The sequence below is a fragment of the Mus musculus genome, chromosome 3 (genome assembly GCF_000001635.26).
Source record: "Mus musculus strain C57BL/6J chromosome 3, GRCm38.p6 C57BL/6J".
NCBI lineage: Eukaryota > Metazoa > Chordata > Mammalia > Rodentia > Muridae > Mus > Mus musculus.
The window spans coordinates 101,363,790-101,506,050 of NC_000069.6; the positions used below are offsets into that span (position 1 = coordinate 101,363,790).

General features: G+C 48.8%; 1 protein-coding gene and 1 long non-coding RNA gene across 6 annotated transcripts in view, besides 1 other annotated feature; one reads left to right on the plus strand and one right to left on the minus strand.

The window, feature by feature from the left end:
* Positions 1-12,882: 12,882 nt before the first annotated feature.
* Positions 12,883-99,271, plus strand: Igsf3 (immunoglobulin superfamily, member 3). 5 transcript variants are annotated; one of them, XM_006502342.4, is made up of 12 exons: positions 12,883-13,413; positions 14,017-14,703; positions 61,662-62,039; positions 63,241-63,651; positions 67,415-67,804; positions 69,126-69,185; positions 71,542-71,943; positions 75,586-75,990; positions 87,095-87,505; positions 91,316-91,723; positions 93,834-94,319; positions 95,998-99,270. In XM_006502342.4, the coding sequence occupies exons 2-12, from the start codon at positions 14,661-14,663 to the stop codon at positions 96,246-96,248; spliced, it is 3,645 nt and encodes a 1,214-aa protein (XP_006502405.1). In that variant the 5' UTR covers positions 12,883-13,413; positions 14,017-14,660; the 3' UTR covers positions 96,249-99,270. The 5 variants fall into 5 exon arrangements, with proteins under 5 accessions (XP_006502405.1, XP_011238589.1, XP_006502406.1 ...); XM_011240287.3 differs by having other exon boundaries at positions 69,129-69,185; XM_006502343.4 differs by having other exon boundaries at positions 13,266-13,862.
* Positions 31,012-35,510: an enhancer, noted in NCBI's record as "VISTA enhancer mm1505". NCBI's record gives its function as "enhancer in: somite[10/12] | limb[12/12] | branchial arch[10/12] | facial mesenchyme[9/12]" and the evidence as "EXISTENCE:transgenic organism evidence [ECO:0001131][PMID:17130149]".
* A 38,866-nt stretch (positions 99,272-138,137) lies between the features above and the next one.
* Gm40109 overlaps positions 138,138-142,261 on the minus strand; it is a 5,920-nt gene continuing 1,796 nt past the window's right edge. The window contains exon 2 of the long non-coding RNA XR_867517.1: positions 138,138-138,870. This is a non-coding gene — a long non-coding RNA (predicted gene, 40109). The remainder of the gene's footprint in view (positions 138,871-142,261) is intronic.

A 142,261-nucleotide genomic window follows, 5' to 3' on the forward strand; every position in this document is an offset into this window, starting at 1 on the left:
CGGGGAAGACGAGCCACGTCTCTGACCCTGCTCCGGATAAAGCAGATGTTCTGGTCTCCACTCTCACATGATTACCTCATCTCAGGCTAAGCTCATTCTCCCAGGGGCTGGAGAGACTGTTCTATGATTAACAGCATTGGCTGGCCCTCCAGAGGCTGGAGTTCTGTCTCCAGCATCCACACTGAATGATTCTCAACCTCTTCAGTCATACACACAGGCATGTTCAAATACATCGAACTAAAATAAAGCTTTTTTTTTTTTTTTTAAGTGAGGAAAGGGAGAAGAAATGGTTCATCAGTTAAGAACATTTGTTGGTTTTTAGTTTTGCAGGACACAGGTTTGGTTCCCAGTACCCACATGTAAGAAGAAAGAAGAAAGAAGAGAGGAAGAAGAAAGAGGAAGAAAGAAGAAGAAAGAAGAAGAAAGAAGAAAGAAGAAAGAAGAAGAAGAAGAAAGAAAGAAGAAGAAAGAAGAAAGAAGAAAGAAGAGAGAAGAAAGAAGAAAGAAGAAAGAAGAAGAAGAAAGAAAAAGTTCTAGCTGGGCAGCAGTGACTCACACCACTGGCGAGACAGAAGCAGGCAGATCTCAGTTCTAGGACAGCAAGGGCTGTTACACAGAGAAACTCTGTCTCCAAACACCAAAAAACAAAAATCAAAACAAACAAACAAACAAACAAACAAACAAAAATTCTGAGGCCACAAAACCAATGTTAAAAACCCAGAAAATGATTCTTTAATGATTGACCCTCTGACCCAGCTGAAAGGGTTAGGATTTGCCTCAGAATCAAGCTCTCTCTGACCTGCCCTTCCCCAGTTTTACTACATGCAGGGAGGGACTTTCTCAGGAACTCCTTTGTATGACTGGAAAGCTTTTTCCAGAAGGAGAAAAAAACAAAATGGTAATTAATTGTCTTCTGTCTGCTCTGGAGGAATCTCACTGAATAACCAGGAAAGCCTAAGACTCCCTAGAAAGAGAAGGAAGTCTCTCAGCCCAAGGACCAGTTGCCTAGACCTGCATCTGACTCCGGAGACTGCATCTGCATAATAAGATGACCTTTCTTGTATCCCAGCGTTCAAGCTCAGAAGTTACTTAAGCCTTCACCATCTGGCCCTTGGGGAGACTCAGAGCTTATATGCACTGTGATTTCTTTCTACCTCCTGTTCCTGTTAATGAATTTATATTCCTTTTCTTTCTATTAATCTGTCTATTGTTTATGCATTTCAATGAACCTTTGAGGGGCAGGAGAAACTTTTTTTTTTTACCCTTCCACCAGTGAAATAGAATATCTTAGTTGTTTTAATTTTTTTTTTCCTCTCTGTTTCTGTGATAAAATATCCTGACAGGAGCGGCTTAAGGAAGAAAAGGTCTGTTCTGGGTCCCAGTTCAAGGCATTCCGGTGGAGAAGGCTAAGCCGGAGGAGCTTAAGGCAGCTGGTCACAGCCACAGCGTATCCACAGTCAAGTCACTGAGGGCAACCAATGGCTGCTTGTGTTCGGCTCCCTCTTCCCATTTCACACAGTTCAGGATCCCCTTCCACAGTTATGATGGGTTTTGCACACCAATTAACATAATCAGGATAATCCCAGTCAGGCCTGGTGGAGGGGGCAAATGCCTTTACTTCCAGCACTTGGGAGGGAAACAGAGCCATCTGGGTCTTTGTGAGTTAGTTCAAGGCCAACTTGGTCTATATTTCAAATTCCTGGCTAGCCAGGCTTACACGGTGAGAGAGGGGTAGGAAGGGAGGGGAGAAGGAAGGTCCCTCAGAGGCATGGCTAGAGGCTTGTCTTCTAGCTGTCAATTTGACAGTTAACAGAGAAAGTGTGGTCTGAGTTAACTGTTGAGCATAATGTCACCTGTCTTCATCTGTCCCCTCATATCCTCGCAGAAGGATGGCCAGCTCTGTGGCCCTCTGATTGGTAGCAGTGTATTTGTGTGGTAGGATATCTGACTGCCTCGCTCTGATTCTGTTACTATAAGTCAGCAGCTATGAAAGAAAAGGAAGAAGAAAAAAGGGAGGGGGTGGGCACAACATACATTCATACAGAACTCAGAAGAGGAAAAGATGGAGAAGCTGTTTGAAGGGATGATGTCTTAGGGTCATACGGGTCCTAGTGTACAGTTGAGAAAAAAAAAAGCCACTTGGCAAACAGGGAAGGAACCCTGGTCCCTGCTCTCGTCCTCGTCCTCTGCTTACGGGGCTGCACACATGTCCTGGCATTGTGTTCTTCCTCATTTTCTCCTGGTGACAATGGCCAGCCTCCCAGACAGAGCAAGCGTTCATCAAGCAGCAGCTGTTGAACCTTTGGCACAAATCTCCCCTTGTCCACTCCTCGCCCCAGTGACTCCACTCTCTGTCCTCCATGGCAGGCCTCGGGCAAGATGGGGCTTCATTCAAAATAGCAGGCCTCATTTGTGGTGGAAACCACAAGTGTTTGTGAACCCCTCCACCACGAAGCTAAAATGGCTCTGAGGTAGGTGAGGATGAAAGGAAGGCCGGCTCGCCTGACTGGTGGTCAGGGGAGGCTAGGGGAGTTACTGAGGAATTTCACAAGGCAGCCATGGCTGTAGTAAAGGGTATTTTGGCCCTGCTGTTGATCACACACACACACACACACACACACACACACACACACACACACACACACCAAGTGTGTGTGGGGAGAGAGAGAGAGAGAGAGAGAGAGAGAGAGAGAGACTCACTCACATGTGAAGGAAAAAAATGCATTTGAACAGCTCAGGACCAAGACAGATGGCTGTAGTTGATAGAGTCTGGAGAAAAATAGCATTTCCTGCATTTGGGTTATCATATGAGCGATCGCTAAAAAAATGGCTTTGTTTTGTGCTGGATTCTCTGGGCAATTAATTGTGGAAGATCTGCTGTGAGGTCCCTGCTGAGTTTGAAATACTTGAGACATATTTCACAGATCCGTGGTTACTTCAAGCCTCCCTCCCTCCCTCCCTCCCTCCCACCCTCCCTCCCTCCTTCCCTCCCTCTCTCCTTTGCTCTTCCTCCTCTTCTCTTCTTTTCCGTCCCTCCTGATCCTCTCTGCATTGGCCCCTTCCAATTCTCCTCTGCTTTGCCCTTTCTTTTCCCAGCAATCTTCTTCCTTTTCTGTGGCTCCCCAGCCCCCATCCATAAATAGCAAATCACAAGTAAGTAAAGAGAAGGGGATGCTGAGGGGATCGCTGGGTATTGTGAAAATTACAAGTGACTTTGGGGAAAGCTTGTTGGCATCCACATGGTATCATTTGCACTGTGAACTTAAGGTCCATGTATGGGCTCCTAAGCACCAGGCAGCACTGGAGCCTGGCGGAGGGGGAGGGGGAGGGGGAGGGGAGGGGAGGGGGAGGGGGAGGGTTCCGCTGCCCCTGCTGCCAGTTATTTCCCAAGCCCTCCTGAGACTAGGCTGGGTATGAGATTTGAAGATCCCCAGCACATGGTCCTTCCCAGCTTTGATAGATGAACTAAAGAGAGCGATCAGTAATTAAAGTTCTTTGTACAAGTCAAAACAAAAAGTCTGATCACGAGTGTCTGTGTGAATCACCTCCCACAGCTGCTAAGAAGGAGGGAGTCAGATACTGTGGTCAAGTCATCCAACTTGAAAACTTACAAGATTTCCTTACCCCAGCTATCTAAGCATCATAGAGCCCGGGGGCTAGCGGCCCACTCTATGGTGAAAGTAAGTTCAAGGGCACTCGTTCATGGGATCAGTTAATCATCCCGAATCCATTCTGTAATGCTTCCGTTGAGTGCCTGCATGCTTACACAGCTACCGTGGGCAGTCTCCGACCTCGAGAAACTTATCAGGAAAAACCACATGTTAAACAAAGAGCCTAAGTCAATGGCAAGGCACGGCCCTGGACATCTCTGCCGAGCACAGAGCTGGTGAAGACATGAACTCACTCCGGAAGAAGGGGAGGAGAGGTGGTTTTTTGTTTTTGGTTTTTTTTCCCACCCATAAAAAGGGTGAGAGTTTGCCAAGCTAGTGCCAGCAGCCTCAGAAGGCAACACTCACCTCACAGAATACCTGGCGCGTGCACAGGCATGGCTCAGAAACCACAGCTGACTGGCAACTCCAGTTCATGACAGGCAGAACCAAGAGCATAGGGAAGTTGGGGAGCAACCAAGGAGTCTGGGGAGATGCTCAGAGCCCACTGGAGGAAGCCTGAGTCTTTCCTAAGCATGTGGCAGCCTCAGAGGGTCCTGTCTAAAGGGTGCTTTACAAACGTGTACACCCTGTTGGGGATGGTTCTTTTGGTTTGGTTTGGTTTGAGTCAGGGTCTCAACTGCGTAGCCTAGGCTAACCTAAACTGGCACAGTACTTACTCCAGGCTTGTCCTGAGATAGAATGGAAGACAGTGAGCACTCAAACATAAATCAAGCCTTGCCACATCACGGCTCTGAAGTATCTGATGGTCCTCCCCCCACCCCCACATGCCTCCATCCCCACACAGGACAAAACCCAGAATCCCCCAAGACCCACATGACTTGCCTTTGCCTTCCTCCCATACCTCCCTCCAGCCCCCATCATTCCCACCACTCTAACTTTCTCTAATTGGCCTCTTACCATGAAAGCGCCCCCATCCATCCTAGTAGAGGTTTGTGTTTCTGCAAACATTGTTTGAACTTCTCTTTTTAAAAAAACACGGTCTCACTATATAGCCCCAGATGACCTGGAGCTTGCTGTAGACCAGGCTGACCTTGAACTCAGAGATTCCCTTGCCTCTGCCTCCTGGATGCCACCACATCCAGCTTCGAGATCACCTCTCTTTGCTGACTTGTCATCTCTCTCCCCAGCTAGACTTTACTGATTCATTTGACTAGCATTTGTTGAGCACAGGCTGTGCACTAGCCTTGATTTTCAATGTTGAGCATACCCTGGAGAACCAGGCAAGACAGAACTAGGTACCCCGAGCTTCCATCCTCCTGGGAAGACATAATAAACAGAGAAGCACACAGAAACAGAGTCCCACAGGGATAGAAATCAAGACAGCCATTTTTGTTTCATTTTGTTTTCATTAAGATTTCTATGTTTCTGTATGTGTGTACCTCTGTGCGTCTGTATGCTGCATGCTGTGGGTATCAGTGGAAGCCAGAAGAAGGCATTGGATCCCAGAAGCACAGGTAGCTGTGAATTGCCTGATGTAGGGTTTGGCCCAAACCAAATGTGGGTCCTCTGAAGAGCAGCGGTGCTCATAACTGCTGAGTGATCTCTCCAGCCCCTAGGACTGCCTTCTTAAACACCCCAGGACATAGAGCACTGTTCTCAGGAAACTGAATATTTAGTCTTTCTCCTTTTCAAAAGATGACTGTCTTGCATCTGTGTTATTTACCAGTATTATTGAATTCCTGATGTTTCAACTCCATTGTTGGTTCGCTGCTTCTTTTCCCCTTCTTCAATAGGCAACAACATTTAGGCATGTGAAGGGTTAAGCACACTTGCATGTCATTCTGGAAATATAATCGGCATCTATCATATTACTGTTATGGGAAAATATGCTCCGAGTTCCAAATAATTAACTTGCAAGTGAACTTTGAAACTGTCAGCCAGGCTCATGTATATTTGGGGGAGGTTTTGCCAAAGTCTTTGCACTCTTTTACGGGGAGAGGCAGCATGCCAGCCAAATCAGCCCAGACAGCCCTGGCGATCATGGGGTAACAGATGTCTCAGAAAAATCACCCCATCCAAAGGTTCTGCTAGGCTTTGCACTCAAGGTTGGGATTCTTAGAAATCCCAGACCTGTGCTGATACACCCCCCTGTGTACAAGGAGAGGCATTGTGATCCAAGGTTTTTTCCTTACCAGAGAGACCAAGACAAAATTCTTCAGAGTTCTTCACCTGGACCACGGCATGGCTGAAAGTGGCAGCCAGCATGGGCACTCAGCCCAGCAGCCCTGCGACGCGGAGCAGAGAAAGCTTGGGGATCAGCCAATCTAATGCCGGGAAGTCACTCTTGACATGACAAGCAGCGTGGCGTCTAGCCTACCCGCAGCCTCTAGGGCCTCTCCAGTATTTTAGCAAAGGGAGGAATCTCACAAAGGGAAGAGCTGGGTGTACTAAGGAGGTGATCTAAGGCTGTTAGGTTACAAACAAAACAAAAGAGGATATGCTGAGATTGTGATTCGGGAACGGGGACTGTCTTAGTCAGGGTTTCTATTCCTGCACAAACATCATGACCAAGAAGCAAGTTGGGGAGGAAAGGGTTTATTCAGCTTACATTTCCATACTGCTGTTGATCACCAAAGGATGCAGGACTGGAACTCAAGCAGGTCAGAAAGCAGGAGCTGATGCAGAACCATGGAAAGATGTTCTTTACTGGCTTGCTTCCTCCGGCTTGCTCAGCCTGCTCTCTTATAGAACCCAAGACTACCAGCCCAGAGATGGTCCCACCCACAAGGGGCCTTTCCCCCTTGATCACTAGTTGAGAAAATGCCTTACAGCTGGATCTTGTGGAGGCATTTCCCCAACTGAAGCTCCTTTCTCTGTGATAACTCCAGCCTGTGTCAAATTGACACACAAAACCAGCCAGTACAGGGACCGATCAAATGCTCAATGTTTGAGGCTGGGAGCAAGGATGTTCTCTAGACTATACTTGGGACTAACACTGGCTTTTTTGATTTTTTGGCTCCAGGTGATGCTATGTAACCGAGAGGGCTCCTTAAGTCAAACCAGAGAGGATGTGATTGGCAATCTGTTTTCAGTCTTTCCATTGCTGTAAAATACCTCCTAAGACTACGTGATAAACCAGGCTACGTGATAAACCAGTGGCACACACCTGTAGTGACAATTTTGAAATATCGGTTGCTTTTTTAAAAAAAAAAAACCACAGAAACACTATAAGAATGTGTTTTCCTTTTAATCCCAGGTGTAGGATGTGGGGCTGCTTCAGACTGTCCACAGCAACTCCGATGCTTCATGCTCTAGCAGGGGCGTGAATTTGCCAGCTGCAGACAGTTTTTGCAATTGTGTGACATTTGGAAACCTAGGGACTTTTCAGAGGGTATATAAATGTTAGGGCCCCGAGAGCAGGTAGTGGGTTGGTGGTTGGTTGCTGCTGTTAGAGGTTTAAGAAGTCATGTGTGAAGAAGAAAAGGAGGAGGAGGAGGAGGAGGAGGAGGAGGAGGAGGAGGAGGAGGAAGAGAAGGAGAAGAAAGAATATAAATATCCTGATGTTGAAGATCAAACTTGCCCCAAATCAGCAGGAAGTAGTCTAACGATAACACTGCCTTTTTTCCTTTTTCTCTCCTATCTAGTGTTTGGGGATTGAAAGGGTGGAGAAGGGAGGAAGAAAGAAGAACCCACAAAGTAGCAAAAGACAGCCACATGCACCCTTAATCCCAGCACTCAGGAGGCAGAGCCAGGTGGATTTTTGTGAGTTTGAAGACAGCTTGGTTTATATAGTGAGGCATATACCCCCCACCACTATCAGGGGATAAAAAAGGACTGGATGATTGAAATTTTTTCATTTAGCTTGTGGTTTTGGGGATCTAAGACAGTGGCATTGACATGGGCTTCTGGTGAGGGTCCTGTGACATATGTACGTGTTGACAAAGTAGAGTGGGAGTGGGAACGGGAATGTGCCACAAAGCTTTTGTGGGAGACAGAGCTAGAGGGCAAGCAGCGAGCTTTACGCAGCCTGCTTTCGTTCCTGTGATATGACCCCCTCATAGAAGTGGAGACCCATGATCTAATTACCTCTTCATGGTCCCACAACCTCTCAACAGTATGCCACTGGCAGCCAATTTTCAAGGAATCACATTCAATCCATAGCCAGCACATCCCAATGTTTTGGCCTTTAAAAGTCTTCTGAAGCCAAGTTTCAATCAGCTCTTGAGAAACAGAATCTTCTAGATTGGCCAGGGGACCTGTACTTGTTTTGGTTTTATGAGACAGGGTTTCTCTATGTAGCCCTGGCGCTGACTCTGTAGACCAGGCTGGCTTTGAACTTAGAGATCAGCCTGCCTCTGCCTCTGAATGCTGGGATTAAAGGTGTTCGCCACCACCACCCATTGAACCTATACTTTTAACTGTGTCTGCAGTAGCTCATGCATAGTCAGTTTAAGACTCTCTAGCTAGTATAAGCAACCTCATTTTGCAGAAGTTGGGGTCCAGAGGGTTCTTAGAGCATCACTTAAGTATCAACGTCTGGATGGGAAGCTGGAATTTCTGCCTCTGGGCCCATTGCACATTGGAGGCTGGTCAGTACACGGAAGTATAGAGAATAGTTCGTGAGGCATAGGTTCTTTCCACTCATCAGACCACTAACACTTGCAACCTCACTTGAGGGTGGCTTCTACTGTAGCCCACATTTATAAAGAGGAACCTCGGGCCACAAAGGATAAATAGCTGAGAATGGAGGCTCACACTCGAAATCCTTGCACTTGGGGCATAAGAACTGCTTCAAGTTCGAGGTTAACGTGGACCACGTAGTGAGTTCCAGGAAGTCTGGGATACAGAGTAAGAACCTATCTCAAAACAAAACAAAACAAAACAGCTTGACAAAGAGTTAGGTGTTAATAAACGTGGACCTGGGCACCTGCGTTATCTTTTAGAAGCACTGTTCTCTATCAGGAATGAAAGAAGCAAGCTCAGTTTTGTGGAGAATGGAGAATGTTCTCTCAAAAAAACCAGACTTGCCCTCTGGGATAATCCAGCCATCAGAGCTCCCGGAGGCAAACCTACTCACTTCTGTAACGCTAGGTGGCGCACCCCAGGTTCTGAGCACCCACCTGTGGGCGAAGCCTTTGGGGACTACCCACTCTCTACCCTGGTCTCAAGATATTACAGTCTCCGTGTGTTGGAAGACAGATGGCAGCCAGTGTAAGCTATTCCTAGTCTCATCTCCGGGGATCCTTGTCTGTGTAGGAGGGTAATCACTGAGGAAGGCTGACTTTCGGGAGAACTGTTCGGCACACACGTCGAGCTTCGCTTAGGCTGAGCTGTGTGAGGTAGGAGGCTCTCTGCTCTTTTCACAGGACACTTACTAGCCCATTGAAGAGCAGTCCGCACTAACAGTGGAGGGGTGGGAGGTAGGGGTGGGGGTGGGGCTTAGTCTGTGTCTGCTTATCTTTAAACAAAATGCTTGGCCCCCAACTTTCTTTCATGTGACAGGATGACTTCAGAAGACAACCCTGTATGTTTTTCCTTAAAACTCGAACTTTTTGCTGTTTTAATTTATAATTGATCCTTTTTGATTGTAACGGTCTGTGGATCTGGAAGACGCAAACTTACAGAATCTCTTGGTCATACCTTACCCAATAATAAATTTTGTTCCCCACAGCATTTGATTTAAACACTGGGTCTGTGGGGCAGGCAAGCTTGCAACCTCAGCTACTCAGGAGCCTCAGGCGATTCTAGATCAGAGTGGGTAACCTAGTACCCCTGACTCAAAATCAAAAGGGGTCTGTGGGTATATATCAGTGGTAGAGTACTTGCCTAGTGTGTGGGTGGTGCTATTCAGTCCCCAGGATTGCCAAAGCAACAATGAAGAACACGCTAATTTTCAACTTTGGCTGTTGATACGGTTTAGTGGGCAAGGGGGTTTGCTGCCAGTCCCCATGACCTGAGTGTGACATCCAGAACACACACGGTAGAGGAGAAAAATGGCTCCTATACGTTGTTCTTCGATCTCCACACATGCACACAAAATAATAAACGTTTAAAAGAATTAGAAATCAGGAAGGATTCTAGGAAAGTCTAGAGTTCCTGACTCTCTTGAAGTAGGAAATTCAGGGACCGGGATCCTTCACGTCCAGTGGTTGTCCTTGGTTGAGACTCTTAGGCTCTGTCTTCAGTGTGCCCCATCCCAACTATCCTCGTTACTGTTTTTTTTCATCTGGCTCCATCTGTGTTGAGCTCTCTGATGGAGATGAAGGGGTCTTCCAAGGCTCCAAAGTACCAGCCTTGTTCCAGACCAATTCAGGAGAGGACTGGAAGTTGAATTGTAAAGCGTTGTGAAGCAAGCCACTAATGTGCAGATGGGGGTGGGGCGGTGGATGGATTGGGTGGAGGCTGGGCTGGGGGTGGTGGGGGGATGGGGTGGTTGGTGGTGGCGGCACAGGGTGGATTTCCTGACTGGTCTTCTGGCCCTTCCTTTCTGTTGATGTCTTTGCTTCCCTAAAGACCCTGCCCAGCTCAGTCTTGAACCTGCGGCTGAGCCCCTGGAGGGGCCACCGGGTTCCGACTCACACTAACTTCATCTCATGGCTTCTGAGTCTGGGAGACAAAGGAATTCTTTTAATTGTGCCTTTCTCTCCCTGTCTAGCAGTTAGCACCATTCTCTGCATAGCCCTAGATATGGGACGTAGAAAGAACCCAGGGCTGGGAATCTGCTATGGTGGTGCAGGCCAAAGGCTGAAAGAGAAAGCCACCGGCTGCATCTGGGAAGATGGAGAAGGGAAAACCTGGGAACAGACAAGGGATTATGGAGTGAAAAGGGTCAAGATTGGAGGCCCAGGGAGATGACCCAGGAAACTGAGTTTTGAGAAGGGGTACAGCAGCTTGATAGGGCCAGAGAGCTCTAAAGCTGGCTGATATGGAAGGTTCCTTGATCTCTCTCTCTCTCTCCCTCCTTCCCTCCTTCTCTCTCTCTCTCTCTCTCTCTCTCTCTCTCTCCCCTCCCTCCCCCATCTCTCTCCTCTCCATGTTCAGTTCTTTAGAGAGTGCAATTGAGAGGCTCCCAGACTCCAGCCATCCGTTACAGCTTTCACATGTACTACCCTTAGCCAAGCTCTGACGCTCACCTAACTCACCTGCATCATGTCAGAGGCCTCTGCCTGTCATCTCCCTTCCTCTTCTGTTCCCATGGCTAACCTTTCTCAGTAGCCCATGACCTGAAGTGCTTCCCAGACCGCAAGGTCTTAGGGTCTGTGTTCTCTCTGGGCTTCTCAGATCCCACTCCTCCCAATTCTTCTTCATGCTATGTTAGAAATACTTTTAATTTCAGAACAGGTTAGCTGGCCTAGCACATGCTGTCTCCTCCAGCTGGGACTCTTCCTTCAGACCTTGCCATTTTCTCCTCCTCCCTGACTCTAAAACAGGTTTCTGTTCTAATACCTCTCTGAGAAATCCTCCTTCACCATCCCACCTAGAATAGAACTCCTCTCCCCACCTCACCCACTAGACACACACACACACACACACACACACACACACACTATTCCGTCACCTTACTTTCTTTAGAACACATGTCATTGTGTTATATATTTACTTGTTTCATTGTCTGTGTTTCTCACAAGAAGGTACTAAGAGAACAGAGACATTGCTTCACACATCGATGTTTAGGAAATAAACACAGAGATCCAGTAGGGAAGAGCTGAGAGACACCAGGACCACTGTTGTCTTGGGGTAAAGAGGGAATATGTAACATACAAGAGATTTTTAAAAATACAATACTTTAAATATGTGATAAATATTCAATTTGATATGATAGGCAATATTTATAGTTCAATTACATATGCAGATCAAATTCCAAAAGTTGTTTGGGGATACAGGATAATTACGGGGCAGACTGCCTTCAAGAAATTTACAGCCATGGGGGAGGGGAAAGGACAGATAAAGACTTCACAGTTATCTGGGCCTCCACTGTGGCAAGATCTTCATTGTCTTGTACAATAGAGGTATTGAATTGGGGGGGGGGGGATGAGTGAGTTATCAGTATATTCATTTTGTGTATGGATATGTGTCCATCTAAATGCCCAAGTGTGGAAAACCCAGAGGACAACAACCTCAGGCATGGTCCCTCAAGTATCAGACACATTTTTCTTCTGTTTTGTTTTTAACATGGATTCTGAGAACCAAACTCAGGCCCTCACGATTCCATGGCAGGCGCTTTAGCAAACAAGCCATCTTCCCAGCCCATCAACGCATTCTTTCAGTACAGTGGTCTGCTGTCACTCCGTCCAATAGGATGAAAACACTTTGTAAGCCCCTCTCTGAGCTCTGAAATCCACTGGTGGCGTCTTTGGACATGGCTGTCAGTCAGATAAAGGGCTTGGACCCCTCAAACTCCAACCTTCATCCTTCCGTCTCTGAATCCTGATCTCAGACACTGAGCCTCTCTCACACCCACCTAGACATTCCATGGAGCCCACCCCCTGATTGCCAGGGCCTCTCTGTTCCCATAGCTGCCTGTGTGGTTACTTCTATTTCCTGGATTTTTCAGCCATGATCCACCACAACATCTTTAATATTCCGGGAAAACTCTCCCACCCACCCTCCAATCCTAGGTCAAGTGCTTTTTCTAAAATGGAGCTCTGATTGCTACAGGTCCTTACTCAAACCATTCAGGGGCTTTCTCCTGGGCGTAAGCTTAAAGCCCAGCCCTCCCCCCCCCTTCCGATTTTTTGTTATAACTCTTCCTGTCAGTCTTTCCTCCAGTCTAGTTAGGGTCCCACAGGGCTTTTTCTCATAGGTACTGAATCTTTCTTCTCTGGGCATATAAAGTTATGTTTCCAGGGCCTATCATTGTCCTCTGTACCCCTCCTCCCTTGTTCCGTGGTTTTATACTCCGTTTTCTCTAGGACAAGGCTTCCTGGGCCTTACCCAGCCCAGCACTTCACCCCAGGAACACAGTGTTGGAATGGGTTCATTCCACACCATTTATGTATGGCCTACTGTTAGTGTTCCCAAGTAGATCACAAGTCTGCAAGGGCAGTACGATCCAACCTGCTCCTGTAACGAGTCGTTTTTAGCTCCTTGTGTTTGATAATATTGAGTAAGTATGGTGCCACTTGCATGGATAGCACTGTTAAGAAACTAATGACAGTTCATTTGTAACTGAGTGCTTTTGACATATGAGGCATTCCGCTAAGTGCTTTACAAGAATGACGTGGACACCTCACACAACCCTATTAAGCAGAGCTTATTTACTCTTTGTGACAGATGAGCAGACTGAGGCACAGAGAGGTTAAGCAACACAGAAGCTAAGGCTATGAACCTAGGCTGTCTCTGGGGTCCAGATTATGCTAGAGTGAAGCACAATGTGGAGGTTTGTTATAGAAATAGACTCAAGTCTCCAGCGAAGCGTTTTGCTATTGTTTACCGGGCGAAAGACGCGTCCCCGGGAGCCTGGGCTTTGGGAGGGGCCCTTGGGGCGCGAACCCCAGGTTAACTTTCCATCAGCTCATCCCAGGTGGTCCGCAGCTGCGTGCGGGTGCAGCCAGAGAGCGCCGGGGCGGTGGGCGGGGCGTTCCGGGGGCGTGTCCCCGTGAGGCCACCGCCTTCGCCCTTGCTCGCCTCGCGGGGAGCTGCGGGCCAGGCCGGAGCTGGAGGGCGGGGCCTGGGGCGGGGCGGGAGCAGGACGGCCTGAGCCGCTGCGGGAGGCGAGGAGGAAGCCGTGCGTCTTGGGAGGCGTGCGGGACACAGGACCGGCGAGCGTTCGGTTGCTGGGAGCTGCGGGGCCCCGGGCGAGGTGAGCGCGGGCGGGCGGGCGCGGATCCGGGTTGGGGGCGCGGGGACTGTGGCGTGGCGATCGGCGTCCCGCCCCGGGCCCAAGCCCCTTTCTCCGTCGGAGCCGGATCGCGCCGGGCGGGCTCAGCTTGCCGCAAGCGGAGCCCCGAGCCCCTTTTCGGACCCTTTTCTTTGCCAGTGTCTCAGACTCAACCGCCGGGGAGGTAAAACAATAGCGGGCCACCTGGGACGCGGCGCGCCCCGGCTCCCACGGTCGGCGCCCCGAGTCGCGGCCCCGCGCCAGCCCCGTGGCGACCCGCGCTGCCGAGGGTGGGGCTGCCTGCCGCGCCCCGCTCCGTAAACCGTGACGGGAAAAGCCCGCGAGTGAGAGAGGCATTTGGTGAAAGTGTTTTGAGAACAATCATAATTGCCCTGCTCTGGGCGGGGAAACTGAGGCGTGGGGAACGGAAGGTAAGATTTGTACAAGGTCAGGATGCACACATGGGCTGCCCTCGCCCAGGGAAGGGACCCAGGTGGCTCGGCTGGCCAGTCGGGTGCTTTGGCCTCTCTCGGTTTTGCGGCGGTTGTGTTGGCCTTAGATAAATGTCTGTTGTGTTTGTTTTAGGAATCTGCGGGCTTTTGTGGGACCACTCTCGAGCTATCAAATGCCAGCTTACTTCGTGTGCCCTGGGAGGTTCTGGGGCAGGTGACGGTACCGTGACCTCTCACTATGGATGGAGATGGACTTTTTGATGAAGAAATCCGAAGTGTCTTTACCAATCCGGGTGTTTTGGCTGTCTTGGGTTTTGACAAAACCTGCCTGGTTCCCTTTGGGGGATCCGAATGAGCGATCTCAGACACCTTCACTGCGAAGCCAAGGACATTTCTGTATAATCAGCGCATGAAAGGATTTTCTCAGACTCTTTCCTCCCGTTTTCCTCGAGGATTAATCCACCAGAATCCATAGTTCCGGTGGAGTCTGCAAGGCATATACAATGTGGCAGAAACCTTGAGCGCCTTCGGAATTGCTCTGGCCCCTGCCTTAGGCATAGAGGACTCTATTGCACACGCCACGCCACTCCCCTCCCCTGCCCCCAACTCCCTCCTTCTGACTACTCTGTCTTTGACTGGCTCTCATTTTCCCTGTGAAGTTCTGTTTCCAAACTGTTCCCTGGAGCTATAAGTGGATTGGCAGTAATGAGAGATTAGGCGGTGGGAAAAGCACGGTGCCCTGTGCAGTGTCCTTTTCCTGCTGCCGCTGCCGCCGACATGAAGTGCTTTTTCCCAGTGTTGAGCTGTCTGGCTGTGCTGGGTAAGTGACTGCTTATCAGTTCTATAGCTGTGAAAGTTTAACCCGATCTCATTGCTAATTCCTTGTGGTTCTCTCCCATCAACACAGCATTTTGGGAGGCAGAGGGGGTTAGCCAGAGTGTGACAGAGTGGATTAAAGTACCAAGAGGGTCTGTTTGTTTCCGACCCATCAAGAACGGTGGCATACTGGTTGTCTTTAAGCTGTCCAGGGCCTTTGGGTTAAAGCCCCTCACTTGCAAGGCTGTGGCTTAGGGTTGCTGTGTGGATTGAGGGCTTCCAGTGTCTTTACTTTTGTGTGTGTCTGCATAGGTTCCAGGGAAGTTACAACATATTGGGAACTGTGCTTTCATGAATAATGGTGCTTTTTTTTTGTTGTTGTTTTTGGAGGGGAAAGGTGGGAGTGGGTGGGATGGGGGCTGAAGGGCTGCTTTGTTTTCCCTAAGAAGTCTGTAGGCTAAGTGTGTATTGAAGACACTGGTTCTGTGTCTCCTCACCAAGGAAGTCCAGCTCATAGTCCTTGTGGGAGGTGAAGCTGAAGGCAGGGTGCTGCCTGGCCAGGGGTTGTGTTAGGATCGGTTTTCATGCCCTCAGAGAAAGAAGGCTGAAGTCCCCAAGTAGGAGGGAGAAACCGTGGTCTCAGAAGTGAGCCCCCAGTCCTCTCTGCAGGCCGCCATCCCCTGGTCTCTTCCTGGTATGATGTTGAGCAATCTCCACTATGTATTTTCCAATGCTCTGGTTTCTCCTAAACTCCATAGCTGGCACCTGGTGCCTTCTCACCTCAGACCTCAAGAATGGACACACACCCCCCCTTCTCTGCATTCAGAGAAGTTCCTGCAGCTGGTCGCTCGCGTCTCCATTCTAGGTTTCTTGCACTTACAGGATTTATCCGTGGAGGTTGTCTCTGAATTATCTGCACCCTTATAAAAGTTAACAGGCATCCGGAATGAGGATGGACTTTAGTCTTGAATTCCCATCTCAGCTTCATCTTGATTCACATGTGAGTCCCAGTAAGACATCCCAAGTCTGCATTTAAGGGATGTAAACTATCCTAAAAAAGAAAAAAAAGAAAAAAAAAATCTTGATTGCTTCGCAACATGTTTGAAACTCCAACCAGTGCGCTCATTCGGAGGTGCTCACACTTAGGCACAGGTTGGTATCTTTAAGGCATCTTAAAAAAATCTTTGGCAACCACCTCAGAGCAGTGAATCCAAATTCCCTGGGTTGTGAGTTCATTAGTGGCAGCCCTTCCCTGCCCAGCACATATGCACAGGCACACGTGTGTGGCTGGCTGTGCAGTTAGTCGGTTTGTCCTGTTGTTAGGTGGCAGAATCTCCATGTCTCCTGTGTGCTCAGGTGAAGGAAGTTAGGAGCCAGGCTTCTCTTGGCCAGCCTCTTTATGAGACTATATTTATATGTGTTGTACAGTATTTGTCACAGTGTCTCAGCTTGAATCAGCAGTTGGTGATTCATGGAGATTGAAAAGGACACAAACTGGGAAAGCCCCACCCCCGCACCGCACTTCCCAGGCTTGGCTGTGTGATTGAGGGTGGGGCTCCGGGCAGAAGGAGCCACCAATGGGAAGACAGGGAACTATGACATTTGTGCCTTTTGTTTCTTTTCTTTCTTTCTTTTTTTCCCTTTTTGGCTGTTGAGGAAATGTGAGGCTGCCTGCTGGTCTCCCTGCTCTCCCCTCTCCAGGTCCCTCTGTGGAGGGGAGCTGGAACCCTGGCATACAGTGAATGCAGTCATTTTCCCTCTACCCCATCCCACCCACCCTAGAGAGGCCCTGGAGGAAGCTAAGTCTCCAGGTGACTGGAAAGGGTTCCTGGGGTAGAAGGCCAGATCTGTGTGACAGTGGAGAGATTTGGAACCCTGGACAGACACACTAATGCCTACCCCATTCTGAGCCCCTCTGAGGGACTCTCAAGCTCCCGGCCTATCATCTGAGAGCTGAGACTGCATGGTTTGGGAGGCCTGCCTTGTACTAGTAGTCTTAACCTGGAAGAAGCACAGCACGTTTAGGGAGAGAACAAAAACACACTCCTGTCTGGTAGCCGCCTGGCATGGTCTGATTCATGTAGTTAGCATTCCTGCTGTGTGATGTGAATTAATGCGTAGTGTGAGTTTGAAACAGTAATAAAGAATCCAAGGTTTTGAACCCATGTGGATCACATACCTGGAATAAAACTTTAAAAGTTGAGTCGGTCTAAGTGCTGTGGAAAGAAGGCAGGTAGAGGAAATGACCTTCCAGAGACTGCAAATCCGAGGTAGAAAATCTTGTGACCCTGGGAGGAGGGCCACTGGGTGAATCTGTGAGATGTATGTGACCGGCAGGCTTGTGCATTTCTGCTCCCTTCCTCTGCCAGTGTCTGGAGTTTGGTTCAATAAAACAGGCTTTTATTGCCTGTTTAGGACATTGATGATTCAAGTCTTTGTCCCTATTCTCCTGACTGCTGAGTCTCCTGTCCTTTGGAGTCCCAGGTGGCTCCTCCAAGCTTATCCATTGGCTGCTACAACCTCCTCATTTCCATTCCAAAGGCATCTTAGACCTGGGCTGGTGAACAGCAGAGTCTTCACTGGCTGGAATGGATGGAGCCAGAGGGGCAGGAGAGAGAGAGAGAGAGAAAGAGAGAGAGAGAGACAGAGACAGAGACAGAGATCATCTGAGTATGAGCTGGGGTGAATGGCACGTGTCTGTGCCTGGGTGAAGCCATGTGTGTAAATGTGACATGGAAAGATGGCAGCAGCATGAGAGAAGAAGGTAGGAGCTGTGTCCCTTTGAATAGGAAGAAACCACTCCGGAAAGATGCATGTAGGCTGTAAACGCAGAAAGCATGGTTCGATTTTGTGTACCATTGAAGACACGTACTCCCAGACCAGTGCAGATGTTGCAAACAAGACAATCTGCAGAGGAGAGCCTCCGATGGTTAGTAGGAGTTTGTGTTCTTCTCAGTGAACCCACACACTTGTTTATAGAGTTCGGGAAGCCTTGCGTTTGAACAGGATGGGATCAAGTTATCACTTCCAGTGATTAGGCAGAGAGCAGAGGGTGCTTCCACAAGAGATGGGAGGAAACTTTGATGTCTTGATAGGCATGGACTCAGAGGCAGGATCAAGGTGATCAAAGGCAGAGGAGAAGGAGGAAGCAGATGACAGAGGAGGGGGTTTACATCATTGGGAGTAGGTAGCTGGGATGGGCAGTGTGATTAATGGATGAACCAGCACTACTGGGCCTAACACTGTTGAAAACATGGGACGCTTTGCTTCTTAAGACTATCTGATGAAGGTGCTGGAGAAAGGAATTCTTGCCAGGACTGGCTCGGTTGCCTCTTGTGCTAGTCTGCTTTCCATCACTATAGCAAAACATCTGACAGAACTAACTCAGAACAGGCTCATTCGGGCTCTCGGTTGTTGCTTTTGGGCAGAGCGTCATGATGGTGGAACAGTTTTGGGGGAGGGGCAGGCAAAAACAGGCAACTCCTAGCTGAGGAATGAAAAGGAGGGGAAGGAGCTGGGCTGTACTCTACTTCTAAGGGCCTGTTCTCAGTGACCCCAAGACCTCCCACTAGGCCCTGTCTCTGAAAGGTGCCATCTTCTCCCAATATGACCACCCCGTGCTCCAAACCTTTGGATGTATAAGGGTCATTTAAGATCCAAACAATAGCATCTTTAGACTGTAAAAATGGTTGAGTCACCTCTCTATACCCAGGGCTGTGTTCTGCCCCCTTTGCTATAGTGTCCACTGCAGCAGAGCTGCAGTTATTACTATAGCAGTGGTAATATCTGCTCTCTGAACTCCAGCCCTTATTATGAACCAAGCCCATCATTCAGTCTCCAGAGCAACCCTAGGCAATAGGCACCTTACATTTCCATCCTTTTATAGATGATGATCCTGAAGTCCAAGAAGATTAACTTCCCTAAGATGGATTGCTGGCCAGGCTAATGTATTGCACAGTATTTGGGCCCCAGGCTCCTTCTGGCTTGTTTCCTGTGCATGGCATTTATTCCTAGTATTACCTCAGGGTCCAAAATGGCCATTCTGGCTCCAGCCATCGGGAGGGAAGAAAGGATTAATGAAGGATTCATGATGAAATTTGTATATTAAGGATAACTTCCTGGAAGGTATGTGCATTTCTGCTTATATTCTCATTGGCTTGAACTTGAACATAATGGCTATACTTAACTGCAAGGACGGCTGGGAAGCATGTTCATTCTAAGTGCTAGGGCTATGCTTATAACATGGGGTTGTATTGCTTTAAAGGGAGTGCAGGTTTTGCCTGACAAATATCGGCCTCTACTATAGTCATGAGCTTGTAAGTGGCAGAGTAGAGTATTGAAGCCAGGACTGTCATCAAATCCTGCATTCTTTTCTTAAACAAGCAGTACCTTCTGTGAATGAGGCCCAGGCTCTGGCCAATAAGGAGCCTTATTGGGAAGACAAGAGCTAGACGAACCAACAGTTGTTGCCGAGGAAGCAACATAAGCTAGCATATAATTACAAGGAGCATTTGTGACGTTTGAAGTGAGTCCTGTGTTTATAGGGTGTTCTGAGCCAACACTTCCAGTACAGTGGCTTTCTGTAGAAAGTGCTTAAGGATGGTGTCTGTACACCAGCCCCAGAACTGTCTTGTGCCTGCCACCAAGTAAGTAGGGGTACAGTTAATTGTGGTCAGTGGGTTCGCAAGGTAAATATGCACGCTTTTGTTTGGTTAGCTTTGCAATGCTAGGGATAGATTCCAGGGCCTGGGACACCCAAGGTGCTTTGAGTACCACAGAGCTATGTTCCCAGCCCTCGCAAAGTAAATACCGTTTTCCCATTAGCTGACATGCTCACACTGAGGAAATTCAAAGTTGAGGGAGAGAGGAAGTAATTTTGCTCTAGAAAGAGATGGAAGTTGGCAGGGTCTGGATTTGAACCCATGTGTTTTGGACTGCGGCTCTCAAGCCTACAATCTACCAAACATGGCTGCTGGCTCTTTTCTGTTCTATAAGAATCCTTTGGGCAGTCCCACCCGACCCCAAGGAAATCAGTTATATTTTAAAGAGAGCTATCGAAATATTTAAAAAGAACTGTGATATAGTAGCATGCCTGCTATTAAACTAACAACCCCTAACAGCGGGTCTAATATGCATCAGTGTTGGTATGGTGACAGTGTTTGGTATTTTGGGGGTGTATCTACTTCACTGAGTTTGAAAGTATGTGATTTGTACTTGGAGAAACCACTGATTCTAGAAACATTAGAAAACTGGGGCAATCAAAGGGATTGTTAAAGTTCACTTAGAGGCTAGTGTGAATAAAGATACGATTTGCCCCACTTCAGGTTTACATACACTCTGAATTCTCCCTGCAGGCTGGCAGGGCACAAAAGCAAGCCCAGCAGAGCTATGTAGTGCTGGTTGAGGGAGACGCCTGGATAATCTAATTCCTAAATGTTGGCTTTGCAGTTTCAGGAAATTTAGATCACCTGCATATGAATGCCTCCTTGATTTTCAAAGCCTCTCTAATGCAGGGCCTTTTCCCCGTGTTTAGAGTGGGCACGGTGTGGAGGGTGGACAGGAGAGAGCAGTTAACAATACCGAATGATGGGGGTGACAGTTTAGGGGCTGATGACCCAGAGACCTGAGGTTGAAGTGGAAGCTTCCAGTCTGGGTTGGATGAAGCTAGGAGGAGGATGGTTGTAGCTTGGAATGAATTTGGGATTTGGACGCAGAATCCAGAGCCCAGCCTGCTCTCACTGAGGGGGAGGAGGGAGCCAGGTGAGAACCAGGCTCCTCCCAGGCATCCCTCCTGGGCATCACTCCCAGGCCCACCGGTTTAGCTTCCTTTGGGAGTTCAGCATTTGCCACAAGCAGACACCTGTTTCTTTGTGGCTTCACAGTGAGACACAGCAATTCCTCATAAAACGTTGATTTTTCAATTTAAGGAAATTTAGGACACCTGCGTGTGAATGCCCCCCTGATTTTCAGAGAAATGAAAGTTACATAAAAATCAAGCGTGTAGTTGTTGAAAATCACATGTTGCCAAATTCCCTCACCAAGAACCCTTTATTAAGTGACTAATTGTGAATCACAGAGGCAGGTACTTAACAGAGATCTTAGCAGAGGACCCCCTTTACCCCAAAGTGGAGCTTGTTTTCCTTAACTCTGCCTTCAGAAGGGCAAAACTCACAAGCTAGAGATGTATTATACAGTTTAGTCTCCAAGCAATTGTCCACCTAGTCTCTCGTACAATTTGCATCCGTAATTATAGTAGCAGGAGAGAATGATGAGCCTGGGACCCTGCAAGATCCTAAATCAAAGATTGAATTATATTAACTCTACCTGGCTTGAAGGTGGTCAGGTACATTCTAAAAAAGCTTTCTAATAGGTTTTATAATAATGAGAGTTCAGGCGAAGTTTCTGGCCAGCCCTTTAATTAAGCTCACCGGATAGTGTCTTCTCCAGCATCCAGGCGAGGCTTCGCTGAGCATGCCCAGTCCTCTAGGACGTGATAATCCAAGGCACTGGTTCTCAACCTTCCTAACGCTGTGACCGTTTATTAAACAGTCCCTCGTGTCATGCTGACCCCGTATCCATAAACTTATTTTCATTGCCAGTTCATAGCTGTAACTTTGCTGTTATTATGACTTGTAATGTAAATATCTGATGTACAGGATATCTGACATGTGACCCAGACAGGTCTCCACTCACAGGTTGAGAACCACTGTTCGAAGGCCACCAGAGAAATGGTAAATTGATTGGCAAATAGACTGGCCAATCCTGACATCACACACTCTTAGAGGGTGGGTGTCTTGTGTTGGGGGTGGGGAAGCAAGGCTGGTGTGGTTGCAGGAGCAGCAAAGAGACTTTTTTCAGGAGAGGAAGATGCTAGAGAAAGCTGGTCTTTGTTCTGTCTGGAAAAGTTTTCTGAAACAGCTTACATGGTAGACATTTCAGGGGAGGGACATTTCTGGCAGGATGGTGGGAACTTGCAAGAGGGCAGGGAAGACTGTCAGAGAGCCAGGTCCTGGTGGTGCCAGTTAGTAAGAACTGGAGCAGACGGTCGGTATGGAAGGAAACTGGGTTTTGGGGTCAAAGATAGGTGGAAGAGACCAGAAAGTTGTCAGTGGGAATCCTAGTGGATCACTGAGAGAAGTGGTCAGGGAGTTATTTCCAAGGTGGTCGCCAGAGGTAGAGGAGTCCAGAGGTAGAAGGGAAGGTACCTGCCTGCCCCTGAGCCCGAGTTCTATGTTCATCACCGGATAATCAGAGTAAAAGCAGCCACAGAACTGGGAATTCAAAGAAGGTAGTGTCTTGTCTTGCCCCACTTGCCTGCAGGTGCTCATATAAATGAGCACTCTTTACTGAAATGGGAAAAAAAAAATCCCAAAGTGATCCTGGCTCTGTGTTCTTTCAGTGGGGAATCTCTGATGCTGTGTCCAGGGCTGGCTTAGGTTGGTCTTATTTTGCATACAGATCAGTGTTTGCCTATAGCATCATTATCTGAGACTTCAGAGTGCTGTGCACTGCCACTGCCTGTGTGTGGTGACCTCTGTTCTCTGCAGGACCTGAGTCTAGAACAGGCTTCCAAACTCCGTATTTCTCAAGGGTCCTGTTTTCTGTCATTCCTTCATTCCTGAGAGCTGCCCATTCTGAAATCTTTTTTCGCAGAGATAATGTCTATTCAGTAATAATTAGTGTACCTTTCTTATGTGATAATCAGTAGGGTAGCTCACTTTCTTTTTCTTTTCTTTTCTTTTCTTTTTTTTTTTTTTTTCTTTTTCTGTAGACCAGGCTGGCCTCGAACTCAGAAATCTGCCTGCCTCTGCCTCCCAAGTGCTGGAATTAAAGGTGTGCGCCATCATTGCCTGGTGGTAGCTCACTTTCATATGATCCTGCTGTTAGGCCTTTGCTGTGGGCAGCAAGAATGGCTAAAGTCTACATGCACCTGTATATGGGAGTGTTGGCACCTTGGCCCTGGTCTTAGAGTGGCGGCACTCTCAAGTATTTTGAAATCACCTTAAAGGTGGCCAATCTGGCCTCTAGGACCTGGGGTAAGTCAATAGTGTGAATCCCTTATGTGTGTTACTGACCTCAGTTGACTTAGCCAGGAAGCACTTTCCATGGAGAGAGGGAGAGGAGCTGAGTTATCACCTGGTGCTTCAGTTCAGGCTGCTCGTGCCCTGCCCAGCCCAGCCCAGCCCCGAGGACTCTCCTACTGTTTGCTAAAAGACTTCTAGAGAATGTACACATTGTGTAATCAAATCAGCGAGTCGACTCCGTAAATACGCATGACTGTTCTATCCGTCCAAAGGGGAGGCAAGGAGAGAAAGGGAAAGAGACTTTGAGAGAGTGAAATGTCAGTCTCTTAGCTAGGACCCACCCACAGGAAATGTAGAGGGTTTTTTTGTTATTGTTTTGTTTTTTTTAAACCAGAGCACTTGGTTTCAATTACACCATAATTTAAAACAGTTAATAAAATGCTGTAGGCTAGAGTATTGTATAAAAGTAAGAAGATGAGATACTGGTTTTAATTTAGATGATAGCGTATATTTACTTTATTATTTTTTAATTTTGAGGCCTTTGTTTTTTGGCAGAGGTAATAAGAACCTAACTCTGTTGTAAGATATATAGGAAGTAGGGGCTGGGGGCTGGCCCAGGGGTATAGCACCTGCTTTCCTTGGGGGTGGCTGAGCGCCATCCCTAACGCCGAAAGAGAAAAAGGAGAAATAGAAATTAAAAATGTGCACATTGCAGTCTTTGTCCCACACCCCTTATTGGTTTTGATATATCTTCCTTATGATAGTATATAGTCTCTCAAACACTTCTGTGTGTATACTCAAGTGCACATTTTTCTGACATAAATGGAACCGTACAGAACGTTCTGTTCCACAACATGATTTTAAAGGGGTGATTTACCTCAGTTCTTTTTTTTTCAGGCTTAATTTTATAGTCATATCAGAAATGATTTGCTTATTTTATAGCTAGCTGAAGCTGTAATTTGTAAAGTCATTGGGGAATCATGAACTCATTCAGTAGCTATACAACGGAATAATTTCGTCTCCCCGTCATCAGGCAACCAAGAGTCAGAATAAAAACACTGGCCTTAAATGTTAGTGTAGTTAATGAGAATAATCGACTTGATTATCCTGAATTTTTTCTCTGAAAAACACATAAATTTGACAAATTAAGTACTTTCGTGTTTTACTGACCAGTTTGTCATAATGTTGAAATAATGTTAGATTAAAGCGAAATGCGTTGAGAATTTGTTAAGGAGACAGCAGTAAACACTGAGGTTTGTGTCTGACTCAGTCAAATGTTGTTTGTTTGTGAGCTGGAAAAAAACCCTGAGTTTTCCATTTCCACATGACTCCCCCACCTCGCAGTGAAGGCAACTGGCCTCCAAGCTAGGGGTTGTGGGTGACCCACCCCCCACCCCCCCTCCCCACCCCCGCACTAAAGGCTCACCTTCCCGCCGCTGCCTGCAGTGTGGCTGTGGCTATGGCCGGTGGAGGCGGCGGTGGCTGCTGCTGCTGCTGCTGCTGCTGCTGCTGCTGCTGCTGCTGCTACATTCTCTTCTCTGCCTCAGAGCCTGGGTTACTTCTCAGGCTCACTGGTATGACTTTGCAGAGCCTGGCTCACCTTTCCACTGCCTTAAAAATAGCTGCTGTTTTGGAGCACTGGATGGTTGTCGGATTCACATATCCTAGTGGAAACTTTTAAACATCAGAGTCTGACCTTCTGTCACCCTTCCCGAGACCACCGGAGGAGCCCCTTTCTGTTTGAATCTACTTTAAGACTCCCTGAACCCTTTTATCCACTCACCCCGCAGACGTTTGAGTGTCTGCTCCAAGTGTTCATTGCCCCCTTTATCTCCAGTGCTACAGAAATAAAGTTAGCACCATGAAGAACATTTTCAGTGGTCACCTGATAAGTATTTTTAATCGTTAATAAATAGGGGGATTAATTTAAAACACTGATGCAAACAGTCTCTCTTTTCACCTCCCCACCTCCCTTCCTTCCCCTCCCCCTCCATCTCCATCCCTAATGTAAGCCTGCTCTTTGGCTGTCACGTTGACATCCTTACTTCCTGTTTGCTTGGTGTTTTTTGCCCTTCAGCTTTTTAATGGTCATGCATTACCAATACCCAGGGCAGCCATGACAGAGGACCTTTAGGGAAAGGATTTAGAATATTGCTGAATGTTGGGAGATGGAAATAATAGATATACAGGGGAAATTCTTCCTGTTGAAAATTTGCAAGTGTCTTGAGCCCTGGGTATGTAAACTCTTCCTGTTGCCTGCAGGGGATGCCGTTTGGATATAGGGACTGACTGTTGTTACTCACTCCTGGGGATGCTGTCCAGATATGGGTATTGTTATCTTGGCTGGGATGCTGTCTGGTGTGGGGACTGACTCTTTTTTTATTAATCATTTTATTTGCTTACATTTCAAATGTCATTCCCCTTCCCAGTCTCCTCTCCATGAACCGCCCACCCCCTCCTCCTCCCATTTGCCTCTAAGAGGGTGCTACCCTACCCACCACCCACCTCACTCCTCTAGCATCCCCCTTCTCTGGGGTATCAAGCCTCCATAGGATCAAGCTGCTCCCCTCCCACTGATGCCACATGAGGCAGTCCTCTGCTACATATGTATCTGGAGCCATGGACCAGACCATGTATACTCTCTGGTTGGTGGTTTAGTCCCTGGGAACTCTGAGGGGTCCTGCTGATTGATACTGTTGCTCTTCCTATGGGGTTGCAATCCCCTTCAGCTCCTTCAGCCCTTCCCCTAACTTTTCCATGGGGGAGGGGAGACTGACTTTTTATTGACTGTCAGGAGTGCCATCTTTCTTGTGGGAACGGGAGTTTCCCCCTTGCCTCAGAATTCCTAGGAAACCAGGATTAAAGAGAAGTAGAAAAGAGGCATGCATTAAATGGGAGACCGTGCCCACACCCGGCTTTCTCCATGTCTTAGAGTTTTGGTGGTAGGGTTGGTTCCTCGTCTGCATCTTCCATCTCTCCCAGTCTGCCATGGGACTTGTGTCAGAGTGGCCACACCACTGCTGGGCTCCACCCTTGCTGGGCATACTTACAGCCTTGGTGGCAACTCTGAGAAGGCTTGCCTCTGCCCTTTTCCTATGTTCCCGTTGGACTCCAGGGTAGCCAGGGGCTTCTCTCTTCTCCAGGAATCTCTTAAGTCTGAAAGTTCAAGCTGTTTAAACTGTGCCTGGTGGACATGGCTGTGGCCCAACATAGGCAGCTGCTGCCCCTGAGACCCTGTGTGCCAGGTCTGCTTTCTTGCTGTGAGCAGGGCTTGCCCGAAGCCTTTCTGGTTTTCCTCATTGGCTTTCTTTGGCAGTGGGAGTTCTGCAGGACAGAGGCACATACACTTGTTATGTTGTTGATGGCTGGGGGTTGAGATATTACGCATCTGTCCCAGACTTACCACCAAACTAGACAGCCTCTTTTGGACTCTGCTTAGAGATGATTTGCTGGACCGTTTTGTATTGTCTTCTAGTGTTTAAGAACGAAAACATGTACGCTGGACAGTCTTGAGGGCTGTCTTGTGGTATTTTGTTATGAAGAAAAAGCAAGGTCCCATTCTGAGGACCCAGCCTGGCTTGTCCTCTGTGCCTCTCTGGGAATAAACTAGAACAGTGGCCTTATGGGAAGGAGAAGGTAAACCCAGAACTAATGTGTCCCTAGACTTGAATTTACTTCCGAAGAATCCTGGCAGATCTCCTGTGCAGTCCTCTTAATTATAGGGGTAAATTATCCTAGAGCTGAAGGAAAGGCTGGTGGGGGTCTTGAGGGAGAAGAGGGAAGGGATGGAAGGAGACCTGGAAAATTCCCCTAACTTAAAACCTCACACCAGATAAACTGCCTTTCCACTCTTCGCCCCACCGTGGAGGAGTTTTGGGCAGAACAGGGCCTCATTTGGGAATAAATCCAGATTCCATCTCTGATACCTCTGTTTCAGGAGAAAGGAAAGGAATACAGGAGCCTGGGATTGTTGCTGAAAGTACGGTTCCTATACATGCCTCCCTGCCCCTGTTATTCAGCTCCCATCCTGGAGCTGGTCCTGTGCCCATCAGGAATCCGACTCTGGTTTTCTTGTGCATATTTTCCCTTCTGCCAGTGCGTAGGCATTGGCTTTAATCAAGGAGGCTTTTACTCCGTGATCTGTGGCAGGGATGACTGAAGTCACGGAGAGGATTTTAAGTAACTAATCTCTTAAGACATTCAGAACGTAATCTCCCCAGCCCGTGAGCATCCTGCCTGCATCTGGGAGATTTGTAAGGGCTCTGCAGAGGAGGATGGATAGGGCTTGGCATTCTTTGGAAAGGCCGGGTGTCTTTCTGTCTGGCGTCAGGTTTTTGAGTGTCACTGGCACAGGGACAAGGCCTGATGTTCATTTGCCATGTCAAGAGAGTTCAGGATGCCCCATGAATGTGACCAGTGTGCTTCTAAACCCCCCATACTGGTATCCAAAACAGTAAGAAGCCAAACTGGAGTGAAGCTCACTCATGGTTCTGCAGTGTGTGTCTGGAGCGGGCTTCCAGAGAAGATGCAGCTAAGTACACGAGAGGCCCGCTGCCCACAAATGAGATTGGGTTGATCAAACATCAGAGGGCAGGATCTGACATTTCCATGTGCTTTGCTTTTATGGTTTGGATGTCACTTCACACAGATGCTGTGTGCCGGACCAAATTGGATCACGGTGGCTCTTTAAGTTGTCGGGTATTGATTTTCTGTTTCCACCCACTTTGAATGTGAGCTCACGTTCCCACTACCGCAGGTATTCTTTGAAAGAATTTGGTGGCCAGGACCCTGCCCGAGTGCAGCCAGCCCCAGTCATTTCTCTTGGTAGAATGATTGAATCCCCAACAATTGAGACTAATGAGGAAGATTAGTTCAAATTAGTGAAATGCCTGAATTACCAAATATTTTTCAAGAAATTCACCGTTATTACTTGTAAGTAAATATTGTAACTCAGACTAGGCTAATGGAGTGCCAAATAAAGATCCTTGGGGGACCCGCTATAGGGGAGAAGGAGGAATGATTTGCAATTAGCAGACCCATTGTTGATGCAAATGGAGTTTCTGTGATACTAGATTGTGCCTGAGAACTGTTTGTTCTCCTAAGTATTTTAAATAGTCCCCGTGAAACTCCCGGGTGTGGGTAGTTTATATGCTGTGGTAAGATCTGTATTGTGAAGACGTAACTCAGCCATGTCGGCAGCATCAGAGATTTCATGTTAGTGATGCCTCCAGTCCTTGCCTCCTAAAGATTCCAGTCCCTTCCAAATGCTTCCATGCACCCATATATGTCTGTCCTGATATAATACATTTGGTGCATGTGTAAAGTGTTCTGTGTGCTTGGCATTGTGCATGCATATGGAGGGGACTCAGCCGTCAATGCCAGGCTCTGCAGCCCTAGCAGGCAGTCCACAGGATGCCATTTATAGATGATTGGTGCACTTGCCATTGATGACACACTGAGGCTCCAGTAACCCAGTATACTGTCGGTGACTTTCGTAATTAATGGTTTAACACTAGACTGTACATCCTTATTCTTACAGAGACTGTATCTGTTACTTCTTGTAGTATTTCAAGGTTCTGGATCTTGCCTGGCACAGGGGTGATATTAAGATGAACCATGTGATGTTACCAGTTTCAAAGGTCAGGAAAGAAGCCAAGTATCAGCCAGGCCATGGGGTTCAACCTAGTACTTGCTCAGTTAATATGTATTGAAGGCTGACTGCATGATCCAGGCGTGTCCAACCTTTAGATATTGCAACGTGACCTTGTCATTTACAAAAGCGATGCCAGAAAATGGCGCAGTCAAGTTTAATAATGCTTTGAATGAGTTTGTGATGTTGTGCTGGGCCATACTCATGCAGGCTGTGGGCTGTGGGTTGCACAGGCCTGCTGGTTTACAGCTTATTTCCTGCAACTCTCTTTAGCCAGGGAACTGTCAGCTACAGTATTTAGAAAGGATCCTCTACACCTCAAGTAGCTAGCATATGTAGTCTGTTGATGCAGCTTGGAGAAATGCGGGCAAGAAGAGATGCTGGAGAGCCTTGCTTCTTCCTATGTGTTTCCCATGAAGTTTTTAGGTCCCTTTATAGCCCCAAGTGGGGATATGTGTATTTGAGGTCTGGGGTGCTGTCAGTAGCCAGAGAATCTGGGAGAGCATGCAGGAAGTTTGCGCTGGAAGGCTGGGTAGTGGTTAGCTGGCCTGGGCAGAGCAAAGAGAAGGAGCTTCATCCAGGACAGCACTCCTGCGCTTGTGCGTGTTCCGGCAGATTGGTGTGGCCACAGAGCTGTGATTTGAATCTTGGCTGTTCCTCAAAGGCCCAGGTGATACAAAGATTGGGTCTCTAGCCTTTGATAATACTGGGAAGCCATGGGACCTTGTAGGGGGCGTGGCTTAATGGGAGAAAGTTAGGTCTTTCGGAGCCATGCTCTTCTTCCTGCGGTTATTTCGTAGCCCCATGAGGCTGGCCCCTTGGTTCTACCTTTGCTCCCTGTGCCTTGCCACGAGCCTGGAGGAAGCAGAAGGACCAAGCAGCTATGACATCTGAAATCTGGAGCTCAAAGGAGCCTTTCTTTCTTCACATTGATTGTCTCAACCATCTGTCACAGTTAGGAGAGCCACAGGTTTCCACAAGATGCTCAGGTGTTTGACGGACATTCACGTTCCTCCTTGTGAGCCTCCTTTGAGCCTGGAGCTTCTGTGTGGTGAGTTATGGGCTGGTTTGGGGCCCACTGGTCCATCAGAGGCAAGAGTTGAACTGAGGGAAAAAGCCCAGCTGGGCCTGTTGGAAGCCCAGCTTCTGGCCAGGGTCCCAGTTCCTATCTGTGGAACTGGGAGTTGGGCCCAGGCTAGAGTTGGATCAGAGCTACCCCAACCTTCTCTTATGAAAACGTCTCTGCATCTGTTAGGATTTCATGGCTGTCTTTGTGGTTTCTGTACACAAATGTCCAATTGTACCACCATGCTATGGTGCTCAGCATTTTCTGACACACACGGGGTAATTTTGAGTTCTGCTCAAGCCCACAGTTATTTGCTGAGCGTCCTCCCATGCCAGCACAGGATGGGGCTGCAGCATGAGGGGAAACGCAGATGTATGACCTGGCCTCTACTGGTCCAGGGACAACTGATTGTTCATGTAACAGCTCTTCTTTTTGCTTCTCTTCCTGCTGGTGGGGCCTAATTTGGTTTGGATGCTGCCTCTGCCTGCATACCACTCCAAGAAAGACGATCCTCCTTCAAGCTCTGGAGTAAGTGCTGACCCATCTAAGCAAGCCACAGCAGTGTGTCCCTCAGATTCGGGCCAATGAAGCTGGCCAACGAGACTTGAGAAGTCTGCTGAGGGATTCTGGGAAAAACGTTTTCTCACAAGAATCATAGGAAAGGGAAAAGCTCCTCCCACTAGATGCTTGGAGATGAGGCAGCTGTTTTGTCACCAGGAGGGAGGCAAGCTTGTCAAGATGGGCAGAGAACAAACTGCGAGGGATTCTGGTGCTTGACTGAGGTCTGTGAGACCGAGCGGTCCAGCCTCCATACTTTCTGTTCTCCGTGTTTATCAGACGAGTTGATATTTTTGACTGCTCATAGTTAGAGGCAACCTATATCAGACACTCCCTGAGTGAGCGTGAAATGGGATTTCTTTTCATAAAACAGTGCCATTCAGATTGTCATCAAAAAGCATATTGTTTGGAGCAAGTGCTCAGCCCTGCAGTAAGCCGGAAAGAGAAGCGGAAAATGCGCTGACGGGGAACACAGGAGCGAGGAGATTGCATCTGGAGTGGATTCTGAAGAAGGGTTAGGATTTGTGTGGAAGAGGAGGGAAGGGGGCATCTGAGGAGGGGGCTAGCATGAGCAGACCTGTTGAGACAGGCATGGATGTGGAAGGGGCACGGACTAGCGGCATTAGGTCTTGATTTCATCATCAGGATTCTACAGTACCTCAGATCGAGCATGTAGACTTAGACGTTTGATTTCTACATGAAGCATTCTGGGCCCTAGGGCAGGGGAGAGGGGAGTGAGCAGGGACCCTGGGGTGGGAATAGGATTAAGGAGCTGTGAACTAGACTGACTGGAAGGGGAGGGGGTCAAAGCTAAGTGGCCAGTGGAAGCATTCATTTGTAGGGGTGAGTTCTGAGTTGGGCGGTGTAGGGAAAGAGGGTGGTGGTGAAGGTACCCCAGGAAGACTGTAAAGGAATAGAGCAGCCATTGAACAGCGGCTTGGCTGCTGAGGGCCAGTGAGATCTGCACGCTGACTCTGGGGGCGTGCGTGTAATGACTTGGAAAATGGCATGCAATGGAAATTTGGAAGCGGTGGATTTTAGGGAGATGGTATTTGGTTTTTGCCACTGGGGCTTTGAGATCCAAGTAAAGAGACCTTGAATTCAGTGAAACAATGAACTATACTCTGAATGAGAGGCCAGGAGCTACTGTGACGTGACAAACCATGGATCTGTAGACATGCTGACCCGTAGAGGACATGCTTGGCAGCGGTTGGTACAGGGTCTGAGTGGCACGTGGTCTTCAGGCTGTGGTTGTTTTCCTTTGCTGCCTGGATTTCCTCAGGGCTCTGCAGCAAAGGAGTGGAGCTTACAGGCCAACTTTATTTTATCCTTGGGAGTCTCAATGTCTTGAACAGCAGGTTTTCAGCCTGGCTTCAGGTCCCTTCAGCTATCCAGGGAGGGAATCCTTGGTCATGAGTGACACGGCTGCTGTCTCCATGGGTCAGTAGAAAGTCAAGTGCCTTGCAGGGGGGCACTATGTGGTGACTGGTATCTGTTGGTGACCATGATAGGCTTGCCAGGCAGGGAAATGTGGAGCTTTAGGAAGAAGCACTAGTCCCAACGAGGCTGAATTTTCACTCACATCTTGTATTTCCCTGCTTTGCAAACATCCAAAAGGCACCCTTTGTTAAAGGGTCTGGAGCCCAGAGCTACGTGCTGTCTGTCAGCTTGCACTCCACACCTAGTTAAGGTGTAACCTGTCTGCTGTCTGGCTCTCATTACTTTCCTAAAAGCACAGGGCCCCGTGAGTGCTGGGGTGGGGGAGGGGGGCACTTGGCATCTGGTTTTCATCAGGCAGCAAGCAAGTGCCCCAGTGCATGTGGGGGAATCTGGCTCTTTAAACAAAGCCAAGGCAGAGGGAGCGAGCCCCTCTCCTTCTCCTTCTTGGCTCTGGGAGCTCCCGTTGTTGACTCCAGAAGCACCCAAAGGCCAGGGAGACAGATGCATTGCACACTGGAGTTGAAAAATGGAAAGATGGGCCCAACACTGTCTGTCTTCCTAATGGAGCACTGTTCCTCCTGCTCTCCCGGAACCCAGAGCATCACAAGTGTTTGTCAAGGCCATCTTGCTCCCTGGCAGCAACTCGTATGTTATGCTCTGAGCTCTCTTGACAGCCCATGTCTAGGTTTAATCCCTGGAATAGGGCAATATGATCAGCCCACCTAGTCTTTAAGTTGTCTGTCTGTCTTTCTAGTCATCCACCCATCCAGCATTCAGCAAACATTTAGAGACAGCAGCATGACTTAGGGCAAATCACTGAGCCCCTTTTCCTAGCCAGTAAATGAGGAGATGTGAGCATTGATGAGTTAGCTGGCTTCCTCGGGGAAAGCACTTGGTCCTGCCCTAGTTGGTGGTAGGCACCATGAGTGTTGGCCAGGCCAGGGTTGCCACCCTCCTCAGCTGATGAGCCACAGGTTGTCTTCAGCATGCTATGGCTATTTGGAGCTTGGACTTATGCCCTAGCACATAGTCTCAAGCCATAAAGATGTGACCTTTGATCATATTGCTACCTCCCTTGGCATTTCATTCTTGTTTCAGACTTTGATAAGGCCATTGTGACCGCACTCCAGAAGTCAGGGCCCATATTTGGTGGCCACTGAGTGCTTGCCAGTCTGGAATGTGACAGGTGAGTGTAGGCAGCGTCCAGGTGGCACTGAAGCATCCTTGTCAGGGCCTCATTGCCTGAGTCTCTGTTGCCCTTCAGTGTGCACTTGCCATTTGAACATTTCTACTTCTACCCTTCTTTGTCTTTCCAGCCTCCTGGCAGTCATGTCCTTTGGCATGGTGGCAGGGATTTCTTTTGTTTGCCATTCTCCCTGTACCCTGAACAGGGCTGATCCCTCATGTCCTCGGCTGTGTGTGAGGCTGGAACCAGCATTGCCCTCCTGAGTGTAGGGCAGTGGTAGAGCACTTAGTAGAGGTGATCTGGGGAAAGTCCGCGATTGATCACTGGGAGGTGGGTGGGGTCGCTCTGCCCTGAGTTAGAGGTGCAGTATAGGCAGGAAATGGGCAGGAAGGCAAGCCCACCCGCAGGCTGTCCTGGCTGGTGGCGGTGGCCTCAGGCATGTTCTCTCAGCGGTCTTTCACATCTCTGCTGAGCTCCATCTTCTGATGACAATTCACTCACTTCTGCCTCTGGCCATCTGTGACACCTGGAATGTGCTTCAACACTGGTTCCAGCTCTCTTTCAGTTAATTGAGGAAATTTGTCTCCCCGTCGGTGAGCCAAGCGCTGCTGTGGTCTTGATGGTTAAGTCGTGTTGTGCTAAGAGGCGTGAGCTCTGCTGCTTGCCGTGTGTGACCTCGTGTGTCCTCAGGTTTTCAAGTTTCTTGAAGTGTCTGGAGCTGTTCTGTGTGGGGCTCATCTCCCACGAAGCCTGAATAAAAAGGCATTCCACTCAAGGCTAGACCAAGGAGTACTCTGTTTGCATTGATGCCTGTGGGAGATGACAGAACTGCTGAAGCCTGTGTGTCCCATGCTGCAGCTGCAGGGGTCAAACGGAACAAGGGGGGGACAAGCTGCAAGTCACAGCGAGTTATGAAGGGAACTTTGTGCTGCACTTGGGGCAGGGCAGGGAGGGCATATGCACAACCCCTCGTTAAGGGTCCAGGAAATGAAATGCTGAAGCCAGCGGTTGACCCTGAGTAGAGGGGTCGGGCTGTTGCCACCAAACTGCTGCTTTGTGCTGTCCCTGTCCCTCACACCCCACCAAGCAGCACTTCTGTGTGTCTTCTGACTTCCATGAGTTCTTGGTTTCCCCACATCTGTGGCTTCCCTGAGTCCAGGGATTTCCCAAGTCCATGGCTTCTGGGCCACATGTTTTCCAACCAGAAGCAGCGGGACATTTGTGTTGCTTCCAGTTTGTGGCTATTAAGAGGGAAGCTGTTGTGACACTTGGGTATTTGAGTGGACTTAGGTTTTTGTTTCTCTTGGGTAAATGCCTGGGGGTGTGATTGCTGCCATCCAGTAACTTTATGCTTAATTTGATAGGGAATATCCAGGCTGTTTTCCAAAGTGGCCATACCAACCCGCACGTTCACCAGTCCTATAAGGAAAGAACCTGAAATCTGACTTAGAACCCAGAGCCTTGCCTGTTAACATTACAGTGTCCCTGGCTGATGAGTGTCCCTGTGCTGTGAGCCTCCCTTTTACCATAGGGTATCAGGGAGAGTGTTAAGTCCCAGGGAGCCAGTCAATGGTGGAGATGTTTCCTTAAGGAAACCCTTAACCAGTACAGGGCTGCTTTCCCCAAAGGCCGCCCCCTCCCGCTGGTTGCTTTCATCTCTGTTATGGCCTTGGCTGTCACTAAGATTCACTGGTGGAGTTGCTCAGATGGGTACCCACTTGTACTCTGTGGACACTGGAACAATCTGTGCTGTGTGGCTCACTTCCCATGTTTTTGTGGGCACCTAAGATGCTGGCTCCTGGCCAGAGATGAAGTTACAGACATCTGAGCGAAGAAGCTATGAGATGTGAGGACACTGCCTTAGCACCTCTGTAGCTGTGTGCGTGTGTGCATGCGTGTGCGCGTGCGTGTGCCCGTGCTGATTGCTGGTGTGCAGGCTGTGAAGGGCTGTCCCTGCTTTATGGCCCATTTCAGGCCTGGCTTTCCCTGTCCAGGGCTCCTCTTGACTGGCAACCAGACTGTAGTTTCCTGCATTGCTTTCCTGCTAGGTCCCTTGTGTTTTGAAAGAGCCAAAACCAGACAGGGGCGCTATCAGGTTACAGCTCCGCTTGGTGTGGAGTCTGAAAAGGAGAGGGAATGTAGGAACATGTGGTTGGATTTACTTTCTTTTTTTTTTTTTCCTTTTCTTATTTGAGGCAGCACTTCCTGAGGGGGGCCACTGATAATTAGGCTCTCTCTGATTCCCGAGGCCCCAGTGAAGTAAAGCACAAATGTTGTTTTCTAAAGGACTGTTGTTGCGGCCAGGCCAGTGTGCCTGCTGTGGAGCTCCTCCTGCAGCCTGTGCGTCTGGAAGCTGCCTCACCAAGCTAATGCATGTTTGAGAAAGACAGAGGCAGGCAAGTGAGTGTGCCTGCCTGCTGGGATGAAGATCTGAGATTGAAAGTTCTTCCTGGCCCCTATTCCTGCCAGTACCAGCAACTGTGGGTTGACCTGGCCTTTCCAGACTTTGCCTTCCTTACCATGGATAGAAGTCCCATTTAGTCTCACAAGGGGAGAGAGAGGATGTGTCACAGCAGAAGCATTTTAACCTATGTGACAGTGTGACATCTAGAGGTGGCCCTGTCTCTGAGCATGTGCTTATTAACTGGAGGCAAAGGCAGCACTCAGAAAGCCACCTACTGTCTCTTCCTGCGACCCATTGGTCCCTGTGCCTGTCCATCCAAGAGGACCGTGTGCCCAGGATTGATTTTGGCAGGCTGGCTTCCTTCTTGCCTTTGAGCATAGGAAGGTGTGGAAATGCCAGTGGCCTGGAAGTATTTGGGAGAAATAGATGTGATGTCACATGGAGGAGAGGTTTCTAGATGGGTCTTGAGAGCAGGGACAGGAAACCTAGGTTCCTGGGTCCTCTCGGGAGTTAGGAGGGGCAAGGGGACCTTGCAGAGGTTGGGCTCACAGTTCCTTTTCTGTAAGATGAGAGAACAGGATCAAATGATCTCATTGCACCAGGGAGTAAAGCTACAGAGAGGTGCTGCCTCCTCTAGCAGCCTCTTGGGTGGGAAGTCCCTGTGATTAGTAGATAATTGCTTCAGGGGCAGAAGTGGGGGTGGGAGGACTGCCCACTTTGGGACAGAGAGGGTCCAGGTAGGGAGATGCTGTCAGACCACACTGGACAGAGGCACCCAAGAAAGATGTTGCTCAGCAGTTTTGCCCATAGGGTCTTGGTGAACGGCCCTGACGATGGCCCTGCTGACATCTGTTCCCAGGGCGCCCAGGCTCTAGCACAGGGAAGTGATGGACACCACTGCCGCAGAAGCCCTTCTGCAGAGCATCCCTGAGCCATGCCCACTGCATGCCAGGGCCCTGGCTTCTGGACACCAGCTGATGGTTTCCGTGTTCCCTGTTCCAGTCCATGGGCTTAGATTCCGTTAGGGCTTTTTCCTTGTGTACCTTCTTGCCTCGTTGAGCCAGTATGCTACTTACTGATGCAAGAACTTTTGTTTCCTTCCAGGGCAAATGTCTTGAATCCCACTCTGGTTGTTTTTTAGATAGGATCTCACTTTGTGGCCCAGGATGGCCTGGAATTCAGTCTTCCTGCCTCAGCCTCTCTTCCCAGTCCTGGGGCACTAATGTGACTCACCTTGCTCTGCTGTTCTGTTTGATGTCTCCCAGCTCCTGCTGGGAGTCCTGACCAACTCCAGCTCCTGGACCCCTTTCATTAGGCTTCAGAATTCTGGTGTTCTTGACCATCATTGCAGTTCCATTTGGAAGATGATCGCTAGACCTCTTATCCTTGCCAAGTGACCCCAGGCTTACCCTCCTCCCCAGAACACAACCAACTCAAATGTCCCTCCCCCCAGATGAAGAATTTTGTATCTATAAATGTGTGTGTGCATCCTCATGTTTTTCCAGACTTGTGTGCAGATGTGGAGGTTAGAGGACAGGTTTCGATAGTGGGTTCTTCCTGGCCCCCCGGTTCTGCTGCTTTGCCGTATGTTTGTGTGTCGCTGGCCTGCGAGCTTCCAGGTGCTTGTCCCGTCTCTGCCTGAGTGCTGGGATTGCAGCTGCTCCCCAGCACACTGTGGGCTCTGGGGATTGTGCTTGGGTTGCTAGGCTCGTGTGGCAAGCAATTTCACATGTGGAGACATTTCTCTGGCCTCTGTTTCAAATAATAATTCAGACAGGTGGGTTTTTAAAATGCAGAATATAAAAACAAATTAAATGGTCTGTATTTCAAATAAAACATTTTAGTGCTAAGAATTTGAGTCCTTCCTTCCTTCCTTCCTTCCTTCCTTCCTTCCTTCCTTCAGGATTTTACTATGTAGACTATGCTTGCTTGAACTTAGAGAGATCTGCCTGTGTCTGTCTCTGACAGTGTATGTCACAGTCCCTGGCTTTAGTGATTTTTTTTTAAAGAAAAGATTTATTTAGTTTTCAAATTCATTTTACTTTTAACTCTGTGTGTGTGTGTGTGTGTGTGTGTATGTGTATGTATGCTTGTGCATAAGAGTGCAGGTGTCCATAGAGGACAGAGGTGTCAGAGTTGGTAGAGATGTAGTTGTGGGTTTCTAATGTGGATGCTAGAAAGTGAACTTAAGAACAGCACATGCTCTTAACCACTGAGCCATCTCTCCAGCTTCAGGGGTTTTATAACACCTCAAAACCTTTTGCTAAGTGTCGCCAGGTTATACAGGGACACTAGGAATGTGAGTTTGCTAGCGTTGGTAACTTCAGAGTGAAAACAACACAACTCACCAACCTCTCCTGGCCTCCCTTTCCCGCCCTTTAGCCTCACCTGCAGACACCACCTCTACTTGTAGACATGTCTGCCTCCCGCTGCCTTCTCTGGACAGCCTGGGCAGGTATATCACAGTTCTCCTTCCTTTACTACTGTGGAAAATGTCAAATGGGTACCAAAAGATAATGAAACTCCATGTGCCTGCTTCTCACAGTTGTCACCTCGTGGCTCAACTTGCTTTACATACGCGCCCCCACCCCCAATGATGTCCAAGAAAATACAAGGTCTGCTAGTGTATTCCCATGTACTGTTCAAAACTCTCGTCTGTTAAGCTGAATGTATTAGGAATTTATTTTTCCACTTAAAAATTCATTTTCAGAGTAACAAGAAGGTAACCTTTCAATCCCACTAGATCAGTGGAAATGTCAAACAATAGTTTGAGTTGCGGAAGACACAAGTTCAGAACACTGGAATGCTGTCTGGGGACTATAAATCAGGGCAGCAGAGTTGCAGAGATCTGAACGGTGCCTGGTGGGGGTGAGAGGTCCCTCGGGGACAGTTAGAAGACTCAAGATTGCACTGGAAAGTCTCGGGCCAGATGAAAGTTCATCGGCTGGAAAATGAGTTCACTGGGCAGCACCCACTGTTAGTATAGCAGGCTCTGACACACAGCAATTGAAACAAATGCTTTGACCTGTGTCAACAGGATTACTGTAGAAAATGCTTCCTCAAGTCAAAAAAGAATGATGCAGAGCGGTACCTGCAGAGTGATGCCATTTTTTGATGGTTTTAAGACATGCAAAGCTCTGCCTTGTTTACGACTGTGCAGTGAAAGTGTAAGTGTGCAAGACTGATAACTATGGCTGCTCTGGGGCAGGCGGGACTGACAGGGTTGGAAAAGTGGCAAAACAGCAACCTGAGCCGAACCTACAGTGTTTTTCCCTCCTGGAGACAAAGCTTAGAGCAGAGGTTCCCAACCTGTGGGTCGTAACCCCTTTGGGGGTCGAATGACTCTTTCACAGGGGTCAGCTAAGACCGCCTGCATATCAGGTATATGAAGTGTTAATGAAATAATTTTATGGTTGGGGTCACCAGAACATGGAGTGTATTAAGGGTCGCAGCATGAGGAAGATTGAGAACCACTGGCCTAGAGCAAAGAGAGCAAAATGTTAGGATTTGGCACACCATGGATGGCATGGGTATTTCATGTTTATACTTTGTGAATGTTTAAAATCTTCCCTATTGAAAAAGTAAGCCAAGCATAGTGGTGCTTGTCTGTAGTCCCGGCTACTCAGAGGGTGGAGGAAGAAGTTTCAGGCCAGTTTGGGCAACGTAGCAAAACCCTGACTCGAAAATAAAGGCTGGTGAGGTGGCCCACTGGGTAAGGCTGATCACCTAGAGTCTGATTCCCAGGACCCAGCTGATTGAAGGAGTGAGCTGACTCCTGTGAGTGTCCCCCGACACCATGTTCTGTGACATGTGCTACGTGCACCTACGTACACGCACCCACCCACATACGTGCATAATAAAGAATTTAAAATAAATGGCTTGAGATGGCTGCTGGATGGGTAGGGTGCATGCGCCTATAGTAGTCTCAGCTATTGAGGGAGGCTGAGGTAGGACCGTTGTAAATTTAAGACCAACCTGATCAAAATAAGCAATGTAGGGGACCCTTATCTCCAAAAAGGGGGATGGGGAAGGGTCACTGTGTCTTCTGGGGCTACTCTCTAGACTGAGGTCAGATAGCGCAGCATCTTTTGGTTTTCTGATCCCGAGGAAGCGAGTTTCTTTATCACCCAAGGATAACTCGTGGCTTTGAGTTCCTAGAGGCCCGTGACTCCAGGTATTTCCTAGCCGTCTGTATCAAGGGGTGGAGAAAGCAGAGTTACACCTCCCGGTGATCTGGGGAAGCCTTGTTGCCGGGTTTTCACCTTTCCTCCTGGAGAAGGTAGGAACAGGGGAGGCAGAAGGCTGAGCCAGGAGTGCTCCAGGCTTCTGCGAGACGGATCTGAAAAGCGGCTTCCGTCTGTCACCTACAGTTGGCTCACACCTGTCTCCACACCTGTGGTTTGCACACAAGTAGGGAGGATGGGTGTGGAAGAAATGGGACTGCACTGAGCCTTGCTGAGGATCAGTAGGCTCCAGACGGGTGAGAAGGAAGGGTTGAATAGATGTTACCCGGTAGAGGATCTGATCTGTCTCTAGCTGCTCACCAACAGGACTTCCCTGGCTGTCCGCACACTCTGCTGCTTCCCGTGTTCACCCACTTCCAGCGTACCCCACATCCCATCTTAGCGGTTGAACTGTTATCCTCAGCTCCACAAGGGCTCTGACCGATCATGTAGAAGGGAATGGTGCTCCTGGTACCTGCTCCTGGGCTGCGAGACCTGTCTGCTCACTTACCCCAGACTCTGGCCAAGGTGTCTCCTGGGTGAGCTTCCCTCCCACCGTACACTGGCACCAGCTCTGCTTTTGTCCTAAATCCCACGCTTGTCTCCTTTCCTGGGACTTCCCTGGGAAGCCACGTGGGTGGAATGGCTCAGGCTGCACATGCTCCGTGGGACCCTGGGCAGATATGCCGGCCCGGCTGGATGTGTGGTATCTCCATGTGTGGCTGAAGTGGAGTTGAATGCAGTCACATGTAAAGCCCTCAGTGGAGGGCCTGGCCTGTCAGAGCCGGTTGCTGTCTTCCCGGTTGTTCCTTCTTCTGTCCCCGCTTCCTTCTGTAGTTTGTCTCTTCCTTCCTCTTCCTCCTTGTTTTTTGGGTTGCCCACAAATGACAATATATGGAAAAACCAGAGCTATGATTTATAGATGGTGGGCTTGGGGGTGATGGCTTTCCGCTCACCAGGTCACAGAATAGTGTTTGGAGGGATCAGTGGAAGTCGGGCAGCAGAGGTGGAGTGGGGCCAGAAAACCAAGTTCATCCCAGCCACCTAGAGGCTCAGGTGGCAGGATTATCTGCAGCTATATCATGAGTTTCTGGCCAGCCTGAGCTACACGAGATACTAATTAAGCCTCGAGTCTCTAGATAAGAACTTTGTACTTGATGTTTATCCCCCCCACATTGGACCTGCCTGGTGGTGATTGGTGGGCTGGATTGATGGAGCCAGTGCAGATATCTCCAAAATTCAGAAAGACCTTGAATACAGCAGAGAAAGAGGGTTTCAGAATTCTGCCTTGGTGTGTCGAGGGAGTCTACTCTTAACTGCATTTTCCTAGTAAGTTTGAAAGTGTCTAGAAAGTGTCTGTGTCTGTTGGCCTTCATGGTCTTAGGAATTAAATCCAGAGTCTCACCATGCTAGTTGAGCACTCTACACCAGGCCATATGCCCAGCCCTTATCTGTATGGTTCTAAAGCAAGAAGGGCAGCTGCTGTTCAGATTGGTAGACAGTTTGGGTCTACTGGACTCAGAATCCAGATACATACTGTGTGCGGTGGAGACTGATGGGATAGTGGGGGGGTGGGGTGTTACTTGGCAGGCATCGCCTGTGCAATGAAGTCCCCAAACAACGCCGTCTTGTGTCCCTGGGTCTGCTGGCTCCATCCTGGTCAGACCTGGAGAGAAACAGTACGCAGTTCTGACAACACACAGAGGGCCATCGACAGGCTGGAGCCTGTTTGTAAGAGGTGGGAAGCAGGGCTGGCCCGTAAGAGCAGACTGTGCCCATGATGTCCTGGAGTGTTGGTACCGGTGCCAGCAGCCTGTTGGTGGACGCACTCAGCTGCTACCCACTGAATAGCTTGTCCCGGATCCAAGACCTCAGAGCCCTGTTGGGGCTGGCTCAAAAGAGGACTTTCTTTTCTTTCCCTCTCTTCTGCTATTCCCCTCCCCCATCCTCTCTCCTCCCTCTTTCTTTCCTCTTTTCCCCCTCTCCCACCTTCTACTCCCTCCCTTCCTCTCCTCTTCCCTCCTACCCGTTCTTCCCCTCTTCTTTCCCTTTCTTTTCCCTCCTCCTTTCTTTCCCTGGCTGGAACCTGGCCTGGGTCTTGCATATGCTAACCAAGCTCTTTACCACTGAGCAATGTCCCCTGTCCCAAAGGAAGAGCCCCTCGTCTGGGCTGTTGTCAGTAGAGACCTTCCTTTCATGGAGAGATGCCTATATAGACAGGACAGTCAAGCTTGCGGCTGTGGGTTGGTTGGGGGGTGGGGGGATGGGGTGGAGGTGGGGAGGGTGGGGGTGGGGTTACTTTACAACTGTGCACCCTAGAAACCCATCCTTCTTCGCACTTAGGCTTTTTGGTCAGGGGACATAAAGGAGATTGAGGGAACTCTTTGGTCAGTGAGGGCAGCTGGCAAACTTACAAGCGTAATCCTACCCCCAAACAATGCTTTTTATAAAATTTCTAGATAAAATGCCCTAATTTGAAAGAGTATTAGCTAGGATTTGAGCTAGCGTGTGAATTGCGTGGTTCCATCTGCTCTGTACCATGGCCCAGTAGATCTGCAGCGCCATTTGTCACACTTTGTTTTAAAGCCTGGAAGATAAATAGTCCTGGATGCTGTCCAGACCCTCCCATGGAATCCTGCATTTGGATCATGGAAGGGGTGGGCGGTGAGAAATCAGGGCTGATCAGGGAAGGGTGCTGTGTTGCCAGCAACACGTACGTGCTGTCCCCTCGTGGGCTTGCTGGTGATTGCCGTGGTGCCTGGTGCCAAGGGGCAGGGCAGACCCCATCCTCTCTAAAGCAGGATGACTACTCGTTCGTTTGTTCATTCATTCATTCATTCAACCAACTGATTTTTTTTTTTTTTTGAGGTCTTATTATATGGGACATTACACCCTAGGGACCGGGGATCTAGTGCCAGTATTTCTAGCCTTTAGATCCAACATGCCACTATATATCACCCTTATTTTATTAGTGACTTAAGCGCCTTTCTTCACACATAGCACTTGAGCTCAGAAGTCTCTAGCCTTTGCTCTTGATTGTTTGAAGCCTTAATGGGAAAGAAGCGATCATGACATGTGGATAGCAGGGTAGACTTGCGACACAGAGAAAGGTAGAGCTAGCTGGGGGAGGGCTCCTTCCCAGGGACTGGGCTCTGGGGACTGGACAGGGTGTGGTTTGATAGGTTGCCTGCAGGGAGGACCTGAGACAAGGAGTGCTGTTGTTTGTACTGCTGGTGTACTGGGCTTGGGGCTGCAGAAGAAAGGCTGGTGATTCATCCCAAAAGCATTTCTATTGGGCACTGACCTCCTGGGGCACAGAGGGGACATGGGATGAGGTAAGATAAGGCTCTGTGTGTTGGTGGCCTTCTTCAACACAGTGAGTAGGTGTGGGGAGAAATTTCAGTGTAGTGTGGACTCACAGCCCTGGAGGACTTCCTAGGGGAGGAAGTGCAGGCCGTTTCCTAGCAGAGTAAACAGAAGGGCTTTAAATTGTTAACTACCCAAAGCATGGAGAACAGGCCTTGTCCCAGGTGAAGGACTTCAAGTGCTTTGAGTTCCCCATCCTGTTGTGGATGCAGGCCAAAGACTCCATGGGCAGGTATTCATTTAATTCTTGCAATGATGGGTCTATGGTTCAATGCGTCCAAAGGATGGGCATTATAGTGTTTGAAGAGGAGCATTCTTGATGTGTGAGCCGTTGCCTTAAGTCGTTTCTGGAACACTGTGGGTGGGAAATAAAAAAGTCTTTTTTTCTCTGTGTGTGTGGGGAGTTGGAAAGGGTGATGTTCTGGAAAGTGGCTGAGACAGCCCCAGGTGCAGGCGCCCGGGAGGTGGCCAGGCTGTGACAGAGGGAGAAGGATGGCCAGGGCTGGCTACCAGGTGTTAGGAATGAGTAGAGGTAGGGCCCATTCTTAAGTGAGGTCAGGGAGGGGAGAACTTAACTGACTCCCGGGGGGCTAGAAAGAGAGCAAGGGGAAGCCACAAGGAAGGACTGTCTGGGGTGCAGGCAGAGCAAGCTGAGGTAGAGAATTTATCTAGTGTCTAGAACTGTGTCTCTAGGTCTTGAGTCCAGTAAGACAGAATGAGTGATGGAGCATCCCCTGCTTAGAGGCAGAAGGAAGACCTTCTTAGTTACCTTTTGTTTTGTTTTGTTTTGTTTTCAACACAGGGTTTCTCTGCGTAGCCCTGGCTGTCCTGGAACTCACTCTGTAGACCAGGCTGACCTCAGAAATCCACCTGCCTCTGCCTCCCAAGTGCTGGGATTAAGGCGTGCGCCACCACTGCCTTAAGCCTTAGTGGCTTTCATGAGCTGGTTCTGGCTCAGGTTGCAGACAGATCTGGGGACCCTGGGAACAGGAGTCCGGGGCTGGCTCAGGCTTCTTCAGAGTATGGTGGACTTAGAGCCAGAATATGCATGGCAGCTCCGGGCTCCAGATGAGCATCCTAGAAATTGCCTGCAGAAATCGTATAGCTGTATATCTAGACTTGAAGTCCCAGCGTGTGACTTCTGCTAGGATCCTAGCTCGTCAGACTGCACGGGGCCCACCTCTCTGGCTGGCCAGGAATCAGTGTCTGTCACCAGTCAGCTGTGTGAGGAAGCGGGCTCGTTGAGAAGCATACCCTTGGCTTAGGTGGGGAAATGGCGTGACCAGGGGAGCTGCCTCATTGCATGGTAGAAGTAGAGGAACCTGCAAGGCATTGGCCAAGGCTTGGTGGTGCCAGGAGACAGGAAAGCAGCAGACGACCTGGGGCTGAGTGGGGGATGGAGGAAGTCAGGAGGCATCCTGGGCACGAGCCAGGGTAGACGTGGGTGTTTGATGTGGGCAAGTGAGGCGGGCTGGGTCAGCCAGTGCTCTTGTTTTCTAGGGTTTTCTCTGCTTGCTCTAGCTACCCCCTCAACCTCTAGTTTCTTTCTTCCCTTTTCTTTTCTTTTCTTTTCTTTTCTTTTCTTTTCTTTTCTTTTCTTTCTTTTTTGTTTTTTTTTTTTGTTACCCAAAGTTTTTCTTTTTTAAGCAGTATTTTATTAGAAAAGGTTTAAAATTATTTTTGCCCATTTTTACCCTCTCCCTGGTTTACTTTAGCTGGAATTTTTATTCATGTATTTTTGAGTAGGCAATGCATGCACGCTCGTGTTCTTACCTAAAAGGAGTGTAAGAAAGCTGGGTGGGGGAGACACAAGCCTTTTACCCCATCACGTGGGAGGCAGAGGCAGGTGGATCTCTCTGAGATTAAGGCCAGCCAGGTTCACAGTGTGTTCCAAGGAGCAGCATAGTGGGACCCTGCCTCAAAAAAACAAAAACAAAACAAAACCAAAAACCAAAAACCAAAAACAAAACCAAAATGTAATCAGGTCTGGATTAAGTCCGAACGCTCCCCACATCTGGGTTCTGTGTATGCCCTCCACCAGTGTTAACTCTTTCGTCAACTGCCCACAGCTGAGCTGAGCCCATCTTGAGCCTTTGGCTTCAGCCCCCCTAGCATGGAAGCCTTGCCAGGGCCATAGGCATCCCCTCCAGACCAGGCTACCCATCTTCAGAGAAGGCAGAGGCTGCAGGCTCAGGGATATCTCAGCTCTGGATTCTGCCCAGCCGTTCCCAAACCTGCAGTTCTAAGTGTTGCGGCTTCTAACTCCAGTCAGAGCCTTCCACGCTGTTCTTCATCTGGCTCTCTGTGGTTTCTCAGAGTTGTTTTGATCCCGAGACCATGAGTCTGCACGTCCCCCTCCCATCACGTAAGGGAGAGTCTTTTTTCTGGCAGAGAGGAGTGTGTAAGTTAGGAAACACAGGTGCTTTGAATTGCACAGTTCTTGGAATTAACAGTCTTGGAGCTCAGATGAGATTTTTAAGGATTATCTATGTTCCTTTTTTTTTTTTTTTTTTAAAAAAAAAATAGGTATACAGAGAATTCATCCCTAGAAAGTAACGTATAATGTCACATCTCCACCCCTGCAACACACAATGTCCTCACACTCAAAGGAACCCCGGTGGAATAGTATGTGGTAGATTGTGACATTCTGTGAGGCTCCTCCCCCAACCAATATCCTGGAAGAGGAGGGAAACGCTCGATTCAGCTATGAGAGGAATGCTTGCGCCTTGGGCATCCACAGTAGCTGGATTGTGGGACTGTGTGCCCTGCCTAGGCCCGGGGCTGACTTCTTAGCTGGCCTTCAAAGGACAGATCGCCATTGAACTCTGGGCAATACCCAAAAGTAGCTCGAGGAAGCCGAGAGCTGTGTTTCTGCAGTGCGCACCATCGATCCATAGCATTTGAAGCTATTTTTCTCTGCAAGCGTCCACAAAATTCATTACTTTACAATGAGCCTGGCAGGGACTGCGGCAGCAGGGAAACTCTACACGGGTCCCAGGCGCTCTCTCTCTCTCTCTCCTGGAATTTCGCCTTGGCAGGTAAATCAAATACCCAGTAAACACACTTGTGAACTTCTCCAAAGCCGCTTCTGTCCGTGGCCTTGGCTGTCCCTCGCGGGTGGCCTTTCATTTTCCTGGGCTTGGCCTGCTTCCCCCATGCACTGGGGTTGAGCCCTGTGGCTGTACAGGTATGGCCAGCTAATCCTGCCAGACAAGGTCAGAAACAATTAATGGGCATAATCTCTCTTTTTTTTTTTTTTTTTTTTTTTACCTGCTAGAGCCAGACTTTCTTTGGTGTCTCTCCTAAGTCTGGAGAAAGGACTGAGAGGAGAATTGAACTTACCCTTCGGATGCACATACCCATTCACTGCTCTGTGCTGCCCCCCACCCCGCCCCCGGGCTGCTCGTTATGAACGCTGAAGCCTTAGGTGGCGGTTATGTTGGAGATGCTGCTTAAATGCTATCTCTCGCGCACTGCCCGATAGCAGTCTGCCTTGTTGCCGCCTCGGGGTGCTGGCCCCCTCCTCAGATCCCTATCTTACCTTGCTGTACACAAAAGAGCTCCTCTCTGGGGGTTCTGAGTTTTGGTTCTCAAAAAAAAAAAAAAGAAAAAAAGAAAAAAAAAGCATTTCAGACGTGCAGCCCCGTCAGAGTGTCAGTCTTTACAGCTGTCAGTCATTCGTGGGATTGTTTTCTCTCCCTCGCCCCGTTTGGCATGGTGTGTATATGCTGCTGGAGATGGAATCCAGTCCTCTCCCCTAGAGTAAGCGCATGGCCTGCCACTGAGGCCACCCCCTCCCTCCTGCCAGGGTTATTTTCCAATATGAATGCCTCCTCTCTGTGAGCACTTTCTTGGTTGAATGTGTAAATTTGGAGTGCACTGCTTTCCAGGAACAGGCCCTGCCTTGGTGACTGACTCTTCCTCTGTCTTGACCTTTGTGGCCAGCCAAGCTCTGTGGGAGCTTCAGGGTATGCAGCTGGTAGGGACCGTGAGGGGATGGATGGCAGGTATTTTAAAGTGGCCTTGAATTGGCTGTCTTCTGGCATCCTCCTGCAGTCGATGGGCAGGTTATTGTGGCCTGTGAAGGCACCTGCTGTCAGAGTGCTTGCCCTCCTGTCAGCTCTGTGACTTGTCTCTTCTCCTTCTGCCTTGCTGAGTGCTGACTGCAGATGATGGTTTTTAGAGCTGCAAGGCCCGGTGGATCTCTTCCCTGCAGCAGTCACTCAAAACCTGGGAGGAGTTCCTGAAGGCTCTCAAGACATCCCTATGACTCCTGCCTCCTGACCACACTTCTGTCACATCTCCCCTGCAAACTGCCCCCTCCCCCTCCCCCCATTCCAGCCCTGACTGCTCTGAGACCCCAGCAACTCTAGACTTGATCATTCCTTTGAAGTGCCCCCCAACCCCCACCCCCTGAGTTCCTCCTCAGTGGTCCTCTCCTGTGCACAGGCTGCAGCTCACCAGCCAGCGTCCTGGGCCCCTAGATCTGGCTGCTATGCCCTGCTGCTTCATGGTTTTCCTCTAAGCCTGTGTATACCTGCCACTCAACAATACAAGCCATTGTTCTCTGTACCTCCAGGTCCACAGTGTGGTTTCTTTATCTCTAGGCTACCTTGAGATCCCGTGTCCCTGTGTGGAAATAGCAACCCTTCTGTGAGGCCTTTTTGACTCTTCCCATTCCTACTTACCCCACCCCCTCTGCGGGCTGCTTTTGACTCTGCACCCTTTTTGGGAAGGACTCCTCATTTAGTCTAAGATGTGTTCTTCAAAGCACCATTTATATACCTTTTCTCCTTCCTAGACTGAGGAGATGGTCTTGTAGTTGGACCACATAGCATCTTGTTCAGCAGGGAAGAGGCACTAAGTATTTGTGGGAGTTGGGGAGGGCTCACACAGCAATCTGGATTCAGCCGTGGCCCATAGGCAAGTGACAAGTTTATAAAGGTAAAGGGGGAACCCCGTGTTTGGATGAGGTGTTTTCTTTTAATTGGGCCTGTTAATTAGGGCTGCCAAAGGGGTCTTTAATTGCTGGACTTTAATTCTTTAATAGCTGGACCTTGATCGGCAGCCTCAGGAAAAGGAAGTGACTAAATAGGGCAGTAGGCCTTGGCAGCTAGCTTTAGGAATGTTGTTATCTAATGGATTTTAGCCTGACAGAGTATCTTAAAGTGTCATTGCTGTGGAGAAACACCATGACCAAGGCAACTCTTATAAGGGACAATATTTAATTAGGGCTGGCTTACAGGTTCAGAGGTTTAGTCCATTATCATCAAGGTGGGAGCATAGCAGCATCCAGGCAAGCATGGTGCAGGAGGTAAACACAAGACTGGCTTCTAGGCAGCTGGGACTAGGGTTTCAAAGCCCATGCCCACAGTGATACACTTCCTCCAGCAAGGCCACGCCTGCTCCAACAAGGCCACACCTCCAAATAGTGCCACTCCCTGGGCCAAGCATATCCAAACCACCACACAGAGGATTGGGGAGAGCCATGTTTGGCATGCTGGGCTGGCTAGAGTCCCTTCAGTCTGTAAAGTGGGAGCCACACTTTCCACACAGTACTTGTTGAGTTTCCGTGAGGAGGCACGGAAGTGCTAGAGTAATTTGGATGGTGCCTGGAATGATAGGTCCTCAGGTCCTGCTTTTCCTGGGGAAAACCTTAGCTGGGTGAGGCAGGGTATTCCTCTAGGAAGTGGGTGAAATCTTGAAAGGATGTGTTTGGACCTGAGCACAGCCATGGGAAGGACCCCCCCCTCCCCGCTTCCAGCCCCCAATCCCCTAGACCCATGGCAAAGCCTCCTGGTCCCAGGACAGCTACTGACCTTCTGACCTTGTTTACAGATAATCTCCCTGCAGTTTCTTCCTCTGGGATGTTTACAGCCTGAGACTTGCCCTTGCAGACACCCCCTACCGAGATTAGCTAATCCTGCCTCCTACTCACTGTAGAAATCTGTGCACTCAATTCAGAGTTAAACCTGTGAGTTTGAGTCGCTGTTGGTATGTCTCCCCACAGAGCGCCATGCGCAGCCTATCTCAGCTTTGTTGTATCTGAATTTGTCTTTTATTTGTTCCCTCATTTCCCTAGTCAGGCTTTCAGGATGTAGCCGCAGGGCTCACTCCTTTCTGGGCAACACTGAGGAGGCCGGCTAGGCTACTGAGGCAGGCTGATTTCTGTGAGCTGGAGGCCAGTCTGGTTTATATCCTATCTAAAAAAAAAACAAAAACAAAAACAAGCCCCACTCCCAGCAAAACAAACAGAAAAACTACCACCACCAAGAACAAACAGAACCCTGGCAAGGGTGGCTTGCACCAGCCTTTTGTGTCTTCTAGAGAAGGCTTAAGCTACTCTGAAATAGGAGGGTGCACGTTGGGGAGCCGAATCTACATCATGGTGGGTGGAGGTTTTGAACCCTCACTGCTGGGTCATCTGCGTGCTGCAGATGTTCACAGCTCAAATCCTGCGATGTTGCAGGGGTTTAGAAAGAGCTCTGTGGTGTGTGTCCCATCCTTGGCCTGTCAGAGGAAGCCCGCTCATAAACGCTTCAGCTTCTGCCTTCTCAGGATTGCGGGGCGGGGGGGGGGGGCATATTCTTTGGTTTTTTTTGTTTGTTTGTTTTGTTTTTGGTTTTTGGTTTTTGAGTTTGTTTTACTTTTTTTTCGAGACAGGGTTTCTCTGTGTAGCCCTGGCTAACCTGGAACTCACTCTGTAGACCAGGCTGGCCTCGAACTCAGAAATTTGCCTGCCTCTGCCTCCCAAGTGCTGGAATTAAAGGTGTGCCCGGCAAGGGGGTGGGGCGCATCTTCTATTCAGGTGTTCTCTCTCTGTCCTGGAAGGGTGATCTGAATCTGGGCTCTGGCATCTGCTAATGCTGCCTGGAGGCATCCGACTGGGAGATGTCAACAACAGGGATGTGTTAGAAAGCTCAGAGGGGATCAACATGGAATTGAAAGTTTAATAACTCAGAAAATAAGGAGTTTTCAGGAAAGAGACTGGGCTTAAAATTTTTAAGTAAATGAGGTCACATCTGTCTCCTTCCATGCAGCAGCTAGAATTTGCAGCCGAGGGCCGCTGACGCCCACTCACGTGCCCAGCTTGCCCGGCTTACCGGGATGGCCTTGTTGGGTCCTGACATTCATTTCTTCCTACCTCTGGTCACAATTCCTGTCACATTTACACAAACCTCAGAGTGATCTGCATCAAAATACTGCCTTCTGACTTCTTTTGTGGGCTCTGCAAAGCAGGTGATTTGAGAAATTGGCCTGATCATAAGGCAACCAACCCGGCATGGCATGGTGTGGAATTAGAACACACAGTGCAGGGAAGGAGTGCAGCCCCCCCCCCCCCCCCCCGCACTTGGAAGGTGGGGGAGTAGTTTTCTTCGGAAAGTTACTTCCAGCTTACTTTTATAACTTCTTTTCCCTTTCCCTGGCAACTGCTTTAAAGCAGTTTTAGATGTTTATGTTTTTCTCTATGACTTTTTTGGGGGATTGGTGGGGGGACTGAGCTCATTCATTTTCTTGAGAACTCCTTATTTTCTGAGTTAGTAAACTTTCAATTCCATGTTGATCCCCTCTGAGCCTTCCAACACATCTCTGCAAAGCACTCCACTGCAGAGCTAACTCCCCAGGTATCTTTTCTGTGATTTTTCAATGGCCAGATAATACTTCCGCTAGTGAGGAGATGCTGTGATTTACTCAATACGTTTTTGGTTTGCTTTTTTGTTGTTGTTGTTATTCTAAGGAGTTGAGACAAGGTCTCACTTATACAGCCCAGGCTGGCCTCAAGTTCTTGATCCTTCTGCCTCAGTCTGCCAAGTGCTGGCCACCACCAAGCCTGTCTGATCTCTTGTTTCTCCTCCTCCCCCTCCTCCTCCTCCCCCTCCTCCTCCTCCTCCCCTCCCCCTCCTCCTCCTCCCCCTCCTCCTCCTCCTCCTCCTCCCCCTCCCCTCCCCTCCCCCCCCCTCTCTTTTTAGTGAGTTCCTCCCAAGGTACAGTCTGCCACACCCACCCATCCTCGCCCCATGCCCTCCTATCTGGATTGCTGCAGAATTTCTCTCTGCCCCAGGGTTACTTTGTGTGTCTGTGATTCAGACTAATGTTTGTTCCTCAGAAGAACAAGCCAGGTGGGCCCCAGAGGTCACTCTCTGTGGAGTCAGACTCAGCGTGCTCTCCTTGACTTGTACAACCCCAGGGCTTCCCACAAGTGAGGGCAGTGTGCATCAGTCCGGACCACCAAAAGTGAACACCAGGGATGGAGGGAAAGAGGAATGATGAATGTTGCCACAAGCGACAGGTGCATGGGGGTCGGGGTGGGGAATCCCCCAGGGGCCCGGTGCTCACAGCTATTCATTTTTAGTTGAGTGCAGAGACTGCTCTCAGGAAAATGCTGGATGTGTTTCAGGGACCTGACCCATGCTTAAGTCACTGCCCCAGGCAGTTAAGTCTGGATGACAGACTCCAGGTGCCCATCTGACCACACATAGCTCAACCTGGGTAGAACGAATCCATGCCATAAATGGATCCAAACCCATGATATTGAGGAGTGTTTTGAAAGAAAAGGCTGGGGGGACCCCAAAACTGAGCCATTGAGATGGCTCAGGGGGTTGAGGCACTTGCTGCACGAGCTTGGGGACCTGGTACCCACAGTGGAGGAGAGAACAGATTCACAAAGTTGCCGCATGACTTCCACACATGGGCCATAGTGCACCTGCCCACACACATCACACACATGTTCACACATGCACCGAGAGCGGCAATGGTGGCTAATGACAATGACATAAGCCGAGCCCTTGGAGCTCAGACTCTGGCTGGGTAAAGGCTACCAGTCCTGCAGGGAACCTAGCAGCATGGTGTGAAGAATGAAACTTGGGTCAGCACCACGCTAGCAGACGTTCGTCAAAACTTCCAGAGTCTCACCTCACAGTCTATTCTTTTGACACATTTAAGTGCAGTAAAACGTTGCAAGGAGGTTTCCACATGACAATTAGCACAACTCATGTTTAGGTATAGCGACATAGAAACTCCCCAGCAAAGTCAAGTAGCAAAGTACCTGTGTGACTCACCTATACTGTAAGAATGTGTTCTATTGATTGGTAAACCTTGCTCAGGGTAAGGGCCTGAGGAGGAAGGATTTGTAATGAACATAAGGATGGAGTCTATTGACGGAGGAAGCAGAGTACACGAGGCCTCTCTCCTAAGAGGGTTCTCACTGAAAGACAAAACTCAGGGCCAAGACAGTGCTCGGGGAGATTCAGGAAGGCTGGCTCCATAGAACAGCAGAAAGATCACCAGGTTGTCAGATGACAGACATCCACTCCAGCCTTCTGGGTGGCTGGATGGCAGGAATTTTCTTCCTTTGAAGCAAATAGCCATGAGTGTTTAACAAGTCTGGTTCCCCCAAGTGCTTTCCCTAAGCTGTGCCTCCTACATCAGGGGGACAAGGTGACAGACCCTTGGATGGGCAGGGGTGCAGTTCTCCTTCCTCACCCAGCTGACAAGTGACATTGATCCTTTTGGCTGCTCTGAAAACCTGCCGTGCATCCGTTCACATGCACGGCCTGCTGTCTGCCCTCCGTGCTCCTCTCTCACCTCAGACACTCGGGAGTCATCAGTATGGGCTCATCCCTGCTCACCCCACCTGACTACTGGGACACCCCCAGAGCCTGGCATGGCGTGAGAAGAGCACTGGAGGTTTGTACGAGGGTGGGGTGGGAGGGATGAGAGTTAGAGGGGCTTCCTGGAGTAGGAAAGACTCTGTCCGATTCTCCGACCATTCCTACTGAAAGCCTTTTACTCCTCGAGGGCTGTATACCTAGTTTTCTAACTCCACTACCTATGTACTGGGGGACAGAGTGAAGACAACGTGTTGATGGATACAGCAGACTGAGTTTCTCAGAGCAGTGGTAACTCCTTCATAGCCAGGCCTTGTTTTGCAGGCCTTGGGAGAAGCCCTTCTTGTTCTGCTGCCTCTCCCCTACCTCGGGAAGCACCCCAGCTTGTGTTCAGCCTGGGCCAAGCCTGGCAGCCTCCTTTAGAGGCCACGTTGAGCATCATGCTCCAAGGGCATGCAGGTGACAGCCTGCATCTTTTGGGAGGACAACGGGAAGGACTAAAAGCCACAATGCCAGAAGATGAAGTGGAGTTAGGTTTTCGGAGCCTCCTCGTGTGGGTGGGGTGTTAGGGTTTGTGAAGATGCAGAGACATGCAGCTACTTTGCCAGGGATGGAGAATCTGGGGAGACTGATGGGGGGTTGGTGTCCAGGGCCCTAAATAGTGGCAGCAGGCGTTATGGATGCATTATAATGGGGAGCCTGACCTGCACTGGTTTTCTGCAGTAGTCCTTTACAGGAACTCTCACTAAGCCTGTGGTCCACTTATGCCCAGATTGTGGTGCCAGGAGGCTGCCCTTTGCAGCAAGCAGCCTAAACCCTGCCTGTTTCTGTCATTTCTGAGACCAGACAGAGAAAGAGTGGGTAAGGTAATTATAAGTTGAGCATTTACAGGCAAGGAATCTGATCCTGTCCTTTAATTTCCTCCCGTCTAGAAAATAGAAAGCATTCAGATACTTACATCCAGACACAAACGCTGTGATTGACAGCTGCTTTGACTCCGAGTGGGGCGGAGAGAAGTATCTGCCGTGTGGCCATGGGCATTAGGTTTTAAGACAGGCTGCCAGTTGCCCACTGCTGCCCATCCTTCTAGAAGCTTCTTTTATGCCATCTTTAGCATGGGTATAATGGGGAAGAAGGAGAGGGATGAGGGGGAAGTAGGACTCTGTTCCCCTACCTCTTCAGGAGCCAAGAGGACAGGCAGAGTGGTCTTTGGGCTATATGATGCTGAGCCCATCACGGGAGGAAAAAGCGAGGACCTCCGGAAGCAAGCTTGAGCAGCCAAGTCCTTTTACTGGAACACATGCTAAATGGTCACTGAGACAAAAGTGAAGGAATCGTATCAGTTCAGATGAGGAAAAGACAAGGAACATAAAAAGGAGCTTGTCAGTACTAAGAAAAAAATACATGCATACATATATATGATCCAGATATCCATCAAGTGGAGATGACCCTATGATGGTATGGTATATAGCTATGTAAAGAAATATACATCAATATAAAGTATATTTATTTAAATGCTTTAAGATTTATTTTATTCATGTGTATTTGTGCACCACATGAATGTCTAGTGCCTTTGGCAGTCGGAAGACGGTGCTGGATCCCCTTGACCTGTAGTCATGGCCGATTGTGAGCTACCACATGGATGATAGCAATTCATCTGGGGTCCTCTGCAAGAACAACGTGTGCTCTTAACTGCTGAGCCATCTCTTCAGACTCTAAAGGATAAAAGCTGTGTAAAAGTTTTGAACAAGACTGTATGTTTTTTGCTGGTTATGTGCACACAACCCTTTATCAAAAGTCCGAGAGAGTTGCCCCTGAGGTTCATTTGTGACAGTCTGAGGAGATGAAGAGGGACGTTAGTATAATAATCAGAAGAGTTCGTGGGACCCTGATTAAAAACAAAAACTCCAAGCGGAGCTGGTGTTCAGCACTGAGTAAGGAGCTCGGCGTCTCCAGTGGTTCCAGGCTGTGGTTTAGCAGCTTCAGCACTGGGAGCAGAGACCCAGCCAGCCCATAAACAGGAGCTGAGCATCCGTGTGGAGTGGCCGTGTGCTGGGTCACTCGGCAGTGCAGGTGTCAGGGACATAAAGTCATCTGGGGCAAAGTGAATCATTGATGGTTACACCTTCTTAGAGGTGGCATTAATAATTTAACATTTATTAATCATCTCTAGGCCATTTCTATTTTGGGTACCTACTGGAGGAGATTCGCTTTTTTTTTTTTAAAGACTGAAAAGATGAATGGATGATACCCTTGCCCTTGAGTCTCTCAGTAGGTGGGCCTTCTGTTGGTTCTTTCTACCCTTAATTTGGTATCCTTGCTTCTAAAGCCTTGCCCTCTGCTCTCTCTTCCAGCTGCCCCTAGAGCAATGATTTAGAAATATGAATCCAATCCATCTCCCTGTTTACCTCAGCGCCTCCCTCAACTCCCTGGTCCTGGAGGAAGATTATTAATATGTCCCTCAGTGCCCTCTCCTAACTGAAATGGAAGTGCCCTGAAGTTACAGGATAGATCTAGGCTGGCTTCCTGCTCAGCCTGGAACAGCAGTGATGCTGTCCTGTGTCAAGTTCCACCCCACATCCTTTGAGACATAGTCCAGATACACCCTTATCCCCCAGCTTCTATGAAGCTTTTTGGACCAGGCTGGAGGGGTTTCACCTGGCACCCCACTGCCAATCATATAGTATAGTATAGTAGTCGCTGTCATTTCTATTGGGAATACCAACTTAGGTGAAAGTTACTTATCCTTCCCTCACATTTGTGCCTTAGTGCCCGTCACATGATTGGCTCTGAAACCACAGTGAGGGAGAGGGGAACTTCTGCCCTGGTTAGCTTTGCTGCGTAACGAAGCACTCCAAGACTCAGCAGCTTACAGCAGAGATGGTGGATTGGAAAGTTTGGGTTAAGCACAGTAGGTGTGGCTGAGGCCTTAGCTAGGGAGGAGTCTAGGCTGGGAGATACACTGCATAATTGGATCATAATCACCACCCCTAATCCCAGTACCCTCTTTTGTCTCACCACCTCTGCTCATGTTTTCTTCTGAAGGGACAGTTGTGAGACGCATACAGGTCCATGTGCCTGTGGCATTACACAGTGATCCTCGGCTATCTCTGCACGGCCTCCCCACCCCCACCCCGTATCATATCTAGAGCCTGGTTAGTGCAGGTGCCTCTAGCCCCTCTTGGCTCACCCTCCAGTCAGTCCTTGCCTCAGGCTCTGCCTCTGCACTGTACCAGCACCACAGCACCAGCTCACAGTTGAGACTCCCCGTTGCAGTCACCAATGTGTTGGCTTTAACACCTTTTGTGCCCTTTGCTATCCGGAGACTGTATGTCTTGAAGCTGGCCTGGTTTAGGTTCCCCTGGACACTTCGGGCTCTCTGAGTGCCCCACCATTTCCTTTAGAGCAAGCTAGGCTACAAGGCAGATGGACAATTTATCACTTATCTCGGAGATTCACCAAGCCACGGCGCCGGGGAAAGCCATTAGTCATGTTCGGTGTCATGGAGAAAGTTACTTAACCTTGAAGACCATTTCCTCCTCTGGTAAGTGTGGCTGTAATGAAATCAACCTCATTCAGTCGAGGAGGAGTCCAGGTGAGGTGACTCGAGGAGAGCTGTGAGGACAGGCCCTTCACCGGCCTCATTCATCTTCATCTTCAAGTGCCATGTACTTGGTGCTAATCTAAAAACTGAGGGGAAACGAGAAAATGGAGAACAGGAAACGTCGCTGATCTTGTAACAGGAGAGAGGCAGCCCTGCCCTCACCACTCGGCCGCTCAGTACAGTGTTGTGAGTGCCTCGTTACTTTCCAGGGACAGGGCTCCAACACATTCTCACTGTGTACATATGCTCCGTGTATCTTTTGCATCTTTAACCCGAAGTGAAACGTTATGTTCCCTTTAATACTTCTAAACTTAGAGCTTTCACGAGACCCATTTTTAGATCAATATCTCATATTGGTAGGAGATGAAATTTTAAAATACTCATTTGTTGGTTTTCAAGTATTATTTGTTCTCCAGGGTTCCCCAGGAGACTGGTACATGGTGCATCATCCCCATGTTCTATTTCTATACATGTATGTATGTATGTATGTATGTGCAGGTATGTGTGTGCATGTGTGTGTATGCACACACCTGGAGGTCAGAAGTTAACCTCCGGTGTTGTTCCACAAGCACCACCAACTGTTTTGTTTTTTATTTTAAATTCTATTTTATGCCTATGGGTGTCTGTGCACCATGTGGGTGCCTGGTGTCTGCGGATGTCAGAAGAGGTTTTCGGATTCCTTGGAACTAGAATTAACAGATGGTTGTGAGCCGTCATGTGGATGCTGGGAATTGAACTCAAATCCTCTAGAGAGCAGCCAGGGCTCTTATTACTGAGCTAGCTCTCTGACCCCATCAGCTGTGGTTTTTTTGAGATAGTCTCTTACTGGCTCATAGCTCACCAAGTAAGCTAGACTGCCTGGCCAGCAAGGCCCAGCGATCTGCCCATCTCTATCCCCAGAGCTGGGGTTTAAAGTGGGCATTCCCTTGGCAGGGCAGTGGTGGCACACGCCTTTAATCCCAGCACTGGGGAGGCAGAGGCAGGTGGATTTCTGAGTTTAAGGCCAGCCTGGTCTACAGAGTGAGTTCCAGGACAGCCAAGGCTATACAGAGAAACCCTGTCTCAAAAAACAAACAACCAATCAAACAAACAAACAAAATAATAATAAAGTGGGCATTCCCACAGCCAGCCTTTTGTTTGTTTTTGTTTTTCAAGACAGGGTTTCTCTGTGTAGCCCTGGCTGTCCTGGAACTCACTCTGTAGACCAGGCTGGCCTTGAACTCAGATTTTTTTCTGTTTTGTTTTTAATGTGTGTTCTGAGGATTAAAATTGAGTCCTCACACTTAGTGGCAAGCACTCTGCTGGCTGAGTCATTACCTGAACCCTGTTCCCATATTCTAGGTAGTTTGGTCCGTCAGTGTGCCTGAGTCACACGTGGAAAAGGATTTAAGAGTGGGGCTGGCGCTTCGGTCCTCCAGTTGTACTGCAAACATTTCGCTGATACAGCTGTCACATGAGAGCCATGTTCCCATGGCCTACTTGTTTGAATCGTGCTCAGTCATACATCTTGAACATAAAAAAAAAAAAAAAAAGGATTCTGTAGGAAGAGGTGTATGTCTCTGAATCCTAAGGCATGTTTCAAGAAATGAATGTGAGGTGTGTTGGCTGCTCCCTGGTCATGAACTGCTGAATCATGTCACCCTGAGCCAGGCTCACTAGGACTTTAACATAGCGAAGCTAATTAGGTGACTGATAGCAGCTGAGATAGATAACTTCACTTGCCCAGAGACCATGGCTCTCTGGGGCCTTGAATAATTCTTTTGAGGGTCTTTTGAAATAGACAGGCTTTCCTCCTAGAATATATAACTATGCATATGATGCAATTATACATTTAATATTAGCCTTGGAAGGAGGATATGTATGTATGTATGTATGTATAGCCTCAGGATGAGTTAGCTCTTAACTAATAACAACAAATGTTGACATTTCAGAGCAGTGGTGGGGTATGGGTGGGGTGCCTCTGTGACTCGTGAATTTAGTAGTAGTTCAGGCTTGGAGGCCCTCAGGAAGCAACAGCCCAGATCTTCTCAAGGCCAGCTGGCATGGGAAAGATTGACTAGGGTTGGAAGATCCACTCTTGGTGGCTCTGTCCACTGCTAACAGGTTAGTGTCGGCTGGTGGCACCAAGCCTCAGGTGGTCCCCATCTGGCTGCTTTGATGTCCTCACACAGACTATGTGGTCTGGGAAAGCAGGCAGATTCACCCTCAGAAGCTAAGTGCATGGTTTCTCCATTTCCTGTTTCCCAAAAGTCAGCTGAACTCAGCATGTCAGGCAAAGTATGGAGCCCTTAGTGCAGGGCCTTGGTGCTTGCCTTGGGCACCACCCTCCTGGCACATTGTGTTTATGAACCTGGAAGGCATCCTTATCTACCACTGAGGGGTTCTTTTTCTCCTCTTCTTAGTTTTTGTTTAAGCTGGTCTCACTGTATAGCCCTGACTTGCCCGGAACCAGCTGTGTAGGCCAGGCTGGGCCTCAAACTCGGAGGGTCTCCTATTTCTGCCTCTGCCTCTGCTTCTGGGAGTGCTGGGATTAAAGGTGTGTAACACCATGCTTGGCCATCACTGAAGGTTTCTGAGTACGGTTTTGTTACATGGGCATGCATTATTGAATCAGTGGCTATTGGTGACCAGACGTAGTGTCCAGCCCCTTTGCTGTTCCTGTAGGTCTGCGTTGGAGCTGAAATTCCCAACCTGCAATTCATGGCCAACTTTGGCAACGCTAAAGAGCTACCTTGAGTCATCTCATTAGCACAAATTCTGATGTCGAGGTTCACAGGATGCAGAAGCGTCTTGTCATTCATAGTGCGAGGGAGTTAGGAGCTCAGGTCTTAGGGCATGGACTAAGTGTCTATGTAAGTGAAGCACATGCATATGTATATTGCATATATATGCATACATGGATTGCATGCAAATGCCTTTTATACTATACTAGTAGCTATAAAAGAAGTTTTATTCAGCAGTCAGGCATCATTTGTATTTTGGAGTAAAGCTTTGGTTCACACGCCTTGCAGAGGAGTGCAGTATAAAAAGGGAAATAAAATTACTTGTCCTGTGGCCCAGGGTTTACCTTCTAGTCCTTTCTACAGATGAGACTGGGTCTTTTCTCACTGCAGAAGTGGCATTCTGTACCCAAAGGGTACAGAATGTCTGAAGTTATAATTGTTATTTTTTAAAGAAACAGTCCTCACGGGGAGGAGCCTACTGTTGTAGACTAAGGGAGGTGGTCCAGCAACTGCTGTGGGCAAAGTTGGGGACCTGGTCTGTTTGAAGGCAGCAGAAATTAGCATCGCAGAGACTTCCTGGGACATTGAAGAGTTTGATGTGAAAGGAGAATTGGTCTGTTGAAAATAAATTCACTTTATTTCTGTATCAAGCTGCACTCCCTGTTGCATATGGTGGTGCATGCCTGGAGTCTCAGCATTTGAGAGCCTGAGCCAGAAGGATTGCCAAAGGTTCAAAACCAACACTTGTGTATAACAAGACCCTGTCTGGAAAAGAAAACAAACGAAGACACACTTTCTAAGAACAGCCCTGTTTTTCAGGGACGAAGAGCTGTTTGTAAGGTGGGAGGGAAATGACAGAGATAGTTAACCAACCAACAGGTAGGGCTGGCTGTAGCTAAGAACGGATAGTTTGTTTATTTATCAGGATTGGTTGTCATCTGCTTTTGCTCTGCATGAGTTGCTCTGACCCAGCTGCCCTGGCTCATCTAGGCCACTCAACACTGTTTTTCCTTGGTGTGTGTGTGTGTGTAGTATAGGATCCATGCTTGTTTAAGGTCGGTGAGCTGAATGCACTGTGGTTAAGCTCATTATCAGATTGCATCAGACGGGGTCCAGCTGTTTTCTTTGGACAAAAGGAGAATGGCACTTTGTGAAATCCTCAAAACTGGGAGCTTAAAACTGTTGAGAGCTTTCAGTTAGATGTGTCCATTCATTTGGGAACCTGAGTGGTCGACATTGTAAGGCTTACCTCTCTTTCTGTCTCTGTTTCTGTTTCTCTCTGTCTGTCTGTCTCTCCCCCCTCTCCCTCTCCCTTTCCCTCTCCCTCCCCCTCCTGTGTATGTATATGCACATGCAAGTGTGCACGTGTGTATATACACTTGAGGCCAGGATTTTGCCTTGAATGTCTTCCTTGATTGCTTTCAGCTTTAACGCCTTTGAGACAGGACCTCTTACTGAGCCTGGAGCTCACTGATTGATTTTGCTAAACTAGCTGCACCTGTGTGCACATTCCCAGGAAGGGGAGAGATGTGGTCAGCCAAGATGTGGCACTCCCGGGAGGCTACTGCCATGCCCCTGAACAGATACTGACCAGGATCTGTCAGCTGCCTTAGCCTGTTTGAGACATGGTATCTTTTTATTGTGTACTAATTGTGTCTTAGTCCCCAAGTCAGGGCCTTTATAGACATCTTATTTAATCTTTTCCCTCTTGCACTTGGGGAAACTGAGGCTCATAGTCCCTGTCAGTTATTCCAAGGTTTCAGTTGGTAAAGTTGTCCTCTCTGAAGTCCTTCCTGTAAGATGAGGCCAAGGTCTGGAGACAGATCTGTATGAAGAAGAAAGACAAGCCTCAGGTGCTCTTTCTGCCATGCGTGGCTGTCCCGGTATCTGCCACACCCAACAAGCAGAGAAATGTCTCGCCCATGTTTGAGTGGCTTAGGGGTAGTCAGTGCTGTGCTGATTCCCAAATCTGTTTTCTATTGCTGTAACAAAGTACCTAAAGTGGAGTGTTTTATTTTAAAAGGAGGGATTTTGTTTTTTAGCCCACAGGTAAAGGCCAAAGACTGTTGGTTGGCCCTTGTGTTCTGCTTCTGGTGAGGGCCTCCTTGACTGTGTCACTACAAGGCAGATGGTATCCTGGCAGGAAAAGGTGCCGTCTTATGGTGAGGCAGGAAGCCAGGGATGGAGGATTTGAATATGTAGGTGTATGTGTGTATGAACCCTTGTGAGGCACACTTAGACCTTGCCCAAAGAAGCGTTGCAAATGACATGGGATGAGAAACTTGGATCTCCGTATTTAATTTTTGCCCTTGCAAGAGGATGCAGCGTGAGGAACGTGGGGAGGGTAAGCAGGAGGAGTCGTGACCTTGGAAAGCTGTGTCACACCAGAAGGCAGGGGCTTGGTGGGCCAGTCAGAGCCAGGAGCCCAAGGGCACCGACCTTGTTTCAGATCTTCCTGCACACTGTCCCTCTCTGCTTTGTCAGCTGGTGGGACTCTGCGCGCCTTCCCACTCCTGGTCACTCCTTGGAAACTGACAGCCGTGGTAGGATCTGTTTGCCTCTCTTTCTACAGGGAAAAAGGAGGTGCTCCTTAGGATAGGATGGAAATAAAATGGAGTGCCCCTCCCAAGTCGTGCCCCAGTAAAAAGACTCAATGGCTTTCTTGGGCCAACCCCACTAATCATGGGAGAAATGTTTAATTTCAGCCAGATTACAAGGCGGCTGCTTTTATTTGTTTTTTTCCTGGATTTGTGCCAAGGACTCAACTTTTCCTGTTCATTTTATTAAAAAGTTTATAAACAGCGTTAATAAATAGATATAAAGCTGCCGTATAAATGACAGCGAGCCCAAATGAAATTCACAAGGGTCAGTGTTGAATAAGTAACAGAGCCATGTCCTTGCGCGATCAAATTCCCATATATGCAAATTAGACGCAGAGCTTTACCACGCTGTTTTAATTAATATTTATAAATCACAAAGTGCCTTGGAAAGGGCCAGTAACCTACTTATACTGCCATCATGTCACACAAATAACAAATCCTCTGGGGACTGCTGTCTGTTTTGCATTCAGTCAGAAAAGTAAGCACGTTGCTGTGTCTGTCTCCCCTTAGGTGTGGTGTCAGCGCAGCGACAGGTCACCGTCCAGGAAGGGCCCTTGTACCGCACAGAGAGCTCCCACATCACCATCTGGTGCAACGTGAGTGGCTACCAGGGTCCCTCTGAGCAGAACTTCCAGTGGTCCATTTACCTGCCCTCTGCTCCTGAGCGTGAAGTACAGATCGTTAGCACGGTGGACTCTTCCTTCCCGTACGCCATCTACACCCAGCGAGTCCGCGGTGGGAAGATCTACGTGGAGAGGATCCAGGGCAACTCAGCCTTACTTCACATCACAGACCTGCAAGCCCGGGATGCCGGCGAGTATGAATGTCACACCCCCAACACCGATGAGCGCTACTTTGGGAGTTACAGTGCCAAGATGAACCTAGTGGGTAAGTGACTCTGCCTCCACATGGCCAGTGTCAGGCCCCAGTCCCTCCCTCATGTGCTTTTGTTGCCTATCGATATGATTCCCCAGACACCTTAGAAAACCGCATGAGGGAGCATGAGTGACCATGAATCCTAAGTACACTTGTGAACCCTGGATGGCTAAGGCTGACACATGGAAAGTTCTTGTGCAAGCATCAATCACCACAGTGGTTAAGCAGACCTTTGCTGGTGAAAGGCAAAATGAATTTATCAAGGCCAGATCCAGGTGTGGTGGCTTCATGCCTATAATCCCAGCATCCAGAAGGCTGAGGCAGGGGACTACCCTGTGACAAGGACATTTGTGGGTGATAATTTGAAGATGTGACTTGGAAGGGAAAGTGGGTGAGACCAGCAGGAAGAGCGGCAACACCCCAGATTTAAGCAAGGGCAAAACTCCCAGCGTGAGGCGACAGTAGACACACAGGGACAGGAGGATCATTACAGGAGTGCAGTAATGTGTGTGAGGGGAATCTCAGGGGAGTGGCTGCTCAGATAACACACAGAGAGTTCCAGATGCTCAGAGGGGAGAGACAACAAGCAGGGGGTGGGACCATTTTGAGGTGTCACAGGTGATTTTAGTGAACCACCCAGGCGGTTTGTCAGACAGCGGTAATGGTTCTTTTTGGGAACAGAGACAGACAATAGCTTGTGACTGAAGCTGCCCATGTACAGTGTGTTCTTTAATTTCCTTGTCGGTAGATAGGAGTTTAATGAGTGAAAGCTTTTTCAGCAGGCCTGTTCTGTTTTTTGGGTAGACAGGCACTGGAATATTTCTTCTTACAGCATCCACCACCATGCAAAGACTTACTTTAATGTGACGTAATCAGCAAACAAGCGTCCCTGTTTTGGGATGTAATTCCCTGGACTCCACTCCTCAGGAGCCATTCCTGGGTCAGAAGTGAGGTTGAGCTATCTCAAAGTGATACCCAACAAGGAATCTTACTAGATGTCAGCAGTTGTTCTTACACAGTATTCTCGGAGAGCTCTTCTCATACATTTTCTAAGAAAATCCACCTTTGCTCTGAGCGTCATTAAGATCCCAAGCAAGTGTCAGTGCCAAAAAATACTGCCCCTGTTGTGGCGTTAACAGTGGTTTCTGTGTGGAGTGAGTCTCAGATTCTATAGCACTGTGACCTCCCTCCATGGGAACATTCTATTTTACAGTGATCCCAGATTCTCTGCAGACCACGGCTGTCCCCCAGACACTGCACAAAGTGGAACAGGATCCCCTGGAGCTCAGCTGCGAAGTGGCCACCGAGACCGTCCAGCACACCCACCTCTCGGTATCCTGGCTGCGGCAGAAGGGTGGCGAGAACCCTGTGGAGGTCATTTCCCTGAGCCGAGACTTCATCCTGCACTCCAGCAGCGAATATGCCCAGAGGCAGAGCCTGGGCGAGGTGCGGCTGGACAAGCTGGGGAGAAGCACCTTTCGTCTCACCATCTTCCACCTGCAGCCTTCCGACCAGGGCGAGTTCTACTGCGAGGCTGCGGAGTGGATCCAGGATCCAGATGGCTCTTGGTACGCCATGACCAGGAAGCGCTCCGAGGGTGCCGTGGTCAACGTCCAGCCCACTGGTCAGTGTCCCTCAGCTTCTTGTCCTTCACCTGGTGGGGAGTCAGATGCTAGGAGGTTGTGGGGACGCCTTGTTTGATGACCATAGCAATATGGTAGGGTTTTGAGTGAGGTTAGAGATAGTTGTAGCCTAGGCTGAGGGAAACAGGTACATAGTCCCAGCTTCCAGCGAGCTGCATACAGCTGCCCATACTGGCCTCTGCTCATTGTCATGTTTGCTCTACTAGATGGTGTCGTAAATATTTTATCTTGAATAAAACTTTTTTTAATGAGAGTTTTTTTCAAAAAAACAAAAAAAAAAGGGACTGCAGAGATAGTTTAGTGGTCAAAAACATTTGTTGCTCTTGCAGAGGACCCAGGTTCAAGTCCTAGCTCCTACATGGTGGTCCACACAATTATTCCTAACTTCATTACCAGGGTCTCCTTTGCTCTCTTTTGATCTCCGAGCACACATGTGATACACACATGCAGGCAAAACACACATAAAAAGAGTACATCGTTGTTTAAAAAAATATAAAAGTGAGTGATTTTACAGAAAATCTTTGTCTTATGACTCTGGGTTCTTATTCCTGTTAGCCATGGATGCCACTCCGTGTGATGATGTTGCAGTTACAGAGGGCATTTGAGATGATGAGCCTTTTCTGTTGGATGCCTGAGACAGCGAGCTAAGGAGATGTTAGTGTACCGTTATTTTTATAGTAATATTTCTGCCATTTTAAACAAGACTTCTGAAATGCTTTAACGTACATTGTCATGTCTGTAAGGCAAGTCACAATGGCATCCACACATTGTGGGTGAGCATGCTGGATGCAGAGTACCCTGTGGTGTGACCCCAGAGTGTGTGCCATGTGGCCAGTGTGGAGTATTAGGTCCTGCTGTGGACACTCTGTCAAGGGAAGACCTGGGTAGGTTTCCCAAGGGGGAAAGAATAGTATGTTTAGAGCTGAGGTAATGGTGGTGGTTGTAGAAATTTTTTTTTTTTTTTTTGAGACAGGGTTTCTCTGTGTAGCCCTGGCTGTCCTGGAGCTCACTTTGTAGACCAGGCTGGCCTCGAACTCAGAAATCCGCCTGCCTCTGGTTGTAGAAATTTTTAATCCCAGTCCGGGGTTTTTACCCCACGTTGATTATTTAGTTTGGTGGCCTGGCACACTATATCCCCACAGCTTCTTTGGATGTCTCCTGTGACTCTGTGTTCGTCCCTAGTTCTTGTGCCTACAGGGTTCCAGTTTTGAGCTGACGGCAGCTGTTGATGACATTGGCTGAGCTTGGGCAGGTTCTCCGGCTAAGCTGTGGGTCTGACTTGGTTGGAGGGCAATCATAATACAGTTACTGAGGTGGCTGTGGAGGGCTTTTTCTCTTCTCTGATGAGGAGAATGACGCCTTCATGTTATAAGCGGTAGTACTCCTGTCAGAACCTGCCTGTCTCTTGTCCTCCTTGTCCTGGTGGTCAGTTGCCTTGGTCTGTGCATGGTACTCTGACATTTGAGACAATGCTTCAGAGTCACCAAATAGTAAACTTTGGGACACACCCCTGAAGTCCCTGTTCGGAGACTCCTGGCGAGGCTGGGAAGCTGTGCCTTAAGTATTCCCTGGTCTTTCTTCACCTGTCTACATTTTATCTTGACACAGCTCTGAAGGGGGCAGGGCTTATAGGATCCTCTGGACACCTAATGGATGTGAGAGCAAAAGAAGATTGTATCCTGGTGAGAGGGCACACTTGATCCACACTTAGGACTCAGAGCTCTTACTGTCTTCTGAATCTTCTAATATTAAGAAATTTACCCAAGAGGCTTTAGTTCCTGTTTATCGGTTTCCTTACTGGTTGGTTTTAAGATCAGTGTCAAAAAAGTCTGGGCCTAATTTCCAGTCTTAATGCTTTTAAATTAGGTTGCATCAGCTAATCTTCTTTATTTTAATCTTACCAATTTGGAATTAGGACATTTGAATTTGCCCTGTAAATGTATCCAGACTGAGCTAAGAAAGGAAAACTCTAATGGAAGTGAAAAAATGTTGATAGCTCCACTGTGTGTTCCAGTTCAAACTGAGGAGTTGCAACTCCGCCTTGGAGTCTGTTTCTTCATGTTTATTTTAATAGACATTAGTCTTTACAGCACTGAAGGTGTCGTGCGAGGCATTCAGGGATGCCAAGATGCACGACATCGGTCTGTGTACTTAAGGTGCTAAGTGCTGTGTGAATACTGAAGGCTGTTTTTGCTCTATGTTTTCTCTGGATAAGATGGCTATTACAACAGATCTAGGAATTCTAGTTCCTCAGTAGGCTTGAGCTGTGTCAAGGTTGAGCAGACAGCCACAGGAAGTAGGGAAGGGCGGCAGACATGCTGTCGGGCATAAGAAAGTCACGTGACTGGATGGTGGGTTCTTGGTTGAGCAGTAGAGAAAGTAGGGCCCCTGAAGCTGGGAGCTGGGAGGTCGAACATGGGATGGACTCTGTGGACCAGGAGTCGCCAAGCCATTCTTCTTGGCGCTTTAGGAGGTCCGTGGGGGTGTGCCTGAGAGGTACACGTGGGTGAGTGCACTTGCTCACTCGTGTGTGTGTGTGTGTGTGTGTGTGTGTGTGTGTGTGTGTACCAGTGGGAAGAGGGCGAGAACCTGTGAGCTCCTCTTGCTTCAACCAGATAGTTGCCTTATTGAGCAATGAAAGTTTTACATGAAGTAAAGGAGGCCCCTCTCTTTATACCTCCTGAAGAACTTTCAATATAAACACTGGAGGGAATCCCTTTAGTCAGGGATTAGCCACCTGATTGGGTAATTTAGGAGGAAGAGCTCAGAGATGTGGAGGAGGGGGACATGTGGAAGTTGGTGAGACAGGTTGGGTGAGCAGTCAAGAGAAAGGGTTGTAAAGAACTCATTTGGCCAGGCTGTGGTGGTGGTCTGGGAGGTGAGACTGGGTGCCAGAGGCAGAAGGAGAGAGAGTGATGGAGGAGGCCAGCTGTTTGGAAGTCATCGGTGGTTCCCTGACCCCTGGCTGAGAGGGCTTTGATCTGTCAGGAAGTTTGGGTGATACAGGGAGGAGCTAGTTCACTGGCAAGAAAAAAAAAACATCTGGCTCAAGAGACCAGCTTGTGTGGGATGGAGGAGATAAAGAAAAGGCATGAGGAGATAAAGGATAGACGCTGAGCTGTATTGGAACGGAGAAGTGCGTGCTTGGCTCACATGATCATTTTCCACAGGAAAAGATTACTCTTACGTGCTTGAAATGTGTGATGGATGGGTTGTGGATGGCCGAGGCATGGATCCAAAGGTGTTAGTGATAGCCTGGGATTGCCACAGAGGAAGGGCTGTTGTGGTTGAGATTGGTGAATGTCAAGAAAGTTCACACACCACTGTGATGTGATTTTTTTTTTTCCTCTCCATATTCTCTGCAAGGAACATAGCTAGAACTGGAAGGAGTTAGGAGCTGGAGCCTCCCACAGCAAGGAGAGATAAGGCCACTTCCTCCTAGTCTTAATTCCTCTTCCTGTTCCTCACTTCCACTGTGAGTGCCTCCTGACAGAGCCCTGTTGGTCTAACAGTGCGAGTGCTAAGCAAAAATAGACAGCCTGGATTTGGCTGGTATTATGGTATTTAATGGGTTGGCTTGGACTCAGATATCCTTGGCTAAAGTTGGATTTTCTCTCAAGATGAATACGGAGTCATCACTGTAGTTAGTGTAAGGAAGGTCAGGGGAATAGGATTTCCTGAAGCAGTTTGGTAGGTTGCAGCTCTTATTTGCCCAGAATGCATCCAGTTTGTTTGTGTTCCCAGACAAAGAGTTCACCGTGCGTCTGGAAACAGATAAGAGGCTGCACACGGTGGGTGAGCCGGTGGAGTTCAGATGTATCCTAGAGGCTCAGAACATTCCCGACCGGTACTTTGCCGTCTCCTGGGCCTTCAACAGCTCACTCATTGCCACCATGGGGCCTAATGCCGTGCCAGTCCTCAACAGCGATTTTGCCCACCGCGAAGCCAAGGGACAGCTTAAGGTGGCCAAAGAGAGTGATGGTGTCTTTGTGCTGAAGATATACCACCTCCGCCAGGAAGACAGTGGCAAATACAACTGCCGGGTGACTGAGCGAGAGAAGACTGTCACTGGCGAGTTCATAGACAAGGAGAGCAAGCGGCCCAAGAACATCCCCATCGTCGTGCTGCCCCTCAGTAAGTAGAAGTGCGCCACTTACTCGTTTCTGGTGTGGTGACTAGTGACATCGTGGAAAAGTGGGAAAGACAGTAGGTATAGGCAGAAGGGGCAGAATTTGGGGGGTGAAGCTGACCAGAGAGGAGGCCTCTCCACCCCCTCCATCCCCAGGTCTGCAGAGCAGCAGGGGCATGTCCTGGGCTGCAGAGGGTACCCATACTTGAGCTCAAGCAGCTCAAGCTGCTGTCAGACACCAGCCTTGCCAGCTCAGTTAGGAGTAAGACCAGGAAGTCATTTGCACCTTTGGGAGAATTAAATCCCAGAAGTGGGCAGAGGCCTGCCTTGAAATCTTACTTAAGGAGAGCTCATCTCTTATGGGAGGACTTGAACATCATCAACTGCATTATTAAGAAGGCTTTGCCATCTGGGTTCTTCCAGGTATCAATGCAGGCCTTTCCCTAATTGTCTCTTCTGTACTGAAATTGCATTGTTAAAAGTCAGTGGGTGCACACAGCGTTAGGTTCATCCTAACACACACATGCATCAGTCAGTGGATGGGCTCTCTGTCTTCCTGGGATGTGCTAGGAGAGCTTGGACCTCTCAAGGCTGTTCCAGGGACTCAGCCTCCAGGGGCAATGCAGTGTCTGGATGGGTGGTACCCTTTTCTGAGACTCCAGAGATGAACAGTGTGTATGCATGCCGTGTTTAAATATCCATAGTGTTAGGATTAACTTATTAATCTTCTTCTCTCACAGTTCTATTTTTAGCAGAAAGTTAATCAAAACTTACAATGCTCTGATTTTAAACAAGATGGTCCAGTGTAAGAACTAACCTTTAACCTTTTCTCAGCTCCCAGGGCTGTTCCTCCTCTCAGCCTTGTCATTGGTTTCTTTACATTTTTATTTACACATTTATGTATTTGAAATGTTTCTCTGTTGTGTGAAGTCTAAAATAGAGGACGCTTGTTTTCTGTCATGCTTATTATATTTTGAACGAACACACACACACACACACACACACACACACACACACACTTGAGTAACCTTCAACTCTTTCTTGTGCTTTCCTCGCAATGCATGATGCTTTGCATAGAGTAGGTGCTTGCTAAGTATCTGTATAGTTGAAACTACTGGATTGAATGCCCACACTCTTTATACTATTTTCCTGTGCCTGCTGTAATCACAGACTCTGTACCTTGAGACTAATTCCTCATTGTTTAAGAAGGATGGCATGAGGGGCAGCCACACTGTTTGCTTCCTGTATCTTTTGTACTAAAAGATTTCCCCCAGCCCTTCCGAGAACTTGTTTGATGATCTGTGGCCTGCTATATTGCTTTTCCAGCAGATAACTGGGTAGTTAAAGTCCCCCAGCAGCACCAGATCCTGCCCCAAGGCCACTTGGGTAAGTCTACTGAAGAACAACAATCAATGGTAATGGTGATAACGCCCTGGATTTTAATGGCACCTTTCCTCCTAAGAACCCAAAGTGCTTCTGCATATATGATCTCTCTGCTCCCAGTCCTGCAGTCCTGTACAAGCCAGCGTTACATCCATCTTATGAATGGAGATGTCGGAGCACACGCGAGGAAGTGTCTGATCCGGTTTTCCACTTTGCGGTTGAGCTTGGCACTTGCATTAGGGAACATTCGCTCTAACCCCGAACCCGCTGCTCTGTGCTTAGCCTGGGCCCCGCCAGCAGCCTCCTGATTGGAAATTTCATTTGTGAACACACACTCAGGTTCTCATTAGTTCTGTCCTAGTCTTCATTCAGTCTGGAGGAGATGACCTTGTCGGCTACCTTTTTACAAGCCTGGGAACCTTGTGTAAAGAGTTACAGTGGGCTACACAGCACTGTGTTTGTCCATGCTCCCGCTGCCAGAGGGTTTCCCTTCTCCCTAGGTTTTCCAGGCTTTCTCCACATAGCCATCTAGAATGTCCATAAGAGTCTGCTGTTGTGACAGGAGGGCACATGACCGGTGTCCTGCAGGCCACTCCTCTGTGTAAGACAGACATGGCTGATGTCCTGCAGGCCACTCCTCTGTGTAAGACAGACAGAAAGGTTTGCTTCCTTGGTGCTAAAATTGCCTTCTGAATCTCTCAGCTTGAGGTAAAATCAGCGAGGAAGGATACTGAGTATGATGGCGAACACAGGCTGGACTCAGCGGTAGAGTGTCTCTCTGCAGAGCATTCCGGAAGCCTTCGGTTCAGCCCTCAGTACTGCTCCGCCTTCCTGCCTCATCCCCTCGGTGTCACAACCCTAAGGAGGCACTAGCAGGATCTCAACTTTGCACATGATAAATTGAAGGCTCCTCTAGTAAGAATACCAAAATCCCGCAGTCGGGAGGCAGTACAGCCAAGCTGCAAACCATTTCTGCCATGAGCAGTGGCTCTACAAGAGCCTTGTCCTGGGCAGGCTGTCCTGAAGATTGCTGTCCCCACCTTGTCCAGACACCGTTCCTGTGAAACAAGCACAGGATTGCTCTTTATGACGAAGGCTAGGTGCTGAAGTCTTGTGCTCATCTTTGCTGTTTCTGCCTGTGGGGGAAAATTAAGGGGGAGAAGAATAAAGTAGATCTGAACGCTGCAGTAATCGGGTGCGCTTCTCGATCTGGGGCTTGACTTAATCAATTGTGAATGTTGCCTAGAAAATTGGATCCAAATTGATTATGACATTATGTATTGTGTTAATTCTTATGAGCTTGTTGAACTCAATATAGGTAATTATACAGAATAACATATGCATAATTAAGAAAGTGTTAGCCATGCTGTTTGTGAGAGCAGAAATATCCTTAAGTATGGTAAATCAGTCATGACTGTGGGTACCACATTTTAAACACATACTGTGTCCTGCACAATCTGTATGCATTGTCTCGTTTGCTGTTTAATCTTTTGTGGGTTTAAAAATAGCATCCTACAGAAGAAAAAGCTGAGGCTTGTAGAGTTTAGATCATCCCCTCAACTGAGAACAGCTATCCAAAGGCATGGCAAAGGCTAGACTGAGCTAGGGATGGAGTGGAGTTCTTAGCCCCACCTTTGTTTGGCAGACTGTCAGGGTAGAGAGCAGAGGTGCCCCAGGCTGAGTGGGTCTCAGAAGAGAGCAGTGGACGGTGAGCCACTGGCCATGGCTTACTCTTCTCTGTTAACGAAAGCATGAAACTTTGCTCTCCACACACTCTGTGAGACTAGACCATCTGTGCCCCATTTTACACACACACACACACACACACACACACACACACACACACCCCGTCTTCTGAATACTTTCTGACTTTTTTTCTACTTCCTAGTAATTCTCTGAAGGATTCACATGGCACGCTGAGGATGCGTATAGCTTTGGTTTGACTCTTGTAGCTTCAAGTGGTAGAAGATTGAGAGGCAGTACGGTTTGGGAGTTCCTCACGCTGAAACTCCAAGCCAAAAGCCCTGAGCTGCCGATGAGCAGGTCACCCATAAATAATTTTTTGTCATAAACACCATGTCATTGTATCATATTCTGTTTCTGATTTACTTTTAGGCCTTAGTACCTCATTATCCCAACCCACTACCCAAAGCAAAGGGCATTCTAGGCTACCAGATCTAGGGAGCAGTGCCCAGTTCCAACCAGCCAGCCCTTACAACAGCAAGTTGTGGTTCAAAACAAATCAGAGTTTTTGAGCCCTTTGAGCTTCACTGTCAGAATCATGGGATTCGGTTTGCACCCTTCTTCCTGCATCCTGGAGACGGTAAACCCCCAGTGTGGCCCTCTCTCTTCTCCCCAGAAAGCAGCATCTCCGTGGAGGTGGCCAGCAATGCCAGTGTCGTCCTTGAGGGAGAGGACCTGCACTTCTCCTGCACTGTCCGCACAGTGGGCAGGCTGCAGGCCCGCTTCTCGGTCATCTGGCAGCTCGTGGATAGGCAGAACCGCCGCAGCAATGTCATGTGGCTAGACCGGGACGGCACCTTGCAGCCGGGCTCAGCGTACTGGGAGCGCAGCAGCTATGGAGGCATCCAGATGGAGCAGGTGCAGCCCAACTCCTTCAGCCTGGGCATCTTCAACAGCAGGAAGGAAGATGAGGGCCAGTATGAGTGCCACGTGACGGAGTGGGTTCGGGCCGTAGATGGAGAGTGGCAGATTGTGGGAGAGCGCCGCGCCAGTACCCTGGTCTCTATCACAGCCCTTGGTGAGTGAGCAGTAGGACTGTGGCAGACATTTCCCTGTCAGACTCCTTCCCAGGAGCCGTCAGTGGCTAAAGCGCTTACTGTGCAAGCTTGAGGATCTGGCCGGGAGGTTCACAGGACCCAAGTAAAATGTTGAGTAGGCTTGGCGTCATGCCTGTAATTCCAGCCTCAGAGGCAGACATGGGCTCTTTAGAGCAAGCTAGCTATCAGGACCAGCCACACCAGTGAGCTCTGAGTTTGATTGAGAGACCCTGCCGCAGCAAGTAAGGTGGAAGAATGAAAAGATGGGCCTATGCATACACATACATGCACATGCAAACATGTACCTACAAACATGCATATACACATATGTGCATTTTATACACACACACACAGAGCAAAAAGACAAATTCTGATTAGACATGATAGTATCTTCCAGAGGGTTTCACTGAAGGGACATATGGTAATATGCGCAGGGTTGAGGGAACTAATAGCAGACGGTGAAGCACAGGGGACTAGTGACATTGGGGAGCTGTTGCCACCAACCAGCAGGAGCATGGCTGGGACAGCACTGGCCTGGAAGAGGGGAGTGACTGGGTACAGGAACAAGTCTCTCCAGTTCACAGGGTGTCTTGCCCAGCTGCTCACAGCTCAGCCCTGCAAAAGTGTGGCTGAACAGGATGGAGATCCCATTGCCAATGATACAGCATTTGGCCCACGCCTACCTGACTCTTAGCACTCAGCTCGGTTGTTCCGTTTAGGCCTGTGTTTTTATCTCCTCCCCTGTAAAGCCCCCACTTAAGAAAAACATTTCCTCATTTGCCAGGGAGTGAAGATACCTTGAGGTTTGCTAAAACCAAGTAATGTTAGATTTGCTGCTCACAGGCTATCCAAAGAGGTTTCTGCTCCTGTTATCTGCCAGATGCAATCAGCCCATTACATTCTAAAAGACCAGCCTGCTACTTTGCTGGGAAGATAACTTATTATGTCAAGCCTTCTATTTGTCAGGAAGCTTTGTCAGTCTCCATTCGCCCAGACTCTGTCACCACCTTCCCTCAGATAGGGCTGGCGGTGCTGTCGCCTGCCTAATAAAGATGGCAGCCCAGGGTAGATCTGCCCAAGACCTCGTCAGTGTTCTCCCTTCCAAGATTGGGTTGCTTTTGCTTAATTCCCAAATGTCTGTTTTCAAATGCATGGTGGTAAAAACATTATCCACGTGCTGTTTAAACCCCCCACCCCATGCCAGAGCTTCCCTCCAGCTGCTTCACAAAGGGGTAAGTCGCACACCACTGTTAAAGAAATCCTTGAGCTTTTCAGGGTAACAAGGTGTTGCCCCCAAGCAAGGCATGCAGTAAAAACAAAGAAGAACAAGCATGCAAACGGTAAGAAAACAGCTCCGGACCCCTGGTGTTCCGTTATGGCACCCATTTGGTTAGACTGGCTTGCTGTTGAGGACTTGGGACGGACATGGTGTCATGTAAATCCAGATGCAGCCTCTGTATCCTCCCCCACATCATTGCGATTATATCTGCTTCCTGAAAGCTTAGTACCAAAGAAGGGCTTGCCTTGTGTAGTCATTAGGCAGCTCAGATTCCTGTTCCTAGAAACTCCCTCCAGTGTTGAACATAGTCCCTGTGCCTGTGCTTGGCGCTGCTGTGGACCCAGGCAGGGGAACTTGGGAGATGGCTCTGAGATACGCTGCATATGGTTTTTCCCCATCCTGGGAGGTTAGGGGTACCCAGGGAAGGGTGATTCGGGGTTGTTTCCCTGGAAGTAATTTTACGGTTTCAGATTATCTGTCCTTGGCGTATTCTTAAATTCCATGCGTGTCTGGCAGCTTCCACAGCCAGGACGTGCTGAGTAGCACTCCTCTGGGACCCTGAGGTTAGCTCTGCTCACCTGACCCCCTCTCCATTGCCTCTGGAACTAGGAGCAAGGTTGTCTCACTAGTCCTAATCTATTGTCTACAGTAAGCAATGAACACTCACGAGTTTCTGGATTGCTTCTATTAGGCATGGATCCCCTCAGCGGTGACAGCTATGTGGATGAACTAATAGGCCACAGACTGTGACTGTGGAGGGACACCTTGGCCATGTGCAGTCTGGTCTGTGTCCACTTATGTAAAGTCAGGGATACCCAGTGCAGGGCCTGTCCCTGGTGTCCCTGATCTGTACGAAACTTTTGGCACATGTACCACACACTACTGACCATCACGGCCACACAGGGCTACTCTCTCTTCATTTTTTTGAATTGAAGATCCAGAGAGTTCAGCAAAATGTGCCAACTTATTCTCTAATAATTCCCCTGGGAAATACAGAAGATTAATGTTTTGTCCTCTTTGTTTCTTAAACTGTATTTTCTAGACTACATATAATGCACCACACACTCATTTAACCTTCACAAGAACTCTTTACAGAAAGGAAAACATAGGCAGAGTGGACTTAGAGCATTTGTTTAATACAGTGATTCTCAACCTGTGACTCACGACTCCCACAGAGGTCACATAATCTGATATCTTGTGTGTCAGATAGTTATATTGTGTTTCATAACAGTAGCAAAATTACAGTTACAAAGTAGCAACAAAATAATTTTAGGGTTTGGAACACCACAACATGAGGAATTGTATTAAGGAGTTGCTGCATTAGGAAGGTGAAGGACCACTGGTTTAGTGTCATAGAACTAGTAGGTGTCTCGAGACGAAGGTGACGGCTGGGAGTTGATGCCTTTAACCAGACTGATGGTTCCCCTGGGCAAAGCAGCCCCAGGCGGGGCCTAGAGTGAGGTGCACAGGGATAGGTCTGTAGCCTGACTCTACCATTTGCTATACTTAACATCAGGCAATTTTTTTGCCTTCTCTGTACACTGCAAAAGGGATAACAAGCCTGCCTGTTTGACCTACAAGTGTTGACTTAGTAAGAGGGGATGAAAGCAGAGCCTCCAACACTAGGTTTGGCATGTAGCATTCGCACATCCCAGCCACTATTACTTTTATGATCATAGCCAGTGTGCTCATCCACACTGAAGGGGCTGTGAATCAGAGGTCAGAACGCTCGCTCCCCAGTCAGTAAGAACTATTCTCACTGAGACTTCAGGGCTCTGAGTTTAAGGGTAATGCCTCACCCCAGGTATCCATCCACTAAAGACTAGGCTTTCCTGTTGTATGTCCCTTAAAACCTATCTAAACCCGGATTTTGTTGGGGAATTTGAGGAGGGGCTGGCAGCGTCCCCATCTGCCTGTTTCAGGATGCCATGCGCTAGAAGACCAGGGACAGGCATCTGGGTGTTGGGTGCGTGCAGTGAAGGAACTTGGCTTTTTGGAACCTTTTTTTCCCTCTTGTTTTTGCACAGAATTCTGGGATTGCTAGGAGAGAGGTTCTGGTGTCTTACCCTGGAGCAGGATGTACTGTGAACCCACACAGGATCTCAGGTCTCATGGGAAGGAGCGGACCTGGGTTATTCAGAGCCTGGACCCGTGAAGTCTTAGGAACTGTTGTGTTGGGCCTCAACACAAACCCAAAGTAATAGCTTCTTTGTGACAAGAAGGCTTAAGAACTCCCCAGCCTCTGCTCTGACTGCTGGCTTTGCCAGTGGGCCCATATTTGATAGCACACTGTCCCAGAAACGCCAGATGCTGTCCCTGGTTCATGTCTCTGCTCTCCCTACAGAAACGGGCTTTGCAGTCACAGCTATCTCCCGGACACCAGGGGTCACCTACAGCGACTCCTTTGACTTGCAGTGCATCATCAAACCCCACTACCCGGCCAGAGTCCCCGTGTCTGTGACATGGAGGTTCCAGCCAGTGGGCACAGTGGAGTTCCATGACCTGGTGACCTTCACACGAGATGGAGGGGTTCAGTGGGGGGACAAGTCATCCACTTTCCGAACTCGGACTGCCATTGAGAAGGCTGAGTCCAGCAACAATGTCCGCCTGAGCATCAGCCGGGCCAGTGACACAGAGGCAGGCAAGTACCAGTGCGTGGCAGAGCTGTGGCGAAGGAATTACAACAATACATGGACAAGGCTGGCGGAGAGGACGTCCAACCTGCTGGAGATTCGGGTGCTGCAGCCAGGTGGGTGCTCAGCTCAGGCTCCAGGGCCTCTCAGGGCCCATGTGTGTCTGCACAGCATAGTAAGGCACATGGGTGTGTGCTTACACTCTCCAGTAGGCCTGTGAGGATGCATGCCTATGTATTGGGAGACATAGGGTGTGTTCTTAAATGACACAGAGAGACTTGAGGATGTCTACTTATGTGATCTCATTAGACTCAGGGACGTGCGCTCGTAGGACACAAGGAGGCATACAAGGATGCATGCTTATGTGTTATGAGACGTGTATTTATATGACACGAGATACAGTGCATATTCCTACCTGACACAGTATAATATGAGAGCATGTTCTTCCATGATACATGAGACATGTCTGCTTATGTGGCATGGTAAGACATGAAGGGTATATGCTTGCATGACTGGAGGCCTCTGGTGAGGGCATTCATAAACGCTCTAGCTAATGACCCTATGAACAGGACATTGTCCCACCCAACCACAACACCATTGTCACACTCAGGAATTTAGCATTGGTATAGTCTCATTACCCACAATCCCCCATTCGATCAGCAATGTGCACCCCACCCAACCACTCAAGGGCGCCAACAACAACTCCAAGGAGACTTCAATTAGAGATCACACAGCACTTTGAGTTGTTCTGTCTCTTGTTTAGATAAAGGAACTCAGAGGAGAAAGGACAAACAGTTGCATTTGTTGTGTCTTTGGCCTCCATGGGCAAGATCAGCTATTTGATTAGAATTCACATTCCCTGGAAGAATTAAAGGGTAGCCTTAGGTCACGAGGCTGGTCTTTGGAGGATACATGGGGCCAGTCTTTGCCTGCCTCAGATCCTATCATGTGGGCTGAGTTTGAATCTCTATTTCTTGTGGAAGCTGAGTGGCCCAGAAGGTGCTGATTTGGGGACCAGTCTGCAGTGGAGGTTCCTTCAGACACCTTCATCAGCCAGCGTGTTGATTAAGCCTTACAGAGAGTTTTTGTTTTCTTTTGTTTTGTTTTTGTTTCTCCTGTCTTTCTGACCCACCCACTTTGCATTGCAGACACTTTGAGCACCCGTCCTCCTATCCTAGCAGCAGTGATTAGTGCCCAGCCTGGTTGCTTCCGAGGGCCCCTGACAGGGAAGTTCTCACCAGTGTCTGAGGTCATCCTTCCCCTCGCCTGACCCTGTCACAGAAGCCTTTTCTGTACCCCATTGGGAACAAATGGGATTTAGAAATGTTGAGACTCTTATCTGGCCAATTAGAGCGGAATTGGGCCAACAGGATGCTAGAGAAGAGGCCGTTCTTAAGTGGGTGTTCAGGTTAATGGGGGGTTAAGCGGAGACCCCATTTTATGTCAGCACTTGGGGAAGATGCAGCTCCCCGCCGGCTGCCTTATGGAGTCGATCCTTGGGATGGTAGCTGCATTTCTGTTGTCTGTCACTCAAGGTCAGGGTTCTGGCAGAAGTACCTGTCACATGGCTTTACAGCTTGGGAAGGTAGCAGAGACCATGCATGACCCCTAGACCTTGCTTGTCATTGCCCTGCTGAATAAGTTCCTACTGTTTGCTTGTTTCTGTTACCACTCCGAATCGAAGGCTGGAGCCCTGAAGCACACGTGCACAGCTAGTTCATTAAGGTGCTCCTTGTTTGGATCCTGACTCAAATTCATGATGGCAATTTCAGGCACCGTGAGCCCTGACAAAGGCTAGTTAAATGGTAGAGCCCAGATTCCTTTGATTTTTACTTCTGCCCTTTCCATCATCTTATTGGCTTTCATACTGCAGAGTTAGGACTGTCTTCCTGTGTCATGCTCAGGGAATGGAGGGGTCTAGGGAGGGGCAGGTCCCACTTTGCAAACTTGGACTGCCATTGAGAAGGCTGAATCCAGCAACGGCATCTGCCTGAGCATCCCCCTGACTTTGAGACTATGTGCGGTTTTACTGGGTGGTGAGTATGAGTGGAGGTTAGCACTGGGAACTTTGAGCATCTGCTGCTGCCTTCCGGAGGCTGCTGGGCCTGCTTGCAAATGATCATCACACCAGAGCTTGTTGGCTGTTGACTTTCTCTCACTGAAGGTGGGAGGGGTCAGGAAGGATCATGGAACCCTGCCCTGAGAATCCCCATCCCGCCACCGCCCGCAACTAGTTGTATTGCAGTTGGGCATTAATTACAAGTAGCCCATGAACAGCGTAGAGTATATACGTGGCCAAAAGACTTAGGAGAGTGGACTCCATTTACACAGCTGTGGTAAAGCCACCATCCCTGCTAGGTGCAGATCTTCCCATGTGGCTACTCCAAGGTCATGTTCTCGCTATTGACCCCTTGCCTATTGCTCTGTCAGTAAGCCGAATAAAACCATTGGCTCTTCCAGGCAAACTGTGGTAGAATTGGATTCTGGTTTGTTTGGGGGACCTTAAGGGAGTGAGATGTTGTATTGTCTTTCCTATGGTGAGAGGCCTGGCAGTAGCCATCACGAGGCCTGCTCTTATGGGTGGCCAGTAACACATGTCCTGGCCCTTGGAAAATGGGAAGAGCAAAGGAAAGCCGTTTGACTCCCAGCACGGCTGAGGCACAAGGGAGAGTGCGCTCCCTAAGTGTTACTCTGTCTTGTGCTAATTATTTATGCACTCAAAACCGAATATGTTCCAAAGAGCTTTCTCTAAAATGCACGGCTAGTGCAGGTGCTTTCGTCTGGGGGAAGGGAGACTGAGTGCTGGAGACAGTGTTGGGTTCTTGGAGTGTGTTATCTCCCTAACTCTTTGCAGTAACACCCCAAGTAGAAGAAGGAATGTAGCTATCACCTGATAGTAAACAGTCAAACATCGCCCCCCAACTCCACCACCATTAGCGGTGAGTGGGAGATTGGAATCCAAACCCAGGCATGCTTTAATGAAAAGTGCTGGTAGTGGGGAGACTTTGCCCTTCTTTTTGAAACCGTGTAATCTCATCTTATTCTTCTGCATTCGACCCAGGACATCTCTTATGGAACATGTTTTCCCTGGTGTGCCGGAGCCTCAGCTGTGGTAGAATTTAACGTAACAGTAGCAATGTGTGGCTGTCTGCAGTGTAAATGCCTTACTTCTGATAACTTAACTTGATTTTTCCTTAATCCATGCAGGGTCAATGGGTGTGTGGTGCCTGACGCAGCTTACAGATGGGGACTCTGCCACCCAGGGTGAATAAGTTGCCCAATGATTCATGATGAGTGGCAGAGCCAGGATTCAAGTCCAAACAGGCGGTCTGGCTCCAGAGCTAAAATTTTAATTTTATTATATACTCTGTAGACAGTGAGCCAAAGTTTTACTGACTTACGCTTTCTTCTCTCCCTAGTAGCCTATGGTACAGTGTGTATATGCATGCGTGTTAGAGTGTGTGTGTGTGTGTGTGTGTGTGTGTGTGTGTGTGTGTGTGTGTGTGGAGAGAGGGAGAGGGAGGGAGAGAGAGATGGAATGAAGGGCTTGGTGTATGCAAGCAAGCATTCTCCTCCTGGGGTGCCAGGCACCAGGCATTTTCCTTGAGTGGACACTCTGGTTTGTGGTCTGGGTTCCCTGAGTCTTGGTTTTGTAGCATTAAGGCCACAAAGCATTTGGAGCTTCGTTGAGGCATAAGTTGTTAAAGATGAAACCAAATATCTACCTCTTTTGGGTTCCTTTATTTCTTCTAACTTCTGCCACAAGGTGGCTCTAGGACCAGGGAAAAGCAGGGCAAGCCTCCTCAGTCCCACCCTCCCTGTGGAGCCTGCCTCTCCAAGCCTGGTTTAGCATCTTCCCCTAATGAATATCTTAGTGAATGTTCTTATCTGAGGAGAATCACCAGGGAGCCCAGGCTCCGGTGACTAGCTCAGAGCCCAGGCACCAGTGACTAGCTCAGACCATTTACCATCGGCTTCCACTGCTGCAAAGAAGGCCTTTGTCCCTGTTCCATTCCATTCTGTGCGGCCTGTACCCAGACTGCTTTCTGCCAGAGCCACTGGTGGGGACTGCAGCGTGGCTGTTCTCTCCATTAAGCTCTCTGGTTAGCTGGCGTGGGCGCCTTGCCATCAGAAGTGACTTGCCGCGGATTTATCATTGGCTACTTCCAATCCATAAGCATGCCATGGATCCTAGGATCCCCAAGGCGATCGATCCATAGTTAGCCTCCCTTTCTTCCCTTGATTTAGTCTGGTCCTACCCCATACTATGACCCCATGGAGCACTGAGGCAAGACTTGGTCAGTTTGAGGTGTTCCATTCTCGTTCAGTTTTTTCTTTTAGTTGTGAAGCATCATCTTGCTTCCTTCTGAGTTTCTTCAGTTCCAAAAAACACCCTCCAATTTCACATGGCTAAATACAGAAGCAGTAAGGGAAATGTCAGCACTCACTTTGCAAATGTTTACGACTATCCCTCGGTCTAGCTATTAAATATTGTGCATTAAAATTGACAAAGCAATAAACAAGCCTCCAGGCAGGCAGCGTCCGGTGGTAGAAGGCTGCTTGTCAGTGGGTGTATTCTGCTGGGATCAGACTGATGGGCAGTCGGAATGAATATTTAATGCCCTCTGCATGTTGCCAAATCTGTTTGCTTCATGTTCTCTGCTGACCTGGCAGATTGGGCTAGCCGAGAGTCTTGGGTATGTGAGCATGGGCTGTCCTGACCAGAGAAGTGGCCCTGCATTCTCCCTGGGCAGCCTGGGTTCTCCTTCCAACCCACGCAACTTCTGCCTGCCTGGTGTCTATGCAGGGCTGGGCAAGCCTGAGTGAACAAGCCCTTAGAGAAGGTCTCAGCCCTCCATTCGTGCTTCAGCCTTGTTGCCATGGTGGCAGCAGGTGTCTGCCCGATGTCAGTTACTGGCGGCAGTCAGTCAGGGTCACTGCTCTGTCAGCATAAAGGTTGGGCAGGGTAGGGTGTGCCTGGGCTTCTCTCAGTTTGCTCTTTTACTTCCCAACCCTTGCCGATTTCCCTCTGCCACCTGCCCCTGCCCCTGCCACCTGCCCCTGCGGGCATGTTTAAGCACCTGCTGGCATGGTAGGTGTGGGTGTGTCACTGCAGGCGTGGGTGTGGCACACAGGACTTCACCGTGGACTGTGGATGGGAAAAGGGTTAGACCTTCCAGAATGGAGGTTGAACCAACACCGGGAATGGATGTGTGTGAGCCAGGAGGGCCCCGGTTCATTTTTGTTAAAGGTGAGGGTGAGCCACATGGCCTGGTGGGAGTCCAAGTCTACCAGATCACTGGCTCTGTGACTGAGAAAGAATCATTCTGAAATTGGGAGTAATATTTACTTGATAGGAGTAGTGAGGAGCATATAGTTAATATGTGTGAAGCGCTTATGGTAGAAGATAAGACAGAGCACCCTAACCTGGGGAATTGGGCTTTGGTCATGTGAGGCTAATATACCTTTTTAAAAAGTATTTCTTTCTATTTTTAGCTATGCATGTATGTCTGTGTGTGTGCACATAGGAATGCAGGTACTTGGAGAGTCTAGAGGATGGCATCAGACTGGAACTGGGGTGGTTGTGAGCTGCCTGACCCTTGCTGAGAACTGAACACCTCTGCACGAGCAATTCACACTCTCAGGTGCTGAGCTGCCTCTCCAGTCTTGTGCACTCAGTTTTAAATGGCAGATTAAATTTCAGTGTGTATTTACTATCCTGAAATTAAATAAAACCGAATGCAACATTTCTAGTCACATAATCTTTAAACACCATCAGCTCTCCCACCCCCCTGGGGCACTTTTTGGTTTTTTATTTTCATTTGGTTTTGTTGGCCTCAAACCCACAGTCCCCCTGCCTCAGACTCCCAAGCTCTAGAATTATAGGCGTGTGCCACCACACCTGGCTAGGATAGTGACAAGGGACTCAGTCATGGCCGGCTGGAAGGGCTGTGACTGCTGCCCTCAACTGCAGAGTGACAGCCATTCCGAAGAGTGGCTGAAGAAGATAAAGACAAGGTCTCTAATGGTTGGCCCTATATATTAAAAACAGGAAGAAGAAGAAAAGAAAAATGGGTGCTGTGTTTACTAGAAAAGCGAAGTAGACTCCAGGCTCAAAGGCACAATTCTCATGAAGGTTATTTGAAAGTCACAGAGGACACAGGACAAAGCTTTATTGGAAAGGATTTGAGACACTACCTACCTCCTACTCCCTAAACCAATGTAAAAATCAAAAGACCTTGTGCCTCCGGGTTCCTGTGATGATGTAGGATTGTATTTGAGGGGGACAGGGATGGGGGCATTGTCTGCCCTGTGGAGGGAGAACAGATGTCCCAGGGACAGGCTCTCAGCTTGGAAGTGACCACCCTCTTGCTTGCCCTTTAGAAAGATCTCCTTGGCTAGACAGAGGCTGGAAGACTTGTCTTCAGGCTGCGGTCTGGGGAAGAGCTTATTAGGGACTGGGTAGGTAGGTCCTGGCCATGTAGAGGGAGAAGAACAGGAACATGGGCACTTCAAGTGCAGTGACTTCATGAGTGATGGGTACATTTTTCTGCTTGCTTCCCAGAGTGTACATGCATGTATATGTGTGCATTTTGAGTGAGGGGTGTCCCCAGAGCTCCCCATTGTCCCCTAATCTTCTGGTTGACCTGATTCCTTGAACTTGAAAGATCTTATCTGCCCCAGCCACTGGCTTCCTCCATCCCTGACATTCCCGTTAGATGTTTGAAAAAGAGTCTCCCTTCCTTCTCTTCATTCTTTCCTGATCTCTCCTTGACTCTCTTCTGCTCTTCCCTTGCTCTCTTGCATTGAATCCACCACACACAAGAGCCTGCAGGCTCTCAAACCCACAGGTCACTGGGAGTCATCTCTTACCCCCATTTCTCACCCAGTATAATTCTAACTTGCCAGGTAGCTGTGCCATCCACCAAATATTCCCTAAGAGCCACAGTGGGCAGAGTCAAGAACTGGTCCCGCCCCCAGTCTTGGCCACTTCCCTTTCTGACATCATCCACCACACCTGAGAATCTGGCCTTGTTGCCTGCTCTGGGTGATCTCTTCCTTTTGTTCTTCATCTGTTGGACCCCAGCTCATTCATTTTTCAGAGCCCAGCTCAGGGATCACAGCTTTTTGCAAGGTTCTCTCTCTTTTATCACAGTCGGAATTAATGACCCCTCTTTTAAAAGATTAATTGGGTTTTTAATTCAATCACCTATTAGTTAATGTGATTAGCAATGATTGGTTCATAGTTCTTTTGCCCAGGCATTTGCAAAACGAGGAGTCCTTTTAAAAGTGGCCTTTGATGTAAGGCAGTTATGGCTGAGTTTAAGGAGATTCATTTACTGAAAGAGTAAGTGCCTTCTGCATGAGCAGTGCACACATGAACCCATCCAGAGGGTGGGTAGGTGGGCTAGGGAAGCAGCTGCTGCTCTCTGCCGCTGAGCCCCTCATTCCACTGTCTTTCCTCCATGTAGCCCACTTCTGCCTCATAGCAGAGCAGCCTTTACCAGACTGACTGACTGTCTTAGCTTTGATCCAAAGCCTGGGCAGAGAACTAACTGTCCAGCTGCAGCAAGAAAGGGCATCCCCTCAAATGATGGGAGCTTCTGAGAAGGCAGATGCTGCAGTGTCCATGGACTGTACGGGCCAGCATTGCCGTCTAGCCTGCCTGGCCCTCCTCCTGCCTCCTGCTGTACGAGGGAGGGATTCACCAAGCCTACCTTTGTGTATCTTTGCTTACTTTCTCCTCTGCATTCATTGACTCTCCAAGTTTGTGTGCTGAGCAGCCACACCCAGGGCTTCCCTGGCGGAAGGCAAGTCTGGATCTCCATTGACCTTGTTCTATTGAGATTGTGATGCAGTAGGTCTGAGAGTCTGTCTCTAAGAAATTCACCCAGTGGGTCTCATGCTGCTGATCCATACTGCTTAGGATTTTTTTTTATTAATACTTTATGTATATGGGTGTTTTGCTTGCATGTATGTCTGTATACTTTGTGTGTCTGGTGTCAGAAGAGGGTATTTATTGGATACCCTGGACCTGGAGTTACAGACAGTTGTGAGCCTCCATGTGGCTGCTGGCAATTGAACTTAGACCTTCTGGAAGAACAGCCAGTGCTCTTAACCACTGAGCTGTTTCTGCTGACCTAGAATATATTTTATTCTATTTGATTTATTTATTCTGTGTATGTATGCATGTATGGAGGAAGTCGGTATGTGACATAGCACACACGTGGAGGTTAGAGGACAACTGTTGGGAGTCAGCTTTCTCCTTCCTTGGGTCCCTGTGATTTGAACTCAGGTCTCCAGGCATGGCAGCAAACACCTTATCCTCTGAGCCATCTTGATGGCTCTGTCTACAATACTTTTAAAAAGTTGGGGGGGGGGCGGCTGTGATTGGATATAAAGTAAATAAAACAATTATAAAAACTTTAGTTGTGTCAGGTATGAACACTCGGGAGGCAGAGGCAGACACGTCTCTGTGAGTTCAAGGCCAGCCTGGTCTACAAAGCAAGTCTAGGACATCCAGGGATTGTTACACAGAGAAACCCTGTCTTGAAAAACAAAAAGAAAAAAGAAAAGAAAAAGGAAGAAATTGAGTTGCCACTATGTTTGTCAATGTCTCACCTACTGTGAGTTTTGAACTCGGAACCACAAATACAAACCAAAAGGGATTGAGGAGAGCTAAAACTAACTGTTGTTCAGGGTCCACTCGGCCTCCCACTAAACTCCTCTGGAGCTAATGCATTTGGTCTGCAGGGCACTCTGGGTGCATTAGATCCACACTTTGCCGTTCTGGTTTGCAGATGAAAACACTGGTCTTTCGGAAAGTCCAGGTTCTCCTAAGGGGGAGGGAGCCGAAGCTCGCAGATGTACCTTGCCCAGGGCAATGCTGAGACAGGCTTGTGAGTGCTTCCTAATGAGCTGTGGGGCCTCCTGCCTCCCCCTGGCTTCCGGGTGTGTCTTCCCTTACCACACTCCCCCCCCCCCCCAAAGGAGAGGACATGCAGAGCTTATAGTAAGAGCTGACCCCCTGCCTACATGTCAGATTTCAAAAGTATCTCTCTCTCAGGCTTCCCAATACTTCATAATATTTTGACATGGGATGGCTAAAAAAGAGATAGAAGAAGAAGAAACTGGAAATGCTTTGAAATATTTCTCCTCCTTGGCTTGTGGCTCTTTAACCATGTGACTGAGTAGAAGTTGAGTCATAGCATCCCAGTTTAACATATGCAGTTACTATAGCAATTGAGGTTTCCTTAGTAACAGTTGCAAAAAATAATCTGGCCCCAATTAATAATACATTTTAAAGCTCTTTCTACTCTACACAGAACAACCCAGTTCATCTGGCCGAGCACCAGATGATTCAGGAGGTGCCGTCTGGACTGACTGAGATCCCGTTTGCAGGTGGAGCATTGGGTTGGAACAGGATGAAAAGGGAACAGGTAGCTTCAGGCTCACAGGAGTCCACTCAGGAAAGCTGACCAGCAGGCCAGGGCCAGTCCAGCCTCTAGGATTCCCAGTGTGCCCTGACAGTCCTTGTGGTTAAAGAAGAGGGAAAGTGGAGAGACTGGCTGGTACCAACAGATGGAAATGGAGCATGGGCCGTGGCTGATCTGATGTGATGTGTTCTCTGTGGCTGGAGGTCTTGTGTGTGAATTCTGAAGTCCTCCATGAGGGGAAAGTCTGCCTCAGCAACACGAGACAGGTCCTCAGAGGTGCTTTTGTAGTAGTGGTGTTGACTGTGGGACCCTGTTATGCCTTCTCGCTAAAGCTTTAAAACCATCCTGAACGTTCGTCTGTGTGCTACTGGGCACACCGAGGAGCAGTCTGTGGCTGTCAAATGCTCTTCTTCCTTACACATGGGTCTCAGCCCTGCAAGCCTTTAACAAAGCAGGCCAGCTAACTGGCCAGAATCTCAGGACACAACCGGGGGGCCCAGTCACACACCTGGATAGTTTCTGCACATTCCAGAGGCAGACTCCATCCAGTCTTAAGGAAGCAAGGGCTCTCAGCAGGGCCTGGAGGTGGGCTCCACCAATTGGCAGAAGCCCTCGCTATGGGACCTGTACCATACCCTGGGTTTTCCTCAGCTGGCAAGGTGGCTCAGAATTAAGATATGAAGAGAGGGGGCGGGGGTGGACTGCTGTTCTCAATACCAGCTCATTAAGAGAATTGCCTTCTCCTTTCTTCTCTGGTTAGTAGGGAACACAGGGAAGTATAATGATATATAGAGGAAGATTCTCCAGTAATCTCCAACAACATGCATTTTACTTGGGTTTGGCTTCTTGGCAACTCAAAGATGAGCATCTGCTCTGTTACAAGACCGGCAGCCTATGGAATTTGCTCTCTATTATTATTATCTGGAGTTGGCCATCCCTGTTGCTTCTGGACTGTGATAGTAAGGGGAGGGAGCTGGTGCTGGCTCTGCTCTGTCCATCACTGCCCTCATTGCTTCAGGACCTGGACTGGCCTCCTGTACCTGCCTGCTCCCACATCTCCATATCGGAGCAAACACCGAGGGGGACCTTTGCTGCTTTCCAAAGCCTGGGCACTGGGCTAGGCTCTGCAGAATAGGAGTGAGAAAGTCCACTGGCAGTGAGCACTCTGAGGCTGCAGCTGTCCCACTCTCAGGGTGTCCCCCTGAGCAGGGGATGATGGGAAATATCAGCTGCCTGCATGGAAAAGCTTCATCTCTGTTCCTGGGAGCTCGGGGTCTAAGGGAGAGGAGAGACAGGGAGGAGCCAGGTGTCAGAGAGCACCAAGGGAGGAATGGGAGACGGACAGAGATTGAGTGGAGAGCAGGGTCTGGCAGAGAAGACAGAACAATGGGGACTGTGGCCAGGGTTCAGGGTAAAGTGTGTAGGTCGGGGGAGCAGAGGAGCAGAGGGCAAGTCCTAGGAGATGAGCCAAGACAGTTGAGCAAGGGCCAGGCTCTGAGGGGCTTCTTGCTGTCCAAATGAATTCTTATTTAGATTGCACAGACAGTGGGGAGCCGTTGAGCATTTTAAACAAGGTCAAGCTCTGGGCAGATTGGTGTCTTGACTGGGTGCGGGCAGTGGCACAGGGAGAGTGGACAGGGCATGGGATGTGACAGCAGGCCAGTTGGTGTGGTTATCTAACACTGGGGGAGAGGTTTTGGGGCATGCTCATTCACGCTCTGTTCCCTGCTGGACAGCTCGAGTCTTCAGCCTAGACCTCTTATGTCACTCCTTCCCTTCACAGTGACAAAGCTCCAGGTGAGCAAGTCGAAGAGAACGCTCACCCTGGTGGAAAACCGGGCAATTCAGCTGAACTGCTCAGTCAAGTCCCAGACCAGCCCGAACTCGCACTTCGCCGTGCTGTGGTATGTTCACAAACCCTCGGACGCGGACGGCAAGCTCATCCTCAAAACCACGCACAGCTCGGCCTTCGAGTACGGGACCTACGCCGAGGAGGAGGGCCTGCGAGGCCGGCTGCAGTTCGAGAGGCATGTGTCGGGGGGCCTGTTCAGCCTCACTGTGCAGCGAGCCGAGGTCAGCGACAGCGGTAGCTACTACTGCCACGTGGAGGAGTGGCTGCTGAGTCCCAACTATGCCTGGTACAAGCTGGCCGAGGAGGTTTCAGGGCGCACAGAGGTCACTGTGAAGCAGCCAGGTAAGAATGGAAGGTGTGGCCGTCATGGGTTTCTTACAAACTCTAGGGCTTGGAGAGCTCTGTACACACACACACACACACACACACACACACACACACACACACACACACACTGCACCCCACACAAGAATGGAAGGTGTGGCCGTCATGGGTTTCTTACAAACTCTAGGGCTTGGAGAGCTCTGTACACACACACACACACACACACACACACACACACACACACACACTGCACCCCACATGCATGCACGCACTGAGGCGCACACACAGACTGCCACAGAGATAACGTGAGTATGGTTGCAGGTGCGTCAACTGTAAACTCTGGTGCCCTGAAGGCCTGTTACTGGACCTGCTTTGGTCCTGATACTCACGAGGCTCAGCACCATTGTCCCCTCTCTCATGGGAACATCTTCAGTGAGCTTCCGAGGGCAGCTGAGGCCTCCAAAGTGCAGGTGACATCCAGGACCGAGAGCTGATTGATCTGCAAACCTCAGTCCTGCGGTTGGCAGCCCTGGCTTGCTTCCTCCCGGAGCTCCAGCCCCCAGAACAATACATGACAAACCTGCTTATTTCATCCCTAGTATAGAAAGGCTGTGCCCCTCACACCTTCTGCTCTTAAATTAACATGGCTTCTGAATTCTTGTAGGGTGGCCTTCACTGCACTGTCCACCCTCTTCCTTCATGTGTCCTGTGTGTATTGTACACATCTGTGCTTCCTTAAGGGGCAGGAACACATTTGCTTCTGTGGTCCCTCGTGCCTGTGATGAGCCCCTTGTGCCATTTCTCCTGTCCTCCTTGCATCACCAAGACTTCACTCAGCACCACTTCCAGGAAGCCTGTTCTGATTTCTTCTCTATCCTTGTAGGGAGAGTCCCCTTATAAACGCAGTATGGTAATTATCTGCATGTCTTCTGCAATACTTATAAGCATGGTATGGTCAGAGAGTGTTTTTATGTCAGCAGCTGCTGGCATGGCATCCTTAGTAAGTACTGGGTGCTGAATGAACGTGTGTGTGTTTGTTTTTTTAAAAAAAACAAAAAAACAAAAAAAACCACAGGGCCTTATTTCAGCGTGGAACATGCAGAGATACTTATGTTCCTCCATCGTCCTCAGAGAGGCATTCCCAGGTCCTTCTGACTTAAATAACACCTGTCACTGGTTATTCTTCCCATTGCCTTTGCAAAATATAGCCCACCTTCATCCTGTCCATTTACTTATTCATATGTAAATAATTATGAAGCACTTCTTCATGTTTATTCTTAAAACCCACTTATCAGCTACCATGTGTTATTTGTCTATTCAAACACACACTCACAATCATACACACACTCACAATCACACACACATACACAGTCACACACACGTATATTCGTTGCCTGTCTCTTACACTAGATGAAGCTTCCTCAGTGAGTACAGGGATTTTGTTTCTTCACCAGACTCCCAGCAAAGTCATAGGACCGGGGACAGAAATCCAGATGTAGCCAGACCCATGCTGGGTGAGAGGACACTATTTCCTTCTATTCACTCCGTGTTCTAGGATCCTCTCTGCCACACAGCAACATTTTCTGATAACCATGCCTCCTGTGTAGAGCAGGAGGCACTCCTCTGAGGGGCTTCTTGTGGCTGTCACCATGACTGGGGCACTGACTGCCTACCAGGGCCACATTACAAACCTCAGGCTGCTCTCAACTCACCACATGATCCAGGCAGGCCTTGACCTTAAGATGCCCCTGCCTCAGCCCCCAAGAAGCTGGGGTTGCAGTCTGTGCTGCCTCGGGCCTTCTGAGAGCTGAGGTCTGTGGTCTGGCCCACCATGCTCTCTGCCTCGCTCTACCTCTGCCTTCCACCCCAGTTTGTCTCCATTAGGAAAACGCTGTTCTTGGTGCTCTGATCTCACCTCCAAGGTCTCTTCTCTGCTCTCTTCCTTTCCTCCTTTGGTTTTTCTTGGAGGGGGTTCCCCCTCTGAGGCTGCTGTGGTCCTAAGTGAGCCAGTACTGAAGGCCATGAGGATCCCTGTCTCGACCGTGGCCGCATCTCTCCTGTAGTGAATTTCAGCACAGAAAACTCGCAGGACGCAGAAAACTCGCAGGACGCTCACTGGACAGCTTGGGCTTTTTTCAGTTGATTTTATGGTTTGCATCTTTCTCTTTCTCTTTTTCTGTTTCTTGTTCCCCTTTCCCCTTTTCCTGGTGAGAAAGCACATATTACTGAGCCATTGCAAGCAATGGGAGGGGTCCACAATGACACACACACACACACACACACACATACACATACACACACCCCCGAGACAGTGCCAGAGCTAACAGCCTACATGTGTATTTTGGCCAAACTTGGAAAATAGGTTTCCTTCTTCGTTTTGCTTCCAGCCTTTTATTTGCAAGTGATCTTCCATGCAGTATGAAACATGCAGACAGCACTGGAGTGTGGCAAGAGTGAGCTTGCCCCACAAGTCTCTCGGGGATGTTGTACTCTTGTGTGTGTTTACAGTATCATGGCTGTTATCATCTACTGGTCTAGAGAGGTTCATTGGGGCCTCTGCGGTGTTGCAGGCATGCTGCAGCAAGAGCTATGGTTCGTGACACTTCTGCCACAGAGGGAAACCTTGTGCACAGGTGTTTAACTCTACCAGCCCCATCAGTGCTGTCCTGTCTTCACTGATGTCACATTGTTCCCCCTCCACCTCAAAAAGGAAGCAATTCGGAGGCATAGTGCTGATGCATACTAAACTGTGTTTTTCTTGGCAGCTCCTCTGTGGTTCTGGTCTGCACAGTCCAGTTATCATATGGTGAGACTTAGAAGTTTCTCCTAGCCCAGTTCTGGTGGTGAGGGCCTGTAGTCCTTGGTCATCAGAGAGCTGAGGAAGGGGAATCACAATTTCAAGGCCTGCCAGGCTACAGAAGAAGCTCAAGGCTAGGCTGGGCAGTACAGTGAAACCTTGTCTCAAAACACAGTTTGAAAAGGGTTGGCGATTATACTGCTTCCTGTTCTATTGCTGTGAACAGACACCGTAACCCAGACAACTTATAAAAGAAAGTGTTTGATTAGGGGCTTCCTTATAGGTTCAGAGGGCGAATCCATGACCATCAAGGTGGGGAGCATGGCAGCAGGCAGGCAGAGAGCTGGGGCAGTAGCTGAGAGCTTGCATCTGATCCACAGACCCCAGGAAGTGGGGAGGGAGGGACAGATAGACAGACACAGAGACAGACAGACACAGAGACAAAGACAGACAGAGAATGGTGTAGGCTTTTGAAACCCTAAAGCCCACCCCCCAGTGACACACCTCCTCCAGCAAGGCCACACCTCCTAATCCTTCTCAAATAGTTCTACCAACTGGGAACCAAGCATTGAAATAGATAGATGACCCTATGAGGGCCTTTCTCATTCAAAGCACCGCAGTGATACTTCAGTAGTACAGTACATGTCTGGCATTTGCAAGACCCTGGTTCATCCTCAGCTTTATCCCTGCTGGGAGAGAAGCTGGCACTCTGCCCTTGCCCACCCCTTCTCTTAATAGGGACCTCATCTATCAGACACATGCTGCAAAGGCTATGTGGTTAGTCTTTCATTGCTTATGTCCCCCCACCCCCAACATCTGAACCCCCAAGGGTTCTGAACCAGAGACAGCTGTTACCGAACACTAGGCTCCCACATGGCCCGGGATTCAACACACGCAGGGAAACATCTGAAACATTGAGAAACATCTGAGACGCTGGCCTGTGCTCCAGGGGCACCTGTTCAGCCGCCCTCTCCAGGGTGCTGCCCACTGCTTGCTGTCTTGCCACAGTGTCTTTTTTCCTCCCTGTTCAGACAGCCGCCTGAAGCTCAGCCAAGTCCAGGGGAGCCTGTCTGTTCTGGAGACCCGGCAGATACAGCTGGAGTGTGTGGTCCTGAACCGCACCAGCGTGGCCTCGCAGCTCCTGGTGGAGTGGTTTGTATGGAAGCCCAACCACCCAGAGCGAGAAGTGGTGGCCCACCTGAGCCGAGATGCTACCTTCCACTATGGCGAACAGGCTGCCAAAAACAACCTGAAGGGGCGGCTGCACGCGGAGAGCCCGTCCTCCGGCGTGTACAGGCTCTTCATCCAGAATGTGGCGGTACAGGACAGCGGGACCTACAGCTGCCGAGTAGAGGAGTGGCTGCCCAGCCCCAGTGGTGTGTGGTATAAAAGGGCTGAGGACACGGCCGGACAGACAGCCGTCACAGTCATGCGACCCGGTAAGGCCCTAGCCTTCGGTGTTTCCATGCTAAGAGTATTTTGGATGCTTGTATTGGGCACTTATCTCACTACAGTGACCAAAGACCCGACACAGCTTAAGGGAGGCAGGGTTGATTTGACAGCCTGAGGCAGCAGGTTGTGCTGCATCCAGTAAGAAGCAGAGGAACATGGATGCTGGCGCTTACTGGCTTTCTCCTTCTCTGCCTTTTGTTCAGTCTGGGGTCCCAGCCCGTAGGGTGGTGCTGCCCACATCCCAGGTAAGTGGGTCTTCTCTGGATCCTTCTGTGGAAATCCCTCACAGACATGCTCAACCGTCTGCCTCCTTGGTGATTCCGAGTGTAGTCAATAAGGGTTAATTATCACAGACCTGAATACAGTGAGTTTACTTAAGAAATTATTTGCAGTTCAGCATATGAACATTTGCATTCTAAATTCTCTCACCATGTTTGCCCTATGAATGGAAAATTGTACATCTGGCTTTGACCTCAGGTGATTAGGCTTCTTAATTAGAATAAAAGCCAGCAATTAGTTATTCTAGGTCCCAAGAACATTTTCTTTTTAAAGCATACATTCTGGTCGGACGTGTGGCTGGTGTGACAGAAGTCTTGAAGCAGTAGCCGTGTGCTGGGAAGTTGGGCCGCTGGGTTTTCAGTGGGAGAGAGTGGATTGTTTAAGTAGAAGGTGGCCCTACCTCTGTCCCCCACTCTGCTCCGGGTAATTCCATTGGCACTAATGACTTTTCCATGTGGCCTTTTGTTCCTCTTGTCTCTGTTGCTGTTCCTAAAGTGTGCAAAATGCAGATAATTACTGGGTGCAGTTATTGTTACATTTAACATATAATTAGGGCGAAGCTGAGCAGAGTCCCCGTGTCTCCTGCAGCATCACAGCGCCACTGATCCTTATCCAGCAGAAAGGACGTGGAGCGGAATTGAACTTGTGACCTGTCAGTGTGAATGCTTTGCCCCGTGTCCTCTGGGTGTTCCGTCTCTCGGTCCTTATACTGTTGCAAGTTCTTCTCCTCGGGCCACCGAGTCTGAGCTGCTCTTGTCCTTGATGACACGTTGTGGTCACGGCTGTGCTGTGTCCCATTCATCCACCTCTGTCGTGGGAAAAGGGCATCAGTCACCTTCACCTGTACTTGCCCAGGCTGGAGGAGAACCCCTCCCCCCATTATCATTTTCTGTGTGTATACTTGGCTGTCTTGCTGCTGCTGCTGCTGCATGCTGCTGTAAAGCTTGCCCAGAGGCTGCTCTTTGCCTTCCTGTGGAAGTGCAGAGAATGGCACAACTCCCACTTGTTTGATAGATCACCAGGGTAGCCCCCTAAAACCTGGAATGGGAGGACACAGACATTTATGGAGAATCAGCTAGGTCCCTACCACTTAGACTGATGTTTAGTCTTCCTAAAATGAATCCTAAAGAGAATTCCTTCACAGCTGATAAGGAAACCGGGTGGACACAAGCGTCTGCCATCTTGCCACCTGTGTGATCCCAGTGAGGCTCCAAGCCTGAGATCCTGTACATAGGCTAGATCCACCCTCTACCTTTCTTCCCTCCCACCCTCCCTCTCTTGTTTATTTATATATTTATTTAATAATTTATTTATGGGGGTGGTAAGACAAGGGCTCACTGTGTAGTCCTGGCTGTCCTGGAATTCTTTAGACTAGACTGGCCTTGAACTTACAGAGATTTGGTTGCCTTTGCCTCCCAAGTTCTGGGATTAAAGGTATATTTAAATTTTTATATTTTATTTTACATGCATGAGGTGTGTGTGTATGTATGTTTACCATGAGCCTGGTACCTGCAGACGTCAGCAGAAAGTGGAGTTAAGGGTGGTTTTAGGTCACTATTTAGATACTGGAGAAGGCACCAGTCCTCTGCAAGGTCACCAAGTGTTCCCAAGTGTGGAGCCATTTCTCCAGCACACCCCTTCCTCCTGCGAACCCGGGATGCCTGGCTTACTGACACGGGCCCTGGGCTCTTTGAACTCAGGCTTTCAGTCCAGTGTGGTAAGCTCTTTCACCTGCCGAGCCACCTTTCTGTCTTGTCTTTTTTGTTCTGAGGAAATGAATAGCTCCTTCTCCCTTCTCTGTTCCTTGTCCCTCCCCAGACGCTGCCCTCCAGGTGGACACAGTGGTCCCCAATGCCACCGTAACTGAGAAGGCAGCTTTCCAACTGGACTGCAGCATCCTGTCTCGATCGAGCCAGGACTCCCGCTTTGCTGTGGCCTGGTATTCCCTAAGGACTAAAGGTGGAGGGAAAAGAGGCAGCCTTGGCATTGACGAGCAGGAGGAAGAGGAGGAGGAGGAGGACATATCGCAAGAAGAAGACTCTGAAGATCCGACAGAGAGGACAGTCCTGCTGAGCGTGGGACCTGATGCTGTCTTTGGTCCCGAAGGCAGTCCTTGGGAGGGCAGGCTGCGCTTCCAGAGGCTCTCACCTCTGCTGTACCGGCTCACTGTGCTCGAGGCGAGCCCCCAGGACACAGGCAACTACTCCTGCCATGTGGAGGAGTGGCTACCAAGCCCTCAGAAGGAATGGTACCGACTGACAGAGGAGGAGTCTGCCCCCATTGGCATCCGGGTTCTAGACACAAGTGAGTTTCCCCAGTTACAGAGGAGGGTGTCACCATTGTCCCTGAGCTGTCTGTAATGTAAATGCAGAGCTTGGTTGTGGGTCAGTATGCAGTTTTCCTAACTTCAGTAGGCATTTGTTAGCAGGGGTTGAGATGTAGAATTTGACACACTAACCCACATAGCTGACCCATGCCTAAAAAACAGGGCCAGGAGTTGAAGTGATGAGATTCCATATGGCGCTTGTGATCCACCTGACCTGAGTCCACTTCAGTGAGATTTCATTGCACAAGTCTTGCTTAGTGTGTCTTTGTTTTACATTAGAATGCCAAGCCAGTCTGCCTTGAAGTGTTTCTGGACTCGAATGAGAGAGAAAAGGGATAAAGCCTGTTATTCATGCTTTCCCTCATGTTTCTGGGTCACTTTTACTTAGGGGCAACTGCAGTAGATTTTCCTCGTTACCAGGACCAGCCAAGGAGGCCAGAGCTGGGGGAGTTTGGAATCTGCAAGAGTAATCTGCCTCCGAATGGTCCCGAATTCAGTTTCCATCTGGTGAGGAGTTTTCACTCTGAACCGAGGACTGGAGGTCTATTTTGATTGGCCGTCTGTCAAAATGTAGAGTAGATCAGGCCCAAAATGGTGTCTGCTCTAGTAGAATCGGCCCAGAATGCAGACACAGACCTCTTTCTAGTCAAAATTCCCTACCTCATTGTCTCAGTGTGAGGGTCAGGCTGCTATGCCCTACCTCATCATCTCTTCGTGAGGGTTGGGCTGCTCAGCTCCCTTTTTTTCCCATACCACCTCCTGTCCACCATGTTAAGTGAAATTGAAATTTTTATGGGTTGAAAATGGTTGGCCATCAGTAATTTGATATACATTAGAAAACCATAAGAGTAAACTGTGTGCTGCCTTTCTGCCATTGTGATGGTGTACCCCAGTACAATGGGAAGAAGGATGGCGAAAACCTGAATGGAATGTGCATTCAGTGTCGGAAATGAGAAGGAGAGTGTTGAGGCCACACTTGACCTGTGGACCCATGCTGAGATGCTTAGGGTAACTAAGCTTCACCAACACAGGGATCACTAGAGGCCAAGGCTAACATGAGCAAGCAGTGCTGAGCTGCTGTCAGGGCTCCAGGTTTGATTCTCTTCTATACCCAGCTGTAAGTCCACCCTTCGGAGCCATAGACACTAGACACTGTCAGTGGTCCACAACAGAGTGGGAGTTGATAATGTTCAGCAAGTGCCTTTTCTAGGACAGCCAATCCCTGAAGCAGGCAGGAAAGGAGTGTGCTAGATTCCCTGAGATGGAAGTCTAAGTAGAAGTAGGCATAGAAGGACATGTCAGCTACCCTCTTACCGTGTAGGAGGGTAAGAAGGAATGGGAGTGAGCTTCTTCACCACCATAGACACCTCCACGTTCACAATCAATAAGCTCAACTTCAGTGTATGGCTTTCCCAGCAGACTAAGTTATGGGTCTCAGTGGGAATGGGGGCACTGCATCATCTGAACTTAGGAGTCAGATGATTGGTTGGGGTGCCATGAGAAAAAGAGCAAGGCAGAAGTCTCCCAGTCACAGGTGGCAGGGGAGGACTAGGAGGGTGTCTGGGGTAGTTTCATCAGGTCAGGAGAGCTCTCAGGAGCAGGGAGCAGGCGCACAGAGTCCAGGCTTCATCCTCATGGTTCCTTGCTGCCTTCCAGGTTCAACCCTGCAGTCGCTCATCTGCTCCAACGATGCCCTCTTCTACTTTGTCTTCTTCTACCCTTTCCCCATCTTTGGCATCCTCATCATCACCATTCTGCTGGTGCGCTTCAAAAGCCGGAACTCCAGCAAGAACTCAGAGGGGAAGAACGGGGTGCCCCTGTTGTGGATCAAGGAGCCTCACCTGAACTACTCCCCGACTTGCCTGGAGCCTCCGGTGCTCAGCATCCACCCGGGAGCCATTGACTAAAGAGGCTGCCCACTCCCAGCAGACGTTGCCCATGGCAGGGTCGGGTCAGGGGAGCCCTCTGGGCTTTTCCTCATTGCTTCGTGCTCTGTGATTGGACAGGCGACAGCACCTGAACTCTGCAGTTTCTCTGCAGGAGCCAGTCAGACCTGGAACTTGTTGGAAGCTTCCGGTCGAGGTGATGGTTGCCTCTGGGCGGCAGCCCTGGTTAGCTGATCACACCCAGGTGTCATGATGCCAACATCCTAGGTTCCTAGTTTTTGGTTTTGGTAACTTAGTGCGTAGCTCCAGGTGCCGCATCTACTCGCCAATCTAACTCATGTTCTCAGATCGGTGCTATGGGGTTTCCTGTGCTGTGTAATGTACTCTTTTAAGCCCCTTGGGTCCTCTCCTTTTGGATCCCATAATGTTGTGGAAGAGTTTCTCTCACAACTGATAAGCAAGAGGAAGACGCCTTCATAGTAACAAGGATTCTCTTCCAAGACATTTTTGTTTTTGCACATTTGAAAATGCCACCCGTGGATCAAAATATACCCAAACATTTTTTCTTTTTTTTTCTTTTTTTTTTTTTTTTTTTTTTTACTTTCTTAGCAAGACTTGAAAAATATGTGTAGCGTGGGCCCAATTTGTATCTTATCTCTTCCTTCAGCCGGAGTTGTTGGAACCACTTTATAGTCAAGATGAAAGCATTGAATTTCGCTTCAAAGGACTGACTGCACATGTGCAGAAGAAACCCTGCAGGACCCTATTAGGAGCAGATGGTGGCCAGCCAACCAGTCCGTCAGGGAGGCAAAAAGGCTCAGTCCCATCATTGCCAAAAAAGAAAAAAAAAAAAATAATAATAAACGAGCCAACCTGAAGGAAGGGTCAAGGGCTCCAGGCGGCACCCAGTTTCTGAGGGTTGCCCTGATCAAAGGCAATGACTGGGGATGAGGGGGGGACGGGTGGTTGTTGGCTTGGCTTTGGCAAGCTTGGTCTCTTGACTTACCCCTGGGCAGGTAGCTTTCTTCTGTAGGTGCTTTGCCAAATTTTCAAGGGGACATGTCTAGTGAAGCCTGAAGGGGCTGCCCTGAGTGGAGGGAGCATTATGGCCAAAGTGGCCCCTGTGCACAGGCCCAGTGGAGTGTGCTGAGCTGCTACACTGAGCTTAGCAGAGTGGAGCGTGGGAGGGCGTCTTAGAGCCTGGTTGAGAGGTTGGAGGAGTGCTTCCCTCTGTCTTCCTTCCAGTGAGCCTTTCCTCGGAGACGGTGAGGGCATCCTTATCCATCGCAGCTCTTCCCGAATCTCAGTGCCATGGAGATATTGTCCTCGGATAGGACCAGGCACAGCCCTTTGCCATTCTTGTTGTCCCCCTGCTTTCAGCAGACAACTCAGAACAGGAGCTGTCACTTTCCTTTGTTAGAGTGTGTGTGTGTGTGTGTGTGCGTGCGCGCGTGTATGTTTATGTTGTTTGGTTGTACTGGTGGCTTTTAATTTTCAGCCCCCAAATCTGAACTCCACTGCCTCCACTCTGTTAAGCCAGATGCTTAGCTGCCCTGGAGCCTCATCAATTGTAAATCCTCCCTTTTGTCACTCTGAGGGTCTCGTGACCCCTCTCTTCCCCATCCTTCAGTGGCCACATCTTCTCTGGGGAATTTGCATCCTGAGTCCCAAGAGAGAGCCCCTTGGCAAAAGGTACCCAGGATTGTGGAAGTAAATTTAAGGAGTGATTTCTGCAAAGCCTTGTCCTGAGAATAAACAGACAACACAAAGGCTGCAGGACTTCCAGGTCATTGGGCCAGGCTGTTATGGATCCTTCCGAGGAGTCTGCTAGGTGTGGGCCGTGTGCTGAGCAGAGAGGGCAGGAGGCAAGATGCAGCCTGACAATCCTTCCTGGCCCTCTTGTTCTCTGAGAAGTGTCCAGGCAGCGCCACCTTAATCCTCCTGTGCCTGCCCTGCTGATTCTCATTTTTGCTGCACGAACACATCAGAGGGACCAAATTGGCTCAGTCACGAAGAAAGAATGTCTTTTGTTCTGTTCCTTCGATTCATGGGTGTGGGCTCTTGGTGGGTAGTTGCTGACTCCTGAGTTTTAGGCTGAGTCAATGAGGGAAGATTGACGCCAGAGGGCTGGCCTGGATTAAGATTTCAGATCAGCTCTGTAGCAGCAGAAGACTCAAGTAAATATGCAAAGCAACCGCAGGACGTTTGCAAGGAGCAAAGAAATCTATGTCAGTATTTTAACAACCGTTTTTTGCGTGTATTTTCTGCAGGGCTGGGGTATGCAATCAAAGTTTAAACTCTGAGCTTTCTATGAAAACAAAACAAAACAAAACAAAAACAAAAAAACAGAAAAGAAAAAGAAAAATCCAAAACCCTCAGGACCTCTCTGTGGCTGGGTCTATGGACATGTGTTGTCGGATAAATGGTGATGGCGCCCTCAAGTGGCTAGAAGGCTTCACTGCATATTGTCTGTTGAGGCTTTTGTCCTCCGAGATCAGAGTACTCAAGAGAGACTCCTGACATCTGTCCTCTCCAGTGTCACATTTATGAGCATCTCCACTGTGCTAGGCCTGTCCCAGGACACTATATGACCACACCCTCTCTCATCGGTGTGTTTCTGTAGCAAGTCTTCATATTTGTTTCCAACAATGGTGTCTCTGCGTTCATGTTGAAGACAGAGATGGGGTAAGAAGACTATCCGTGCATGAAGTAGAGAACTGTTGGTTTGTTTCTTTTTTTTTTTTTAAAGGAGAAGCTATTTGTAAGCCACTGCACAAAGACGTTTTATATACACTGCAGAGACCTGTAGTAAATTATGTTGACAATACGCTGTTTACATTTTCTGGAGTCTGATGGCCTCCTACCCCTCACTGAAGCAGCCACCTCCTGCTGTGGGACTGTGCTCAGTGGGTGGCCTGGAGTTTTGCTCTTGGCACTGATGTACCAGATTCAAGTTTTACACGCTGTAGCTTTTCTATGCATGCCCTCACCCAACCTAAATTATGTTTTTTTGTATAAATGATAAAAAAAAACTTTCTCAAGACACTTTTGCCACATGCTGAAATGTATCACAACTCTACACCTACCAGTTAAGAGTGCAGCCCTGGAGCTGTGACACAGGTGCCCCCCGGGCCTGCTAGGCAGACTGGGAAGCTGGCTTTGCTATGGGTTATGTGACTAGTTTTCCTTTGGTGGGAAATTTGGGGTAAGAAGACACCAGTGAGAATAGCCTTCCAGCTCACAGGGCCTCTGCTGCCGAGACCCAACTGCCCTTCCCAAGCCCCGCTAATGCTCATGAATGGAAGTGGACAACAGGCATGAGAATAGGAGATGGACAGTCCAGGTGGTGAGACTTGGACACCAGTTACTACTGTGGGTGATTGACAGATGCCAACTGAGAAACATTGGAATATTGCAAGCCCTAGAGGTGACCACACTTAGTTGGGTCTTTGGAGTTCATAGGACAAGCAGAGGAGGGGGGACAGAAGGCAGAAAGTAGAGGAGGTCCCCCCTCTTCCTTCCCTCCCTTCCTTTCCCCTCCCTACCCCTCCCTCCCTTCCACCTCCCTTTTCCATCCCGCATCCCCAAGGCTCAGCCCTATGCTGTCCTCTGCACCCAGCCCTATTTGCTGCGTTCTTCTTATCACCTACCTTCAGCTGCTTGCTTGCTTAGCCACAAGTTAAAACTGCAACTGCTTATCCCTCAGGTGCCCACAAGGGTTCCACGTTAAGTCTTAAATGTGTTATTTTTGCTTATGAGGTGAAAACATGGCTGTTTATTTCTTGGGTACCCACAAAATGGTTCCCTGTTATGCATGATTCCCTCCACCCAGAATGCCCTATTTCTACCAGGAGCTAAATTTTAAAAAGGGAAGTAGAGTATTGTATAGTAAGATTACCCCTATTAAGCCCTTGGTTAAGTGAACATGTACCTGCCTGTGAGGCGTATGATGAAAATGACCGTCTGTGTGTGGGGCCTTAAAGGGCTGTGTCTGTCACTATGTCCCACATCCCTATACTTTATAGTTCCAAGTGTTTGGTAAAACTAAAGCCCAGGGCAACAAAGTGGCATGCCACAAAGTGTCGTCTGGGCTGCCTGGGCCATCTTAACCTTCTCATCCACAATTACCCACAGTGACAAGAAGGGACAGCTGGACCACACAACACCAGTCACAGGAGGCACGCACACCAAGCAATCCTTTTAGAAAGGGAAGTAGAGACCGTTCCGGCGCGTGAAAGGAGCTCGTTGGCTCTCTGCTGAATTCATTATGGGGCATCGGAAGCCACTTCTGATTCATGATGTCTGCTAGGCAGGGCCCGTCGGCACATCCATCCTGAGGTGCTTCGTGAGAACATGGCCTATCTCCTAATGAAGGAGCTGGCGCTGCTCACGGGTCAGAGTACACAGAAGGTCTAACAGGTCCATCCTCAGCCAGTACATGGAGACCATGACCCAAGGCACTTCCCCCCCACCCCGGGAGATGGCGCCGTCCTTTCTGCGGCTTGCCTCTGCCTGTACAGACAGCTCTTGTAGCTCGTTCCCAGAACCCCATTCATCTCAGTCCATTCCTGTGTGGGCCAAGGGGGAGCCTTTAGACTCAGCCCCTCACTGCGTCTCGGGTAAGCCATTTATCTTCTCCAAGCCAGCTTGCTCACTGTGAAGACGGAGCCGGCAATCCAGTTATGTCCAGCCAGGTGACATGCTTACCAAGCCCCACCCCCCCAGACTTGGTCCTTGTTCCTTTCCTAGCTCCAAGGCAAAGTTCTGACAGCTGCCTGGTACATGCAGTCTGGCCCCTCCTGCCTTTCTGACTGTCAAGGATGGGGGAGAGAATTTATTTTCTCACATTCTGAGCCACACCTTGCACCTGCCCGGTTCCCAGGATCTACAGGTGATGTAAAGTAGGCTTCATGGGGCAGGGCATCAGTGGATTCCCAGGAACTCCCTGGCAGAAAGACATTTAAGCTTTTAAGGCCAAATTGAGACGTGGTACATAGATCACATGCCTACGTGACTGGGCCCCCACCTGACGGTCAGGAAGATGATGGCAAAATGCATGCTTCATGTTCACAACTTGACAAACATGCTTGGTGTCTGTCTGGACAGCAGAGAGTCCTGCTCACAGAGTAAGTGTTCCCTCATTCTCTCAGCTGTGCAGGGTCAAGCATGACACTTCTCTCTGCAGGAACGGGGACAGCCAGGGAGGAGAAAGGATCCGAGGGTGCACGTCTGAGAATATGGAATGACACCTTTGTCCTGTCATAGTGTCAGTTCAGGACCAGCCCCATGGACACAGCTGTCTAGGGGAAATAGTCCCAGCCTGACACCCCCCCCCCCCCAGGTCTAGTTGCCTTTATTAGGCACATATAACCAAGGATAAATGTTGGGTGTTTTGGGGACAAAGAAAAATGTTGTTGGCTTTTAAGACATGCTGTGGGGCTTGTGCACAGAGCAGTGGCTGGGGATGAAAGGCACAGAGGCAGGGGACTGGTTGTCTACTCAGAATGGGAGAGAGTGTAAGCAGAGCAGGGACTGGAAGGTCACAGCTGGCTAAGGGCTTGAGGGCACCTTCTGGTCACTTTCCCTTTATCCTGAGCAGTGAAGGCCACCCTTATGGAAGAGGTTCCTGGGGCTCTTGGGTGGGTGGGTTTGGGTGGGTTCAGGTCTAGATGGCCATCCCTGCTGGAGGGGCAGGGAAGGTCAGTGGGCAGGAGCCTTTTTTCAGAGAGGCTATTTCATCATTGAGGAAGAACCTTAACTACAGGTTCATTCGTTCTGTTGGGCATGGAGAGGGACTGGGCTCCTGTACTGTTTGGGGACTTGCCCTATCTGGGGATCCTTCCCAATGTACCTCAGTTCTCCACCAAGTGTTCCCAAGGCTGTGACTCTCAAATGACCTCCTCACCACTCCTCCAGGACATAAACAGACCAACAGCCACCCAACTAGACAACTGTCCAGTCGCCAGCCATGGCTTTGTGCTCAGGCTCCACAGCAGGTTTTAAAACCCAGCCACATGAACTCACCAGCACCTGCCTTAGAAGTGGTTTGGTGTTTTTCTTGTTGGGCCAGCTGCTCAGAGCTGGCTTCTCCTGGGAACATGTTGAAGATCCCGGGTCGCCTGAGAGGAGCTGCACGGCTTCCCAGGGAGCTTCGAGCAAACGCACACTAGTCCTTCCCACCTGGGTTCACTGCCAAGCTGCTTTAACTGGGGGGAAGCAAGGCTAGTCCAGCCTTTGGGCAATGGGTAGAGGCTTTCAGGCTGAGCGCACACCATTGGCCAGGGCTAAGATGCTGGGAATGCCATGGCCTGAGAAGGGGAAAGAAAGTTTAACCTGGCTACCACTGATCTCAGGATGGATTTCTAGGGTTTGGATATTCCTCCATCCTCCTCTTGCTCTGGGCCTGCTCCCTGAGGCCCCATAGTTCCCCGACCCCACATCTACTCAAGTCGGGGGCCCTGCTGTTGGCCATAGAGAGAATTCCACTCCAGTCTCTCTCGATGAACAAATGGGTTTATTAGGGTCACACACAGTGTAGATGAGGGCTTCCTGGAACATGGGGGACTCAGAAGCAAGTGCATCACCACAAAGCTTACCTTGCCTTGAAGGAGGATGGAGGAGAGATGCATTCGTGTGCCCTGAGCCTCTTTCCTGCTAAGAAGAGATGTTTCCAGTTAGGGGAAATGGCTAGGGGACGGTAGGAGAGGGCTTTACAGGAATCTTAGAGAAGGTTTCAAGACAATAGAGTGCTGGGCTGAGGATACTTTAATGTTCCTTCCATTTAAAACTAAACTCATGTCAGGACCCCCAAAGATGGGCTTGCGGTGTCACTGGACCTCTTTATTTGTTCCTCCTCCAGTGTGACTGCATTGAATCCATCTCCCTTTACTTTTTATTATTTTAATTTCCTTCTTTCCTTCCTGCCCTCTTCATTACTATGTTGGGATGGGTGTCTGAAGTCGGGTTTTTTGTTGTTGTTGTTGTTGTTGTTTGCTTGTTTGTTTGAATTTCCAGACCCTGACCTTGTGCCCTAAAAGCTTCTGTAATGGTGTCTCCTTGAATTCATGAATCCATTCGCAAGTCATCTCAGCCAGCAAACCTGTGTACAGGGTCTGTCTGTCCTGCATAGCCGTAAATGAAGATTTGCAGCTGAGTATCGTGGTCCCATTAGAGGTGTGTCCCCTGGAGGCCTAGCCTGCCTCCCCAGAAACCTGAAAGCGGAATGATGACAAGACCGAACTCTAGTTGGACCGAGTCGTGGACCTTGGCTCCCTGTACATCTTAGTCATGAACTTGAATAAGTTACCTAACTTCTGTGTCCTTCGGTATCTTCACCTTTGATAAGTATACCACACACACACACACACACACACACACACACACAGAGAGAGAGAGAGAGAGTGAGACAGGCAGGCAGGCAGACAGACAGACAGACAGACAGACTTAACATGAATGCACTCAAGGTAATTTTCCTTGGTGCTTAAACTCCATTCTTGACTACTTGGAATCACCTGGGAGATTCCGTGGATAGGCTTCCATCTTCCTGTTCCCACAACAGACATTTTTATATCCTGAAATAAGCAACAGTAACCTCCGTTGGAAAAGGTTTCCTTTGTAGCTGTTGTCAAGGACACAGTGTTTTTAATAACCTTAGCTGCTTGCTGTTTTTCCCTCTCCCCGTTACACAGCTGAGGGGCAACCTGAGCTGGAACAGTTTCTCTGGGAAAGAGACAAAGCATCCCCTGGGCTCACGCTGCATGTTCCCAGAGTCTTTTTATCAGGCTGAAGGAACACGGGTTGATTTATCAATATAATATGTATTAAGAAGTGTTTAATATTTCTATTGCTGAGTGGCCTGTGGAGAGGAGCGGGGGTGGGGGTGGGGCAGAAGCAGCTCTGGTACAAAAAAAATGAGTGGAAACTTGAACTGGCTTCAGAGGAAGCAAGAAATGTCTGGCTTTGCTGAGAAGGCAGAACTGGCACAGGTTGGCACTGCTGACTTCAGGGACATGCCGACAGGACCCAACTTGTGCTGGGCAAGAAACAAGAGCCTAAAAGTTGGGAGGGTGTGGTTCACCCGCCACCTTTTCCTGATGAGTGTAGCTCTCCCCCTCATCAAAGAAGCTGCCTTTGCAACAGACAGAGACCATCTCAGAAAACTGTAATAGCTGATCAGAGTCTAGGGAAGAGCCGACCCTGAGGTGCCTAGCCACAACAGAAACACTTACAACACCTAAGTCCTGCACCTAAGGCTCAGGAAAGATCATAAGGTCCAGAGGAACAGGAAGTCTGCTTACGATGGCATCTCCTGGAAATGGCAGGGACGGTATAGTCAGGATGCGGCAGTGATATGGCTGCTTAAAGAAGACACAATTACAGTGACACCACCAGTAAACATGCTAACCTAATGTGACAAGGAGGAGATCTCATGGGACCCCACCCTAGACAGAGAACTGTAGGCAACTAACAACTGGAAAGAAGGGGGGAGTTAGTCTTCCCCACAGATGAGTCCTCTAATTGGTTATCCAATACCTTGTGTAATAGGTTTCTCCAGCAATGCAATAAGCCCATTCAAGCCAAATCAAGAGAATGAAAGCAGGTTTATTGAGAGGCAGCTCTTCGGGCAAGTTCAGTGACCTCACAGAAGGACATCAGCAGAGTTGCAAGCCTGGGCTAAAGCAACAGAGTTTTATAAGTCTTGGGCACAGGGGTGGTGACGTGTAAGCTAGGAGCTTTATACGGAAAAAGGTAAACAACTGAGCCCCTGGGCAGGAGCTGGTGGGTGGGTGGCTGGAAAGGCAGAGAGAGACAAGGAGTGCTGACATTCCGGCCTGGAGTTTCCTCTGTGTGGCCAGGGTTGGGGGAAGAAGAGCAGATGGGGTTTCTCAGCTTGTGTGTGGGGCAAGCAGGGGTTCCAACCAAACAATGTGGTCAACCCTGGAATCACGTATTTAAAAGCAACACTAAACAGACTCAGCAGATGGGATCCATATATTTATGCATGCATATATAAGTATATATGTATATATGATATACATAAATAATTAAGAGAAAGGGGTCCCAGGTTTGAGAGGGCCTAAAAAGGGGGACATGGGCGGGGCTCGCAGGAGGAAAGGGAAGGGGTAGATTGTATTTAAAAAAAAAAAAATGACAGGAGGAGTCCAAATGATACCTTATATGGCATACAAATCTGTTGCATGGGTATTTTTTCTTTTTCCTTTTATCTTTCCTTCCCCTTGCTCTCTCTTCCTCCCTCCCTCCCTCCCTCTTTCTTTCTTTTTTTCTTTCTTTCTTTCTTTCTTTCTTTCTTTCTTTCTTTCTTTCTTTCTTTCTTTCTTTCTTTCTTCCTTTCTTCCTTCCTTCCTTCCTTCCTTCCTTCCTTCCTTCCTTCCTTCCTTCCCAGAGGGTTTCTTTGTGTAGCTGTCCTGGAACTCACTCTGTTCCAGGCTGGCCTCAAACTCAGACACTTGCCTGCCTCTGCCTCTGCCTCTGCCTCTGCCTCTGCCTCTGCCTCTGCCTCTGCCTCTGCCTCTGCCTCTGCCTCTGCCTCTGCCTCTGCCTCTGCCTCTGCCTCTGCCTCTGCCTCTGCCTCTGCCTCTGCCTCTGCCTCTGCCTCTGCCTCTGCCTCTGCCTTTCAAGCACTGGGATTAAAGGCATGCATCACTACTGCCCGGTCACTTTTACTTTTTTAATGTGCTGAACCTTATTCTTGGAAATGTCTTATAAAGTGTGTATTATCTTACTCAAGTTAACGTGGCCTTGACAACTATTAGCAGCTTAATTGTCATCTCCCACGCTCACAGACCCTGATGGCTCTGCTGTGGTTGAGCCCCAACTTGCCAGTTATCTCTCTGTCCAGAGATTGAGTTCCTCGTAGTAAGGAACTGGTTCCTCGTAGGCTTGCTTTGGTTTTCTTCTTTCACACTCTAGAGTGTTCAATGGGAGCGTTAGAGGGTAACGTTTGTCAGTGTCTCTCCATCTGTGGTTAGTTCACACTCTCATACGACACACGTCCACATGGTTTGCTGTAGCCACAATCTGACAGCCTTGTGGTTCTCTTTAGAAATAGTAATTCAAGTCAAAGCTGTTTCAGCAGGGTGGGCGTGAAATTAATGTATGCTTTGTATAGACCCCATCTTCTATTTTAAGTTTATTTCGTTTTGTGTGTATAGGTGTTTTACCTGCATGTATGTATGTGTACCACATGCATACCTAGTACCCATGGAGGTCAAAAGAGGGCATCAGATTCCCTGTAAATGGAGGTACAGATAGTTATGGATTGCCATGTGGGTGCTGGGAACTAAACCGAGGTCCTCTGGAGGACCAGCAATGCTCTTAGCTACCAATCCTTCTCTCTAGCTTTCCATGCATTTCTCTTCCTTCCTTTCCCCACTCCTACTTTCTCCAAAGCCTGATCAGGCTGGCTTTGAACTTCTGATCTTAAGCTGTCTTTCTGTCTCAGCCTCCCAAGTAGCTGAAGCTCTAAGTGCTTGCCCTTGCACTTGGGTGCAACATCAATTTTATTGGGTAAAGAGAACAAGGCTCAGAGAGGTTAACTACCTCCATCTAACGTCACACAAATGTCATAGCAGCTCGAGCTTACCTATGGGAAGCTTTTCCCTCTCCAGTCCTGGGGATGGGGGGTGGGGTGGGCAGGCGTCATAAGACTCAGTGAACTCTGAAGTAAAGGAACTCACAAGGTTTTTAAGGCCCCTCCCCAAGATTATAAATGCAGAAAGTGATTGCTGGAGAGAGGGGATACTCCATTGGAATCACCTACAGCTTGTCTGAAGAGTGGACAAACGTCCTCTGCAAGAATGAGGTAGACAATTCTTCCCTAAAAGTCAGTGTACAGGAGTGTGGGGCTGGAGACTGCTCATTCAGATCAGGGCACTTGCACAAGCTAGGTGTGGGCCAGAGGGAAGGCAAGAGTCACTGTGTTGGGTTGGAGTCTGTCAGATCCAGGCCCAGCACAATGGCAGTCCCAGTGGGCTAGGCTAAGCAACATAAGCCAGTCCCACCAAGACCGGTAGGGCTGAAAGGGAGGCATAGTAGTTCTATAAGAGCAATGGCACCCGGCACAGGAAGCAGAATGCATCATGGGAATAGGCAGTTTGGAAGGCTAGATAGGGACAGTGTCTCTCACCCACTGTGCTTGGGATGAAACAAATGGTGGTCTGTGCACCTGCCCTGGACCTTTAGCCATGGGAGCCCAACAGGCGCTTGCTCAGAGCAGACCAGGGGCCTCCCATGGTCCAGTCCACCCTCTGGGAAGGTGTTCCATTCCATAACGCCAACACTCGAATACGCCAGGGATTTGGAAAGCAGCCGAAAGAACAGCAAAAACAAGCTAAAGATTTTGAACCAGAGCATCCCGTGTGGGCAGGAAGAGGCCATCTCAAAACCCATACATTTAGGCAGAAATCCCAGTGTCAAGGGATAGTTAATCACTCTACAAGTTTTAGCCATGGAGGTCCCCTGAAGTCCCATCAACCATAAAAGTTATTGCTGCAGTTATTGCTTTTATGCTAGGATCACGGTTGAAGAGACTGTGTTTGGGTTGCGGGGAATCAAGCTGGGACTGAGCTGATGGCTCCCTCCCTCCTGCCCTCCCGGATGGATGGCATCTGCAGTAAGAGAAGCTGCTGGGGGAGGGTGGTCACCAGCAGTCCTGCTTGCTATGGACCCTAGCTGCTCTCCTGCCATGAGAGATGTGTCTGCATGGTGTGATACAGCGTGACGGTTAGGGTACAGGCAGTGGTGTTCTGGTCGGATTTAAGGCTGCTTCACAGGAGGGAATGCATGTCTAGTACAGTAAAACAAGGCAAAGCCTGTGGCCAGGGAGGCTGTAGGCCCCATTGGAGAGGCCATTACTGTTTGGTTAAATGGATGTGATATGCCTGTCAGTTTGTCTTCTGATAATTTGTGATTACACCTGTCGATTGCTGGTTCTCTCTGTCTCCGTTGCTGCTGCAGAGACTTGTAAACTAAAAGAAAGAGAATAATCAGACGTCTACATCACACATTCCAAGCCTTAGAGAACACTGTGGAACGAGAGGCAGGGTGGGGGTGGAGTATGTGTGGGCAGAGAAGGGCTGGAGTCTTCAGTAGCTGCTTCCTCTGAACTGAAACATTCCTTCCTGGGAAGAGGAAAGAAAGGAAAGTTTGGAAAGTTACAGGATCCACCCCTCCCCCAAGCATGAGAAAACAGTAAGCAATTTCCCTTCCTTCCTTCCTTCCTTCCTTCCTTCCTTCCTTCCTTCCTTCCTTCCTCCCTTCCTCCCTTCCTCCCTTCCTCCCTTCCTCCCTTCCTCCCTTCCTCTCTCTCTCTCCTCCTCCTCTTCTCCTTCTCCTCCTCCTCCTCCTCCTCTTCTTCTCCTTCTCCTTCTCCTTCTCCTCCTCCTCTTCTCCTTCTCCTTCTCCTTCTCCTCCTCCTTCTCCTCCTCTCCTCCTCCTCCTCCTCCTCCTCCTCCTTCTCCTTCTTCTCCTTCTTCTTCAGAAAAGAACCCCTGGGAATAAATAAAAGCGCTACCACACACCAACAACCACCAGACTCTAAAACTACACACAGCTTACTGACCTTCTGTGCATTAGAACTGGCATTCAGATGGAGGCTGCGGAGCCTCCATTAGATCTTATGCTTTCCGTATCAAATGCACCTTATGAGCCAATTTACTATCAAAGCAAGAGACCCACGGCAGAATCAGAACAAGAAAAGCACTTTTACACACTTCTCTCATGGGCTTCTTCCCAGGTCGTTTCTGCTCGGGTACAGAACACTGTTCTTAGCTTCTTCTGTGGGCTGACCAGAAACTTGTACTTGAGGGAGCCTCTCACGTTTTATAGTCACAAATTAATCCATCCACCTCAAGCCTGTGAGTGAAATCCAGACTGTTTGACGTGTGGCCATATAAACGTCAGGAAAGAGCTGTGTAGCTCTTGTGTGTGGTCACCCAACCTGTGCTGCTAGCTCAGGAGGAACATGCCTCGTGCCCAGGTCATCTTCTCTGACCTCAGTCTTTTTACACACATGCGCGCGCGCACGCGCGTGCACACACACACACACACACACACTGCCACCTTGACCTCTTGCCTTTCTCAGCTGTTGCTTAGCCCTGTGCTGATGATTCCTGAGTTGAAACCAGGGTAAGTAAGAGAATCTCTTGCCTAAAGTCACTGGAATGACCACATGCCCCTTCTCTGCATCAAAGTGGGAGCACTGTATAAAATCATGTACCTCCTCCATGCCCATCAGAGGGATCCAGATAGATCTGTTCTCAGAAAATGGATGCATCTTGATCCTACTGAGTTTCTGCTTGATTTTCATAACATTACCAAAAAACTCTTGAGGTGTAGTTCAGTGGAAGAGCACTTGCCTGCCATGTCCAAGGCCCCAGGTTCAATCCCCAGCACTACAAAACCAAAGGAAAACACATAGTGTTCTCCAATATGGCTGTGGATTCTCCAAAACATGCCCGAGTTTCCTCTGAGCTGGCTGATCTGTAGGTCTGTGCACATTTTCCTGTGTAACAATTAAAATTGAGAAGCAAGCAAGATGTTCAGCAGATAAAATCAGAGAATAATAAAGCATTCAGATTAATAAGGAGGTAGCGATGCTGTGCCTCCTGGATGTGTTGCAGTAGAGTTTCCCAACTAGGCACTGGGTATCTAGAAAATAGCAGGGATTTTATAGGATTTTAATAGAATGATCAATAATGTATTGAAAAATCATGTACTTGACTTTGGAGAATAGAGTTTAAAAGCCTTGTGGAGTTTTAAATAGCTCTGTAAGAGTCATTTCCCCCAAACGTACTTTAGCTCTCTGCTCCCTCCCACCCAACACAACACAGGAAGAGTCCGAAGTGACCCTCAAGCATGATGGGATTGAACATCTTGAAAGGCCAGGCAATCAAATACAGATGTAATATGGAGCAGGTAAAATTAATTTTAATGATGCCTTTATTTAACCTCAGTTGTGATGGTTTGTATATGTTTGGCCCAGGGAATGGCACCATTAGGAGATGTGGCCTTATTGGAGTAGATGTGTCACTGTGGACATGAGCTTTAAGATCCTCATCCTAGCTGCCTGGAAGCCAGGATTCTGCTAGCAGCCTTCAGATGAAGACGAACTCTCAGCTCCTCCTGCCCCATGCCTGCCTGGGCACTGCCATGCCCCTACCTTAATGATACTGGATGTGACTTATGAACCTGTTAAGCCAGCCCTGACTAAATGTTGTCCTTATAAGAGTTACCTTGCTCACGGCGTCTGTTCACAGCAGTAAAAACCTAAGACAGAAGCTGGTATCAGGGACTGGGGTATTGCCATGACAAGCCTGACCATGCTTTTGTTTAGAAGAATGTGGATTTGGGGACTTTGGATTTGGTAAGCAGTGGAATGCTTTAAGTGGGGCTTAATGGGCTATCCCAGTAGGAATGTGGACGACTTTGCTGCTGTGAGTGATTTGAACAGTACAGACCTGGCCCAAGAGGTTTCAGAGGAGAAGAATTTCAGTATTTGTTGTAGAGACTGTTTTCTGTGGTATTTTGGTGAAGAATGTGGCTGCTTTTTGTCCTTGTCTGAAGAGTCTACCTGAGGCTAAGGTAAAGAGATTTGTATTAATTGCATTGACAAAGGAAGCCTCAAAAAAGCCCAGCAGAGACTTTGTTCTCTGGTTAAGTCTCATGAAGAGCATTTTGAACAAGTGTAGCAAGCTTAGAAAGGAAAAATATAAATAAAATATATGGTTCTAGTATTAAAGGGGCACCAGGAAGTGAAATGCAGTTGAATCCTGTATCAAGGATATTAAATTGAATTAAGGGAGTGGTGACCTTGGGGCAAGATCCCACCCACCTAAATTTAGGTCCAGACAAGGTAGTATAAGCTTTTAATCCCAGGAGGCAAAGGCAAGCAGGTCTCTGAGTTCAAGGTCAATCTACAGAGCAAGGTCCAGCATGGCCAAGCTTTGGCAATGAGGAAGTTTTAAACAAAACAGCAGCTGAGCGGTGGTGGCACACACCCTTTAATCCCAGCACTCGGGAGGCAGAGGTAGGTGGATTTCTGAGTTCAAGGCCAGCCTGGTCTTCAAAGTGAGTTCCAGGACAGCCAGGGCTACACAGAGAAACCCTGTCTTGAAACAAACAAACAAACAAACAGCTGGTAATAGAATAAAGTATGTCTGTCTGTGATTGGGGGGTGGGGTGGGGCATGTTTCAGCCCTAGCAAACAGCAGAACTCAGCAGCTTCTGCCGAGTCAAGAATAGAAGGGACTACTGGGACAATTGATGCTTGTTGGCTGGAGCTAAGAATTAGCGGTGATTGAGAAAAGGCCAGCATCACTGAGGTGAAATCTTCTGGGAAGTGTTTTCTGAGAACACAAAGAAGCTGTGTTCCAGAGACAGCCAAGGTTGTACTTCATGCTACAGCTGGACTTGGTAATGTGTAGGAGTCACCCAGGTGGTACTGGTTTTGAAGGCATGAAGGAGTCATTGAGAGCAGTTTGAGGTTTGGCATTGTGAGAGGCCAGGGAAGGCCATTGGTGAAGGTGCAGCCTCAGTTGCAGTTTATGGCCCAGGACTGAAGGAGTTGAGGCTTGGCACCATAAAGAGAGTCTGTGGTGGTGGTGGGGCTATTGGTGAAGCCTAGTTGCAGTGGAAGACCCCAGGGTATTAGAGATGCCAGTACCATGGGATGACCACCAAGAATAGCGGCAGCAGTCGATGGAGTCAACCAGAGCCTAGAGTGCTACAAGAGGGCAGAGCTGGAGAAGTGATGCCAGCCCTTTGGAGGAGCCCAGAAGATCATGTGTGGATCCCAGACATTGGAACAAGAAGCTATGAGGCTGAACTTGACTTGGAGATCCCAAAATGTTAAACATGTCAGAGCTGTGGGCTATCTATCTGCTGAGGAAAGTTGCTAACAGAGAGTGGAACTAGCCCAGGTAAAAGAAGTTTGTTTAAATCAACAAAGATAAAAAAAGGAGTTGGAAATCTGAAGACCACTTTGACATCAGACATGGAGATGCAGAGTTTGGAGTTTGCCCAGCTGGTTTCCTGTCTTGCTTTGGGGATTACAGTTAAGTGATTGGATGAATGCCAGAAGAGACTTTGAACTTTGGACTTTTAACATTGTTGAGACTGCTATAGACTATGGGGGTTTTGGAATTTGTAATAAATGTATTTTTTTTATATTGCTGTGAGCACGTATGGTCCCCATAGACTCATGTGTTTGAACAAGCTTATGGGGACCAGGGAGTGGAATGTGATGGTTTGTACATGCTTGGCCCAGAGAGTGACACTATTAGAAGGTGTGGCTTTATTAGAGTAGATGTGTTTCTGTGGGCATGGGCTTTAATACCCTCGTCCTAGCTGCCTGAAAGCCATTCTTTTTCCTGCAGCCTTCAGATGAACTCTCAGTTCCTCCTGCACCATTCCTGCCTAGATGCTGCCATGCTCCCACCCACTGGAATGAACCTCTGAACCTATAATCCAGCCCCAATTAAATGTTGTCGTTATAAGAGTTACCTTGGTCATGGTGTCTGTTCACAGCAATGAAACCCTAACTAAGACATCAGTCTACAACATTTTCTTTCAAAATGTTGTTATTATAAGACAGTGTTAATGAGAGGTGTTCTAGTCTGCTCTTTCATGTCAAAGCCTTCATGGTCTGGTGTGTGCTATACATTCACACCTTATTCCAATTTGCCCTGGTGGTGAGTGGCTGGTGGCTGCTGCATTGGACCATGCAGATTTAAAGGGAAACACCTCGAAGAAGAAGAAAGACTTTAAGTGCCAAAGATAAGAACTAACCAGTACCCGGGAACTCTTGTCTTTAGCTGCATATGTATCAAAAGATGGCCTAGTCGGCATCACTGCAAAGAGAGGCCCATTGGACTTGCAAACTTTATATGCCCCAGTACAGGGGAACGCCAGGGCCAAAAAGGGGGAGTGGGTGGGTAGGGGATTGGGGGAGTGGGTATGGGGGACCTTTGGGATAGCATTGAAAATGTAAACGAGGAAAATACCTAAAAAAAAAAAAAAAGAAATAAAAAGAGCCAGGTGGTGGTAGCAACACCTTTAATCTCAGCACTCAGGGAAGCAGAGGTAGGCAGATCTTATGAGTTTGAGACCAGCCAGGTCTACAGAGTGAGTCCCAGAATAGCCAGGGCTACACAGAGAAACCCTGTCTCAACAAACAAACAAACAAAGAGAAAAGAAAAAAATAAATAGAAAGAATAAATTTCAGTTGGATGGGAGACAAGAATGAACAGAAGTGGGCAGGAGAAGATGGCTCACAGGTTAAGTATATGCACTGTCCTTGCAAAGGATAGGCATTTGGTTCCCAGTACCCCTACATCAGGTGGCTCACAATCACCTGTAACTCCAGCTCTGGGGGATACGTCACCTTTCTGCCTCTTCGGGCACCTGCGCTCATGTGCCTGTGAGCTTACATGTGTGTGTGTGTGTGTGTGTGTGTGTGTGTGTGTGTGTGTGTGTTTTCCAGCTCAATTCTGCATGAACCATTCACGAAATAGATTGGCTGCCAAGGGTACGTGTGAGGCAAGCTTCCAGGAAGTCTGAACCTACTGTGAGGGCTGCAGTTGCAGTCTGAAGCTGCTGGGGCCGTGGTGACATGGCAGAAACAGGCAGATCTCTGCCTCTGGCCATTAGAGAAATGAAGTCATCAACTCGGACTGAGGGTGAAATAAACCAAGACACGGATGACCCAACCAAGTGTCACTTAGCTTCAAAGCTACTGTCAGAGCTGGGACATCTACTGTGCCCCTGACTGGTTGAGTACAACCCCCCCCCCCACGTCAGCTTCACAGCCTTTCTGAGTTCAGTCTTTGTGGTGGTTTGAATATGAATAGCCCTCACAGGCTCATATATTTGAATGTTTGGTCATTAGAGAGTGGTGCTACTTGACAGAGATTAGGAGGTGTGGCCTTGTTGGAGGAAGTATGTCACTGGGAGTAGGTTTTTGAGGTTTCAAAAGCTCAAGGCAGACCTAAAGGCTCTCTTCCTGCTGCCTGCTAACCCAGAAGTAGAAGTCTCAGCCCCTTCTCCAGAACCATGTCTGCCTGCATACTGCAATGCTTCTCACCATGATGATAACGGACCAAGCCTCTGAAACTGTCAGCCAGCCCCAGTTAATTGCTTTCCTTTATGAGTTGCTGTGGTCATGGTGTCTCATCACAGCAGTAAAACCCTAAGACAGCCTTCATCTATAGTGTGATGACCCTTACCTTCTGGATGTTCTACCCATACACTCAGATTCACCTTTTCTTTATCTGGGCTCTACTCAAGTGCCTGCTAAGGACCACACCCCTCATCTGTACTCACCAGTGCCCCCCACCCCCCCAATGTTGTGTTTTTTCTTTCTCACCAGCACTTAACACCATCCATCACGGGAGATTCTGGTGTTGTGTGTTCAGTGCCCCCTGTAGCACAGATTCCAAGAGCATAGCGGGTTGACTTCCTTGCTCACTAGTGTGCCTCAAGCACTCATTTTAGAGGCTGGCACATATGAGGGACTCCACAAACATTTGATTAATGAATAAGGGAATAAGACTGACTCTCAGAGTTTCGAGGATGAAGTGAATTGGTGAGTAAGTCTTTTAGAACAAGTGCTCGGTACATAGTGAGCTCTCTGCAAATGTTTGTGCAGCTGCCTTGGTTAGACATTTCTTCTGAAGCGACTCAGCCTAAGTCTCACTGCAGTGGATTTCTACAGAGCTGGGTGGAAGAAATGGGCTACTCAGACTTGTAGGAGTATAAATTCAGCGGCCATCTTTTTTACTGTCTACATACGCAAGGAGCATGCTCACCCTCAAGCTGGGAACAACTCACCTGAGATTGTCTGGACTTAATAAGGCCAGTTATTTGATAATCCAAGCAGGCCTAGAAATTTGAAGGAAGGCTGTTGCTGTTCTGCGGATGAGCAGATAACGTGGAGGAAGACGTTTCCCAGGTGGCCATTGCTTTGACTGTCCAAGAGAGTTTCTCATGGAAGTGTGTTGTGATGCAGACATGTGAGCAGGGAGGAGCCACTGTGTGATCCCAAAGCCACAGTGAGGAGAAGCTCTCAGGGGAACAAAGCTGCTCCCCTCTGTCTCCGGGCTGGGACAAGACTTTAGCTTGTGATGTCAACATCCAGAAGGGAACGGCAAGATCTACAGAGTTGACTGCAGAAACTCTGGGAGACCTCTTGTTGTCGGATGATTTATTTTTTTTTTTTAAAGAAATAACTGAGGAGAGAAAGGGTTTGTTTTAGCTCACTGTTCAAGGTTACAGACCATCATAGCAGAACAGGCAGGGGGAGCATAAAACAACGATGCAGATGGCCTCCGTAATGAAGAGCAGAGGTAACACATTCTCACATTGTCGCCGGTGCTAGCTCACTCGCTCCTTTTCATCCATTCCAGGGTCCAGTCGATGAAAGACGCAGTCCACATTCAGGGAGGGTCTTTGCACTTCAAAACCCACATTAAAATCCCCCTCCCCCCTCAGGCACTTCTATAGGGCAACATAATCCTCATTGAGAATCCGCTCCTGGGTGACTCTTTTTTTAAAAACATTTTTAAAAATTGTATTAATTTTACGTATTTGAGCCCTCCATCTGCATATATACCTACATGCTAGAAGAGGGCACCAGACCCCATTATAGATGGTTGTGAGCCACCATGTGGTTGCTGGGAATTGAATTCAGGACCTCTAGAAGAGCAGGCAATGCTCTTAACTGCTGAGTCACCTCTCCAGCCCCCTGGGTGATTCTTGATTGTGCCACATTGACAGTTAAAATTAAGCATCATGCTGGGCATGGTGGTGCACGCCTTTAATCCCAGCACTTGGGAGGCAGAGGCAGGCGGATTTCTGAGTTTGAGGCCAGCCTGGTCTACAGAGTGAATTCCAGGACAGCCAGGGCTACACGGAGAAACCCTGTCTCAAAAAACAAAAAAATTAGGCATCACAATTGCTTAAATGTATAGGCCTCAAGGAGCATGAAAATAGTTTCAATACTTACATCATTTATTTCTAAGAACAAACTCAAAGAAGTCCTGCCCTCCAAGTTCTGTAAGACCCATTAGCCTGCCCCTAAGTAAGTATCATACAGGATCAGATTAAAGCAATGGAAACAGCCATCAGCTACAGCCTCAAGACCCAGGTGAAAACTGCCACCTGGTCTGTGACTGGGGCTGAAGGGTTCTCACTCATTAATTGGGTAGATAAAAACAGCAATCATATTTTCTCAATAAAAAAGGTTAAAAATTGAATTGCAGTTATACTATGAGCCCTTATAAGATGAACTATCAAAATGAGGGTGTTGTGGAGACATTTTTTTCTGAGGCAGGGTTTTACTATGTATCCCAACTGACCTGCAGACTGGCCTCTCAATCTCTCACCCTGCTCCTTCCACAATCTCCCACACCACACCAGAACAGATAGACATTTTGACGATTCAGAAACTTTATGCAGAAGACATGCATTTATTAAAGTCATCTGGCAAAGCTGGATTCAAAAACATTTTAAGACTGATAACAACAACAAAAAAAAAGAAACCATAATCTTCTAGGAGCTCTTAAACTTTGATAAGAAAAAGACAAGCAATCTGACAGGAGACGGCAAAGGATGTGAGGAGATTAATCTCGGGAAAAGCAATGGAAACCATCACCAGGGACGATGCTTCCAGCCCAAAGGTCAGAACAGCGTATCTTCAAATAGCAACGAAAGGTTGCCGGTGGCCAGTAGTTAAGTGTGAGATGCAAACCAAAGGGCACAGAGAAAAACATGTCTCAGACATCACTAATGGAAATGCGAACTGTAGCATTTCTTTTGCAAGCAGTGCAGCAGCTTTTATTGAAACACAACATTGATTTGCTCTTTGTTAGCCCCACTCCTGGATCATCAGCCTCTACATGCAAAAATCCATGCATACATGAGGAACGCTATGTCAGAGTTAACTACAGTGAACCAAGCCAGAGCCAAAGGGCTATTTCAGAGGCTGGAGAGACAGCTCAGTGGTGAAGAGCATGGACGCTCTCGCAGAGCTTGCAGGTTCAATTCTCAGGACTCACATGGTGGTCTATAACTCTGGGCCCAACTCTCGTCTGTCCTCAGAAGATTACAAGTGGTTCGAGAACACACATACAGGCATACACCTACACACATTAAGGGAGAGGGCTGCATTTCACCAAGGCAGGTCATGATCCATGAACACCTTAGAAGATCAGGTAGCTAGAGAGGTTGACTGGCTTGGTAGGCGACATAATTGATGAGAATAGAGTATGGAGGTTCGTACCGTTAGCCCTAGCACTCAAGAGGCAGAGGCAGGCAGAACTCTTTGACTTCAAGGCTAGCCTGATCTACATAGTGAGCTCCAGGACAATTAGGACTGCATAATGAGACCCTTTCTTTGAAAACACACACCACCTGGGCAGCACAGTAGTAATGGCTTTGGTCAAGGGGGCGCTGGTAAGCCAACCCCGAGGGCAAGAGCTGACCTGCCACTTGAATGCAATGAGGTGGCACAGGTGTGTGTGTGTGTGTGTGTGTGTGTGTGTGTGTGTGTGTGTGTGATGTACTCCACCACCTCGCTCTGCTGGCCCTGGAGTCATGAGAGCATGTGAGCTGGCCCCGTCCCGTATGGCGGCAACACTCGGGAGAGCAGAGCCTGCAAGCCATCAGTACAGCCCTGATGGAAGGGACACAGATGAGCCGGCCCCATGGGCCCATGGCACAGTAGAGCTGGCCCTGCCACTCATGGCCCCTGAGGTGGCACGGGTATGCAGGAATGATGCCCTCTCCCCCCTCGCCACCTGCGGTAGTGAGGCAAGCTGGCCAGAGAACACAAGAGTGGGAAAGCTATTGCTGCCCCCTCACTGAAGCACTCCGCAGAGCTGGCCCTCCACCTTGCCTGGCCCTGGGGGCAGAGGCACTGGTGAGCCAGTCCCAAGGGTGTGAATGTGGAAAACTGATCCAGCCCCTTGAAGCCTGCAGCCCTTTGGAGAGTGTGCCCTCCCTGCGCCTTGACTGGGCGCACAGTGGAGCTGGCCCTGGTGGCATGAGGACTTGAAAGCAGGGGAGCTGACCTGCCTCCTACCTATGGTAGCATTGAGTTGCCTAGGTGGAGCAGGGCTGGAGAGCTTGTCCTAGTGGTGTGGATAAGAGAGACCTGGCATGCTGGCCAGATCAGCTGCCAACGAAGTAGAAACTTAAGGGTTCTTTGGAAAGTCAGTTGGATGGTGTTTTGCTGGGGCAAACATGTGAAGGAGCGTTTCGTTAAGGTGGACACAGGCGTGGGAGGCTAAGGCAGACTCATGAAGGAACATTTCACTGAGGCAGACACAGGAGAGGGGATGGTCTGCTAAAACAAACACGTGAAAGGACACGTGATGAAGGATTCTTTGCTTAACAACATGCATATATCGGTCTGCCTTTGTGTAGTTGTCAGGACGCCATAGAGAGAAATGCACCAAAAAACATCTGGTGGTGTGCTGCGGCTTCTTGCTTTCTCCACAGACTCGGGCTGATCAGATGCTGAGGCAGGGCATGTGATGTTTGGAGGGTTTAAACAGGACTCCTCGGTTGCTGGTACAGCTAGCTGTGCAAAGCTTGTGGGTCTCCCATCTTTGCTGATCTTTGCTTTCCTGAGAGAGGCACAGCTGAGAAGGGCTCCTGGTGTCCTTGCTGGTCCCTCCTGCTGATTCCAGCCAAGGCTGAGGCCTGGCTGTCTCTGCTAGGTGGTGTCACTGCTGTTGCTAACCCAACTCTACTGAACTGGGCTGCTGGTGTAGCCATCTGCCGCTACCTGCCAATGTTTGAACTGAACTGCCGATTTCCAAACAACATAGATAGGAGTTGCTCCAAAGAACCTTTCTAAAACAGGTCCACTTCCCCACCCCCCTCCCCGAATTCTTTCTTTTCCACTACCTCTGGTGGGTAGTGGGCTACAAGGGAGGTTAAGAGTTTAAGAATCATCATTAAAAATAAGGTTTGAAAAAATTAAAGTTACATGCCACCCAGGTCCCCTTTTCTCCCCAGGTTTCTTTGGTCGTGGTGTTCCATCACAGCAATAGTAACCCTAACTAAGACATGTTTGTCCTGCCTCAGATGTGCCCCCATAAAGCCACAATGAACACAGAATTAGTGAGCCCAGAACCACGGCTCCTGAGGAGTATAGGGTTAGAGTCCTCCCAGGAACCTCTGATCAAAGCATATTCATTAGCCACCCCCTGAGCCCCAACAGCTCTGTTTCATGCTTCTGTTTAAAGATGGATAATCTTGATTATCAACTTGATGGGATTTCAGTCACCATGGAAACAAACTCTGGGTCTGTCTAAGGCAGAATATCCATCCATACAGGCTTATAAGAAAATCTACCCTGAAGCTGGCACAGTCCTGAGAACGTGTGTGTGTGTGTGTGTGTGTGTGTGTGTGTGTGTGTGTGTGTCTCAGAGTGAGTGAAAAGGAGAGAGCAAGTTAAGCAGCATTCATCTCTCCCTGCTTCCTGGCTGTCTGAGGTTGCTAAGTAACCAGCTGCTTCACCCAGACACCATGCCTTCCTCACCATGACAGACTGCGTCCTTGAATTGTCAGTCAGAGCAAACCCCTCCTTCTTCTTGAAGTTACTCTTATCAGATATCTTGTCATAGCAATGAGAAAAGCAACTCAAACACACATACTGTTGATTTACTAGTAATGAGCTCACAGCCTACCACACACTATAGCTATCACTTGGATAAAGCTTGGCTAACACATACGCTTTCTTAGTAACACATCATAGCCTTCTTGCAGTTAGGGACTAGCCATGCTTCAGTACCACACAAAGGAACTTTTTAGAATCACAAAATCATAAACATATAAAAAGCATGGCACTAAATAAATTGACTGTAACCTCAATGGTTGCTAACACAACAGCTAAGGGGGCTGGGGAGATGGCTCAGAGGTTAAGAGCACTGACTGCTCTTCTAGAGGTCCTGAGTTCAAATTCCCAGCAACCACATGGTGGCTCACAACCATTTGTAATGGGATCTGATGTCCTCTTCTGGTGTGTCTGAAGACAGCTACAGTGTACTCATGTACATAAAATAAATAAATCCTTTTAAAAAGCACATACAAATCTTATCAAGGGGGCAAATTTCAAGTAGGAACCCTGCTGGTGGTGTGTGTGTGTGTGTGTGTGTGTGTGTGTGTGTGTGTGAATGCAGGTACCTGTATAGGCCAGAAGAGGGCATCAGATCCCCTGGGGTTGGAGCTAACAGGCAGCTGTGAGGTGCCTAACACAGGTACTGGTAACCAAACTTAGGTCCTCTGAAAGATTAGTATGTGCTCTTAACTGCTGATCCATCTCTCTGGCCCCCAGTATATGTGGCTTGTTTGTTTTGTTTTGCAACTAGGTCTTGCTGTGTAGCCCAGGCTGGTCTCAGTAGTAACACCCCTGCCTCAGTCTCTCCAGGGTTGGGGTAGCAGCAGTCTCTATTCTGATGAGCCAGGCTAGTTCCATTTCTTTCCTTGCACTGTGTACTCAGGGCACAGGCCGCTGTTTACAACTGCTCTGTTACTTGTCGTTGTAACCAGGGTTTTTCTGTTTTTAAAAGGTGCAAACGCTTCTTAAGAAAATTAATTTCAAACTTAAACTTGACTTTTCAAAGGCTGGGAAATAAACGTCTCAAAGAAGAATTTAAAGTTTGACGGTTTAGGCAGTTGAAAAGAAACAAAAGCTTTTTTTGTCTTCTTTGTTGTCTGGAGTTGCCAGGTCCCTCCGCAGAGCACAGAGCGTCGTTGGTGCTTTGAGTCTCGGAGTCCTTTGTAGGCTTGGGGACCCAGCCTGGTGACCTGGGACTGAATCCAATGCCTCCCTGTGGCTGTGGTCTGTTTCAACACATACTCTGCTTCCTACCTGAAGCCAGACTCTGCCAAGGACCCCTTCTCTCCTGCCTGCCACCCGCTGCACTTCCTTGGGATGGAAGGATGGTGAAGGCACAGGGATGACGGAGCTGTACGGAGTTGGATGCTGACTTGAAGCGTGTCGTGAGTAAGCTGATGCTGTTTCCCCAGCATCTCCGTCCCCTTGGAGCACTAGAGGCAGCCATGCATCGTGAACAACTGGTGACCTGGTCTCAGCCTGCCCTTCCCTGCTGACCAGGAACCCCCTAGGTCTTAGAAGACATCAATCAGGATGAAAAGGGGAGGGGCAGGTGATTCACACCAGCCATCACCAAAGAGAAATTGCCAGACTAGTTCTCCTCCACAGGAAACCCTGCAGAGTACACTCTCCATGAGGTAGCGAGTGACATCTAAGACTCATGTCACTTCCCTTTGGGATCCTACAATCAGATTCACGAACCAGATTTCAGCTTCCTCAAGCATGCCATTTCTATATAGTGCCCACATGTGATGACTTAATACAATCCTGTCTTTATATTCTTATTTATTTATTATTATATGTAAGTACACTGTAGCTGTCTTTAAACACACCAGAAGAGGGTGCCACATCTCATTATGGATGGTTGTGAGCCACCATGTGGTTGCTGGGATTTGAACTCAGGACCTTTGGAAGAGCAGTCAGTGCTCTTACCCGCTGAGCCATCTCACCAGCCCCCTGTCTTTATATTTTAAGTCTACATTTTAGTTAGACTGACATGGTGGCATATGCTTTTAATTCTATCACTCGGGAGGCAGAGGCAGGGGAATTTCTATGAGTTTGAGGCCAGTCTGGTTTTTATGGTGAATTTGAGGCCAGCTAAGACTACATAGTAAGATATTGCCCCTAGAACAGAATAACAACAACAACAATCACACACACACACACACACACACACACACACACACACACACACATCTGAAGATGATAGACACATTTCGAATGCTTGGTGCATGGTGGTGCATGGCGTACAGTCCATCAGGGCAAAGATCTCTGCTTGCCAGTTTGAATAGGGGCTATTTGGGAGGACTAGTACTTGAAAGTAATTTCCCAAGGTACTGTTTCCATATTACAAGCTATAAGTAGCTCAAAGAGCCCCCTTGGTAAGCAGTATCCGCCTGTTGGCTCTCCACTAAACAGTGTTAGAGAAGACAATTGAAAAAGTTTTACCCAAGGAGTAAAATGTTTTGGAGGACAAATTTCTAAATATATTTTTAAAAAGAGGTTATTTTTTTATGTGTATGAGTGTTTAGCTTGCATGTATATTAAGTACACCATATGCATGCAGTGCCTGCAGAGGCCAGAAGAGGGCGTTGGATCCCTTGGAACTGTAGTTAGAGGCAGCTTTGAGCCAACCTGTGTGCTGGGAACTAAACCTTGGTCTTCTGAAAGAGCAGTCAAGAGCACTTAACCAAGTAAGCCAGAGGAAGGCAGAGCTCATCGGAGCTGGCCTACATGGCTGGATGCAGAGACTGCTGAAAGGCACCTCAATCCCCAAGGTCTCTGTCACTAGCCTCTGGGGTCCCCTCAACTCTCCCCAGGTTGTGTGTCACGTCTGTAGCATTATGGTGCACTTCACAGGTGTCTTTCTGGGAGGAACAGCTCATTAAACCACTTCATGAGCCAATGTCTCCTGAGATCTGGCATCTGGCCAGCACAGACTGCACCCGGTGCCTGGAGCTGAAGAAAAGTATGTGTGCCCTCATGAGCATGTCTCTATGCCTCTTATTAATAGTTAATTGTTCTAGAAGAGTTACATAGCTTTAAAATATTGAAATGTAAGTATATTAAAACTCTTTATTATTTTAAGTTTAAATATTTTATTTATTAAAAAAATCAAAACCAGAATACATTTAAATACTACTTTCTTGGCATCCATGGAAGAAAAGTCATTAATAAAAACTTCAATATCTACTTCTTTGCTTATCTTGTTTTAATTAACTTAATCAATTAAGAACATTGCCATCTTTGGGGACTTCTCTTGACCAAGTGCCGATGTTTAATGGTCTTTAATTAACTTTTCCTCCACTGCAAGTTTTCTGAATGAATTTTATTTTGTTCTTCATCTTTCATTGCTGTTGCTTTGACCTTTTAAAAAGTGGTTCATTATGACCAAGTATTGTACAGCCCTACCCTCCAAACCAAACAGCAACCATCTTGGTGAGTTCAGCTGTGTCTGTTTGCTAAAGACCATTACAGCTCAGCTCGCTGACCGGTGAGGGTCCCTCGTAGAAAGTGTGACTAGGAAGTGTCTGTGGACTCTTACTTGAGCTTCCAGCCACCTTTCCCAGCTGTTTTTATTTAATTTTGCTCTAATTTCACATGCCCTTGGGGTCTCAAGGAGAGGCTAGAGTAAATAGGTTGGGGAGGGGCCAGGCTGAAGGAAGGGGCTCCACCTGCAGCCACAGGGAGCCCTCATTCATGCTGGGTGTGGACCTTCTGGTGTGGCTGCTTTAAGATCATTCACAGGCCGCCCAGGATCTCCAAACCCATTGACCCTTGGTTTCCCCAGGGCCAGCTTTGGTGGAATCCAACTTGGGTTTGTCACGAGAATCATAGAAAGAAGGAGTTGCCTTGTTCCTGCCTAGGGAGAAAATTCTTGAGACAACAGGCTGGGTGGCCATGTAATGTCAACGGCCCAGGAAGCTGAGTCAAGAGGATCAGAAATTCAAAAGCTGCCGGGGCTACAGAGTGAGTTCAAGGCCAGCCAGGAAACGTTAGTGCGACCTTGTCTCAAAGCCAAACATTAGGCAGAGGGCTGTGGATCTATCTGGCTTAGTGGAAAAGTGCCTGCCTAGCATATGTGAAGCTGTAAATTCAACCCCACTACTGGGAAAATGCTTGCATTAAACCATTACTCACTTCAGTCTGGGGATGTAGCTCAGATAGTAACTACCCACAACACATGAAAGCTTTGGTTCCATCCCTAACACCTTAGAAACTGGCCATGGTGACACACGTCCGTTCTCCCAGCACTCCAGAGGTAGAGGCAAGAGGATCAAATATTCAAGGTCACCCTCACCTACAAAATGAGTTTGAGGCAAGTCTGGGCAACATGAGACCTTATCTATGAGAGAAACATCCACAGGGGTTTAGATGTTTCCTTCATCCCAGGCCCACCTGCTGAGCAGCTCAGGTTAGCACCAGTACTGCAGGGAGGGAATGAAGGAATCCAATTCATTTGTCCATCTATGAACTCACCTATCCCTTTGCCCAGTACACACAGGGGGCCCACCCTGTGTCAGGTACTCTTACAGACACTTGGGATCTAACAGCCCAAAGTCCAACAACAACAGTCCAACTTGTGGGGCTGCCTTTGGGGAGGACAGCTAACATTCCAGGAAAGAGCAGTGCGAAGCCCACAGAGAACAACATAGAAGCCAGTGGGGAGGGCTAGGGAAGCAGAGAAGGGCTTCCTGATGACTGCAGGGAACTGGAAAGTTTAAGAGATGGATGGACATTCCCAGCAGAGCCCTGCAGAGGGCGCAGTCCTGGCATGTTCACAGGGCACAGAGGAGGCTCTCTGCCTTCCGCGTTGGATTTGACCCCCACTTCCCCAGGGCTAAACATGTCTTATTACTTGTGTTTAGACGAGTGTGGTGGTTAATAGCAATTGTTATCAACTGGACGGGTTCTGAACTCACTCAAGAGACAAGCCTCTGAGCGTGCCTATGAGGGATTTCCTGTAGTAGGTTCACTGAGGAGGGAAGAAACAACCTAAACATGGGCAGTACTATTCCATGGGGTGGCATCCTGGCTGAACAATAAAGTAGAAATCTAACTGGGCACAAGAATTCCAAGCCAGGCATGGTGGCGTACACCTTTAATCTCAGCACTCAGGAGGCAGAGGCAGGTGGATTTCTGAGTTCGAGGCCAGCCTGGTCTACAGAGTGAGTTCTAGGACAGCCAGGGCTATAAAAAGAAACCCTGTCTCAAAAAACCAAAAAAAAAAAAGAATTCCTCCCTCTCTGCTTCTTGATTGTGGGTGTAGCGTAACCAGCTGGCCTCTCGCTCCTGCTGCCATCTCAGCCACCAAGATGGACTGTATCCCTCTGAACTGTGAGTGAAACTAAACTCTTCCTCCCTTAAGTTGTCTTGGTCAGGCATTTGATCGCAGCAGTGAGAGAAGTGTCTAATACAGTGGGTGAGAGAAGTGTCTAATACAGTGGGCATCTCCCTGCAGTTCCCAACAAGGCCTGCTCTGCTCTGTGGCCGTGGGCTCATTTCCTTCTTGGTCCCTAATATTTAAAGATGTGTGTTCTTCAAATATATCCTGGGGACAAGAGAGAGAGGCAGGAGACATGGGCAGGGCAAGGAACACGAAGCTCCTTCATAACGTGAGAGCTTTATCCACTTTGCAGAAAGGCCTGGGCTTCAGTCTTCTACCAGCTGAGAGAAATGTGACCTTGGTTCGGAAATAGTTGTAGAAGCTAGGGGGTGTCAGATTTATTTAGATCTTAGGGTGTAGACCTAGAACAGGAAGCAACATGCAGAGCCTTGTCCCTGCCCACACCATGGGTTCTTCTCCAGGAGTATGGCACCTTGTGGCAGGGTGGAGTCCCAGGTTCCCTGTCATTGCTACAGATGTATCCAGGAATGAAAAATCCCAGATGCTGCCGTGGCGGCGGCATATCCCTTTAAGAACATTGTCTCACTTGAGTCTCAGAACAACTTGGCGGGTCATGTAGAGTCATTCCATCCTGTAGACAAGGAGACCAGTGTGATGACACATGAAAGAGTATTCAAAGCCACCCAGCATTAACCTGGGATCTGTGTCTTGTCTCCACACTGTATATTGCCTGTCCCAAGACAGGATGGTAAGTATTTTTGTCTGCCCTATCCACTCTCCATGCTAGGCCACCTGCCCCAAAGGTGTCCCTTCAGCAAAGCGCTAAGCAGTGTGTTGTAGGAAGAAGACTGCCATTTCTGGGCCCCACACTCACTGTGGTTGCCAGCTATCCACTACTATGACAAAGTACCTAAGAGAGATGAACTTAAAAGGCAGACAGGGGGACTGGGGATGTGGGTGCATCGAATGCTTGCCTCGCATGCAAAGCCTTTGGCTTGATCTGCAGCACCACATAAACCAGGCATGGAGACACACATGTGTAATTCCACCATTTATGAGGAAGACGCTCTTGCCTATATAGGGCTGTCCTGATATCTACTTCAAGGGCACACCTCCAATGACCTGACTTTCCCCTAGGCACGATCTCCTAAGGCTTTCATTATTTTTAATAGCACCATAGACTGTCTGCCCCAATACTTTCAACCCCACAGGCCTTTGGAGGATAGTCAAGGTCCAGCAACACTATGAGGTCGTGCATTTCAACTACAGAGGCAATGACATCGTGACAGTATGGGAGGATTAGAAATTACTCAATTCCCAGCACACAGGGCTTCCAGGTGAAGTTCTGCTTCTAGTGATGGCTCACCAGGTCACACGACCTTGTACCCCCTCTCTATGAGGCATACTCATTGCTGCCTGCTGTGGGTGTACTGGATGCTCAGGCCAGAAGTCAGCCCACATCACTACCACAGGCAGCTGGGACATCTTTCTGTGGCTGGGTACACTGAGGCGAGCTGTGCTGGCGAGCCAAGCTGTGCTGCTGAGCCTCTTTTGTGCCACTTCTATTTTCACCCACTTCAGGTAACTGGTGAGGTATGATTACAAAAGGAAAAGAGGCATTGTTTCTGGAAAAAAAAATGAGCTGACAGCTTCACAAAGACTTACTAGTGGAGAGATGCCAAAAAGATTATTGTCGCATGGGGCGTAGGCAAGACGACGAGAAAGATGAAGGGAGCCAGCACACCTTAAGACGCTCCCAGGCTGAAGTCGTGCACCCTCCATGTTTTCACCCCCTCTATTTCACCTCCTCTACAAAAGCTAAATCAGAAATGGCACACAGGCTCAGGGAGTGATATTATATGAGAAGAGAGATGCCGCAAGCCCCCTAAAAGAGACTTGCTCACAGTGAAGATCTGGGCTCTGTGTTGTGATCTTGGTAAAGAGATGGGAATCTAAATCCTAAAGAAAAAAAAAGAAATAGAAAATTGTGCAGAATATGCAACCAGTTATTCTGTTGAATTCTTTGTGACTCTGGCCAACTCAGCCTTTGGACTCAGTTTTATTATCTGTAAAATGGGAAACTCACCAAAATGTGTTCTTAGAGGTTTCTCTTTATGTTCTCTTTCCCCTTCCCGTTCTCCTTCCCCTTCTGTTTTTCCCTCCTCCCTCCTCCCTCCTCCCTCTTCCTCTTCCTCCTCCTCCTCTTCCTCCTCCTCCTCTTCCAGGCTAGCAAACCCAGCCACAGTACTGCCAGGGAAGGCAGGGTCATCTTCCCACCATGGAAAGCCCTGCCTGGTATGCCCACACTGCTTGGCTCTCCATGTGGCAAACATTCTACACCGCCTCTGTGTGTGGTTGGAGGGGGAAGAGACTGGGTGTACCTCTGAAGGCCTCTTCCTTCAGGAAGGGATGAAATCATACACTCCAGCTCAGAAAGGCCAGCAGAGGCCTCTGCTAGGAGTGAGTTCAGGGTGGAAAAGAAGTGGACTTGCTGGGAAGCTTGGGCTCAGCCTTCTGCTATGTCGCCAGCGGACAGCCTCGGGTACGTTTCTTAGGTTGGCTCAATGTCATCTGGAGAAACATGGATGCCCAGCAGACAGTGGAATTGTGTCAAACAGGAACAGCAAAACACCATCAACTGGTAAAGCCCTGAATGCAGCTAACCTCAGGGCTATCCAAGTGTAGCAGCAATACCCACTTAAACGACACTCACATCTCCCTTCCACCATGGGCAGGGACTGTGGTTCTACAGTGCACTTTTGGGCTACTGTGTATCACTAGCCCAGAAAAGAACAAAACGCTGGATACCAGTTTCCACTCATACCACGGTGAGAGGAAAGTCCTGGGCTGAATCATCATAAGCTAGGGACCATGTCAAGGAAGTTCCTTCCCCTCTCCCACTCTGTCTACTCCCTGTCTACAAAACTGAGTTATGCCCCGCACTAGAGGTGCAAGAGCGAGTAGAAGCAGATGCAGCAACTCTCTGAGGACATCGGGGACCTCATGGCCTGGTAGGATGGACTGTGGTCATCAACTAAATGAGTGCAGGCTTCTAAGTCTAAGGTGAGGACAGGCCTGGAGTCCCAGCGTGGCTGTTGGGGAACTGAGCTGGGCTGTGAGGCCCGTGGGATCCACAATTGTGAGGTGGTGGCTAAACAGAGCCTCAGGTCAGAAGAGCAGGTACCAGCTAAGAGGGCAGGAGGGAGGGGAGGGGAGAGGTGGTGGAGGAGATGTTTCCTGGCCAAGGATAGGACTAATAAAGCCTCAGTAGATGGGGACAAGAGTGTCACAAGAACTAGAAGACTGACAGGCAAATACTGGAAGAATGTGGAGTAGGAGAGGGCTGAAGGTTCTGGAGAAAGGGCCTGGGAGCCTTTTGGCTTTGTTAAAGAGATGGGCCTTCAGTCTCCTAGGAATGCATGGTTACTCCCACAGGGGAGTAACAGTAAGTGATGGTTGAGATCAAGTGAGTCAATTAACATTTAACCTCTCAAATAGCTCAACGGGATAAGCTGTTCAATGCATAGGGCACAGCAGTGGACACATGGGCAGACGAAGGGGCGACAAGGGGCAACCTGGAAGGCGAAATGCTCAGAGTTCAGACCTAGACCCCATGTCAAAGCCTCCCTTGGAGGACCTCAGAGCACCAGACAGGCAACAACAGAAAGCGCTCAAGGCAGATGTTCAACAGAAAGCAAAGGGAGCCTGTGTGTCTACCACAAGCCATTGCCTTCCTTCAAATTCGTTATGGACAGAAAGGGAAACCTAGTAACTGGGAACTCCTTTCTGAGTCGGCCACACACGACCTGACACAAGTCCGCTCTTCAACAGGGGAGATTTTCAGGTCCAGAGCTGGGATTCAGAGCGACCTGGGGCATTGAGAGAGATGTGGTCCGACTGCTGCTGCTTTCTGGGTTAAATCCAGGCCTCCCTGGCCATAGCACTTAGACACATTGATCTGATGCTTGATGTTAGGCCATGGGCAAGCTGCTCAGAGCTTTGGACTCTGAGTCACATCTGAAAATTGGGAACCGTGGTGCCTGTGTCAGCACATGGGGGTTCAGCACAGCACCTGCCCCCCCCCCCCCAACCCCAGGCCAGTAGCTCTCATACAGATGATTCTCTGTGATTAAGTGCGAGGCAATCAGCAACAGGAAGTTGTGAACATTGGTCCTACAGAGTCCTTGCCTGTCAGATGAGACAGCAGCTCCTGGGCCTCGGCTACCGCTTCTGACTACTGCTGAGCACAGGGACTCAAAACAAGCGTCACCTGCTGCTTTCAGCCACGCTGACAATCCCAGTGTATACAACGTTGATAAACAATTAAAATAGTGTAGCATGGCAGCTTGGGTGGTGGTGGGTCACACCAGTTATCCCAGTACAAAGACGTAGAGGCAGGAAGATAGGGAGTTTGAAACCAGTCGAAGGCACCTAGCAAGACCCTATCTCAAACATCACCCTCTGCAGAATTGAGGACAGTAAGGTGTATCAGCAAGTTAAAGGCACTTGGCACCAAGCCTGAAGTTGATCCCTGGGACTGACTGCTTCAGGTTGTCCTCTGTCCTCCACACAAGCATGGTAGCAAACATGCATAGCCCCCAACACAAAATAAATATATAAAAGGCAATAAAAATATATTTTTCGATCTCCATAAAAATTAACCACCCCAAACTGACAACACAAAATACTTCCGGAAACAGAGCTTAGCTGGAGGCAACTGAGACAGCTTCCCATATGTCAAGTTGTTGTGGAAGGTCAAATCTGTCTGCAGACTGAACTCCAGAGCCTATGAAAGGCCACGGAGTCAGAACTGAAGGGAAAACCTGCAAACAGGCAATGCCCAATGGTAGTGTAGTTAGGCTTTGCATAACAGCCTCTTCAGGGAGCTCTGAAGAGAGCAACACCTTTTAAGTCTACTGTACTAGATGAGTTCCTTAAAGTCAAAAGACCTAGAAAAACAGTGTCCCTGTTGTCTACAGAGCCCATGGCAAGGGAGGCAATACCAGAAATGGACACTAGAGGGCTCTCTCACACAAGTGATGTGACAGCCGTTCAGGTTCTTGAGCAGCTCCTTGGCAAGCTGAGAAAGGTCTGTCCAAGCCTGGGTGGGAAGACTGCCGCGGCTTGAGCAGTCATGTGATTAACTGTTAGAGATTTACAGAAGCCACACATGGCTTGTGGTGGGCAGACTTCTGTGAGCTAGCCGCCTTTCCTATGCACAGAAAGCTCCTGGTGACATTGTCTGCTCTTTGAGATTACTCCTGAGTATCTACATCATGTACAGTTGCTTCCCGGCCCCTGTCTTCTCACAGTCAACACCGCCAGCTGCTGCCACTCTGCGGCTGGGCAGATGAGAAGCACATTCAGGCTCCAGCAACAGCTGCAGTTGTTCAGTTGTTCAGCCCTCTTCGGAGCGCTGGTGGCTGGGTTTGGTTTCCGGTTTTGCCTCTTGCTGTCTGTGTCACCTTGGGCGAGCCATCTCCTTTCTGGGCCTCAGTTTCTTCATCTGTAGAACAGTTGGTACTAATCTCAAAATGACTTCCAGTAAAAATGGAGTTGATTGGTGTCTTAGTCAGGGTTACTATTGCTATGATGAAACTCCATAACCAAAAGCAAGCTGGGGAGGAAAGGGTTTATTTGGCTTACACCTCCACATCACCATTCATCACTGAAGAATTCAGTATAGCACCTCAGACAGGGCAGGAGCCTGGAGGCCGGAGCTGATACAGAGGCAGTGCTGCTCACTGGCTTGCTCCCCATGGCTTGCTCAGCCTGCTTTCTTGTGGAACCCAGGACCACCAGGCCAGGAATGACACCACCCACAATGGGCTGAGCCTTCTCCCATTGATCAATAGCTAAGACAACGCCCTACATGCTTGGCTACAGCCCAATCTTATAAAGACGTTGTCTCAATTGCGGCTCCATGCCCTCTGATAACTAGTTCGTGTCAAGTTGGCATAAAACTACCCAGCACGAATGGGAAACACCTCTAAACAGTAATACTTTGAGTTAGTCACATTATTACTCGGAGCAGGGCTTGGCAAACATTTTCTATAAAGGGCCAGAGAGTGAATGACCTGACAATATAGAAACAGACTAGTGTGGCTGTGTTTCAATAAAACTTTATTTTAGTACAATGGACAACTTCATGGGCAGTGAGTTGTGAGATGTGTTTGGCTTAGGGGTTTTGTTTCACCAACTCTCACTGCCTGCTTTAGAAAGGTCTGTGAGCCTTCGGTGGATTCTTTGTCTAAAAGGCAATAAGAAAAACAACAGCTGTGCCTGGTGTGTGTGGTGTGTTTATAATCTCAGCTACTTGAAAAGCTGAGCCAGCCTGGTGTGATGGTGCACACCTCTAATCCCAGCACTCGGGAGGCAGAAGCAGGCAGGAGTTTGAGGCCAGCCTGGTCTACAAAGTGAGTTCCAGGACAGCTAGGGCTACACAGAGAAACCCTGTCTCGAAAAAACAACAACAACAAAAAAGCTAAGCCAAGAGGATTGCAAGTCCAAAGCTTGCCTGTCTTGAGTATAGAGTAAGTTCGAGATCAGCCTGAGTAACTTTGCTCAGAGATAGAACACTTGCCTAATATGAGGCAGGTACTTCAGACAGAAGGAAGAGGAAGAGCCGGGAGGTGGGTAGGAAGCTGCTTGGTACGGGTGAGTCTGCAAGTGACCTGCATGATGGAAGACAAAGCGGCCGGGAGGGAACACAAAGGGATACACAGGCCACAGTGACGACCTTGGATTGCCATTTGTGGGCAATGGAAACCCAATGTACGGTCTTGAACAGGAGAGAGCCGTGACTGGCCTCAGGTCTGAAAGCCACCATGCTGGACACTGGATGGAAAGTAGCCAGGCCCTGGGTTGGGTTAGCAATGGCAGCATCTGGGAAATGGATCGACAGCTAATCACTATAGCAACAGCTATAAAGTGGTGGAAACAGAAGCAGAGGAGGCCAGCAGTCTGTGGAGAGACTATCTTGTGTGTTGTGTGGATGCATCACTTGTCAATAAAAAAAAAAACAAAAAGCAAAAATCAAAAAAACCCTATGGCCTATAGGAAAGGATAGAATAGAAGGCGGAACGTCTGGTAGGCAGAAAGGATTCTGGGATAGGGCCAGGCGCGAGAGGATTTGGCTCTTGGAACCGAAGGAGGACTAATGGCACCTGAGTGGAGGTAACCTGCAGAACTTCAGTCAGAGTAAATGGAGTATTAATTTATGAGCTAGTCAGATTATATGCCAAAAAATTATGGGTAAGGTGTTTGTAAATGTATTTCGAGCCTCAGTCATTATTCTGGGAGTCTGGAAGCAGGAGGAAAAAAGCTTGTCTTTTACAGCAGCCTTTCTACTGAGCCTCCACTCTCTGCTCTCCATGAGAGGTCATGTGGCCTAGGCTGCCTAGGAATACAGTTCAAAACCGAATGAGCTGGAGTGTCTCTAAGGACTCACTCAGCCTCAGGTACCCTGGGTTTTGTAATCGTGGTTGGATTGCTTTGGGCTGGTTCAGTTGGAGGAGCAAGCATGGTCTCCATTAGCCAGGTCTCTGAAACCTGGACTGGTTTCAGGGTCTGAGGAGAGAATCGATTTTGAAAATTAACTCTGCTCCCACAAACTGCATGTGGCGCCCCATGTGGGGCTTACATTATGAAGCGAGACCAGGGAAGCTCACTTGCTGCATGAGAACTAGGAAGTCACGTAAGTGGTCATGCCCAGTATCTGAGGCTTCCCTGACCCTCCTGGCCTTGCATTTCTTCCCTGTGGCCCTGAGCAAGTGGTTTCCAAACCAGGCTGGCCATGGTGTCATCCAGAGAGCTTCAGGGTATGCAAACTTCCACGCTGCTCCCGGCTAGATTCTGACTCAGTTGGCCTAGGAATCTACATGTGTAAAAAAATCTCACAGGGAAAATGAAAGAGCTGCTAGGTTTGGGGTCTATGGGAATTCTTTATCTTTCTCTGTCTCCCTGGCTGCCCAAGCTGCTTCCCTGTGTTGTGTTAACTCTCAAGTCTCTTCTGGGCTGAGCTATTGACGTGAGAAACTATTAGTTGTCTTGATCTATATCCCAAGAACATATCCACCATGAAGATGCAGGACATCACAAATCACACTGAGGAGGAAGCCTTCCAGGAGGATGAGATATGAGTAGGATCCCGTGTCTAAAACCCAAGGAAACCAGACATTTCCTAGCAGGAGAGAAAGGGCAGGGAGGGAACATGAATTGTATATGAATAAGTGATTTTTTTCCCCCTTAGTTACCAGAAAGAGAAACGTATCAACAAGAGCAGACCCGGAGCCATCAACTAAAATAATTTCTGAGTCAGACTTCTATCCCGGAAGCTGTGAACTTTATCCTCACCGCGACTAATCTAATATTAAGCCCCTTAACCTTCCTAATTGTTCGCTTTGGGTATCAGCTGGCTTCGTATTAACCTTTCAGTGTTTCCTGTAATGCAGTTACCTCCGCGTCCATCCGGCTGGACCTGATTTAGAAGCTGCGGCAGATCTAGAACCTGCCTCTTGCTGCTCCCCCTTCCTTCTCACAGTATTGTTTTCCGCAGCACACTGTGAAGAGACCGCTTGGCTATAGTAGCACCTCAGGAGCGTACCACATCCTCTGGGGTCCCCAGCTGTCCTACTTGGCTTAGAGGCTTTCAGTGGGAGACAGGTGCGGCCTGTCAAAGCTGATGGCTGATGAGCCTCGGGTAAGGAAACATTTGGCCTCTGCCTGTCTTGGGCTCTTATTGGGCATGGAAAGGCTCTTCCTTTATTTCAAACACCAGCCTGTGGCTGTCTCTAAGCTGGTGACCCATCTTGTGGTGAGCTACATATCCTGAACTGAACACGGGACTTGGCAGTTTTGCAGAGGAAGCCTATGGCTTCTTATGAAATTGCTAACCAGGCATAAGACCTGGAAGATCTTTTGCTCCCTGTGGCAGGCTATGGCATGCTTCCTTTCTCTTGTACACTCAGGGTAGAAAGCTAATAAGAACTTAAGAGTCATCACTGTAACATCTGCCTCATGACTGGAGCTATAGAGTCCAGTTAGGAGAGAGGAAGCATGCGAGGGCTTCCTCGGCTGCCCCTGCTCTTCCTGAGCAGGCAGGGGACCCACTTTCCATCCAGGCTCTGGGTAACAGGGCAGAGGAAACAGGTGGGAGAAACTTTATTCTGACCTGTCCTAAACAGAGTCCTCCCAGCCACCACAGGCCACAGTAGACCCGTGTGCTTCACGGTTGCTAGCCCAGGCTTGAGCTTTGTGAGGCCTTTGCATGGCGAGGGTACCTTCAGGTTTCAGAAAGACTTCCAACCGCCTCCCTCACTGAAAGAACACTTTGGGTGGGGAAAAAGCTACCTGTTATATGCCGCTGTCTTAACCAGGACTCATGGACACACTAAGCCCACACCTTATCCCCATGCCCTGTCCTATGCTCTGTCCCCACAGGTCTCGGGCTTGCTGGGTTGAGTGATCATCTTCTGGTGACATCCTGAGAAGTCCTAGTATGAACAGACAGGTATGGCATAGGGTGCCCTGCTCCCGGGGGTTCTCCTAGACTTCCTTCCCAGCAGTGACCAGGCCCTTGGGGTCATGTCTAGGCTGGTCAGTTGTGCATGTCAGAGCCCAAGCTGGAAGAACCATGATGTCAAAATCGATGCTTCTCTCTGACTCAGACGATGAACTCTGTGTGCACATCAGGACACACACTTCAGGACACACACTGAGCCTTAGGTAGGAAGTGGTTATACAAACGAGGCATGCCAAGATGGACGGGTCATTTGTGTAGAAAGCCATACTCAACAAACTCATTGTGAATGGGGAGGAGCTAAGCTCCCCACCCCCATCCCCAAGGCGCATAGGCAAGGTCATGGTTGCTGGGGGAGGGCCAATCATACTTCTCTGTTGTGGTGTAGCCATTGTTGCATTGTCCTTGATCAAGTAAATTCGTTCCAATGCACATGTAGCCAATGAGAGACCCCAAACAAACACATGAAAGTGTGAGGGGGTGTTAGATGGGAAGAAGGGGGTTGGGTGAGTGAGAAGAGATAAAAGAGAAAAATAGGAACATCGCAAAATACAGTGTGTGTGTGTGTGTGTGTGTGTGTGTAAGGATAAATACTTATTTTCTAAAAGCCACACTCAGGCTGGGGTTATAGTTCAGTGATTGGTAGCTCACTCATGGTGGACATGCATCAGCCCCAGGCAGTGGTTTGACTATTCCATGCTCTGGCTCTGTCTGGTACAGAGGCCTGTTTAAACAGTGAGAATAAAATGTGTCAGGCTGAACTGACTGACAAGCAGAATGTTTTATTTCTTTTAAGCTGTGTGTGTGTGTGTGTGTGTACCTTGCCTGCTCCTATCAGTGTTCCTCTATAGCACCCATTGTTCTTAACTGAGAGATGGATGCCTGGGCAGGAGCTGTGAATACTAAGAAGGGAGAGAAGCCTGCTCAAGGCCTGGAGTACTTGGTTGACCCCTGCTTCATCCCCCTAAAACTGGCAAGGGGCAAGGGACAGTTCTGGGCAGGGCAGTATCAACATCCCTTACTACCCAGGAAGGACTGGGGAGAGGACTGTGGTCTATGGCTAAAGGTGAGATAGCCAGCCGTCCCTGTGCCTTCTGGGTCTTGTTAACAAAATCGTGTGGCCGTCTTATGGTCTCTCGAGTAATCTCTCAGAATACATTTGCCAACCACTGGTATTTTGGTAATTTGGTATTTTCCATTATGGGAAGAATTCTACGGCTCAAAAAAAAAAGCATTTTCCATTCCTTTGGGTGTTTCAGCGTATGGCTAGTAGTTGCATTTGTTCATGAACGTTTATAGGGATTGTGTACTATCTAAGGCTGTAAGTCAGAAGTGTAAGCAGAGAGAGTTATAGAGGTGGAGGTGGGGAAACAGGAATTCTCTTGAGACTGGCTGGTCAAGTCTTCGTTTAAGAAAAGTGGGCTTCAAGCAGAGCCTGAAGGGCAGATAAACAAAAGAGGGCAAAGAGAAGATGTGTGTGGGAGAGACAGATTCAAAAGGGCAAGCATTCAGCAATGGCTAGGGCCAGCACTCTAGGAGGAAGCCAGTCACCAGCAGGAAAGGGCAGAGCTTTCCTGACACTGGGCGTGTGTTTGCCTGTCAACATGGACGCAGGATGGCATCTTCAGTGGCCAGACGTTCAGTGGCCAGACGAGCGCTTTCACTTCTGGGTATTTATATTTCCCCAGCTACAAAATAAGATGTGGTGATAAATGCTTATCTCAAGGGCTGTGGGGAGGATAGACTCACAAGTGACATCAGGCAAAACACCTCCAAAGGTAACGGTCCCTCCTACCTGTCTTAGTGCGTTGGAAATGTCACACTTGAGACCTAAGGGGATAAGGATCCATGTGCCCTTTACAAGTAAATACACAGACTGGTCAATGGACGGGGAATCTGTTCTCTCCCAGACTGTGGGAGAGTTGACGGTGCATACTGTCTCCGGATGTTTGATTTCCTGAGCCTCTCCTGAACAATGCCACCACTGTCCTGGCACCCTTGGCAAGCGGTCCCATGACAGCCAGGTTCTTGTCACATGTCATTTTCCTGGAGTGAGTCACTGGAGAACCGAGCTGTAGTCATGACCTTCAGCAGAGGGAGGTGAAAGTGGCCCGGAATGAACACAGAGTCGGACTTGGCTTCCTATTCCCTTCCATGGACATTTCGCCCCAGGCCTTGACCTTGCAACTCAAGAGAGTAGGACCCTACTATGAGTGGTATAAACTAATATCCTGCCTCTGACCTCCACACAAAGGGCCTTTGAACCCCTAAGATCTTATCTCTTCCCTTCCAATCTAGCCCTTGCAAGTCTGAGGGAGACTGGAGCTGTTAGAGTCTTTGGTCCCAAAGGGTAACCAGGAACACTCTTGGGTTCCCTCCCGAGAGCAAGCAGGAGTGACCAGACGGGGCAAAAGCTCAACTCTGTGGTCTGACTGCATGTCTTCCTTCTTCTAGTGTGGAAACATGCCATTTATTACCACAGACACAAAGCAGAGCTCTGCAGCATGTACGTCTGTGTGTGACTGTTATGATCTAGCTCCCAGGACGAGATGTGATCTCTGTGGGGGTGATGCCTTCCTGGATAGCTGTGTAGCAGGGGGAGAAGAGGTCAGCTGGTAACCAGGACTCGTGAGTCCATGCTCCTCTATCTGTGACCTTGGGATATGACCTTGTCCAATCTTCCTTCTCCGAGACTGAGGGTCCACATCTGAAAAGTGATTTGTCTCCATCACTGAATTGGAATATTTCCACCATTCCGAGCTCTAATTTTCTTGGCTGCTCAAACACAAAGCCTTAGAGAGAAATACGTAAAGGTGAGACATAACTATAACTGCATAGCTGTGAACCTTGCATGTGAGAGACAGAGCCAGGCTACCTATCGGGACCTCCTCCTCCCCCTCCCCCTCCCCCTCCCCCTCCTCCTCCTCCTCCTCCTCCTCCTCTTCCTCTTCTTCCTCCTCTTCCTCTTCCTCCTCCTCTCCTTTCTATCTCCTGCTTTCCCACCCCCTCCCTTCTTCCCCTTCCCTCTCTCCTTCCCTCCCTCCCTTCCTCCCTCCCTCCCTCCCTCCCTCCCTCCCTCCCTCCCTTCCTTCCTTCCTTCCTTCCTTCCTTCCTTCCTTCCTTCCTTCCTCCTTCCTTCTTTTCTCTCTGTTTCAAGACAGCATCTTGTGTAGCCCAAGGCTGGCCTTTGGCTCACTCAGTAAGTAATCAAGCATGATATTAAATTTCTGACCTTCCAGACTCCATCTCCTACGTTCTAGGATTACAGGCACATGCCACCTTGCGTACGTGCTGCTGGAGATTGAACCCAAGGCTACACTTATGTAAGTCGAGTATGTTATTAACTGAGCTATAATCCCAACCTGGTTCTTTCAAAAAGGAAAACAAGATTTAAAAAGTAAGTCCTGAGAGAAGACAGCAATCTTTATCAGTACCAACTCCATACCTCTCAGCTTCCCATCTCCCCCAAACACAAGCCCAGGAGGGACTCCTGTTGGCAGACCCTACATTTGTATATTCAAAAGGAGCTCAAATGCTTGTTCCCACAAGCTGTAAACAGCCTAGCCAACTTTATGAGTTCCAGCATACCCAGCAGATCATCCACGAGCCATGCACAATTCAAGGCTGTTTGACATTTGTTTCTGGTTTTTTCCTATGGCGCCCTGGCTTCACTCTGCACTCTGTTCTTCAGATGTTCTCTGAGCCCCCGAGGAGGCTGGCGCTAACAGTGCTATTACAGATGCTGCGGATAAGCCGGTGCAGCCTGCTCTGGGGAAGCTTGCCTTCTCCTCGTGGGGAACAAAGAAGTTCTTACCATCCCGCCCCAAGAAAAACAAAATGCAGCTTCCGGGAGGAGGAAGCTTTGCTGCTGAGCCTTGTGAGGTGGGTAGACTTCTTCGGAGTTTTTGCCAAAGGAAGAGAATGTGCCGAGCCCAGGGCAGAGGCACAGAGTAGAGATGCAGTGAAAGCCACTGGTAAGAACAAGTGTTCCTTTGGCCGAGCTTCAAGTGGAGCTGAGCTGAGCTATGAACCTTGGGCAGAGGCAGAGTCAGTGTCTCCAGGATTCCAGGACCTTGGACTTGGGGGCATGAACTGGCAGTCTCCACCAGAGCCGCATAGTGATGGGAGCCGGGTCCTGGGAGAGTAATGTACATCATGTGTGAAGTGGGAAAAATCCAGGGGACAGCACTACAGAAAATCCAGGCCTCTAGTCCATGAGGCTAAGGGGCCATCATGTTCAGTGGAGAGACCATTTAATTTGGATATGAAAGGGCCACTCAAAATGGCATGTGTGTGTATTAGGACAGTGGTCTCAGTTGTTAAGAACAAGTACTGCTCTCGCAGATGACCTAAGTTTAGTTCTCAGCACGAATATTAGGCCTCTCACAGACACCTGAATCCCAGCTCCAGGGTATCCCATGCCATTTTCTTGCCTTACTGGGTATTTGTAGGCACGCACATATAAACACACACACACACACACACACACACACAATAAATCCTTAAAACAGGATAATGGATTGGAGGCTTAATCCCTAGCTTGTAGCAATACCATGAAGTAATCAGATCTTTCGGGTACAATCTTATCAATTAGTTAATTAATCTCTTGATGAGTCATAGCTAAATAGACTGTTGGGAGGTGGGACCCATTTGGAGGGAGTGGGTCTCTGGGGGTGAGCCTTTGTAAAGTATAGCATTTCCCTCAATGAACCCTTGGGCTCCTCTACCCCAGTCTCTCTCCCCTCTCATTTTCCTCTCTTGTTCTCTACCTTCCCCACACAACCCTTCTTCTGTCTCCCTCCCTCTTCCTCTGGTTGGTTCTCTGTGCATTTCTTCCTGGCACTTCTGAAGTAAGTAGTTTTCCTCTACCAAGCCTTACCACAGAGCAAAGCAACAGGTCAGCTGCTCACACCTGAACGTTAACTTCTGAATATTAAGTTGTTTACCACAGTATTTTGCCAATCATGGATGGTGGCAAGAATTAGAAGGAAGGGGCAGCAGAGTGGTCAGCCCAAGGCAGGGAAGATGCTGCAGTTGGGACCTAGAAGCCTTCCCACATTAGGCTTGGTGAATGGTTTATCCTGCTTTGGGGTGGGACACTGTTGTGCAGAGGTTCCTGAGGGAGTTGTGAGCTGGCTTAGAGGAACTGACCTCCTCCTGTCTGCTTTACTCTCTAAGAGAACCCTTAAATCTTAGCCAGGCATATGCATCCTACTTGTATTTCTTATACCTACATGAAGACACATAGCTACATATGGCCATGACCTGATGTCTAGAAACGAGTATTTCCATAGACTAGAAGGCAGACTCCGATGGCTGGAGCTCCATAGCTATCTTGAACCATGAGGTAAAACTTCGTGCCTGGAATGAGGGAGCCATAGAATGCTGGTTCACAGTGAAGGAAGCTTTCCTACGTCTGGTCCACCCTGTTGAGCTCCTGACTTTATTGACATGGGCGAGAAATAACTGTCGATGCTGTTCATGCTTCAGTCTTCTCTCTCTGGCACCAAATTCATCCAGTCTTAAGTCTCTGTAACAAAGCACAGAGAAATGGGGACAGACACTCATCCAAACTGTCTCAGAAGAGAAACGTTTGTGTCCACAAGACATCATCTTCCACAGGTCTCAGCTCCCTAAAGTTCCAGTCACTCATCCAAACACTGAGGTGTGAGTGCAGAGTCTTGGAGGCGGGAGATTTACAGACTCGAGGCCACTGTGGCCTATAGACAGTTCTCCAGTTCTTCAGTGCACAACAAAGTCGTCCTCTCTTGTAGGAGAGCTCATGACCTTTATGTCCCCTTGGCTCATCCTCCTGGATGGACACTCCTCTCTGTTTCCCTGGATCCTAGGCAATCTGGTCCTACCTGATGTAATTGCTCTTCCAACTGGGGGCAATAGAATCTAAGGCAAAGCTGGGTATTGTACACACCTGTAATCAAGGTAGGAACACTGTGAGTTCAAGGTCAGCTTGGACTTCACAGTGAGGCTCCCCATCTCTAATCAAAAGTAGGGACACTGGTTCTTGAAGTTGAAATTGGATGTGTGCACTGCCTTTTGTGAGCTGGACCTTGTAAGTGACTAATGGCCTCTATACAGAAAATCTTTCGGGTTGCCTCTGAGGTTTGTACTGTTTAGCTCCTTAATGGTTTTTCAATTCACGATGCGGCATAGCGTGTGATCCCTGTGCCCTGAAGGATGCCTTGTTCCAAGTCCCGACTGAGGGAATGGAGGATGATGGCTACAGAAAGAACAGCCAAGTGTGGGGCCAGGGCAAACATTTACAGGTGGCAACTGGCTTGATCTTTATTTTTGTCATTGTTTAGAGACAGGGTCTCGCAGCATAGTCTTGTCTGTTCTGGAACTTGCTATGTAGACCAGTCTGACCTCAAACTCTGAGTTCTTTCTGCCTCTGCAGTGCTGGGATTAAAGGCATGTGCCACTACACCAGGCATGACACTGGTTTTTGGAGGGAGTTGGCAGGCTCTGTTTACAGAGCTTCTGAGGCTCCAGTCAATGAGTGAGAACATCTAACAGGTTCTAAGTGCTTGCTTCGGGCCTGGTAATGATGTCTTAGCCCTTCAATGCATCACTTGGCTGCGAGCACACAAGGTGGGGGACCTGGGAGCTGGAAGGGTGAGGCCATCTGCCCAGTGGCAGTTAGTATGCGGGAGAATTGTCACTCCAGTTTCTTACACGCGTTCTCACGACCGGCCAGGAAGAACACAACAAACCAGAATCTTCTGCGGCAAAACTTTATTGCTTACATCTTCAGGAGCAAGAGTGCAAGCCTCCCATTGCTTACATCTTTAGGAGCCAGAGCGCCAGAGCGCCAGAGCGCCAGAGCGCAGAGCAAGAGCTCTATTGTTTACATCTTTAGGAGCAAGAAAGCAAGCCCCAAGCCCCAAAGCCCCAAAGCGAAAGCGAAACCCCCTCCCTCTTAAGGAGAGTTATCCTTCGCCTAGGACGTATCACTCCCTGATTGGCTGCAGCCCATGGCCGAGTTGTAGTCACGGGGAAGGCAGAGCACATGGGGTGGAGAACTACCTTTGGCACATGCGCAGATTATTTGTTTACCACTTAGAACACAGCTGTCAGCGCCATCTTGTAACGGCGAATGTGGGGGCGGCTTCCCACACCAGTTCCCCCTGTTCCACAGCCCTCAACTCCACAGGAGTTGATTCTTAAGGACCCTGGAGCAGTTCCTTCCTTGTGAGCTCCCTCTTATCAGGATGGATGTTGCCGCTCTCCTATCAGGATGGATCTCTGCATTTCCTATGATAGGAGTCCCACACTTGGCGGTTGTCTAAGATCACCCCTGCCAACAGGGGTGCCATTTTCCATCTTGTCCTGGGGTCAGCTGAGGGCCTTGTGCATGCAGGCCCTTCTACCACCCAGCCTCCCAGGCTTCAGCCTGTTGGAAGGTTGACAGGGCTTCTTGCAGTGTTTGACGAATGAGCTGGAGTGGTTTGGGAGTTGGGGAAAGCTCTGACTTGGGGCATTTGCCAGTTTCCATCATGTAAATACTG

Excerpts from the sequence above, each read along its gene's own strand:
- Igsf3 (XM_006502342.4), top strand. The coding sequence starts at position 14,661 with ATGAAGTGCTTTTTCCCAGTGTTGAGCTGTCTGGCTGTGCTGG. Across the intron at positions 67,805-69,125 it reads CATCGTCGTGCTGCCCCTCA|CAGATAACTGGGTAGTTAAA; the intron begins GTAAGTAGAAGT and ends TTGCTTTTCCAG. Across the intron at positions 69,186-71,541 it reads CCTGCCCCAAGGCCACTTGG|AAAGCAGCATCTCCGTGGAG; the intron begins GTAAGTCTACTG and ends TCTTCTCCCCAG.